General features: G+C 46.9%; 1 protein-coding gene across 1 annotated transcript; it reads right to left on the bottom strand.

The window, feature by feature from the left end:
- Positions 1-65,139: 65,139 nt before the first annotated feature.
- Positions 65,140-120,657, bottom strand: LOC138637849 (vitamin K-dependent protein C-like). Its single transcript, XM_069726774.1, has 2 exons — positions 120,582-120,657; positions 65,140-65,741 (listed from the first exon to the last, which is right to left on the bottom strand). The coding sequence occupies exons 1-2, from the start codon at positions 120,655-120,657 to the stop codon at positions 65,140-65,142; spliced, it is 678 nt and encodes a 225-aa protein (XP_069582875.1).
- Positions 120,658-144,179: the final 23,522 nt, after the last annotated feature.

The raw sequence follows: 144,179 nt of genomic DNA, 5'->3' as shown, positions 1-144,179 counted from the left end.
GGAAATTATAGGCCAGTAAGTCTAACCTCTATTGTTGGTAAAATATTTGAAGGGTTTCTGAGGGATGTTATTCTGGATTATCTCAATGAGAATAACTGTTTAACTCCATATCAGCATGGGTTTATGAGAAATCGCTCCTGTCAAACCAATCTAATCAGTTTTTATGAAGAGGTAAGCTATAGGCTGGACCACGGTGAGTCATTGGACGTGGTATATCTCGATTTTTCCAAAGCGTTTGATACCGTGCCGCACAAGAGGTTGGTACACAAAATGAGAATGCTTGGTCTGGGGGAAATTGTGTGTAAATGGGTTAGTAACTGGCTTAGTGATAGAAAGCAGAGGGTGGTTATAAATGGTATAGTCTCTAACTGGGTCGCTGTGACCAGTGGGGTACCGCAGGGGTCAGTATTGGGACCTGTTCTCTTCAACATATTCATTAATGATCTGGTAGAAGGTTTACACAGTAAAATATCGATATTTGCAGATGATACAAAACTATGTAAAGCAGTAAATACAAGAGAAGATAGTATTCTGCTACAGATGGATCTGGATAAGTTGGAAACTTGGGCTGAAAGGTGGCAGATGAGGTTTAACAATGATAAATGTAAGGTTATACACATGGGAAGAAGGAATCAATGTCACCATTACACACTGAATGGGAAACCACTGGGTAAATCTGACAGGGAGAAGGACTTGGGGATCCTAGTTAATGATAAACTTACCTGGAGCAGCCATTGCCAGGCAGCAGCTGCCAAGGCAAACAGGATCATGGGGTGCATTAAAAGAGGTCTGGATACACATGATGAGAGCATTATACTGCCTCTGTACAAATCCCTAGTTAGACCGCACATGGAGTACTGTGTCCAGTTTTGGGCACCGGTGCTCAGGAAGGATATAATGGAACTAGAGAGAGTACAAAGGAGGGCAACAAAATTAATAAAGGGGATGGGAAAACTACAATACCCAGATAGATTAGCGAAATTAGGATTATTTAGTCTAGAAAAAAGACGACTGAGGGGCGATCTAATAACTATGTATAAGTATATAAGGGGACAATACAAATATCTCGCTGAGGATCTGTTTATACCAAGGAAGGTGACGGGCACAAGGGGGCATTCTTTGCGTCTGGAGGAGAGAAGGTTTTTCCACCAACATAGAAGAGGATTCTTTACTGTTAGGGCAGTGAGAATCTGGAATTGCTTGCCTGAAGAGGTGGTGATGGCGAACTCAGTCGAGGGGTTCAAGAAAGGCCTGGATGTCTTCCTGGAGCAGAACAATATTGTATCATACAATTAGGTTCTGTAGAAGGACGTAGATCTGGGGATTTATTATGATGGAATATAGGCTGAACTGGATGGACAAATGTCTTTTTTCGGCCTTACTAACTATGTTACTATGTTACTATGTTACTATGGTGTCTTCCGCTCCAAGGTTTTCTCCAGGTTGCCTTTCCCTAGCTTCTATCTTCAGGCTCTCGTTAAATTGTTTTTAATATAACACTGCATTTGGCCTACTTGTTTTGTTGGCCCTACCAACGGAGTCTGCCGCTCCTTGATGTTCTCCTACACTGAACAAACCAGTGCCACCTGTTTACTACTGTTACCAATTTTGAACTGCATTTAGCCTACTTACTGATTTGGGCCTACTCACTGTGTCAGCCTCCCATTACAGTTGTACTCCACTGAACAAAGCAATGCCCCCTGGTTAGTCCTGTTACCAATTTTGAACTGCATTTAGCCCACTTTATTCTTTGGGCCTATATCTTTGTTTCCTCCTCATCCTGCCCATTGCCCAGCCAGTGATAGATGAGTCTGCTGGTACATTGACCCAGAACACTACATTCCCCGTGCACGCTACACAGCAAGAATGTGACCCTGCTGAAAGTCAGGTTCCCCTTCCCGCATACCATAACACCTTACACGGCGACAAAGAGGAAGGTGCAGATGAAAGTGCAGGTTCCTTCATCAGTTCCTTCATCCTTCATCACTGCCCTGAGGCCCACTAAATACTTGAACCAGCCCTACCCCCCACAACTTTAGCCAAATGACCCCCAATTTCCAATGCCTAACTATTATTATAAGGTAAATTAAGATTGACAAGCTTCAGTAACAAGAATGGATGTTTTTGCCATTAAAATGGGCACTGTAGGTGTTTTCCTGGCCTCCACTCACTGCCGACTATGCTTCCCCATTGACTTGCATTGGGTTTCGTGTTTCGGTCGATCCCCGACTTTTTGCGATAATCGGCCGATTCCACTCAACTCGACTTTTGAGATAGTCGGGTTTCGTGAAACCCGACTCGACCCTAAAAAATTAAAAGTCGCTCAACCCTAGTAATGAGTTCTACAGTGACTCTGCTTTGATAACTGATGAAGGTCTCAAATGATGCAATCCCCTCTATTGACATAAAATTCCAAAGTCGGATGTAAGAGTATTGGTTAGTTATCCTATATCTTTTTAGGACTACTGTATACTAGAGATGAGTGAACTTGTTTGGAAAACATTTGCCAATCTCAAATTCAGCAGGAACATAGCACATTCGGATTTGTGTTAGGTTTCCGGAGCAGTTTTCCTCAAAGTTGGCAAAATTGGGTCACAGATCAGTAAATGATCACGTTTCCACTAATGCTTTTCTTTTGACATTATATAGCATAATGGTGCTTTATGATGAGCTAAGGGGACGTGCTTTATGACCGGAGGGGGTGTGTCATTTTTTTCTGTAATACCTTAATGTGTGTACATTCCAGAAGCCAATCAGGGTGCAGAAACCATCCACAATAATATGACACAAGGTATTCTGTGATTGGCTTCCGTAGTCACATAATCCTGTCCATATAAATGTGGACATCTCATTTTGTTGGTATCATTTTCTCAGTGTTACATCGCAGAGAGGCCGCTCCTGCTGATGCAGCAAGTGAACTTGCCAGTTAACTCATTGCTAAATAGAATCCTGTCCTGTGTGAAATCAATCTTTCAGCATCTGACTAGATTTTGCTATGTTTTGCTAATTATGAGGCCCTATTTTCTAATTCAAATCATTTGCACAAAAATTGTGTTGCAGTGAGGAATCAGGAGGCCCCATTTCTTCATAAAAATCATTTGGCCCAATATAGGGGTTCAGCCAGGAGGCTATATTTGCTAATCCAAATCATTTGTGATAAAACTGCATTGCAGTGAGGAAGCAGGAGGCTCCATTTGCTCATCAAAATTATTAACTATAAGAGTGTTCTCCAAGCACACTATCTTAAGAAAATAAATAGTGATTGTTCATTTAGTGACAGGAGACTGACAGGTGTGGGCCTAAGGTTGTGAAACACCAGGTTAAAAGACAGGAAGGGTACATACAACATGAGTGTGAAAAAGCGAGGTCGTGGTGGATGACGGAATAGGCTTTGTGTTCGACGTGTACGTGGGTTAGATATTAATGTTAAAGAAAACTCAAGTGAACAAACACAGTTTTGTCCTATCCAAAGACAACTGACAACATCTGGTACTGGACAGGCTACTCCACCCCCTAAATTTGGCAGCCACACTGCAGTGTGCCTTGTAGATGAGGGTCAGAAAGAGCATGTGCTCCAGTGGATGGCAAGTGCTGTATCAAGTGGCTGCTCCTCTTCTTCCTCCACCTTAACATCACACACAGTACAATCATCAGATGTGGCACCCCAATCACCCTTGTTTCCACCTGCGTCAAAAAATTCCAAATGCCCAACTGATCGTGGGGAACCACAGATGGGCAATTCTTCAGAAATTTTCACATATTTTATTCTATGTGCTTCAGAGTTCTGCTCCAAAGAATCATAGAATCCGGTGGAGGAAAGCATCGGCACCGATGCCCAAAATTGTTTTATGTTGGATCCGGGGACAGAGGAAGTAGGGTCCAAGCAAATTCTAGATCCTTGTCACAGACATTAACCCCCCTGGGGTGGAGGTGATCCTAATGAGACTCAAAAACCGGAGGCGCACACCGACCATACTGTGGTGTTAGGGCAGGAAGAGGAGGAGAGTAACACCCAGGGTGAGGAGTGTGGGAACAAAGATGATGATGATGATGAGGATGTAGATCCCACTTGATGTGAATGAAGAGGTAAGCAGCTGAGTAGCTCAGCAGAGGAGGTGGAGGAAGAGGAAGATAAGGAGGTCACCTTGCAGCTTCCAACACATACATGAAGTGATGCAATCAGGACAAGCACTGCATCCACAGCCACAACTCTGGCTGTGGCAAGCACCAGTCACGAGTCTGCAGTTCACAGGGGTGGCAAGGTTGCCTAGCCTGGGCATTTTTTGAGACTGCAGAAGATGACCCAACTCATGTTATCAGCCAAATTTGCCAAAATACAACTCAGTATAGGCAAAAATTCATGAAGAACATGACTTAGTGTGGGAATCTCACTGCGCTAAAATACATACTAGCGGGCCTCGCCAACCACCGGCCATCCCATCAACCATATGTGCTGCTTCTTCATTCTCCATCACCATGCCAAGTGTTCTAACACAGGTCTCCGGCTGCAGAAACTCCACTTGTTTACCCCCTACAGTTGTGAGTGAAAGCCCATCAGCTGTTACAAAATTGGACATGACTGCTGTTTTTGAGTCACCTAGCAAAACACAACTTTCTCAATCCACCTTAACATCACCACCAGTACCTCACTCTCAGTCCAGTACTTTGTCTTGTTCACCCTGCTTCACTCTCTCTCTTGGCACAGCAGGGAATGTTTCCTCCGACACATGCCAAAACTAAGAGCTTGAACTCCACCATCTCCAATCTGTTGACCATGGAAATGCTGCCTTTCCACATGGTGGATACAGACTGTTTCCGAAACTTGATGGCCATCACAGTCCCCCAGTACTAGTTGCCCAGTCGCCATTACTTCTCTAAGAAAGCTGTGCCTGTGCTACACCATCATCTTGCAGACAACATCACCTGTTCCCTGCAAAAAATCTATGTCTGCCAGAATGCATTTCACCACTGACATCTAGATGAGCAAACATGGGCAGGGACATTACATTTTGCTGACTGGGCACTGGGCGACTCTGATGGCTGTGGTGGCAGTCTTGGAATCCCCAAAGCTTGCGGACAAACCTCTGTATCTAACACTTCCTCCACTGCTTCTGGGTTGGGTCCTCCTCCTCCACTAGGGCCACCTCCACCTGCACCCTCAACTTCTCCCTTAATGAGACACGTGTTCCAACAGTGCAGAGAGAATTCCCCCAGTTCTGTAATGTGCAGCCAGGGCTACTGTAATCAGGCAGTATTAAAATTAACATGCCTTGGAAATTGCAGTCACCCAGCTCAAGAGGTTTTAAGCGTGCCCTAAAAACACATTTGTTCAGACTGGCCTACCGTCTCAACGCATTAACCTAACTATCACTGTGCTGCCTATTCAAAAAACTTAAACCATGATCAGCTTCCTCGCATCATGTTCTCATATGCTTTATGCATTTAATAGCCCTCTGTGTCTGTACTGTTATATATTTAGGCTGTTAACTGGTTCATGCAGCTTTACATGAACACCCGATTCTCACACTATGGCTGGTCCGAACAATGAAAGCAATTGCGAGCAGGGCCCTCATTCCTCTTGGTATCTGTTGTGATCTGTGTTTATTGTTATGCTGTAATGTTTATTGTCTGTTCAAGTCCCCTCTATAATGTAAAATGCTGCTGAATATGTTGGCGCTATATAAATAAAAATTATTATTATTATTAGCTATCCAGGCCGAGTTAGAGCAATGGATGTCTCTTCTGATTCTGGAGCCAGGGAAGGCAGTGTGCGATAACGGTGCAAACTTGGTGGCATCCCTATGCCAGGGTAATCTCACACATGTGCCTTGTTCACATCCTCAACCTGGTGGTACAGTGATTTCTCCACTATCCCAGTCTGCATGTGCTGCTACAGAAAACACGACAGCTGTGTGTATCACTACAGAGGCCTTTCCCCTTATCTGTCAACTGTTTGATTTGCGATGTTCCGACAAGGTGGAATTCCACTCTGCACATGTTGCAGCAGCGACAAGCCCTGGTGCATTATGACCTTTTGCATAGCCTGCCCCATCCCAGTATGGATATGGTGCAAATTACGCTTGCAGAGTGGGCACAGATGAAGGACCTCTGCACCCTTGTGCACAGTTTGGAAATGGCTAATAAGATGGTTAGCGCCGGCGATGCCATCATCAACATCCCTATTCTGATCATCTACATACTGGACCACATTTTGAATAGTCTGTGTGAGGAGGTGGTGGTCCCAGAGAGAGAGGTGGAAGCAGAAGAGGATGTGGAAGGGATTACAATATCTCTAAGTTCTGGACCGTCGTCTCACAGGCAGGTGCCATGGGAGGGTGCATTACAGCGATTGACAGGGGATCATGGTGCCAGACAAACCGTTAGTCAAGGTGCAGGAGCTAATGAACAAATTGAGGAGGGCGAGAAGGAAGAGGTGATGGATGCGCAACTGTCAGGAGATTAAGGCCGGCTTCACACTTGCAAGTTTTACGGACGTAAGAGCGCAGAAACTACGTCCGTAAAACTCGCAAAAAATACGGCACAATTATTCTCTATGCCTCTGCTCCTATCTGCCGTATTTTACTGATCAGTATTATACGGCTTTGTACGGCCGTACAAAATCGCAGCATGCTGCGTTTGTCACCGTACTGCGCAATAAATACGCCAATGAAAGTCTATGGAAGCGTGAAAAATACGGATTACACACGGACAATAAGTGTGACTTGAGAGAAATACGCAGCGCTGTTAGAGAGAAAAGCCGGCAATTCAGTGCGGTGTACAGTAAAATCACACTGACAGCTTACAGTAGAATAGGTAGAATAAATGTGTACACATAGAATAGGTATATATATATATATATATATATGTCAGTGAGACACATACAGTATATGTATATATATTAATATTTATTCCAGCGCTATACAGCTTGAAAGCCGGTAATTCAATTACCGGCTTTTTCTTTCTCCTTCCTAAAACCCGACATGATTTGAGACATGGTTTACATACAGTAAACCATGTCTTCTCTCCATTTTTTTTGCAGATTCCACACTACTAATGTCAGTAGAGTGTATCTGCAAAATTTGGCCGTTCTAGCTCTTAAAATAAAGGGTTAAATGGCGGAAAAAATTGGCGTGGGCTCCCGCGCAATTTTCTCCACCAGAGTAGTAAAGCCAGTGACTGAGGGCAGATATTAATAGCCTGGAGAGGGTCCACGGTTATTGGCCCCCCCCTGGCCCCCAGGCTTTCTAGGAAAGTTCCCACGATCTATGAACATCCAGCAGAGGGCGCCTCACCGCAAATGAAGCTAAATATAGCTCATTGATCTATTTTTAGCCTCATTCCCCGGGGTTTTGCAGCGAGGAACAGCCTGCATTAGCAAAGCTCCTTGCTGCAAAATGTTTTAACCCCTTCAGAAGGATTTACATCGTTGGTTGTTACAGATCTGCGGAGGGTAAGGATATTGTTGGTTTATTATGTTTTTTCTTTCACAGAACGAGGGTCTTCAGTGACTGGTTTGGGCGTAGAATAAAATACTCCAACAACCATTGTTTTTATTTCATTAAAATAATTTTAAATAATGTGTTTGTGTTTTATTTAACCCTTTACTACAATTGGATTAATAATGGATAGGTGTCATAATTGACGCCTCTCCATTATTAATTAGGCTTAATGTCACCTTACAATAGCAAGGTGGCATTAACCCTTCATTACCCCATATCCCACCGCTACACGGGAATGGGAAGAGAGTGGCCAAGTGCCAGAATAGGCGCATCTTCCAGATGTGCCTTTTCTGGGGTGGCTGGGGGCAGATATTTTTAGCCAGGGGGGGGCCAATAACCGTGGACCCTCTCCAGGCTATTAATATCTGCCCTCAGTCACTGGCTTTACTACTCTGGTGGAGAAAATTGCGCGGGAGCCCACGCCAATTTTTTCCGCCATTTAACCCTTTATTTTAAGAGCTAGAACGGCCAAATTTTGCAGATACACTCTACTGACATTAGTAGTGTGGAATCTGCAAAAAAAATGGAGAGAAGACATGGTTTACTGTATGTAAACCATGTCTCAAATCATGTCGGGTTTTAGGAAGGAGAAAGAAAAAGCCGGTAATTGAATTACATAGTAACATAGTAACATAGTTAGTAAGGCCGAAAAAAGACATTTGTCCATCCAGTTCAGCCTATATTCCATCATAATAAATACCCAGATCTACGTCCTTCTACAGAACCTAATAATTGTATGATACAATATTGTTCTGCTCCAGGAAGACATCCAGGCCTCTCTTGAACCCCTCGACTGAGTTCGCCATCACCACCTCCTCAGGCAAGCAATTCCAGATTCTCACTGCCCTAACAGTAAAGAATCCTCTTCTATGTTGGTGGAAAAACCTTCTCTCCTCCAGACGCAAAGAATGCCCCCTTGTGCCCGTCACCTTCCTTGGTATAAACAGATCCTCAGCGAGATATTTGTATTGTCCCCTTATATACTTATACATGGTTATTAGATCGCCCCTCAGTCGTCTTTTTTCTAGACTAAATAATCCTAATTTCGCTAATCTATCTGGGTATTGTAGTTCTCCCATCCCCTTTATTAATTTTGTTGCCCTCCTTTGTACTCTCTCTAGTTCCATTATATCCTTCCTGAGCACCGGTGCCCAAAACTGGACACAGTACTCCATGTGCGGTCTAACTAGGGATTTGTACAGAGGCAGTATAATGCTCTCATCATGTGTATCCAGACCTCTTTTAATGCACCCCATGATCCTGTTTGCCTTGGCAGCTGCTGCCTGGCACTGGCTGCTCCAGGTAAGTTTATCATTAACTAGGATCCCCAAGTCCTTCTCCCTGTCAGATTTACCCAGTGGTTTCCCGTTCAGTGTGTAATGGTGATATTGATTCCCTCTTCCCATGTGTATAACCTTACATTTATCATTGTTAAACCTCATCTGCCACCTTTCAGCCCAAGTTTCCAACTTATCCAGATCCAGATCCAGATCCATCTGAATTACCGGCTTTCAAGCTGTATAGCGCTGGAAAAAATAGTAATATATATACATATATGTGGGTCCATCATCATTTCAGGCAATGCAGCCACGGCAAAAGAGCAAGAACTACCTGTCCTTGTCCCTTATATGTGACCAACTAAAAGAGGTGTGTCCAACCCCAGGTGTGGGGGATGAGGTCACGGTCTATTGTCCCCTAAGATACATCCCCTCAGTCCTAAATTAAACTTGTTTTCCAGCTCATGGCAGCTTTGTTTTACAGCAGGCTGGAAGGGGGGGTTTGCTCCATGTGGCATAGATGTATATATAAATGTGTGTATACATAAAACATGCACTATACACATCTCTATATAGAGATATACATTTTGGGGCATTTCCCTTCTTCTACACCATGTAACTAATGTAAGCCTCATGTCTATGGCCAGCTTAAATCAGGTTATTTTTTAGAAAAAGCTGCCGTGCCTGTACTTGAGGAATAACATTATTTCTGGGCATTATATGACTTGTGTTTTGCATTTCTCATCAGCTTTTCCCTATGCAGGCTCTAAAGTATCTATCATTTTCAGTTTTTTCTGAGCTGTCTCTGAGCTTTCTACTGTACAATGTTTTACCAGAAACTTCACAAAGAGAAGATGCAATCATGCTCCCTTATCTCTCTGCAGCACATCCCAAGACAGTGCAACATGCAGTACATTCTACGGCAGTACTGAGCAGTGTAGCTGTGAATAAAGCATTAAGGAGACATAAAACACTTCAAAGGAAGCAGCAATACTGTATCTATGTGTCTCACTGGCCAACATGTAACCTGATTGGTCATTAAGGACAAAGTCTGACTCATTTCTCAAGGTAGATTTTAGCAGTTTTTAAGATAAAATTATCAGGTTAGGAGGTGTCAGAGAATAAGTGTCTCTTATTTGGAGAGATCCAATATTACTTTTTACCTGCAAATATAGGGTTAACCTGCAGATAAATAGCATTAAAATCCTGCCTGGATGCCTCATTTCCACTACAGACAGGAAACTAATTTATACCCTCCCTGTAGTAGCTCACTTCCAGTCAACAGAGTGGTGCAGGAAGCAGTTACAGTCACCTGCCCGGCACTTAGACTCCCGCTGCTGGGAGGAAAGTACTTTTATTCATGTTTCAGTCACAGAGGTGGAGCTGGCGCGGGTTCAGTCACCGTTCTGTGTATACAGAGCGGTGGCTGTAACTGTACCCATTGCACTGACTGACAGGTGTCCCTAATGGTGAGCTGCTGTCAGTCAGAGCCTGGGGCATGGTTGCAGCCGCTGCTCTCTATACACAGAACAGTGACTGAAACCCGAATGTTACTGAGAGGAATAACGTTCATGTCCACCCGGAAGCGAGGCTCTAAATGTGTTCACCGGGCAGGTTCAGAACCCCGCAGATTAACCCGATATCAACAGGGTAGTAGCGTTTTTTTCACGTGAGAGGTTCCCTTTAAGATTCATGTTGCAAGAGCTCACTGGAGTCACAGAAAAAAGCAGCGATGTTTTACCTGCTGAAGCCTCCAACCAAATGCACCAGCAGGGCGCAGCGGACCCGATAAATGATGGCAAACACACAGGTGCAAAAAATACCGATGAAACAACCACTTTCAATCCAGTGTTGGCTGTTTGGCATTAGTGCACAAAAAGATAAAAGATACTAGTCTGTATATGGCATAATTCACACAAACAATGCAGAGCATCTGGTTTACAGCCTATTAGTAATGCACATACAGGCGGGCTGCCCAGTGCTACAAAATGCATGCTGTGCGAACAGGGGCCAATAGTTTACAGAGCCATCTTGGTCCGACTGCGCCCTGCAAGATAAAGTGCAAAAAGAAAACCACATATCAATGTATGTAAGGTATTAGTTTATATTGGGGCCTCAATACGTAAGCTGGCAACCCACGTCAAGGGTTGAAAGTGGTTGTTTCATCGGTATTTTTTGCACCTGTGTGTTTGCCATCATTTATCGGGTCCGCTGCGCCCTGCTGGTGCATTTGGTTGGAGGCTTCAGCAGGTAAAACATCGCTGCTTTTTTCTGTGACTTTTTTGAATTTTTTGGAGGATTTTTAAGTCCTCTTTTTGTGTCGAAGAGCTCACTGGAGCACGATGCGCCAAATTCATTAAGAGGCACCTGTCACTTGATGAATTTGGCGCATCCTCTTAGTGGCGTGCTTCTGGCTAGAAATGCTACTTCTGTTAGTGACTGGAGTACCATTTCTGATGTAAGAAATACCAGCACTTGTAAAGAATTTGACGGACAGGTGTAGCAATGCCCCATCCCACCCCAGCTCCTCCTATTTTGGCAGAGCTGCTTCAAACTGGCACAAAATTTGCCAAATTATTCTAGCATAAATGCTTTGATGAATTGGCCCCTTTTTTTTCCCTGCAGGGGCTTTCTGACCAACCTGAAAATACTATGCAATCTGATATGCTTTTGTAAGTATTGACTGCTGCTGACTTCTCAACCAAGACCTGACAATATTTGGTCCAGTGTCTAATATTGTCTATGTATAATTACATACTTAACCCCTTCATGACCATGGGATTTTTCATTTTTCCGTGTTCGTTTTTCACTCCCCTCCTTCCAAGAGCCATAACTTTTTTATTTTTCCGTCAATTTGGCCATGTGAGGGCTTATTTTTTGTGGGACGAGTTGTACTTTTGAACGACATCATTGGTTTTAGCATGTCGTGTACTAGAAAATGGGAAAAAAATTCCAAGTGCGGTGAAATTGCAAAAAAAGTGCAGTCCCACACTTGTTTTTTGTTTGGCTTTTTTGCTAGGTTCACTAAATGCTAAAACTGACTTGTCATTATGATTCTCCAGGTCAGTACGAGTTCGTAGACACCTAACATGACTAGGTTATTTTTTATCTAAGTGGTGAAAAAAAATTCCAAACTTTGATAAAAAAAATAAAATAAAAAAAATAAAAAATCGTGCCATTTTCCGATACTCGTAGCGTCTCCATTTTTCGTGATCTGGGGTCGGTTGAGGGCTTATTTTTTGCGTGCCGAGATTACGTTTTTAATGATAGCATTTCGGTGCAGATTCGTTCCTTTGATCGCCCGTTATTGCATTTTAATGCAATGTCACGGCGACCCAAAAAACGTAATTCTGGTGTTTCGAATTTTTTTCCCGCTACGCTGTTTAGCGATCAGGTTAATGCTTTTTTTAATGATAGATCGGGCGATTCTGAGCGCGGCGATACCAAATATGTGTAGATTTGATATTTTTTTAATTGATTTATTTTGATTGGGGCGAAAGGGGGGTGATTTAAACTTTTATATTTTTTTTATTTTTTTTTTATTTTTATTTTTTTCAACTTTTTTTTTTTTTTTTTACCTTTGCCATGCTTCAATAGCCTCCATGGGAGGCTAGAAGCAGGCACAACGCGATCGCCCCTGCTACATAGCAGCGATCTGCTGATCGCTGCTATGTAGCAGAAATGGAGGTGTGCTGTGAGCGCCGACCACAGGGTGGCGCTCACAGCCACCGGCGATCAGTAACCATAGAGGTCTCAAGGACCTCTATGGTTACAATGGAGACGCATCGCCGACCCCCGATCATGTGACGGGGGTCGGCGATGACGTCATTTCCGGCCGCCCGGCCGGAAGCGGTAGTTAAATGCCGCTGTCTGCGTTTGACAGCGGCATTTAACTAGTTAATAGGTGCGGGCAGATCGCGATTCTGCCCGCGCCTATTACGGGCACATGTCAGCTGTTCAAAACAGCTGACATGTCCCGGCTTTGGTGCGGGCTCACCACGGAGCACTGCATCAAAGCAGGGGATCTGACCTTGGACGTACTATCCCGTCCAAGGTCAGATAGGGGTTAAATATAAAAAAATGTTATACACTGGCACTTATTCACCTGAAAGGATAAGACGGGGGCCACAGAAGCCGCAGGTGGTAAAAACAGGGTCTGTGCAGGACCCTGTTAAAGGATTACCGGTAAATAATATTTTGAAACCACCGCGCTAAACCGAGGCTAGAACGATCATAAATTATTTGGTTAATATCAACACTTGGTGATATTGTGCAGTACTTACTTATATTGTAGCTGTTTTTGTAGTGTATGCCCAGGGGACCTCTGTGAGTAAAGAGTTGTGCAGCGCCCCAGAGACCTGGTCGTTGCAGTAGTGTCGCTCTGCCACTAGGGGGAGTGATGGTACGTCTGATGGCACTAAAGAAGTTCATCTGACCAGGTATCACCAGCACACATTACACTTCACACTCCGGCCACTAGGGGCAGCAAAAGGTTTTATTTATTAGGCCACTCCTCACACTGGTAAAACTAGGGGTTGGATAGGAAGTTAGACAGAAGCTGACTGGGTTTTGTCCAGGCAACATCCCGTGGCAGGGGGTGTTGCGGGGGAAGATTCAGGGGGGTCCCTGTCAGGCGTGGGAACCTGGCAGGTACCTAGCGACAAGAACAGAATGAAACGGAACCGCGCCTGCACTACCTTGCGGCGATATCCTTAGAAAGGACACGAAGCGAAGGATATTGTGGACAGTGAGAAACGAGATCAAGCACAAAGGAGAGCCAGTAGGAGTCGTGCCCCGAGAACGGCAACATCCTACTGAGGCGTGTAGCCGGTGCCCGGAACACCGAGGAAGTAACTGACTTCATGCCTTACTTCAAATACCGCAGGACAGTTAATTATAGGTTGGCTGTCTACCTTACATCACCTAAGCAGACATAGGGGGCAACACGTGGAGAGGGGCGTCTCTAGGGTCCCGGAAGAGCTCCGAGCCTACCCGTCAAACGGGTGCGTCCTAGCCTGTTATGGCTGGCAATCAGGCAACACAGCGTGCAGTAATCAGCGCACATACAGAGATCTGGCAATAACCAAAAACAATAGGACGAGCTCTGAGACGTGGAATCTCTGTAGACTGCAGTACCTGATCTATCCTCACACAACTATAAGCAGCAGTGGATTGCGCCTATCACTACCTATGCAACTCGGCACTGCCTGAGGAGCTGACTAGCCTGAAGATAGAAATACAAGCCTGACTTACCTCAGAGAAATACCCCAAAGGAATAGGCAGCCCCCCACATATAATGACTGTTAGCAAGATGAAAAGACAAACGTAGGAATGAAATAGATTCAGCAAAGTGAGGCCCGATATTCTAGACAGAGTGAGGATAGCAAAGAGAACTATGCAGTCTACAAAAAACCCTAAAACGAAAACCACGCAAAGGGGCAAAAAGACCCACCGTGCCGAACTAACAGCACGGCGGTGCACCCCTTTGCTTCTCAGAGCTTCCAGCAAAAGTTAATAGCAAGCTGGACAGAAAAAACAGAAAACAAACTAGAAGCACTTATCTAGCAGAGCAGCAGGCCCAAGGAAAGATGCAGTAGCTCAGATCCAACACTGGAACATTGACAAGGAGCAAGGAAGACAGACTCAGGTGGAGCTAAATAGCAAGGCAGCCAACGAGCTCACCAAAACACCTGAGGGAGGAAGCCCAGAGACTGCAATACCACTTGTGACCACAGAAGTGAACTCAGCCACAGAATTCACAACAGTACCCCCCCCTTGAGGAGGGGTCACCGAACCCTCACCAGAACCCCCAGGCCGACCAGGATGAGCCACATGAAAGGCACGAACAAGATCTGGGGCATGGACATCAGAGGCAAAAACCCAGGAATTATCTTCCTGAGCATAACCCTTCCATTTGACCAGATACTGGAGTTTCCGTCTAGAGACACGAGAATCCAAAATCTTCTCCACAATATACTCCAATTCCCCCTCCACCAAAACAGGGGCAGGAGGCTCCACAGATGGAACCATAGGTGCCACGTATCTCCTCAACAACGACCTATGGAATACATTATGTATGGAAAAGGAGTCTGGGAGGGTCAGACGAAAAGACACCGGATTGAGAATCTCAGAAATCCTATACGGACCAATAAAACGAGGTTTAAATTTAGGAGAGGAAACCTTCATAGGAATATGACGAGAAGATAACCAAACCAGATCCCCAACACGAAGTCGGGGTCCCACACGGCGTCTGCGATTAGCGAAAAGCTGAGCCTTCTCCTGGGACAAAGTCAAATTGTCGACTACCTGAGTCCAGATCTGCTGCAACCTGTCCACCACAGAATCCACATCAGGACAGTCCGAAGACTCAACCTGTCCTGAAGAGAAACGAGGATGGAACCCAGAATTGCAGAAAAATGGAGAGACCAAGGTAGCCGAGCTGGCCCGATTATTAAGGGCGAACTCAGCCAACGGCAAAAATGACACCCAATCATCCTGGTCAGCGGAAACAAAACATCTCAGATATGTTTCCAAGGTCTGATTGGTTCGTTCGGTCTGGCCATTAGTCTGAGGATGGAAGGCCGAGGAGAAAGATAGGTCAATGCCCATCCTACCACAAAAGGCTCGCCAGAACCTCGAGACAAACTGGGAACCTCTGTCAGAAACAATATTCTCAGGAATGCCATGTAAACGAACCACATGCTGGAAGAACAAAGGCACCAAATCAGAGGAGGAAGGCAATTTAACCAAGGGCACCAGATGGACCATTTTAGAAAAGCGATCACAGACCACCCAAATGACCGACATTTTTTGAGAAACGGGAAGGTCAGAAATGAAATCCATCGAAATATGTGTCCAAGGCCTCTTCGGGACCGGCAAGGGCAAAAGCAACCCACTGGCACGTGAACAGCAGGGCTTAGCCCTAGCACAAATTCCACAGGACTGCACAAAAGCACGCACATCCCGTGACAGAGATGGCCACCAGAAGGATCTAGCAACCAACTCCCTGGTACCAAAGATTCCTGGATGACCGGCCAGCACCGAACAATGAAGTTCAGAGATAACTTTACTAGTCCACCTATCAGGGACGAACAGTTTCTCGGCCGGACAATGATCAGGTTTATTAGCCTGAAATTTCTGCAACACTCTCCGCAAATCAGGGGAGATGGCAGACACAATGACTCCTTCCTTGAGGATACTCGCCGGCTCAGATAACCCCGGAGAGTCGGGCACAAAACTCCTAGACAGAGCATCCGCCTTCACATTTTTAGAGCCCGGAAGGTATGAAATCACAAAATCAAAACGAGCAAAAAATAACGACCAACGGGCCTGTCTAGGATTCAAGCGCTTGGCAGACTCAAGATAAGTAAGGTTCTTATGATCAGTCAATACCACCACGCGATGCTTAGCACCCTCAAGCCAATGACGCCACTCCTCGAATGCCCACTTCATGGCCAGCAACTCTCGGTTGCCCACATCATAATTACGCTCAGCAGCAGAAAATTTCCTGGAAAAGAAAGCACATGGTTTGAACACTGAGCAACCAGAACCTCTCTGTGACAAAACCGCCCCTGCACCAATCTCAGAAGCATCAACCTCAACCTGGAACGGAAGAGAAACATCAGGTTGACACAACACAGGGGCACAGCAAAAACGACGCTTCAACTCCTGAAAAGCTTCCACGGCAGCAGAAGACCAATTAACCAAATCAGCACCCTTCTTGGTCAAATCGGTCAATGGTCTGGCAATGCTAGAAAAATTACAGATGAAGCGACGATAAAAATTAGCAAAGCCCAGGAATTTCTGCAGACTTTTTAGAGATGTCGGCTGAGTCCAATCCTGGATGGCCTGAACCTTAACCGGATCCATCTCGATAGTAGAAGGGGACAAGATGAACCCCAAAAATGAAACTTTCTGCACACCGAAGAGACACTTTGATCCCTTCACGAACAAGGAATTAGCACGCAGTACCTGGAAAACCATTCTGACTTGCTTCACATGAGACTCCCAATCATCTGAGAAGATCAAAATGTCATCCAAGTAAACAATCAAGAATTTATCCAGATACTCACGGAAAATGTCATGCATAAAAGACTGAAAAACAGATGGAGCATTGGCAAGTCCGAACGGCATCACCAGATACTCAAAATGACCCTCGGGCGTATTAAATGCCGTTTTCCATTCATCTCCCTGCCTGATTCTCACCAGATTATACGCACCACGAAGATCAATCTTAGTAAACCAACTAGCCCCCTTAATCCGAGCAAACAAGTCAGAAATCAATGGCAAGGGATACTGAAACTTAACAGTGATCTTATTAAGAAGGCAGTAATCAATACACGGTCTTAGCGAACCATCCTTCTTGGCTACAAAAAAGAACCCTGCTCCCAATGGTGACGACGATGGGCGAATATGTCCCTTCTCCAGGGACTCCTTCACATAACTGCGCATAGCGGTGTGTTCAGGTACGGACAAATTAAATAAACGACCCTTAGGGAATTTACTACCAGGAATCAAATCGATAGCACAATCACAATTCCTATGCGGAGGTAGGGCATCAGACTTGGACTCTTCAAATACATCCTGAAAGTCCGACAAGAACTCTGGGATGTCAGAAGGAATGGATGACGAAATAGACAAAAATGGAACATCACCATGTACTCCCTGACAACCCCAGCTGGTTACCGACATAGAGTTCCAATCCAATACTGGATTATGGGTTTGTAGCCATGGCAACCCCAACACGACCACATCATGCAAATTATGCAGTACCAGAAAGCGAATAACTTCCTGATGTGCAGGAGCCATGCACATGGTCAGCTGGGCCCAGTACTGAGGCTTATTCTTGGCAAAAGGTGTAGCATCAATTCCTCTCAACGGAATAGGACACCGCAAAGGCTCCAAGAAAAATCCACAACGTTTAGCATAATCCAAATCCATCAGATTCAGGGCAGCGCCTGAATCCACAAACGCCATGACAGAATACGATGACAAAGAGCACATTAAGGTGATGGACAAAAGGAATTTGGACTGTACAGTACCAATAACGGCAGAACTATCGAACCGCCTAGTGCGTTTAGGACAATTAGAAATAGCATGAGTAGAATCACCACAATAGAAACACAGTCTGTTCAGACGTCTGTGTTCTTGCCGTTCTACTTTAGTCATAGTCCTGTCGCACTGCATAGGCTCAGGTTTACTCTCAGACAATACCGCCAGATGGTGCACAGATTTACGCTCGCGCAAGCGACGACCGATCTGAATGGCCAAGGACATAGACTCATTCAAACCAGCAGGCATAGGAAATCCCACCATTACATCCTTAAGAGCTTCAGAGAGACCCTTTCTGAACAAAGCCGCTAGTGCAGATTCATTCCACAGAGTGAGTACTGACCACTTCCTAAATTTCTGACAATATACTTCTACATCATCCTGACCCTGGCATAAAGCCAGCAGATTTTTCTCAGCCTGATCCACTGAATTAGGCTCATCGTAAAGCAATCCCAGCGCCTGGAAAAATGCATCAACATTACTCAATGCAGAATCTCCTGGTGCAAGAGAAAACGCCCAGTCCTGTGGGTCGCCGCGCAAAAAAGAAATAATAATCAAAACCTGTTGAATAGGATTACCAGAAGAATGAGGTTTCAAGGCCAAAAATAGCTTACAATTATTTCTGAAGCTCAGGAACTTAGTTCTGTCACCAAAAAACAAATCAGGAATCGGAATTCTTGGTTCTAGCATCGATTTCTGATCAATAGTATCTTGAATCTTTTGTACATTTACAACGAGATTATCCATTGAGGAGCACAGAGCCTGAATATCCATGTCCACAGCTGTGTCCTGAAGCACTCTAATGTCTAGGGGAAAAAAAAGACTGAAGACAGAGCTAAGAAAAAAAAATGATGTCAGGATTTCTTTTTTCCCTCTATTGGGAATCATTGGATTGGCTCCTTGTACTGTTATGGCTGGCAATCAGGCAACACAGCGTGCAGTAATCAGCGCACATACAGAGATCTGGCAATAACCAAAAACAATAGGACGAGCTCTGAGACGTGGAATCTCTGTAGACTGCAGTACCTGATCTATCCTCACACAACTATAAGCAGCAGTGGATTGCGCCTATCACTACCTATGCAACTCGGCACTGCCTGAGGAGCTGACTAGCCTGAAGATAGAAATACAAGCCTGACTTACCTCAGAGAAATACCCCAAAGGAATAGGCAGCCCCCCACATATAATGACTGTTAGCAAGATGAAAAGACAAACGTAGGAATGAAATAGATTCAGCAAAGTGAGGCCCGATATTCTAGACAGAGCGAGGATAGCAAAGAGAACTATGCAGTCTACAAAAAACCCTAAAACGAAAACCACGCAAAGGGGCAAAAAGACCCACCGTGCCGAACTAACAGCACGGCGGTGCACCCCTTTGCTTCTCAGAGCTTCCAGCAAAAGTTAATAGCAAGCTGGACAGAAAAAACAGAAAACAAACTAGAAGCACTTATCTAGCAGAGCAGCAGGCCCAAGGAAAGATGCAGTAGCTCAGATCCAACACTGGAATATTGACAAGGAGCAAGGAAGACAGACTCAGGTGGAGCTAAATAGCAAGGCAGCCAACGAGCTCACCAAAACACCTGAGGGAGGAAGCCCAGAGACTGCAATACCACTTGTGACCACAGAAGTGAACTCAGCCACAGAATTCACAACACTAGCCATAACCAACCTGGGGGACGGAGAATAGAAAGAACGAGAAAGAACTAACAAAAGAACGAGAACAGAAGTTGTGAGGACTATCCCGAATGCTCAGCAGGGAAGCACTACAACACACAGGCACTAGTGGTAGGCAACGATTTCCACCTGCAAAGGGAACTCTGGATGTGTCTTCGGACCGGCCGGTCTCAGACAGCCCTGTTGACAGTGCTCTGGATTGAGGATCCTGAAGTCACCAGTAAAGAGGTAAAGAGACTGCAACCCTGTGTCCTCGTTATTGACTGCACCTCACACCATTGCCACCTACACCACCGGGAAGCCCTGGGGACATACTTCACCTGTGGGAAGGTATACCATCTAGCTGCCATCACATCACCCCAGTGGACCCCAAGCAGCATCGGTCACCCTGACCGAATACCACAGGTGGCGTCACGAATCCTTGACAGACTTGTATCACCTTTTATTGGACGCCCCTTAGCAGGGTCACGGACCGGGTCCAGCCACCGTGACATCCCCAGAACTGAGCCAGAGAGGCCCGGTACCGAGTAACCTGCGGCCCTGCGTTTGAGGGCTCTCCAGTTGCCCCTGGCCGCAGCGGCTTGCTGAGAAGTAGAATGTACAAGGTGTAAAATAGATATACTAATTCGGCCCACAAATTGAATTGCCAGGGGTATTGGTAAAATACACTTACTCTTTTTGAAACTGTGTAAACTGCACATGAAGCGATCCTATGTGGGATTAGTGTTTAATTTCCATGGTGTGATGAATCAATGCTAATAGACAAATATAGTAAAGTAAATATCCTAGCAGTTAATTAAAGCAGTCGGTTAATCTTAACCACAACTATTCCAAAAAGGCATAAATAGATGTCAATTGACACTCACCACATCCCACTCAGGTGAGCAAATGCAGGGAAAACAGCAGAGTAATCCAATGAGTGCGGTATTGATTGTATCGCTAGATGAGCCCAGCGGTTTGTGATCAGAATTGGTACCAGAGACCAAGGTTCCTGGGCGATAGCATCCCAGTGAGTAGTGGGAAGGCACCAGCGCCTCGCGTGCCCCGGCTGGAAGCAACGCTGAGGACACGGCGTGAAGATGGGGGCGGAGCTAGTGTGATGTCACAAATAGCGGGGACGGGTGCGTGAGCGAGACAAGCTGCCAACGCATTTCAAAGGGTGGCTCCCCTCTTCGTTGCGGGCCGAATTAGTATATCTATTTTACACCTTGTACATTACAGGGTAGAGGTTCCCTGGGCATACACTACAAAAACAGCTACAATATAAGTAAGTACTGCACAATATCACCAAGTGTTGATATTAACCACATAATTTATGATCTTCTAGCCTCGGTTTAGCGCGGTGGTTTCAAAATATAATTACATACTTATTTTAAGAATACATTGACCATTGACATACATTTTGGAAAGCATTGTTTAGGATTTTGAAAGCCTGGGTGGTAAGAATTGTGTATTTCTTGTAGATAAAACAGTACATACATCAATAGGTACCTACCAAGCCGGATAAAGTACTTTCCAGGCTGTTTGAAACAATGGGCTGCAGTTAGAACCCATGATGGGTGAATCAGAACTCCACCACAGTGAAACTTCTTCTCATAAAGTAGGAGTGCCTGCAAACATGAGAGGAAAAATTGGTTTTCTGTATTAGTATGGTGAGGTATCAAGTAATAAATACAAGCAATTTTCCAATTTGCTGCTCATTAAAATTTGCAGCTGTTTTTGAGACATTAACAATTTTTTCTTTTGTTTACAGCTTGTTGCCTTGGAGACTGACCACTGCAGCTCAACCACGTCCAGCAGGTGATGATACTTCAAAACATCTTTATTCTACCATATACAGAATGCAACGTTTTGACCTGTCACACTTCTTTTTTAAGCAGGTCGAAACGGTGAATCCTGTATATGGCAGAATAAAAATGTTTTGAAGTTTCATCACCTGGTGGACACTGTCCACTACATTTTTATGCATGCTTTATCCAAATGGGTTTCTTGGAATTTTGGATCTTCCATCTCTACATAGGGGAAAGCCCTAATCTGCTTTTTGTCTACTAAAGAGTGTTACGAGCAAATTCTATACATCTGATGACCCCTGCTGCTAGTCACGAAACATGCACAGTGCTTACAAGCACGTTTCTATCAATATTGTAAGCACAGTCTTGAAGCTGACCAAGATCCCTGGAGCCTGTTGTTATCTCCTGCTGTTATCTCTTAATCCCAGCCAACTTCAATGCTTACAAGCTAGACAGCAGGGTTGGTCGGTCTCCAACTCAAGAGTTGCAAACAAAAGAAAAGTGTTAACATTTCAAGAACGGCTGCAAATTTTAATAAGCTGTAATTTGCCAAAGTGCTCGTTTTTACAATCACTGATGCATATACATCTCATAGGAGACTCTGAGGCTGATGTATGTACGTACATCACATAGGAGATAGTGGAGCTGGCGTATATACATCACCTGGAAGACCCTTGGGCTAATGTATATTCTTCACATTGAAGAAACTGGGGTTGGTGTATATACATGACATAGTAGACACTGGGGCTCTTGCCCATAATACATAGGAGACACTGGGGCTGGTGTATATACCCCACATAGGAGAAACCGGGGCTGGTGTATATACATCACAATGGAGACAGTTTGGCTGGTGAATACATTACTTAGGAGACACTGTGACTGCTGGCTTCATCATTAGAGGATAGTAAGCCCAAATCGCGCTAGCTCTGCCCACAGAGAACATCCTAGCCCTGGCACTGGACACTATTGGGATATAATCCTTCACTGCATACGCCTCTGCATTCAGTAGTAAATACTGGGTGTGATTGCTCATAGTGTAGGGAGGAATTAAATGGCTGCTGGCTGGCAAAACGGGGCTGGCTACTCAAGCACTGCAGTCCCCGGGAATCTGACTAGGGCCTAAAGAAAATTACAATGCAGGCTGTAAACCACAGGCCTCAGGTTACCCACCCCTGGATTAGCACATATTTATTCCAGGGAGACAGTATCTATTATCTGGGATAAACATATCACAATATTGTTCTATCATAATTATTATTAATGTTGTTGAACACATTAAAACAGATGACAGTACATCAATGTAGCATGAGAAGTGAACATTATTAACACAGGCACTTAAAGGTTTGGTCCAGTATGTTAAATGTCCTTTCTAATTATCTATTTTTACAGTCTAATTACTTTTATAAATAGCTGTATTATAAAATTCCCTACTCTCCTCTCCATCCTATATAACCATAATCCTCAAGGGAGTATACCGAGCAGAGGATAAGAAGTGAAATGAACAGTAGGTAAAGTTAAAAAATAACCGTTTATTAATACATATTAAAAAAGGCAAAAGAAGGGGGAAAGGAAGGGGGAGGGGAACTGGACCAAAGGAAATATAAAAAAAAAATATATATATATATAAAAAAAGACAAAAAAATGGGACTTCCAAGTGGTAAAGGGAGAGGGAAGCCAGCAAAACTAGATCTACATATAGAATAGTACATGCACCATATGAACAGATGTCCCCTCCCACATAGAACATGAAAGGTCTATATAACACAAGTGTGACTACCAGAATCTGGTTTTTTAGACCATACATATAAAACGGGTATAAGCTACCACCTACACATATTGCCACAATTGTGATACATATGGGAGGAGGGGGAAGCCAGAAATAGAGCAAAGAGTAGGGGATATCTCAAAATACCAAAACCATAGAGGCTGAAAAAATAGAACAGCTACTCCTAAGGCTGATGAGAAGAAACCCCTATGTATTAACAAAATAAATGGCTCAAAGAACGCCGTTGGTGAGGAGGTATTTGTTACCTGTGATGTGTTCGTGGAGGGGATTGAGGCAAGTGCCGGGGGATCAGGCAGGCATGTAGAAGCGTATGGCTGTGGCTGCGCTCTCCCGACGCCCGACGAGCGCCGTTTCGGGAGAGCACAGCCATTCGCTTCTACATGCCTGCCTTTTATATTTCCTTTGGTCCAGTTCCCCTCCCCCTTCCTTTCCCCCTTCTTTTGCCTTTTTTAATATGTATTAATAAACGGTTATTTTTTAACTTTACCTACTGTTCATTTCACTTCTTATCCTCTGCTCGGTATACTCCCTTGAGGATTATGGTTATATACACTTGTTGGAGTGACGTATGAGCCACTAATTATTAGGACTATGATAATAATCTCCTCTCCATCCTGCAAATTTTTTTTTTTACTTCACTACCTGTGGCGTTTCGTATTAGAGTCTCAAATGGGACGTCACAGGGGGCTGCACTCACATCCATGTAGAATCTATCACCCCTACTGGAACTGGACACCATTGGGGACAGCTCTGCAGTAAGGTTAGGTTCACATTTGTCGTTGAGTCCACAGCGTTTCGTATGCAACCGCAAACGCATGGCAAAACGCATGATAACCCTGCATTTTTTATCCGCATCAACTTACGCATGACGGATAAAAAACCGCAACGTTTGCACGCATTTTTGCATGCGTTCGCATTGTTTATGCGCATGCGTTTGTTATGAAAAAATTTTGCAAGGAGAATTTCCTTGACACAAGCCACACCCAATGTGTATGGCTCATGGGATTTCTGTATACAGACCCTTGTACAAACACAAGCGAATGTATGTCCTTGCGTTCCTATGCGTTCCAATAGACTATAATGTGTTGTTTTGACGCACTCTTTCCGCAAGCGTCCGTATGCGTATGGCGATGGAAATTTTACACCAAAAAAATTCTAACATGGTGCGTCAGACACGCCCCACCGCACACCGCGAAAATACGCATGCATGAGCAAATGCGGGCGAACGCATGCACCTGCGTCTACAATGTTAAAGATAGGAAATCACGCATGCGGATGTATGCGTCAGAAACGCTGCGGACACAACCGCAAATGTGAAACCGGTCTTAGTTAGTTTCTATCATCATGAAAAAAAAAACACTTTTAGAGATTAGTAGTGTAGGAAAAGTGTAGGGTGTTTTATTAAAGCTCTAATTACAAAAGTTTATAGGGTGTAAAAATGTATAATTACTAGATTTGAGCGAATTTGTTCAGGTTCCCTCTTATTCGGCAAGCTATAGCACTTACCGAATAAGCTGCAGAGGGAACCTGCATTCCTGGAGCGCGCCGACTGATCACCTGTCCGGCGCCACAGCTGCATGTGTCGCGGCTGTGTCAGTCACAGCACATGCATGGAGAATCCAACAAACAGGCTCTCCACGCATGTGCTGTGACTGACACAGCCAAGACACATGCAGCTGCGGAGATGGACAGCTGATCGGCCGGCGCGATCCAGGAAGCCAACCCTCTACAGCTTATTCGGGAAGCGCTATCGCTTGCCGAATAAGGAGGGAGCCAAACAAATTCACTCAACTCTAATAACACTGATCTACAAAAAAAAATAATTTTTCTGGCGTGGACTTTACGAACAGTTTTAGACTAATTTGAGGGTGCTGAATTCAAATGTGATCTTATAATTTCCCTATCACATCACTTATTGCGCTTTAGGTATATAGCCCATTTTCATGAATTCCATGATAAATATAAGTAGTGTATGAAAAGTGCCAGTTTATACAGTACACTAAGGTACGGTAAATTTAGTTTTCATTTAGTCTCCCAATAAATGTGAGAATATCTTTGTTTTCTTTGAACATGCATAATTCCCATTTGTTATGATAACACCCTTGTTTTCTGTGCGACTGGGACAGTAGAGCTACAACAGCATTGTCTTTCCTCCCTTACACATAAAACTCGGATTGATGAAGCAGTTTGTCAAAGCTCTCAATCACAGTGGAGAATGCTTTAACTATATATGTCCAACTTTTCCTGGTCTTAGTGAAGAGAAGAAAAAGGCTGGAATATTTGATGGACCTCAAATAAGAACCCTTATGAGACCCAAATTTTATCACATCAATGAATGAGACAGAAGAAATAATAATAATAATAATAATAATCTTTATATAGTGCCAACATATTCCGCAGCGCTTTACAGTTTAACAGTTTCAAACACAACAGTCACTCATAAGTAACAACGTTAACAATACAATAAAGCAAAATAAGATGAACCTGCTCGTGAGAGCTTGCAATCTACAATGAGGTGGGGGAGATACAAAGTACAGGTGTGTATTTACAATGATGTATTTAGAATGATGGTCCAGCCATCTCCAGGGGGTGGGGGGGGGGTAGATGGAGATAGTGAATGGGCTACACACACAAACATGAAATGACTTTGATTAGTTAACATGGTAGGCCGCTCTGAACAAATGTGTTTTGAGCGCCTAAAACTATGCAAGTTGTGGATGGTCCTAATATCTTGTGGTAGAGCATTCCAGAGGATTGGCGCAGCGCGGGAGAAGTCTTAAAGTCGGGAGTGGGAGGTACGGATTAGTGCAGAGGTTAGCCGAAAGTCATTTGCAGAGCGCAGCGGTCGGCTAGGCTGATAGACCGAAATGAGGGAGGAGATGTATGGGGATGCCGCACTGTGGAGAGCTTTGTGGGTGAGAACAAGTACTTTGAATTGTATCCTGTAATGAATGGGCAGCCAGTGTAATGACTGGCGAAGAGCAGATGCATCTGAGTAACGATTAGCCAGATGGACAACCCTGGCTGCCGCATTAAGGATGAACTGGAGAGGGAAAAGTCGAGTGAGGGGGAGGCCAATTAATAGAGCGTTGCAGTAGTCCAGGCGGGAGTGGATCAGGGCGACAGTGAGGGTTTTTGTTGTCTCCATGGTGAGAAAAGGACGGATTCTAGAGATGTTCTTTAGGTGTAAGCGGCACGAGCTGGCAAGAGATTGTATGTGTGGAGGTGAAGGAGAGTTCGGAGTCAAACATAACACCCAGACAGAAAGAGCTTGGAATGCATTTTGTAATGTGGTGCAGAATTTTCTAGGGAATAAGAAAGCAGACAACTATGAAGAGATGGTGGAAGAGCTACTAATGAGTCTGCGAAATCTTGGATGTAGAATGAGTATCAAGATTCACTATTTACACAGACATTTGGACTTTTTTCTAGAGAACCTTGGGGATGTAAGCGAGGAACAAGGGGAGCGTTTTCATCAGGACATTAAAACAATGGAAAAACGGTATCAAGGCCGGTGGGACTCACATATGATGGCTGACTATTGCTGGAGCTTGATGAGAGACAACCCAGAAGTTGTACATCACAGATCAGGCAAGAAAAGAAAGTTCAAATAACTGCCATTTGTCATTCATCTGTGTGCCATATATATGTGTTTTTATATTTTGTAGTTTAATTCTGTAAGTATATTTGATTTGCTGTACATAGACTTTGTAATCTTTGTTATTCCTTAATTAAAAATATACAAAATGTAGTACCAAAAATCATGTGTTTTTATCATAAAACATTAGATAGGAGTAATTTATCAAAAATTGAAAATATCTCGAAATCCTGATGTGATAGCCAAAAACGGAGTTCATATTCCTAATCAGCAACCAAAATTGACTTAAAATATGTTTTAAAACCTTTTGCCAGAAAAATTGCGTTGACCAGTGTAATTAGTATGGACATTTTGGGTATTGGACCAACCCTTTAAATTCAACAATATTATATCATAGGAAAAAATCTAGATGTATTGACCTGCCAAGGACTGTCTCCCTTACGTCCTTTTTTTGCTCCGGTGAGACGAGCTGAATAGTCAGAGTTGAAGATTTTCATTTTACCACAAGGAAAGTCCCCTGCAAAACAAGGACAAGTTCTTATCAGATGCCACCAATTCTTAATTTTTATCACCCCTGTGGGAGTCTTTCTCTTCTCATAACCATATGAACTAAAGGAGCAACCGAGCAACTAAAGATATTCAGAGCACAATCACAAAAGGAATACATGGCGGTATGAAGTACGGTATGTTTATACTTACATGATGACAAAAATTATTTCCACACACAGTCAGTCCATTAATAAGTAAATTACTATGTTATGCCTTACATTATATATTACTAATAACTTAGTACCAAAGTTAAAAGACAGTTCTCTACACTCCTAGACCTGTCCTCTGCTTTTGACATAGTCGACCACTCCTTCTTACAACTACAGATCCTCTCTTCCCTTGGCATGAAAGACTCTGTCCTCTCCTGAATCTTCTTATACCTTACTAACCGCACCTTCAGCGTCTCCCATTCCAATTCTACATCCACATCAGGGCCGGTTTAAGACAAAGTGGCAGAAGTTCAACCACTTCACCCCCGGAGCTTTTTTCGGTTTTGCATTTTCGTTTTTCGCTCCCTTCTTCCCAGAGCCATAACTTTTTAATTTTTCCGTGAATATGGCCATGTGAGGGCTTGATTTTTGCAGGACGAGTTGTACTTTGGAACAGCACCAGGGTCAGACTGGCCCACCGGAATACTGGAGGATTCTCCGGTGGGTCCAGGCCCTGACACCTGCTGGCATACAGTGCCAGCAGCTGCCTAGGGCCCCCGCTGCTCCAGGGGCCCCCAGCAAGTGGGGTGTCACTAATAGCACACACCACGCAGCTGCTATGGGGCCCCGGTACTAGCGGAGCAGCAGCGGGTGAAAGGAAGCCTAAGCCTGTCCCCGCTGCTAAAGTGAAATGAATAATCACGCTTCCCCACTCCCCATGGGCGTGAAGAGGAGTGAATTAATTTCACTATAATAGAGGGCAGCGTTTGCCGCAAATTGCGGCTAAACACTGCCTGCTATCAGAGCCCGCAGACCAGGCCCCCCCCCGCTCCCTCAGGGACCCCCTGCTCACACGGCCGCTATGGGGCCGTAAGCCAGGGGTCCCGGCGCCAACGCCACCCCCAGCGCTCGTTAATGGGGAGAGAGCGTCAGATGACGCTCCCTCTCCCATGATTCCCCTCGCCACAGACACACAGACACTCCTCCATGAGCGGTTAATCGCTAACACCACTTAGCACTACAAATAATTACCCTGATAAAGGCCAGACGGCTGAAACGTCGGTTTTTGTTCTGTATGATTGGTCAGAATTAAAGTTAATCCTATTGACACTTGTTGCCTCAGGTTGATCTATTTTGATATATTTGACTTTTCTGGAAGGCACTTTTGACTGCTACTCCCTTCATCTTTTGTGTTTTTTATTATTGAATCCTGGTTGTATGGGGTGAGCTGCATGATGCCCTATGGGGAAGGGGGGGGGGGAGCTGCATGATGCCCTATGGGGCAAGGGGGGGGTGAGCTGCATGATGCCCTATGGGGCAAGGGGTGGTGATCTGCATGATGCCCTATGGGACAAGAGGGGGTGATCTGCATGATGCCCAATGGGGCAAGGGGGGGGTGAGCTGCATGATGCCCTATGGGGTAAGGGGGGTGATCTGCATGATGCCCTATGGGGCAAGGGGGGTGAGCTGCATGATGCCCTATGGGGCAAGGGGGTGATCTGCATGATGCCCTATGGGGAAAGGGGGGTGAGCTGCATGATGCCCTATGGGGCAAGGGGGGTGAGCTTCATAATGCCCTATGGGGCAAGGGGGGTGATCTGCATGATGCCCTATGGGGCAAGGGGGGGATGAGCTGCATGATGCCCTATGGGGCAAGAGGGTGAGCTGCATGATGCCCTATGGGGTAAGGGGGGTGATCTGCATGATGCCCTATGGGGCAAGGGGGGTGAGCTGCATGATGCCCTATGGGGCAAGTGGGGGTGATCTGCATGATGCCTTATGGGGCAAGGGGGGTGAGCTGCATGATGCCCTATGGGGCAAGGGTGGATGATCTGCATGATGCCCTATGGGGCAAGGGGGGTGAGATCATGATGCCCTATGGGGCAAGGGTGGGTGATCTGCATAATGCCCTATGGGGCAAGGGTGAGCTGCATGATGCCCTATGGGGCAAGGGTGAGCTGCATGATGCCCTATGGGGCAAGGGGGGTGATCTGCATGATGCCCTATGGGGCAAGATGGGGTGAGCTGCATGTTACCCTATGGGGGGAGTGAGCTGCGTGATGCCCTATGGGGGAGTGAGCTGCCTGATGCCCTATGGGGGGAGTGAGCTGCATGATGCCCTATGGGGGGAGTGAGCTGCATGGTGCCCTATGGGGGGAGTGAGCTGCCTGATACCGTATGGGGGGAGTGAGCTGAATGATGCCCTATGGGGGGATTAAGCTGCATGATACCCTATGGGGGGGAGTGAGCTACCTGATACGCTATGGGGGAGTCATCCATGATCCTCTAGTGGATAGGAAGGACATTGTCTTTCCTCCCTTACACATAAAACTCGGATTGATGAAGCAGTTTGTCAAAGCTCTCAATCACAGTGGAGAATGCTTTAACTATATATGTCCAACTTTTCCTAGTCTTAGTGAAGAGAAGAAAAAGGCTGGAATATTTGATGGACCTCAAATAAGAACACTTATGAGACCCAAATTTTATCACATCAATGAATGAGACAGAAGAAATAATAATAATAATAATAATAATAATCTTTATATAGCGCCAACATATTCCGCAGTGCTTTACAGTTTAACAGTTTCAAACACAACAGTCATAAGTAACAACGTTAACAATACAATAAAGCAAAATAAGATGAACCTGCTCGTGAGAGCTTGCAATCTACAATGAGGTGGGGGAGATACAAAGTACAGGTGTGCATTTACAATGATGTATTTAGAATGATGGTCCAGCCATCTTCAGGGGGGGGGGGGTAGATGGAGATAGTGAATGGGCTACACACACAAACATGAAATGACTTTGATTAGTTAACATGGTAGGCCGCTCTGAACAAATGTGTTTTGAGCGCCTAAAACTATGCAAGTTGTGGATGGTCCTAATATCTTGTGCTAGAGCATTCCAGAGGATTGGCGCAGCGCGGGAGAAGTCTTAGAGTCGGGAGTGGGAGGTACGGGTTAGTGCAGAGGTTAGCCGAAAGTCATTTGCAGAGCGCAGCGGTCGGCTAGGCTGATAGACCGAAATGAGGGAGATGTATGGGGATGCCGCACTGTGGAGAGCTTTGTGGGTGAGAACAAGTACTTTGAATTGTATCCTGTAATGAATGGGCAGCCAGTGTAATGACTGGCGAAGAGCGGATGCATCTGAGTAACGATTAGCCAGATGGACAACCCTGGCTGCCGCATTAAGGATGAACTGGAGAGGGGAAAGTTGAGTGAGGGGGAGGCCAATTAATAGAGCGTTGCAGTAGTCCAGGCGGGAGTGGATCAGGGCGACAGTGAGGGTTTTTGTTGTCTCCATGGTGAGAAAAGGACGGATTCTAGAGATGTTCTTTAGGTGTAAGCGGCACGAGCGGGCAAGAGATTGTATGTGTGGAGGTGAAGGAGAGTTCGGAGTCAAACATAACACCCAGACAGAAAGAGCTTGGAATGCATTACCCTATGGGGGAGTGAGCTGCCTGATACCCTACGGGGGGAGTGAGCTGCATGATGCCCTATGGGGAGTGAGCTGCATGATGCGCTATGGGGGAAGTGAGCTGCCTGATACCCTATTGGGAGGGTGAGCTGCATGATACCCTATGGGGGGAATGAGCTGCATGATGCCCTATTGGGGGAATGAGCTGCATGATGCCCTATGGGGAGGGTGAGCTGTATGATACCCTATGGGGGGAGCTGTATGATGCCCTATGAGGGTGAGCTGCATGATACCCTATGAGAGGGGGCAGCGTGATACCCTATGAGGGGGCTACATTATATTCCATGAAGGGGCTGCATTATACCTTATGAGGGGGGTTGCATTATACTCTAAGGGGGCTACATTATACCCTATGGGGGGCTGCATTATACTCTGAGGCTGGTTGCATTATATTCTATGAGGGGGCTACATTATATTCTATAGGGGGCTGCATTATATTCTGTGAGGGGATACATTGTACCCTATGAGGGGGTTACTTTATTTTCTATGAGGGGGCTACCCCAACCCCTGCTACATAATTAAGACATGTACTACCTTATATTATACCCTGATATTAGCGTGTTTTACCTCACAGTTGGTGGTCTTCTATTTATTTCTATGTAGCTACATAGTGGGCCCCAAGAATGATTTTCTCTGGTGGGTCCAAGGTGCTCCAGTCCGACGCTAAACAGCACCATTGGCTGTTCAAAACAGCTGACATGTCCCCCGGAAAGATGTGTGCTCACCGCCGGAGCCCACATCAAAGGGAGGGATACAGTCATCGGCGTACTATTACGCCCGATGTCGGTAAGGGGTTAAAGTGGTGCCCCAAATGCTCACATATTGCTGACACAAAAACATTTTAGTTGTACATAATGCACACCCCTTAGTCTTCCAGTATTATGGCCACGACATACTGACTTAAAAATAAAATACAATACTCACCTCTCCCCATTCCCCTGCTGCTCCAGCCTCTGCAGCGTGTCTCCTAAGCAGCTCCACTGCCTGGCAAAGCGTGGCATGATGACATCTCTCCTTCTGCATCAAACACAGAGGTGGAATGATGGAAGAGGAAGCATCACCTGACGATGCCGATACAGTTGAATGTGCAATGCCAGCCGTGAGGGGAGGGTGCTTGGAGCTGGCGCAGGCACTTGGCCCCCCTGACTCACAGGCCCCATAGTAGCCGCGTGGTCTGCAGCTATTAGCCAGTGGCTAGGGGCCAGTAGGGTGGTGGGTGCCCAAGGTAAATGACTAGTGTGCCCTGCCCTAACACCGGCCCTGCTTCTCATCTCAATTTTGGGACTACTATTCTTCTCCATTTATATATTTAGCCTGGGACAACTTACAAAGTCCCATGGCTTCCAGTACCACCTATACACTGATGGCACTTAAATCTACCTCTCTGGCACAGACATCACTTTCCTGCTGTCCAGAATGCCAGAGCGTCTATCAGTCATATCCTCCTTCTTCTCATCATGGTTTCTAAAGCTCCATATAGGCAGGACCGAACTCATCGACTTTACTCTATCCCAATCAACTCCACCACCCGAACTATCAATAACAATAAATGACATCATGCTTGCCAACACTAACGGTAATGGCTGTTTGTGTGCGTAAGGTGTCAATATAGGTGAGAAGATATTACAATGATAAAGAAACTACATTAATACAGCTCATATTTTAAGTACGAAGAGATCGCTGAAAAATAACCAGTTGTGAATTTATTTATTTTTTCCATAAATCGATAGTATACATGAACATAAGCAACTTTGTATTATATCTGTGAGAACGCTAGAGGAACTCCAAAGGTGGGCCCGCTGGACCGCGACAGCGAACCCTCCTAGGGTGAGTAGACCTGGTGGAACCACCCCCTATACAGGGAGCGTTAGGGGCAGGCCCAAGGGAGATTACTGCCACAGCAGCTAGTACCCAGAGGAGAGGTACAGGAGAGAACGTAATATGGCAGGAGCATGGGAATACGAACTGGACAGAGATACAGGTAAACTCAGAAAGAGCACAGGAGAGGATTGAGAAGCAGAGTGGCTGGAACGATGAAGGCACACCAGCAAGGACTATCAGGAGACACAGGAAGACTGGCACTATAAGGAAAACAAAGGAGAGAGGGCCGGTGAGGAAATAGGCAATGAGGCAAACAAATGGCTACAGGCAAATAGGGCAAACCGGTGGAGTGGAGGGACAGAAGGACGTTGGGCCAGAAGCAAATGTGAAACACAAATGACAATCAGGCACCACCGGGAGGAAGAGGCGGCCTGATAAGGAGAGCGAAGGCATAACTTCCGGGTCAGAGTCCTCCAGGGGCACAGAGCGGAGAAGAAGGAACGGCCAGGATCAACGAGTGATGTGTGCGCGTGTGCCGTAGAACCCAGAGCGCGCGCGCACCCGAGGAGGGACAGGAGCCGGCCACGCGAGGGGAGCAGAAGCCCGGGAATGAGCAGGAATGCGCCGGGATGCCGCAGAGCGGTAAGTATAGCAGGAAACAAGTGGCGAGGTAAGCGGGAGCATTACAGTACTCCCCTCCTTATGCCCCTCCCTCCTAAGACAAGAAATAAATTTTGCCAGGATTCAAGTAGCCTGAATGCTCTCCCGAGCCTCCCAAGATCTTTCCTCAGGACCAAAGCCCTTCCAATCAACCAGAAAAAAGGTTCTCCCTCTTATCTTTTTCATTGCAAGAATGTCCTTAACTTCAGAGGCATCATCACAAAGAATAGGCTGAGGTGAAAGAGTGGAAGTGGTATGGAACTTATTGAGGACCACAGGCTTCAGGAGGGAAACGTGAAAAGAATTGGGAATGCGAAGCGAGGCGGGTAATCTCAATGTATAAGAGACATTGTTGATACGGGTAAAGACCTCGAAGGGTCCAATATAGCGTGGACCCAATTTGTGCGAAGGGATTTTTAGGCGAATGAACTTGGAAAATAGCCACACCTTATCACCAGGATGAAATAGAGGAAAATCTAAGCGTCTCTTGTCCGCATGTCTCTTCATTCTATCACAGGCTTGTTCGAGAGCGGTCTTGGTCTCCTGCCAAATCCTGGAGAACTGACAGAAGATCAGCCGCTGGGACACCCGAGACAGGAGGAACCCGAAGAGGTACACCAGGATGTTGCCCATAGACAACAAAGAAAGGAGACTTGGAAGAAGATTCGCTGGTGTGATTGTTGTATGCGAATTCGGCCCACGGGAGTAAATCTGCCCAGTCATTCTGATGCGAGTTAGAGAAATGACGGAGATAAGTCAAAGTTTGATTGGTACGCTCCCTTTGACCATTGGTTTGTGGGTGGTAGGCAAATGAGAAATCAAGCGCGACATCCATAAACTTGCAGAGAGCTCTCCAAAACCGAGAGGTGAACTGGACTCCTCTGTCCGAAACAATATGTTGAGGAAGACCGTGAATACGAAAAATATGGTGGATAAAAGCTTTCGCCAACTCAGGTGCTGAGGGTAAACCAGGAAGAGATATGAAATGAGCCATCTTAGAGAACCTGTCCATGACAAAGAGGATAACCGTGCAACCGGAAGATCGAGGCAGATTGGTAATAAAGTCCATTGCAATGTGTTGCCAAGGAGCGGATGCATAAGACGGACAGGAGGCTATAAAGCTGCGGACATCTTGCCAAGGGTTGGCCACCAGTAGTAGCGGGTGACGAGTAAGAGAGTCTTCTTGAAGCCGACATGACCTGCCAACTTGGAGGCATGTCCTCAGCGCAGGACTAGTCTTCTGTTGCATACTGGAATGAAAGTTTTACCTGGAGGTAAAGAGGACAGACTGACAGGTGCTACCACAATGATCTTGGAAGGATCCAGGATATGTGAGGGTTCCTTCTCCGAATCAGTAGACAAAAAGAACCTGGACAATGGGTCAGCCTTGAGATTCTTATTACCAGGACAAAAATGCAGCACAAAATTAAAACGGGCAAAGAACAGAGACCATCTAGCTTGCCGAGGATTCAGTCTCTGGGCCGAACGGATATATGCCAGGTTCTTATGGTCCGTGAAGACCTTAAAGGGGTGAACGGCTCCCTCCAAAAGGTATCTCCACTCCTGTAATGCCAACTTGATGGCCAACAGCTCCCTTTCGCCAATGGAATAGTTCTGTTCCGAGGTGGAAAATGTCTTAGAAAAGAAACCGCAGGTGACAAACCTCCCGGAAGAGGACCTCTGAGAAAGAACCGCTCCAGCGCCAGCGGCAGAAGCATCTACCTCAAGGACTAAAGGTTTATTTAGCTCAGGACGATGAAGTACGGGAGCAGAGGCGAAGGCTTGTTTCAAAGACAAGAATGCATTTTTGGCTTCAGATGACCAGCAGTGAGGGTTGGCCCCCTTGCGTATCAGAGAGATGATAGGTCCGGTCAAAGAGGAAAAGTGAAGGATGAACTGCCGGTAGTAATTTGCAAAACCGAGGAATCGCTGGATAGCTTTGACACTATTAGGACGCAGCCAGTTGAGCACGGCTGACACCTTCTCCAGATCCATGCGTAGACCAGAGTCAGAGATAAAGTAACCCAGGAATGGAAGAGACGACTGTTCAAAGATGCACTTCTCCAGCTTGGCATAAAGACAATTCTCCCTCAGATGCAGTAGAATGAGACGGACATGTTTTCTATGAGTGAACAGATCCAGAGAGAAGATAAGGATATCATCCAAGTATACCACCACACAAGAGTACAGAAGGTCTCGAAAAACATTGTTCACAAACTCCTGGAATACTGCAGGAGCATTGCATAAACCAAAGGGCATGACGAAATACTCATAGTGCCCATCCCTGGTATTAAAGGCAGTCTTCCACTTGTCTCCAGAGCGAATATGGACTAGGTTATAGTCCCCATGGAGATCCAGTTTGGTAAAGACATGTGCTCCCTGTAATCGGTCGAACAGCTCCGGAATAAGAGGAAGCGGGTACTTGTTCTTAATTGTGATTTTATTGAGGCCCAGGTAGTCGATGCAGGGACGAAGAGAACCATCCTTCTTGACAAATAAGAAACCCGCGCTCGCAGGTGAAGAGGACTTCCGGATAAAACCTCTGGCAAAATTCTCCTGGACATACTCGGTCATGGCTTGAGACTCAAGAGGGTTCAGCGGATAAATTCGACCCCTGGGTGGAGTCGTACCTGGAACAAGGTCGATCGGGCAATCATATGGACGATGCAGAGGCAGGTTCTCCGCCTCCTTCTTGTCAAAGACGTCCGCGAAGGACCAGTAAGCCGAAGGCAAATCTGCAGGTACCATGGTAGACTGAGAAATCCTCACTGGCTGAATGGAAAGCAGGCACCTGGTCGGACAGGCGTGACCCCAGCGTAAAACATCACCAGATCGCCAATCCAGGACGGGTTCAGGAGTTCTTAACCAAGGAAGGCCCAAAAGAAACGTATGAGACAATGAAGGCAGCACATAGAAGGCAATTCTCTCCCGATGCAGGGCTCTGAGCTGTAATTCCACCTCCTCAGTGACCAGGGTAACGGTTTCCCGCAAAGGCCTACCATCGACCGAAGCTAACCGCCGGGGAGTCTCCAGGGATATCTGACAGGAATGCGAAGTCTCCTGACCGCCTCTAACTGAATAAAGTTCCCTGCTGCACCAGAATCTATATAAGCCACCTCAGAAAAACGACTAGTACCAAAATTCACCAAAACAAAAAGAGTTAAAGGTAGAGAGGAATTACTAATACCTAAGGAGGCCTCTCTTACCTGGCCTACATGGAGGCGTTTCCTGGCCTCACCGGACAAGAACGCTGAAGATGGGATGCGCTGCCACAGTATGCATTGAGCTGCACTCCTTATTATACTTACCTTATAGGTCACTGTGATGCTGTAAGAATCTGGCTGCACTCGGATGTCACCCGAGTGCAGTCCTATTTGAGCGTGTCGATTCAAACAGGGAAAAGGGAGAGTGGATCCACAGGACCGTGACAACGAACCCCTCTCGGACGAGCTGATCAGGTGGACCGCCCCCTATACAGGGAGAGTTAGGGGCAGGCCCGTGAGGGACTATCGCCACGGAAGCTGGAGGATCGACTGAGATAGACGGGTACACTGAAGGCAAAAAGGGACAGAGAGAACAGAAAGGAACTACTGAGACGAGGGAGAAGATGGGAACGCTACGGAGATACGGAGGCTGGCAGGACAATATGGAGACACTGAGGCTGACGGGAGCAAGGAAAGGATAAAGGAGCCGGGCAGATACCGCAGAGGAAAAGGAACTGAAGGAACACGGCAGGAACACAGGAAATAGGCAGGCACTGCAGAGAGAGGAGGAGACCCAAGATCAGAGAGCTAGGAACGCACAGAGACCACAGGCGACCAGAAGCACTTGTAAACACAAATGAACATCAGGCACAGAGGAGCAGCAGGAAGCAGTTTACATAGCAGCGTGGGAGCTACTTCCGGGTTACAGTCCTCCAGGATGACAGAGAGGACAGGAAAGAGCGCCAACAGAGGAATCAGATGTGCACACGCGCAGAGCTGAATGCGACGCGCGCGCGCACTCGGCGAGCTGCAGTGGGGAGAGGCGGAGGCAGCAGCGGCATGACAGTCGTAATTGGCCCCTCGCCCATTGGTAGTGCTCCCTAGCTCTCCCTCTTCCTTTGCATGGGTTTTAAACTTATTGATTATGTTGTGCACTGTGGACAATTGAACATCAAGATTTCTGGAGATGGACTTGTAACCTTGAGATTGTTGATATTTTTCAACAATTTTGGTTCCAAAGTCCTCATACAATCCTTTCTCCTCTTTCTGTTTGCCTTGCTTAATGTGGCACACGGAGACACAAAATGCAAAGATTGAGTCCACTTCTCCCCTTTTTATCTGGTTTCAGTTGCAATTTTCATATTGCCCACACCTATTACTTGCCACAGGTGAGTTTGAACAAGTTGTTTAGCCACAATTTTGGAATGTTGTCTGGCCTATTATTGGGGTTTTGCGTGAAATACTGTTCAAGTTGCCTTTCTTCTCAGATTTCTCTGTGTTGTTCCAATACACAGAAAGGAAATAAACATGTATATAACAAAACATGTGCAATTGCAACAACTTTATGGGATAAATATTTCAGTTTCTTGAGCAATTTCAAGGGTGCCATCAGTTTTGGTCATGACTGTAATATATATATATATATATATATATATATATATATATACACTGATCAAAAAAATAATGGATCTGAGGTTCAAATCCCACCAAGGACAACATCTGCAAGGAGTTTGTATGTTCTCCTCATGTTTGCGTCAGTTTCTCCGAGTTCTCTGGTTTCCTCCCACACTCACAAGACATAGAGATAGGGAATCTAGATTGTGCACCCCAAATGGGGACAGTGATGATGATGTCTGTAAAGTGCTGTGGGATTAATGGTGCTGTATAAGTGAGTAAAAAAAAAAAATAAGATCTATTACAAAGATTCTTATATTCGTCTGTACTGTTGATTTGTGTATACGTTTGTTGAAAGTACAATTCAATTTAAAGTGTATACAGTTCTAAGAGTCAGTCATTTACTTCTGACTGTTACGTAGTATTTATTTGGCTGCAAATAAAATGCATAATTTTAATTATGTTTGTTTTATTATACATTTTCCTAGTTTAGAAAAAAATGCTTTTTTCATATATGTTATTAGGATAAGCAGCTACAAACAGTATCCGCTTCTCAGGGGAACCCGACAGATTGTGAACCCTCGTGGGCAGGGTCTTCTCTCCTCCTGTACCAGTGGTGACTTGTATCGTTTAAGATTACTGTTCTTGTTTTTATTTTGTATACCCCTCCTCACATGTAAAACGCCATGGAATAAATGTCGCTATAATAATAAAAAATAATAATTTCCATGAATTATACAAAGCTTGCAGCATTTCAATGGACATCATGTAATGCACCATTTCCCCATGTGACGGCAAGTCAAGGAAACTACATTACTGCTGTGTTTTAGTAATGGTATTTCAAAGTCTCTGATTGCCATTATTTATTGAAGTAGTGTGCATACATGAACACAGTTTCTCTATCTTTACTCACTGAATCTGCTTTGGTGTCTTTTCTTTCTACTGTCGACTAGTGTTGAGCGATACCTTCCGATATCGGAAAGTATCGGTATCGGTTTGGATCGGCCGATATTCAAAAAATATCGGATATCGCCGATACCGATACCCGATCCCAATGCAAGTCAATGGGACCAAAATATCGGAATTAAAATAAACCCTTTCTTTCCTTGTAGGTTCATTCTACATGAAGGAAAACAACTAAGAATAATGCCGGATGTATTTGGGGAGGTGGCGGAGACATTAAAGTCATAGAGGTTTATCCCAATCAAATAGAATAGCATGTTTTTTGTTTTTTTTTAAGACGTTCGGAGTGACAAAGATATTGACTATGTAAATTTTTTTTTTATTTTGTCAGATATTGATGTTTCACTATTCCACGCCCTTCCCCTTCTTTTTTTTCTTTTTTTTTTTCTTTTCCCACACTTTCATCTTCATCATCATCAGCATCTTTGACATCAACTTCTTCACCTTATTCATCTTCTTCTTCATCTTCTACCTATTTTTTTTTTTTTATTACATTCTTCATATTCATTTTATTCAACTATTATTATTCTTCTTATTCTACATATTCTTTTTATTCCACTGTTATTATTCTTCCTATTCTACTTCTTCATCATATTCTCATTTGTGACAGGCATTCCCGTAGTTGTTATCTATAAAAGTTTGAAGATTACACCTTCCGTTCTGCCAGTCACAAAAGTTACATTTGTCCGCGTTCAGTTTGGCCTGCAGCATCAGGCTTTATCCAGGGGCACCACGAGGAGGAACGGACTCACCCCCATACACTGCTTAGTCTTCTTCTGCATATAATTTAGATAATATCTTTTGCTCTGATATTAAGTCTTATGCTTAATGTTCTTCTGCTCTTTGTTCTGCAGCCTCTTGTTCTTCTGCTTCTCGGTCTTCCATGTTGTCGTCTCCAGGGTCGTCGTCTCCAGTGTCGTCATCTCCGCCGTCGTCGTCTCCGCCGTCGTCGTCGTCGTCATCGGGGTGGTCTTCCGTGTCGTCGTCATCGTGGTGGTCTTCCGGGTCGTCGACGTTAGGGTCTTCAAATTGGAAATGTAGCAGAAGGTACAAGAAGGCTGAGAAAATGCCAAGAACCAGCTGATGGAACTGGAACTCGGATGGCTACCCGAAGGTTCAAGAGCCTATGGAACTACCGAGGACCAGCTGACGTTACTGGAACCCGGTTACTAAGCAGGAGGTACCCGTGCTAAAAAGCACTACCAAGGACCGCCTGACGTTGACGGAACTCGGATACCCAGAAGGAGGCACCTAAGCCAAAGGCTCTGCCCGGAACCAGCTGACGTTACTGGAACCAGGATGGGGAGCAGAAGGTACAAGAGCAAAAGACACTGCCGAGAACCAGCTGACGGTACTGGAACCCGGATGGGTAGCCGAAGGTCCAAGAGCCAATGGAACTACCGAGGACCAGCTGACGTTACTGGAACCCGGTTACTAAGCAGGAGGTACCCGTGCCTGAAAGCACTACCAAGGACCACCTGACGTTGGTGGAACTTGGATACCCAGAAGGAGGCACCTAAGCCAAAGGCTCTGCCCGGAACCAGCTGACGGTACTGGAACCAGGATGGGGAGCAGAAGGTACAAGAGCAAAAGACACTGCCGAGAACCAGCTGACGGTGCTGGAACCAGGTGGTGGACCCGAAGGTCCACAGGAGAGGAGAGAACAGCTAGGCCGCGAGGCAGCCGCAGTTACCGAACCCCAACAGTCCTACAGGGGGAGCTGGGCCTACTGGCACTACAGAACCAGCCTTGACTACCAGTTCACGCAGCCCACATAGGAAGCTCCTAAACTGGAGGCACCCTGGAGTTGGCTAACCCGACCGCACCACGACGAGGCAAGCATAGGTGTCTCAGTGAGCTTGACACAACCCGGAAACAGCTGACGGTGCTGAAACCAGGCTTGGCACGAGGGAGTACCTGTGACAAAAACACTGCCGAGAACCAGCTGGCGGTGCTGGAACCCGGATGCGTTGCCCCAGTGTGCAAGAGCCAATGGCACGACCGAGGACCAGCTGACGGTGCTGGAACCCGGTTACTAAGCTGTAGGTGCCCGCGCTTAAAAGCACTACCAAGGACCGCCTGGCGTTGGCGGAACTCGGATACCCAGGAGGAGGCACCTAAGCCAAAGGCTCGGCCCGGAACCAGCTGACGGTGCTGGAACCAGGTGGTGGACCCGAAGGTCCACAGGAGAGGAGAGAACAGCTAGGCCGCGAGGCAGCCGCAGTTACCGAACCCCAACAGTCCTACAGGGGGAGCTGGGCCTACTGGCACTACAGAACCAGCCTTGACTACCAGTTCACGCAGCCCACATAGGAAGCTCCTAAACTGGAGGCACCCTGGAGTTGGCTAACCCGACCGCACCACGACGAGGCAAGCATAGGTGTCTCAGTGAGCTTGACACAACCCGGAAACAGCTGACGGTGCTGAAACCAGGCTTGGCACGAGGGAGTACCTGTGACAAAAACACTGCCGAGAACCAGCTGGCGGTGCTGGAACCCGGATGCGTTGCCCCAGTGTGCAAGAGCCAATGGCACGACCGAGGACCAGCTGACGGTGCTGGAACCCGGTTACTAAGCTGTAGGTGCCCGCGCTTAAAAGCACTACCAAGGACCGCCTGGCGTTGGCGGAACTCGGATACCCAGGAGGAGGCACCTAAGCCAAAGGCTCGGCCCGGAACCAGCTGACGGTGCTGGAACCAGGTGGTGGACCCGAAGGTCCACAGGAGAGGAGAGAACAGCTAGGCCGCGAGGCAGCCGCAGTTACCGAACCCCAACAGTCCTACAGGGGGAGCTGGGCCTACTGGCACTACAGAACCAGCCTTGACTACCAGTTCACGCAGCCCACATAGGAAGCTCCTAAACTGGAGGCACCCTGGAGTTGGCTAACCCGACCGCACCACGACGAGGCAAGCATAGGTGTCTCAGTGAGCTTGACACAACCCGGAAACAGCTGACGGTGCTGAAACCAGGCTTGGCACGAGGGAGTACCTGTGACAAAAACACTGCCGAGAACCAGCTGGCGGTGCTGGAACCCGGATGCGTTGCCCCAGTGTGCAAGAGCCAATGGCACGACCGAGGACCAGCTGACGGTGCTGGAACCCGGTTACTAAGCTGTAGGTGCCCGCGCTTAAAAGCACTACCAAGGACCGCCTGGCGTTGGCGGAACTCGGATACCCAGGAGGAGGCACCTAAGCCAAAGGCTCGGCCCGGAACCAGCTGACGGTGCTGGAACCAGGTGGTGGACCCCAAGGCCCACAGGAGAGGAGAGAACAGCTAGGCCGCGAGGCAGCCGCAGTTACCGAACCCCAACAGTCCTACAGGGGGAGCTGGGCCTACTGGCACTACAGAACCAGCCTTGACTACCAGTTCACGCAGCCCACATAGGAAGCTCCTAAACTGGAGGCACCCTGGAGTTGGCTAACCCGACCGCACCACGACGAGGCAAGCATAGGTGTCTCAGTGAGCTTGACACAACCCGGAAACAGCTGACGGTGCTGAAACCAGGCTTGGCACGAGGGAGTACCTGTGACAAAAACACTGCCGAGAACCAGCTGGCGGTGCTGGAACCCGGATGCGTTGCCCCAGTGTGCAAGAGCCAATGGCACGACCGAGGACCAGCTGACGGTGCTGGAACCCGGTTACTAAGCTGTAGGTGCCCGCGCTTAAAAGCACTACCAAGGACCGCCTGGCGTTGGCGGAACTCGGATACCCAGGAGGAGGCACCTAAGCCAAAGGCTCGGCCCGGAACCAGCTGACGGTGCTGGAACCAGGTGGTGGACCCGAAGGTCCACAGGAGAGGAGAGAACAGCTAGGCCGCGAGGCAGCCGCAGTTACCGAACCCCAACAGTCCTACAGGGGGAGCTGGGCCTACTGGCACTACAGAACCAGCCTTGACTACCAGTTCACGCAGCCCACATAGGAAGCTCCTAAACTGGAGGCACCCTGGAGTTGGCTAACCCGACCGCACCACGACGAGGCAAGCATAGGTGTCTCAGTGAGCTTGACACAACCCGGAAACAGCTGACGGTGCTGAAACCAGGCTTGGCACGAGGGAGTACCTGTGACAAAAACACTGCCGAGAACCAGCTGGCGGTGCTGGAACCCGGATGCGTTGCCCCAGTGTGCAAGAGCCAATGGCACGACCGAGGACCAGCTGACGGTGCTGGAACCCGGTTACTAAGCTGTAGGTGCCCGCGCTTAAAAGCACTACCAAGGACCGCCTGGCGTTGGCGGAACTCGGATACCCAGGAGGAGGCACCTAAGCCAAAGGCTCGGCCCGGAACCAGCTGACGGTGCTGGAACCAGGTGGTGGACCCCAAGGCCCACAGGAGAGGAGAGAACAGCTAGGCCGCGAGGCAGCCGCAGTTACCGAACCCCAACAGTCCTACAGGGGGAGCTGGGCCTACTGGCACTACAGAACCAGCCTTGACTACCAGTTCACGCAGCCCACATAGGAAGCTCCTAAACTGGAGGCACCCTGGAGTTGGCTAACCCGACCGCACCACGACGAGGCAAGCATAGGTGTCTCAGTGAGCTTGACACAACCCGGAAACAGCTGACGGTGCTGAAACCAGGCTTGGCACGAGGGAGTACCTGTGACAAAAACACTGCCGAGAACCAGCTGGCGGTGCTGGAACCCGGATGCGTTGCCCCAGTGTGCAAGAGCCAATGGCACGACCGAGGACCAGCTGACGGTGCTGGAACCCGGTTACTAAGCTGTAGGTGCCCGCGCTTAAAAGCACTACCAAGGACCGCCTGGCGTTGGCGGAACTCGGATACCCAGGAGGAGGCACCTAAGCCAAAGGCTCGGCCCGGAACCAGCTGACGGTGCTGGAACCAGGTGGTGGACCCGAAGGTCCACAGGAGAGGAGAGAACAGCTAGGCCGCGAGGCAGCCGCAGTTACCGAACCCCAACAGTCCTACAGGGGGAGCTGGGCCTACTGGCACTACAGAACCAGCCTTGACTACCAGTTCACGCAGCCCACATAGGAAGCTCCTAAACTGGAGGCACCCTGGAGTTGGCTAACCCGACCGCACCACGACGAGGCAAGCATAGGTGTCTCAGTGAGCTTGACACAACCCGGAAACAGCTGACGGTGCTGAAACCAGGCTTGGCACGAGGGAGTACCTGTGACAAAAACACTGCCGAGAACCAGCTGGCGGTGCTGGAACCCGGATGCGTTGCCCCAGTGTGCAAGAGCCAATGGCACGACCGAGGACCAGCTGACGGTGCTGGAACCCGGTTACTAAGCTGTAGGTGCCCGCGCTTAAAAGCACTACCAAGGACCGCCTGGCGTTGGCGGAACTCGGATACCCAGGAGGAGGCACCTAAGCCAAAGGCTCGGCCCGGAACCAGCTGACGGTGCTGGAACCAGGTGGTGGACCCGAAGGTCCACAGGAGAGGAGAGAACAGCTAGGCCGCGAGGCAGCCGCAGTTACCGAACCCCAACAGTCCTACAGGGGGAGCTGGGCCTACTGGCACTACAGAACCAGCCTTGACTACCAGTTCACGCAGCCCACATAGGAAGCTCCTAAACTGGAGGCACCCTGGAGTTGGCTAACCCGACCGCACCACGACGAGGCAAGCATAGGTGTCTCAGTGAGCTTGACACAACCCGGAAACAGCTGACGGTGCTGAAACCAGGCTTGGCACGAGGGAGTACCTGTGACAAAAACACTGCCGAGAACCAGCTGGCGGTGCTGGAACCCGGATGCGTTGCCCCAGTGTGCAAGAGCCAATGGCACGACCGAGGACCAGCTGACGGTGCTGGAACCCGGTTACTAAGCTGTAGGTGCCCGCGCTTAAAAGCACTACCAAGGACCGCCTGGCGTTGGCGGAACTCGGATACCCAGGAGGAGGCACCTAAGCCAAAGGCTCGGCCCGGAACCAGCTGACGGTGCTGGAACCAGGTGGTGGACCCGAAGGTCCACAGGAGAGGAGAGAACAGCTAGGCCGCGAGGCAGCCGCAGTTACCGAACCCCAACAGTCCTACAGGGGGAGCTGGGCCTACTGGCACTACAGAACCAGCCTTGACTACCAGTTCACGCAGCCCACATAGGAAGCTCCTAAACTGGAGGCACCCTGGAGTTGGCTAACCCGACCGCACCACGACGAGGCAAGCATAGGTGTCTCAGTGAGCTTGACACAACCCGGAAACAGCTGACGGTGCTGAAACCAGGCTTGGCACGAGGGAGTACCTGTGACAAAAACACTGCCGAGAACCAGCTGGCGGTGCTGGAACCCGGATGCGTTGCCCCAGTGTGCAAGAGCCAATGGCACGACCGAGGACCAGCTGACGGTGCTGGAACCCGGTTACCAAGCTGTAGGTGCCCGCGCTTAAAAGCACTACCAAGGACCGCCTGGCGTTGGCGGAACTCGGATACCCAGGAGGAGGCACCTAAGCCAAAGGCTCGGCCCGGAACCAGCTGACGGTGCTGGAACCAGGTGGTGGACCCCAAGGCCCACAGGAGAGGAGAGAACAGCTAGGCCGCGAGGCAGCCGCAGTTACCGAACCCCAACAGTCCTACAGGGGGAGCTGGGCCTACTGGCACTACATAACCAGCCTTGACTACCAGTTCACGCAGCCCACATAGGAAGCTCCTAAACTGGAGGCACCCTGGAGTTGGCTAACCCGACCGCACCACGACGAGGCAAGCATAGGTGTCTCAGTGAGCTTGACACAACCCGGAAACAGCTGACGGTGCTGAAACCAGGCTTGGCACGAGGGAGTACCTGTGACAAGAACACTGCCGAGAACCAGCTGGCGGTGCTGGAACCCGGATGCGTTGCCCCAGTGTGCAAGAGCCAATGGCACGACCGAGGACCAGCTGACGGTGCTGGAACCCGGTTACTAAGCTGTAGGTGCCCGCGCTTAAAAGCACTACCAAGGACCGCCTGGCGTTGGCGGAACTCGGATACCCAGGAGGAGGCACCTAAGCCAAAGGCTCGGCCCGGAACCAGCTGACGGTGCTGGAACCAGGTGGTGGACCCGAAGGTCCACAGGAGAGGAGAGAACAGCTAGGCCGCGAGGCAGCCGCAGTTACCGAACCCCAACAGTCCTACAGGGGGAGCTGGGCCTACTGGCACTACAGAACCAGCCTTGACTACCAGTTCACGCAGCCCACATAGGAAGCTCCTAACCTGGAGGCACCCTGGAGTTGGCTAACCCGACCGCACCACGACGAGGCAAGCATAGGTGTCTCAGTGAGCTTGACACAACCCGGAAACAGCTGACGGTGCTGAAACCAGGCTTGGCACGAGGGAGTACCTGTGACAAAAACACTGCCGAGAACCAGCTGGCGGTGCTGGAACCCGGATGCGTTGCCCCAGTGTGCAAGAGCCAATGGCACGACCGAGGACCAGCTGACGGTGCTGGAACCCGGTTACCAAGCTGTAGGTGCCCGCGCTTAAAAGCACTACCAAGGACCGCCTGGCGTTGGCGGAACTCGGATACCCAGGAGGAGGCACCTAAGCCAAAGGCTCGGCCCGGAACCAGCTGACGGTGCTGGAACCAGGTGGTGGACCCGAAGGTCCACAGGAGAGGAGAGAACAGCTAGGCCGCGAGGCAGCCGCAGTTACCGAACCCCAACAGTCCTACAGGGGGAGCTGGGCCTACTGGCACTACAGAACCAGCCTTGACTACCAGTTCACGCAGCCCACATAGGAAGCTCCTAAACTGGAGGCACCCTGGAGTTGGCTAACCCGACCGCACCACGACGAGGCAAGCATAGGTGTCTCAGTGAGCTTGACACAACCCGGAAACAGCTGACGGTGCTGAAACCAGGCTTGGCACGAGGGAGTACCTGTGACAAGAACACTGCCGAGAACCAGCTGGCGGTGCTGGAACCCGGATGCGTTGCCTTGCCTATTAAAGATTGTCTTCCTAGAGCCCCAACTAGCGGTGTTGGAGCAAAGGGTAAGCAGGGGGAGATGAGTGTAGGCCGAAGCCTGCACTGGAGGCAGCTTTGTGTCTGCGTTGCGTTTGCAGGACACTTTGCCGGCTACACACTGGGGGAACAGCTGGCGTTGCTGAACCCCACTAACACAATGGCGTGTGTTTTTCTCTGTGCAGCTAGCACTTGCGGGCAAAAACTAGCGATGTTAGAGCCCGTGTTGAAGCAGGAGGAGGAGGAGAGGAGCAGAGTGTAGGCCGAAGCTTAGTTGAACCAATTTCAAAGGAAACCTTTAACCCCCCCCTCAGGTGTTACAAAGTACAAGAGACACACCTTGTGCAGTATTAATGCTGCACAAGTGAAAGGTTGCTCTATTAATTTGTCTACTTGCACACGCTGAATGAAAGACATACACAATTTACCCCATTCTACAGTCAAACTGTAGTGGATGCGTGACTTGGTTTTTTGATGAGACGCAGCACAGGTGTCCAAAATAACGCCTTGGTGCTTGGAGCAGCTTCCTGAGCGTTGTTATTTGCTGTACAGGAGTCTGCGCTCTTGTGTTATCCCTTGGCAATGCCCTGTTAGCGCTGCCCATCTTATGACATCATTTCATGTTGGCCGGTGCGGTTAACGATGGCCATAAATCCCAGACCCACAGTGTCTTTTCATAAAGCCACACTGCGGTGCTGGGATTCGTGGCCTTGAGCAGTAAATATTTTGGCCGCTCACACACGTCCTTACACCTGCTTCAGACTGGGCGGCCTCTGCTGATCCCTTCTCGCATGCCGCGGCCATGAGGCTGCACAGTCTGAAGAAGGCTGAAGGAGATGAGTTAAGACAGGCGAAGATATGCACTGCTCGTGCCCATCAATCACACCCTCGCAGTCAAAATAATTAAGACAACGAGGAGCATTTTATTCAGGCAGGGCGGACGAACAGGCGCAAGTAGCCAACCAATGATGTCAGAAGACGGGAAGCGCTACCAAGGGGGGTGCTGCGTATCATTAGAAAGGAAAGTCACACCTCAGGGACAGTGGAATGGTCTCAAAGAGACACATTTTGTACGTGTTGAGTTCCACGTGGGCAAGGAGAAAACATCAGCCACCTTGTACAAATGCAGCAGTACTGCTGTACAAGGTGGCTGTTATACATAGAAACACCTGGGGGTGGGGGCCAGGCTCCCTTCAATTTCAGTTCATGTGCCTGCGTGGCGTTTGCAGGTCACGTTGCAAGCTGCACAGCAGGGGAACAGCTGGCGGTGCTGAACCCCACTAACACATTGGCTGGTGTTTTTCTCTGTGCAGCTAGCATTTCCGGGCAAAAACTAGCGGTGTTTGAGCCCAGGGTCAGCAGGAGGAGGAGGAGAGGAGCAAAGTGTAGGCCGAAGCCTGCACTGGTGGCAGCTTTTGGTCGGTTGTGCCAGCGTGGCTTGTGCTGGACACGATGCCGGCTACACAGCGGGGGAACAGCTGGCGTTGCTGAACCCCACTAACACATTGGCTGGTGTTTTTCTCTGTGCAGCTAGCATTTCCGGGCAAAAACTAGCGTTGTTAGAGCCCAGGGTCAGCAGGAGGAGGAGAGGAGCAGAGTGTAGGCCGAAGCCTAGTTGAACCAATTTCAAAGGTTACCTTTAACCCCCCCTCAGGTGTTACAAAGAACAAGAGCCACTCCTTCTGCAGCATTAATGCTGCACAAGTAAAAGGTTGCTCTATTAATTTGTCTACTTGCACAAGCTGAATGCAACACGTAGACTATTTAGCCCATTATACTGTTTAACAGTAGTGGAGGCGTGACTTGTCTTTTTAAAGAAAAGCAGCACAGGTGTCGAAAACAACACCTTTTTGCATGGGCGCAGCTTCCTGAGCGTTGTTAGTTGCTGTACAGGAGTCTGCGCTCTTGTGATCCTTTGGCCATGCGCTGTGAGCGCTTCCTGTCTTATGACCTCATTTCATGTTGGCCGTTGCGGTTAGCGATGGACATGAATCCCAGACCCACAGTGTGTTTTTAAAAAATCACACTGCGGTGCTGGGATTCGTGCCCTGGTGCAGTAAATATGTTTGCCGCTCACACATGTCCTTACACCTGCTTCAGACTGGACGGCCTCATCTGATCCCTTATCGCCTGCCGAGGCCATGAGGACACCCAGTCTGAAGAAGGCGGAAGGAGATGAGTGAACACAGGCAAACATATGCACTGCACATGCCCATCAATCACACCCTCGCTGTCCAAAAAAATAAGACACCGAGGGCCGTTGTTTCGAGCAGGGGAGATGCACAGGCGCAGCCAGCTAACCAATGATGTCAAAAGACGGGCAGCGCTAACAAGGGTGGTGCTGCGTGTCATTACAAAGGAAAGTCACACCTCAGGGACATTGTAATGGTCTCTAATGAGACACATTTTGTACGTGTTGAGTTCCACGTGGGCAAGGAGAAAAAGTCAGCCACCTCGTACAAATGCAGCAGTACTGCTGTACAAGGTGGCTGTTATACATAGAAACACCTGTGGGTGGGGGGCAGGCTCCCTTCAATTTCAGTTCATGTGCCTGCGTGGCGTTTGCAGGTCACGTTGCAAGCTACACAGCAGGGGAACAGCTGGCGTTGCTGAACCCCACTGACACATTGACTGGTGTTTTTCTCTGTGCAGATTGCATGTCCGGGCAAAAACTAGCGGTGTTAGAGCCCAGGGTCAGCAGGAGGAGGAGGAGAGGAGCAAAGTGTAGGCCGAAGCCTGCACTGGTGGCAGCTTTTGGTCGGTTGTGCCAGCGTGGCTTGTGCTGGACACGATGCCGGCTACACAGCGGGGGAACAGCTGGCGGTGCTGAACCCCACTAACACATTGGCTGGTGTTTTTCTCTGTGCAGCTAGCATTTCCGGGCAAAAACTAGCGGTGTTTGAGCCCAGGGTCAGCAGGAGGAGTAGAGGAGCAGAGTGTAGGCCGAAGCCTAGTTGAACCAATTTCAAAGGTTACCTTTAACCCCCCCCCTCAGGTGTTGCAAGGTACAAGAGCCACACCTTGAACAGCATTAATGATGCACAAGTCAAAGGTTGCTCTATTTAATTTTGCTCCTTGCACACGCTGAATTAAACACGTACACTATTTAGCCCATTATACTGTCAAACAGTTGTGGAGGCGTGACTTGTCTTTTTAACGAGACGCAGCACAGGTGTCAAAATTTGCACCTAGGTACTGGGCGCAGATTCCTGAGCGTTGTTATTTGCTGTACAGGAGTCTGCGCTATTGTGTTATCCCTTGGCAATACCCTGTTAGTGCAGGCCGTCTCATGACCTCATTTCATGTTGGCCGGTGCGGTTAACGATGGCCATAAATCCCAGACCCATAGTGGCTTTTCCTAAAGTCACACTGCGGTGCTGGGATTCGTGGCCTTGTGCAGTAAATATGTTCGCCGCTCACACATGTCCTTACACCTGCTTCAGACTGGGCGGCCTCAGCTGATCCCTTATCGCATGCCGCGGCCATGAGGCCGCACAGTCAGAAGAAGGCGGAAGGAGGGGAGTGAAAACAGGGGAACATATGCACTGCTCGTGCCCATCAATCACACCCTCGCAGTCAAAATATATGAGACAACGGGGGGCGTTGTGTCGGACAGGGGGGACGCACAGGCACAGCCAGCCAACCAATGATGTCAGGAGACGGGCAGCGCTAACAATGGGGGTGCTGCGTGTCATTAAAAAGGAAAGTCACACCTCAGGGACATTGTAATGGTCTGTAATGAGACACATTTTGTACTTGTTGAGTTCCACGTGTGCAAGGAGAAAAAGTCAGCCACCTTGTACAAATGCAGCAGTACTGCTGTACAAGGTGGCTGTTATACATAGAAACACCTGTGGGTGGGGGGCAGGCTCCCTTCAATTTCAGTTCATGTGCCTGCGTGGCGTTTGCAGGTCACGTTGCAAGCTACACAGCAGGGGAACAGCTGGCGTTGCTGAACCCCACTGACACATTGACTGGTGTTTTTCTCTGTGCACATTGCATGTCCGGGCAAAAACTAGCGGTGTTAGAGCCCAGGGTCAGCAGGAGGAGGAGGAGAGGAGCAAAGTGTAGGCCGCAGCCTGCACTGGTGGCAGCTTTTGTTCTGTTGTGCCAGCGTGGCTTGTGCTGGACACGTTGCCGACTACACAGCAGGGGAACAGCTGGCGGTGCTGAACCCCACTAACACATTGGCTGGTGTTTTTCTCTGTGCAGCTAGCATTTCCGGGCAGAAACTGGCGTTGTTTGAGCCCAGGGTCAGCAGGAGGAGTAGAGGAGCAGAGTGTAGGCCGAAGCCTAGTTGAACCAATTTCAAAGGTTACCTTTAACCCCCCCCTCAGGTGTTGCAAGGTACAAGAGCCACACCTTGAACAGCATTAATGATGCACAAGTCAAAGGTTGCTCTATTTAATTTTGCTCCTTGCACACGCTGAATTAAACACGTACACTATTTAGCCCATTATACTGTCAAACAGTTGTGGAGGCGTGACTTGTCTTTTTAACGAGACGCAGCACAGGTGTCAAAATTTGCACCTAGGTACTGGGCGCAGATTCCTGAGCGTTGTTATTTGCTGTACAGGAGTCTGCGCTCTTGTGTTATCCCTTGGCAATACCCTGTTAGTGCAGGCCGTCTCATGACCTCATTTCATGTTGGCCGGTGCGGTTAACGATGGCCATAAATCCCAGACCCACAGTGGCTTTTCCTAAAGTCACACTGCGGTGCTGGGATTCGTGGCCTTGTGCAGTAAATATGTTCGCCGCTCACACATGTCCTTACACCTGCTTCAGACTGGGCGGCCTCAGCTGATCCCTTATCGCATGCCGCGGCCATGAGGCCGCACAGTCAGAAGAAGGCGGAAGGAGGGGAGTGAAAACAGGGGAACATATGCACTGCTCGTGCCCATCAATCACACCCTCGCAGTCAAAATATATGAGACAACGGGGGGCGTTGTGTCGGGCAGGGGGGACGCACAGGCACAGCCAGCCAACCAATGATGTCAGGAGACGGGCAGCGCTAACAATGGGGGTGCTGCGTGTCATTAAAAAGGAAAGTCACACCTCAGGGACATTGTAATGGTCTGTAATGAGACACATTTTGTACTTGTTGAGTTCCACGTGTGCAAGGAGAAAAAGTCAGCCACCTTGTACAAATGCAGCAGTACTGCTGTACAAGGTGGCTGTTATACATAGAAACACCTGTGGGTGGGGGGCAGGCTCCCTTCAATTTCAGTTCATGTGCCTGCGTGGCGTTTGCAGGTCACGTTGCAAGCTACACAGCAGGGGAACAGCTGGCGTTGCTGAACCCCACTGACACATTGACTGGTGTTTTTCTCTGTGCACATTGCATGTCCGGGCAAAAACTAGCGGTGTTAGAGCCCAGGGTCAGCAGGAGGAGGAGGAGAGGAGCAAAGTGTAGGCCGCAGCCTGCACTGGTGGCAGCTTTTGTTCTGTTGTGCCAGCGTGGCTTGTGCTGGACACGTTGCCGACTACACAGCAGGGGAACAGCTGGCGGTGCTGAACCCCACTAACACATTGGCTGGTGTTTTTCTCTGTGCAGCTAGCATTTCCGGGCAGAAACTGGCGTTGTTTGAGCCCAGGGTCAGCAGGAGGAGTAGAGGAGCAGAGTGTAGGCCGAAGCCTAGTTGAACCAATTTCAAAGGTTACCTTTAACCCCCCCCTCAGGTGTTGCAAGGTACAAGAGCCACACCTTGAACAGCATTAATGATGCACAAGTCAAAGGTTGCTCTATTTAATTTTGCTCCTTGCACACGCTGAATTAAACACGTACACTATTTAGCCCATTATACTGTCAAACAGTTGTGGAGGCGTGACTTGTCTTTTTAACGAGACGCAGCACAGGTGTCAAAATTTGCACCTAGGTACTGGGCGCAGATTCCTGAGCGTTGTTATTTGCTGTACAGGAGTCTGCGCTCTTGTGTTATCCCTTGGCAATACCCTGTTAGTGCAGGCCGTCTCATGACCTCATTTCATGTTGGCCGGTGCGGTTAACGATGGCCATAAATCCCAGACCCACAGTGGCTTTTCCTAAAGTCACACTGCGGTGCTGGGATTCGTGGCCTTGTGCAGTAAATATGTTCGCCGCTCACACATGTCCTTACACCTGCTTCAGACTGGGCGGCCTCAGCTGATCCCTTATCGCATGCCGCGGCCATGAGGCCGCACAGTCAGAAGAAGGCGGAAGGAGGGGAGTGAAAACAGGGGAACATATGCACTGCTCGTGCCCATCAATCACACCCTCGCAGTCAAAATATATGAGACAACGGGGGGCGTTGTGTCGGGCAGGGGGGACGCACAGGCACAGCCAGCCAACCAATGATGTCAGGAGACGGGCAGCGCTAACAATGGGGGTGCTGCGTGTCATTACAAAGGAAAGTCACACCTCAGGGACATTGTAATGGTCTCTAATGAGACACATTTTGTACGTGTTGAGTTCCACGTGGGCAAGGAGAAAAAGTCAGCCACCTCGTACAAATGCAGCAGTACTGCTGTACAAGGTGGCTGATATACATAGAAACACCTGTGGGTGGGGGGCAGGCTCCCTTCAATTTCAGTTCATGTGCCTGCGTGGCGTTTGCAGGTCACGTTGCAAGCTACACAGCAGGGGAACAGCTGGCGTTGCTGAACCCCACTAACACATTGGCTGGTGTTTTTCTCTGTGCAGCTAGCATGTCCGGGCAGAAACTGGCGTTGTTTGAGCCCAGGGTCAGCAGGAGGAGGAGAGGAGCAAAGTGTAGGCCGAAGCCTGCACTGGTGGCAGCTTTTGGTCGGTTGTGCCAGCGTGGCTTGTGCTGGACACGTTGCCGACTACACAGCAGGGGAACAGCTGGCGGTGCTGAACCCCACTAACACATTGGCTGGTGTTTTTCTCTGTGCAGCTAGCATTTCCGGGCAAAAACTAGCGGTGTTTGAGCCCAGGGTCAGCAGGAGGAGTAGAGGAGCAGAGTGTAGGCCGAAGCCTAGTTGAACCAATTTCAAAGGTTACCTTTAACCCCCCCCTCAGGTGTTGCAAGGTACAAGAGCCACACCTTGTGCAGCATTAATGCTGCACAAGTAAAAGGTTGCTCTATTTGTTTTGCTCCTTGCACACGCTGACTAAAACACGTACACTATTTAGCCCATTATACTGTCAAACAGTTGTGGAGGCGTGACTTGTCTTTTTAACGAGACGCAGCACAGGTGTCAAAATTTGCACCTAGGTACTGGGCGCAGATTCCTGAGCGTTGTTATTTGCTGTACAGGAGTCTGCGCTATTGTGATCCCTTGGCCATGCGCTGTGAGCGCTTCCTGTCTTCTGACCTCATTTCATGTCGGCCGTTGCGGTTAGCGATGGACATGAATCCCAGACCCACAGTGTGTTTTTAAAAAATCACACTGCGGTGCTGGGATTCGTGCCCTGGTGCACTAAATATGTTTGCCGCTCACACATGTCCTTACACCTGCTTCAGACTGGGCGGCCTCATCTGATCCCTTATCGCCTGCCGCGGCCATGAGGACACCCAGTCTGAAGAAGGCGGAAGGAGATGAGTGAACACAGGCAAACATATGCACTGCACATGCCCATCAATCACACCCTCGCTGTCCAAAAAAATAAGACACCGAGGGCCGTTGTTTCGAGCAGGGGAGATGCACAGGCGCAGCCAGCTAACCAATGATGTCAAAAGACGGGCAGCGCTAACAAGGGTGGTGCTGCGTGTCATTACAAAGGAAAGTCACACCTCAGGGACATTGTAATGGTCTCTAATGAGACACATTTTGTACGTGTTGAGTTCCACGTGGGCAAGGAGAAACAGTCAGCCACCTCGTACAAATGCAGCAGTACTGCTGTACAAGGTGGCTGATATACATAGAAACACCTGTGGGTGGGGGGCAGGCTCCCTTCAATTTCAGTTCATGTGCCTGCGTGGCGTTTGCAGGTCACGTTGCAAGCTACACAGCAGGGGAACAGCTGGCGTTGCTGAACCCCACTGACACATTGACTGGTGTTTTTCTCTGTGCAGATTGCATGTCCGGGCAAAAACTAGCGGTGTTAGAGCCCAGGGTCAGCAGGAGGAGGAGGAGAGGAGCAAAGTGTAGGCCGAAGCCTGCACTGGTGGCAGCTTTTGGTCGGTTGTGCCAGCGTGGCTTGTGCTGGACACGATGCCGGCTACACAGCGGGGGAACAGCAGGCGGTGCTGAACCCCACTAACACATTGGCTGGTGTTTTTCTCTGTGCAGCTAGCATGTCCGGGCAGAAACTGGCGTTGTTTGAGCCCAGGGTCAGCAGGAGGAGGAGAGGAGCAAAGTGTAGGCCGAAGCCTGCACTGGTGGCAGCTTTTGGTCGGTTGTGCCAGCGTGGCTTGTGCTGGACACGTTGCCGACTACACAGCAGGGGAACAGCTGGCGGTGCTGAACCCCACTAACACATTGGCTGGTGTTTTTCTCTGTGCAGCTAGCATTTCCGGGCAAAAACTAGCGGTGTTTGAGCCCAGGGTCAGCAGGAGGAGTAGAGGAGCAGAGTGTAGGCCGAAGCCTAGTTGAACCAATTTCAAAGGTTACCTTTAACCCCCCCCTCAGGTGTTGCAAGGTACAAGAGCCACACCTTGTGCAGCATTAATGCTGCACAAGTAAAAGGTTGCTCTATTTGTTTTGCTCCTTGCACACGCTGACTAAAACACGTACACTATTTAGCCCATTATACTGTCAAACAGTTGTGGAGGCGTGACTTGTCTTTCTAACGAGACGCAGCACAGGTGTCAAAATTTGCACCTAGGTACTGGGCGCAGATTCCTGAGCGTTCTTATTTGCTGTACAGGAGTCTGCGCTATTGTGATCCCTTGGCCATGCGCTGTGAGCGCTTCCTGTCTTCTGACCTCATGTCATGTCGGCCGTTGCGGTTAGCGATGGACATGAATCCCAGACCCACAGTGTGTTTTCAAAAAATCACACTGCGTGGCTGGGATTCGTGGCCTTGTGCAGTAAATAGGTTGGCCGCTTACACATGTCCTTACACCTGCTCCAGACTGGGCGGCCTCAGCTGATCCCTTATCGCCTACCACGGCCAGGAGGCCGCACAGTCTGAAGAAGGCGGAAGGAGATGAGTTAAGACAGGCGAACATATGCACTGCTCGTGCCCATAAACCACACCCTCGCTGACAAAATAAATATGACAACGAGGGGCGTTGTTTCTAGCAGGGCGGATGCACAGGCGCAGCCAGCTAACCATGATGACAAAAGACGGGAAACGCTACCAAGGGGGGTGCTGCGTATCATTACAAAGGAAAGTCACACCTCAGGGACAGTGGAATGGTCTCAATGAGACACATTTTGTACGTGTTGAGTTCCACGTGGGCAAGGAGAAAAAGTCAGCCACCTTGTACAAATGCAGCAGTACTGCTGTACTAGGTGGCTGTTATACATAGAAACACCTGGGGGGGTGGGGCCAGGTTCCCTTTTAATTTCAGTTCCTGTGCCTGCATGGCGTTTGCAGGTCACGTTGCCGGCTACACAGCAGGGGAACAGCTGGCGTTGCTGAACCCCACTAACACATTGGCTGGTGTTTTTCTCTGTGCAGCTAGCACTTCCGGGCAAAAACTAGCGGTGTTTGAGCCCAGGGTCAGCAGGAGGAGGAGAGGAGCAGAGTGTAGGCCGAAGCCTGCACTGGTGGCAGCTTTTGTTCTGTTGTGCCAGCGTGGCTTGTGCTGGACACGTTGCCGACTACACAGCAGGGGAACAGCTGGCGGTGCTGAACCCCACTGACACATCACCTAGTGTTTTTTTCTGTGTAGACAACACTTCCAGGTGGCAACTGACAGTGTTGAAACCCAGGGAATCAAAGAGGAGCAGAGTGTAGGCCGAAGCCTGCAGTGGAGCAAGTTGAAAGGGAACCTTTAACCCCCCCCCCCAGGCATTTGTTGCTGAAAGAGCCATCTTGTACAGCAGTAATACTGCACATGGAAAATGGTGGCTCCGAAAATTATGCTCCTTGCAAACGCTGAAGTACACACTCATATAATGTGTCCCCTCACACCGTCAAACCATCCCGGAAGTGGGACTTTCCTTTGTAATGTGACACAGCACAGCCGTCATTCCAACCCCCTTGGTGCCGGGCACCACCTCCTCAACGTTGTTTGGTTCTGTCACGGAGCCCGCACTGTAATGTTATCCCTTGGCCATGCACAGTTAGCGGTGCCCGTCTTCTGACATCATGTAGGTGTCAGGCTGGCAGTGCCTGTGCGTCCAAGCTGCCCGAGATCCAACCTTGCAGTGTCATCTAATGTAGTCCCACTGCGGGCCAGGGATCCATGGGCATGCGCAGTGCATATCATCGCCTCTCACTCACCTCCTTCCTGCTTCTTCAGACTGTGCGGCGTCACGGCCGTGGCATGCTATTAGGGATCAGCTGACGCCGCCTAGTCTGAAGAAGCGTGAAGAAGGGGAGTGAGAGGCTAGTATATGCACTGCGCATGGCCATGGATACCAGGCCCACTGTGGGATCACATTAGACGACACTGCGAGGTGTGATTTCGGGCAGCGTGGACGCACAGGCGCAGCCAGGACGACAACAAATGATGTCAGAGGACGGGCAGCGCAAACTGTGCATGGCCAAGGGATAACATAACAGCGCAGGGTCCATGACGGAATCAAACAACGCTAAGGAGGCAGCGCACGGTGCCAAGGGGGTAGCAATGACGGCTGTGCTGTGTCACATTACAAAGGAAAGTCCCACCTCCGGGACGGTTGGACGGTGTGAGGGGACACATTACATGAGTGTGTAGTTCAGCGTTTGCAAGGAGCATAATTTCAAGAGCGACCTTTCCCTTGTGCAGTATTAGTGCTGCACATGGTGGCTCTTTCAGTAACAAACGCCTAGGGGGGGGGGGGGACAGGTCCCCTTACATTTTAGTTGTGCCAGCGTGGCGGTCGCATGACACGTTGCCGGATACACAGCTGGGGATCAGCTGACGTTACTGAACCCCAATAACAGAGGAGCGACTGTTGACTGTGCACACAGCACTTCCAGGCACCAACTGGCGGTGTTAGAGCCCAGGGACAGCAGGAGGAGCAGATTGGAGGTATTGCCGCACACACAGCTGGGGATCAGCTGACGTTACTGAACCCCAATAACAGAGGAGCGACTGTTGACTGTGCACACAGCACTTCCAGGCACCAACTGGCGGTGTTAGAGCCCAGGGACAGCAGGAGGAGCAGAGGAACAGAGTGTAGGCCGAAGCCTGATTGGAGCAAGTTGAAAGGAAACCTTTAACCCCCCCCCCCAAGACGTTTGTAGCTGAAAGAGCCATGTTGTGCAGCACTAAGGATGCAAAAGGAAAAGGTTGCTCTTTTAATTATGCTCCTTGCAAACACCGAAGTAAACACTAAAAATGTGTCCCTTTATACCGTTAAACCGTTCCGGAGGTGCGAATTTCCTTCGTAATGGGACACAGCACAGCTGTCATTCCTATCCCCTTGATGCCGTGCGCTGCCTCCTCAGCGTTGTTTTAAGCTGCCACGGAGCCTGCGCTGTTCTGTTAGCCCTTGGCCATGCCCAATTAGCGCTGCCTGTCTTCTGACATAATTTGGTGTCAGGCTGTCAGTGCCTGTGCGTCCACGCTGCTCCAGATCCCACCTCGCAGTCTCATCTAACGTAATCCCACTGCGGGCCTTGGAACCATGGGCATGCACAGTGCATAACCTCGACTCTCACTCCCCTCCTTCCCTCTTCTTCAGACTGTGCGGTGTCACGGCCGTGGCATGCTAGGGATCAGCTGACGGCGCACAGTCTAAAGAAGGCGGAGGGAAATGAGCGAGAGCCCGAGGGGAAGATATGCACTGCGCATGCCCATGGATCCCAGGCCCGCAGTGTGACTCAATCAGAAGACACTGCGAGGCGGGATCTCGGGCAGCGCGGCCGCACAGGCGCAGCCAGCCTGACACCAAATTATGTCAGAAGACAGGCAGCGCAAATAGGGCATGCCCAAGGGATAACAGAACAGCGCAGGCTCCGTGACAGCTTAAAACAACGCTGAGGAGGCAGCGCATGGCACCAAGGGGGTAGGAATGACGGCTGTGCTGCGTCACATTACGAAGGAAAGTCCCAGCTCCGGGACGGTATAACGGTATCAGTGAACACATTTTATAAGTGTTAAGTTCTGCGTGTGCAAAGAGCTAAAAAAAAAGAGCTACCTTTTCCTTGTGCAGCATTACTGCTGCACAAGATGGCTCTTTCAGTAACAAACGACGGGGGGGGGGGGACAGGTTCCCTTACATTTAGGTTGTTGTGCCAGCGTGGCGGTCGCAGGACACATTGCCGGCTACACAGCTGGGGATCAGCTGACGTTACTGAAACCCAATAACACTGGGTCGTATGTTTTTACTGTGCAGCCTGCACTTCTGAGCCGCAACTGGCGGTGTTGGAGCCCAGGAATAGCAGTTCAGGTGGTAGAAAGATGAACACAGCAGGAGACCTGGATGACACCCAATTACTTAATCAGGCAGAGGAGTGGCAAATTCCTGCGAGATCCAGGCCTGGTTCATTTTCAGGAAAGTAAGCCGGTCAACGTTATCGGAGGATAGTCGCATGCGACGGTCTGTTAGTACACCACCTGCGGCACTAAAGACACGTTCCGATAAGACACTAGCCGCAGGGCAAGCCAGCACCTCCAATGCATACTGGCTTAGCTCTGGCCATGTATCCAGCTTAGAGACCCAAAACTTGAACGGGGAAGAGCCGTCTGGGAGTACAGTAAGAGGGCAAGCCATGTAGTCTGTCACCATCTGACGGAACCGTTGCCTCCTGCTGACTGGAGCCGCCGGTGATGGTGTAGACATTTGGGGCGGGCACACAAAAGTGTGCCAGAGTTGTGCCATACTGGGCTTGCCTTGGGCAGAGGCACTGCTTCTGCTCCCTCTTTGGGCAGAGCCTCCCCCACTGCCTCGACGCACTGAGCTGCTTTGTAAAGCACTAGCAGCACTCCTCTCAGTTGGACAGGAGAAGATGATGGAATTCACCAGTGTGTCGTGGTACTCCCGCAATTTACGCTCCCGGGTCAACGCAGGGATGAGGTTTTGGACGTTGTCCCGGTAGCGAGGATCGAGGAGGGTGAACACCCAATAATCAGGCATGTTGAGAATGTGGTCGATGCGGCGGTCGTTTCTCAGGCACTGCAGCATGAAATCCACCATGTGCTGCAGAGTGCCAACCGGCCCAGAAACGCTGTCCCCTGCTTGAGACATGATCTCTGCCCGCTCGTCATCACCCCACCCTCGCTGTACACACTGACCACTGGACAATTGTGTCGCTCCCTCCTCTGGACGGAGCTCTTCCTCCTCCATTGACTCCTCCTCATCCTCCTCACAAATTGGCCCCTGCGTACCCCTTTGTGAGGAACCACGTGGCGCTGACTCTCCAGAAGCTGATGGAAAAGGTGACTCCTCATCCTCCACCTCTTCCACCACATCATCCCTTAACCCTTGCAAAGTTTGCTGAAGCAGGCAGATAAGGGGGACAGTCATGCTGACTAGTGCATCATCTGCACTTGCCATCCGCGTGGAATAATCAAAAGGACGCAAAACCTGGCAGACGTCCTTCATAGTGGCCCACTCTGTGGTTGTGAAGTCTGATCGGCGCTGACTGCGACTTCTTTGCGCCTGATGCAGCTGGTACTCCATAACTGCTTGCTGCTGCTCACACAACCGCTCCAACATATGTAACGTGGAATTCCACCGGGTAGGTAGGTCACATATGATGCGGTGTTCCGGAAGGCGGAATCGGCGCTGCAGAGCAGCAATGCGGGATCTGGCCAAGCTGGAACGCCGCAAGTGAGCACACTCTAGGCGGACCTTGTGCAGCAGGGCATCAAGATCCGGATAGTCCCTCAGAAAACTCTGCACAACCAAATTGAGCACATGTGCCAGACATGGGATGTGAGTGAGGTTGCCAAGGGCCAAAGCTGCCACCAGATTTCGGCCATTGTCACACACTACCATGCCTGGCTGGAGATTCGCTGGCAGTAACCACACATCGCTCTCCTGCTTTATGGCATTCCAGAGCTCCTGCGCTGTGTGGCTTCGATGCCCCAATGAAACTAGTTTCAAGACGGCCTGCTGACGTTTGGCCACGGCTGTGCTCATGTCGGTCATAGGTAAACGTTCACGGGTCCATGTGGGGGTGGACTGTGACGGATCCTGCAGAGAGGAATCAGAGGAACTGGTGTAAGAGGAGGAGTCGATGCGTACAGACTGGATTCCTGCAATCCTTGGAGTGGGCAGGACACGTCCTGCGCCACTCGCACGATCTGTACCTGGCTCAACAACATTAACCCAATGGGCAGTGAGGGAAACATATCGCCCCTGTCCATGCTGACTGGTCCACGCATCGGTGGTGAGGTGGACCTTGCTACTGACGGCGTTCAGTAGCGCATGTTTTATGTTTGCCTCAACATGCCTGTGCAGGGCAGGGACAGCCTGCCTGCTGAAGTAAAAGCGGCTGGGCACCTTGTACTGTGGGACTGCCAATGCCATCAAGTCACGGAAGCTGTCAGTCTCCACCAGCCTGAACGAGAGCATTTCCAGGGACAACAGTTTGGCAATGCCTGCATTCAGAGCCTGTGCTCGGGGGTGGTTGGCCGAGAATGCCCGCCTTTTCTCCCATGCCTGTACTACCGATGGCTGTAGAGTAGACTGGGAGTGTGAGGATGACTGGGAAGGTGGTGCTGTGGGTGGAATTACACAAGGTCTCTGGGAGGAAGCCAAACCAGCTGTGCGTGAGCTGGAGGAAGAGGCAACACGAGCTGAAGAGGTGGTAGCTGCCGCTGTTGGTTGGCCTACATCTTCAGTGTGTTTCTGTAACTCCACCGCGTGCCTGGTCCGCACATGTTTCCACATATTTGTGGTATTGAGGTTGCTGACATTTTTCCCTCTTTTTACTTTATGATGACACAGCTTGCATTTGACAAAACAAATGTCATCTGCAACTGTGTCAAAAAAGGACCAGGCACTGCAAGTCTTGGGAGCGCCCTTTTTGGCTTTGGAAAGAGACAGGCTCCTAACGGGTGCCAAAGTGGAGGCTACAGGCTCCGCAGTCTTCCCCCTCCCTCTCCCTCTTTGGCCCGTAAGAGGAAGCTCTTCCTCTGAGCTGCTCCCACCACCTTCCTGTTCCTCACGCCACGATGGGTCAAGGACCTCATCATCTCCACTACCCTCTGCCACCAACTGCTCCTCCTGGGTAGTCTCAGCAGCACAGTACGCACGAGAAAGCGGCACCTGAGTTTCATCATCAGATGCGTACTGCGCTGTGGTCACCGGAGGCACTGGCCCACCTGCCTCTTCAGAGTCAGAGAGATAAAGCTTTTGGGCATCACTGCACACTGCCTCTTCTTCCATTTCTCCAATGCTGCTTGGCTGGCCCCCTGTTTCCAAGCCAAGAGATTCAGAGAACAGAAGTAGAGACGGCTCCTGTCCTGGGCTCTCTGACTGCCTGGCCAATTTGGCAGGTGGTGAAGAGACAGATGGCTGCTCTCCAGTGCTCTGTGCCTGAGAGGATGTGGCACTAACTGAAGTCGATGCCGAGGCGTTAGCTGCCATCCACCCGACAACGGCTTCAATTTGGTCTTCACGCAGCAGCGGTGCACGGCGCTCTCCGACAAAGCTGCGCATGAAGGACTGTTCCCTGCTGAAACTGAGTGACGACGAGTCACCGGCGCCCGCAGCAGGCACAGAATCACCACGTCCTCTCCCTGCTCCTCTCCCTGCTCCGCGCCCACGCCCACGTGCCTTACTCCCTGCCCTCTTCATCTTGGTTGACAGATAAAGATAAGCAGAAAAGTACTAAGGCCTTAGTGTGCTTATTCCTGTAATGCTCCTCCTAACAGGTGTAAGAAACACTAATGTTGTAAATTGTGGACTAAACTTTATTATTTTTCAAATGTGGCCTACACAAGTGTAAGTTGTGTTTGGTGAACTTAACCTTTTTTTTGGTGCAGATCGGGCTACAGAGCTAGTTTAAATCACACGGAGACCGTGCAGACAGCCGTAAACGGCGCTGCAAGGCCAAGAAACCCTCCTCTAGGTTATCCTATATAGTGTTTTTCCACTATTTAGCTGGATACAAGTGGAAAGACACTAATAGGAATTTTTTTTTTCAAATTTTAAACTGGCTGCACTATTTGAAAAAAAGGAAATTGTTTTTCAAGGTATGAGGCAGTAACGCACCCTGAGCTGAATCCAACCGGCTATGGCTGCACACAGACTACAGGGCGAGCTGGGCTCACACGGAGACCGTGCAGACAGCCGTAAACGGCGCTGCAAGGCCAAAAAACCCTCCTCTAGGTTATCCTATATAGTGTTTTTCCACTATTTAGCTGGATACGAGTGGAAAGACACTAATAGGAATTTTTTTTTTCAAATTTTAAACAGGCTGCACTATTTGAAAAAAAGGAAAATTTTTCTCAAGGTATGAGCCAGTAACGAACCCTGAGCTGAATCCAACCGGCTATGGCTGCACACAGACTACAGGGCGAGCTGGGCTCACACGGAGACCGTGCAGACAGCCGTAAACGGCGCTGCAAGGCCAAAAAACCCTCCTCTAGGTTATCCTATATAGTGTTTTTCCACTATTTAGCTGGATACGAGTGGAAAGACACTAATAGGAATTTTTTTTTTCAAATTTTAAACAGGCTGCACTATTTGAAAAAAAGGAAAATTTTTCTCAAGGTATGAGCCAGTAACGAACCCTGAGCTGAATCCAACCGGCTATGGCTGCACACAGACTACAGGGCGAGCTGGGCTCACACGGAGACCGTGCAGACAGCCGTAAACGGCGCTGCAAGGCCAAAAAACCCTCCTCTAGGTTATCCTATATAGTGTTTTTCCACTATTTAGCTGGATACGAGTGGAAAGACACTAATAGGAATTTTTTTTTTCAAATTTTAAACAGGCTGCACTATTTGAAAAAAAGGAAAATTTTTCTCAAGGTATGAGCCAGTAACGAACCCTGAGCTGAATCCAACCGGCTATGGCTGCACACAGACTACAGGGCGAGCTGGGCTCACACGGAGACCGTGCAGACAGCCGTAAACGGCGCTGCAAGGCCCAAAAACCCCCCTCTAGGTTATCCTATGTAGTGTTTTTCCACAATAGAGCTGGAGACTGGTGGAAAAACACTAATAGGAAATTTGAGAAAAAATGTGCAGCAGGCTGCACTAAGAGCAAAAAAGAACAACTGTGTGAGGCAGTGTGAACCCCCCCTGAGCTGAATACAACCGGGTATATGGCTGCACACAGACTACAGAGTGAGCTGCACACACACACACACAGAGACCTTGCAGAACGCTGTTAAAACAGCGCTGCAAGGCAAGAGCAAGGTGAACAGTGAAGAACACACAGCGTTTTGCTAAATTAGCCTTTGGAAAGGAAAATAAAGCAATTAGCTAGCTCAACTGGCCCTCAGTTAGAACACAGCGTCCTGTCCCTAACTGAAATCACAGCAGAGTGAGCGCAAAATGGCGGCAGCGCTTTTTTATAGTGCAGAGTGACATCATTTCAGCAGCCAATCCAAGCCTTGCCAGTACTTACATGCCCACCATGCTAAACAGGATGTGCCCACACTTTCATTCATTCCTCATTGGCTGCTGCGTTCAATTTGAATTCTGGGAACTTCCGATTCCGGTATCCGATACGCGGGAAGTATCGGAATTCAGTATCGGAATTCCGATACCGCAAATATCGGCCGATACCCGATACTTGCGGTATCGGAATGCTCAACACTACTGTCGACCCTTCTGCCCGCTTATCACTCTCCTTGTTATAAGCTTTAGTAACATTAACACTAGTGATGAGCGAGTGTGCTCGTTGCTCGGGTGACCTCCGAGAATTTGTTATTGCTCGGAGATATAGTTTTCATCGCCTCAGTTACATGATTTACGGCTTCCAGAAACGCTGAATATATGTGGGAATTCCCTAACAAACAGGCATTCCTCACATGTATTCAGCGTATCTGGAAGCCGTAAATCATACAACTGAGGCAATGAAAACTATATCTCCGAGCAATAACAAATACACGGAGGTCACCCATGTGCTCGGGAAAACCCGAGCAACGAGTTCACTCGCTCATCACTAATTAACACTTGACTAAACAGAGGGAATCTTTCTAAACTATGATGACATTATAAAAACAAATAATATCTTTAATTCACAAATAATTCAGCATTTGGTATTTTGCTATATGGTTCATCTTAAAAAAAAACAAAACATTCAAAACCACATTTGTTATAATTATCTATTTTATTAAAATGTTTTGCCTACAAAGTGGATGTAATAACTTTAATTTGCTGATATTTACTGATTATGATAGATTACAGGAAATTTATCAGGTTTTAGGTGACTTGGTTGAACGTGACTTCATCTTTTTCTCATCTGCTTCATATTTTGCTAGTTGCTGTTGTATCCATGGAAGATAATTATTAACCTTTGTATATATTCCAAAATTATCCAGCCTACCACATCCTTCTCCCCAGCTCACCAACCCTACCAGAAACCAGGTGTCTCCAAAGTAGGTGACCATGGGCCCCCCACTGTCTCCGGAACATGCATCTTGATTGTCCCCCATTATTCCAGCACACAACATATTACCAGTTACATGGTTCTGCATGACCGTAGAACAGTTTTCGTTGGGTACTATAGGAATCTGTATGTAGCTTAGGATGTTAGATCGGTTGCGATGCAATTCTTCTTGATTGCCCCAGCCAGTCACTATGGTCTCTGTTCCTTCAAGTGTCAGTATCTTATTGGCCAGTCCATAACTTGGTAAACAAATGGGCAACACATACTTGCTATAGACAGCCGGCTGACTTAGACGTAGCAGAGCAATATCATTATCTACAGTCTCAGCTTTGAAATTAGGGTGGGTAATGATTTTAGTTACAAACATTTGCTGCTCGGTGTCTTCCAGGGTCCGGCGATCATATTCACCTGTAGAGAAATATGATCAAAGGGATATATGTGAATGAAAGGTATTGCCTGCTATAGACTTTCCTGTAAAACTGCTAAAGACATGATAAATAGTTATTAACTTGACATATTTTTTCATGCAAATGACAGCTATAATCAGATCAGAATATAGACCTGTTGTGTTATATTTTGCTGATTAATAACTGGACGAATGTTAGAAAATGATTATTTTTTTAAATTTCTCACTATTGCACCTGCTGTTTATGAATATGTGTGTAAGTAAAAGTTCAATTTCCATAAGATAAAGCTGGATAACCATATGTAAAAGGACAGGGTTTTTCCCCCAAAATATTAAACCTTATGATTATCAAAGGGGGACTCTCGTTGCATCTCTATTGAGGTCCGATATTAACTATTAATGTCGAACTTGGCTATTAATAATTAATATCCACTTAATACGCCTCAACGTTATCTTTTCCTTATGCTATATACTAACTGAGACAAAACAGTGTAACAATAAAGGGTATTTATTACGCACACACAAGTCTGCAGTCTATAACATACATATATATTTACACCCAAGCTGGCGACTATAAATATATATATATACATATATTGCGTATACGTATACGTATATACATATATATATATATATATATATATATATACACATACTATTATGCAGATATACAACTCTAATACAGTAATATCACTACAGTATACAGTGATATCCCAACAATATCACACAGTAATAACCCACAATAACCAGTAATATCACAACAATCAATTAACTGCCCGATTACCCAAATCACACATACAATATCAGCCCTCCCACCTATGGCTAGCTAACCCTAATGAATAGTACTGGGCCTATTAAGAAAAGGGGATACAGAGTATACTGGGTAAATCTGACAGGGAGAAGGACTTGGGGATCCTAGTTAATGATAAACTTACCTGGAGCAGCCAGTGCCAGGCAGCAGCTGCCAAGGCAAACAGGATCATGGGGTGCATTAAAAGAGGTCTGGATACACATGATGAGAGCATTATACTGCCTCTGTACAAATCCCTAGTTAGACCGCACATGGAGTACTGTGTCCAGTTTTGGGCACCGGTGCTCAGGAAGGATATAATGGAACTAGAGAGAGTACAAAGGAGGGCAACAAAATTAATAAAGGGGATGGGAGAACTACAATACCCAGATAGATTAGCGAAATTAGGATTATTTAGTCTAGAAAAAAGACGACTGAGGGGCGATCTAATAACCATGTATAAGTATATAAGGGGACAATACAAATATCTCGCTGAGGATCTGTTTATACCAAGGAAGGTGACGGGCACAAGGGGGCATTCTTTGCGTCTGGAGGAGAGAAGGTTTTTCCACCAACATAGAAGAGGATTCTTTACTGTTAGGGCAGTGAGAATCTGGAATTGCTTGCCTGAGGAGGTGGTGATTGCGAACTCAGTCGAGGGGTTCAAGAGAGGCCTGGATGTCTTCCTGGAGCAGAACAATATTGTATCATACAATTATTAGGTTCTGTAGAAGGACGTAGATCTGGATATTTATTATGATGGAATATAGGCTGAACTGGATGGACAAATGTCTTTTTTCGGCCTTACTAACTATGTTACTATGTTACTATATGTGTCTACTGACATATATATATATATATATATATATATATATATATAGACAGTATATATATATATATTTTTCGTTTTGGGACACATGGATCATTTCTATAGCGGTATGTTGGTTTTGCAAGCCTGCGAGAAAACCACGCAGTACGGATGCCATACGGATTACATATGGAGGATGCCATGCGCAAAAAACGCTGACATACCCTGCCTACGGAGGAGCTACGGACCACTATTTTCGGGACATTTCAGCGTATTACGGCCGTAATATACGGACCGTATTTTCATACGCTGAGTGTGAAGCCGGCCTAAGTGGATAATAATCTTCTCATTGTTGTCCGTGGTTGGCAGGAGGAGATGGACGAAGCAACTTTGAGTGTCACCCCGCCACCAACACACCTTGGACTGGGATCTCATGGATGCGCCTGGCATACAAGCGTCTTCCTGCTGCACTATCTTTAACATGATGCCTATATTCTAAAGGTTACAAATGGTGCTATCTATTGGGTTGCCACTCTGTTAAATCCACGGTACAAGAGTAAATTTTGCCAGATGCTTCCCCCCACTGGAAAAGGACGCGCACATGTTGGATCATCAAAACACGCTTGTAGACAATTTTAACAGTGGTTTTCCTCAAAACCGCAGCGAGGCACACAGTGTGCATCACAGTTCTAGACTTTTCCACCTCTGGGTACATTAAGGCATCACTGCAAAAACATTAGCAGCTGCAGATCAAATGGCATAAGCAATTTCTGTAAGTCATTGCACATATTTTTCAGACCAGCCCGTTCACCAGCAGAACAGAGTAAACGTCTGACACATTGTGAATGATTGGAGAGGATAGTGCAGGAGTATTTGAGCTCAATATCATTGCCATCAGAGCAAATTTGTACCCTTTTGCATTATGGTCTTCAAAAATGGAAGAGTGGCCTGAGCTTGCCTGTCATACTTTGAGGTTTTGTCATGCTCGGCAGCCAGCGTTCTCTCAGAAATTGTCTTCAGCACTGCTGATTAATTAGCACATCTGGCTGTCCACTGATATTGTAGACCACTTAATTTTCATCAAAATGAACAAGTCATGGATCTCCAATTACTTTTGCACCCCAGTCGCAGGCTTGGCAGACTAGGTGATTATTTTTTTTAGTGTCATTCATTGATCTTGCATAATTGCATTCCGTGACATGTTTGTCGTGCTTTCTGTGCTTGCTGTTTCTGCTGCTGCTGATGTTACAAACAATTTTTTGAAATGTGGATACTCTAAGTTGGGTCTCCATCTGGTGGGTTGCCTGTAATAGAATGGCTGTTGGAGCCCTAATATACTGTTTTCACTCTGTAGAAATTGATCCCACTTAATTGGCATGTGGCAATAATTTTTTGAAATATGGGGAATCCAAGTTGGGTCTCATTCATATGTTCTGCCTGTAGCAGTAGGGCTCCCAGAGAGGCAAGCCTGCACTTACTTTCACTCAACTACTTGTGTTATTATCCTTACATTTTTCTACAAACCAATTCCAATTCTGATTCGATTAGATGCCAAATCATACGCTTATAGACCGTGAATTTTTCACAGCGATCCCGATATCATACATGATGTTTTGATCCACAGAAATTAAACACAATCTTTATGTGGACTCACTAGCTTGGCTGCTTATGTTATTTTCTGCACAGATATCAGAAAAAAATGGAGAGATCTCACCCATCAGCAGCACAGGTATCGACCGTCACCTCTCCGTTTCCAGACAGCCAGGCTTCATAAAGGGAGTGGATTAACTCTTGACCTATCAAGCCCTGTAAAGGCTAATATGGCCCTAACCCCACAAACTCCCGCCCTTACAAGGGCAGTCCACAGCTGACCCTTACACACATTGGCCCTATTTGTCCCTGTGCGTCCCGACACAATTCATCTATACTGCGACTCTTCAGGGGACCTCTACACTTCAATAGGGTACATCGCTAACTCCAAAAGGACTAGGGTCATGTATGATGTCGGGATCGCTATGAAAAATTCACGGTCTATAAACGTATGATTTGGCATCTAATCGAATCAGTATTGGAATTGGTTATAAGCAATAACTTGTAGGGACTCTTTTGTTAAGAGATAATAATATCCCTTTGGTATATCTGTCCGGCTGGACATTAAAGTGGATAAGTGAGATTTTAATATGCACTTGGTCACTCTTTTTCTTTAGGTAGTATTGTAATATTAATAATTAAAAGTTATATTTTATTTATTTTCTCTTGGCTGGATTGTGTTTAAAAGAGAGAGAATTTGGGCTTTGACCCAGTTTTGCTGGTATTATTACATTTTTCTACCAATAGTACTCTATGAAACTGATGTTTGTGCCACCTGAGTGTGGCTGCGAAAAAACAAACAAATGTTGTATCAGGTATCAGGGGCTCACAGCAAAGAAGGCTTACACTGCTCCCTTAACTACCAGGTTTAATTTAAACTTCAATTCAAAGCTCTAAATGCTGGCCCAGAACCTGACACCTCATGCATGGCCCATGGCTGTCTGCTTCTGAGCCATTATAAAATATTCTTCTCTTGGTCAGTTGATCACTCAACTATCAGTGTTACTTTCCTTACATTTTTCTACCAATAGTATTGTGTTAAACTGATGTTTCTGCCATCTGAGTGTGGCTGGGGAAAAAAGGTGTTCATGAGGTATCAAGGCTCCCAGCAAAGAAAGCATACATCACTAGTGTTGAGCGATACCGTCCGATACTTGAAAGTATCGGTATCGGATAGTATCGGCCGATACCCGAAAAATATCGGATATCGCCGATACCGATATCCGATACCAATACAAGTCAATGGGACATCAAGTATCGGAATGTATCCTCATGGATCCCAGGGTCTGAAGGAGAGGAAACTCTCCTTCAGGCCCTGGGATCCATATTAAAGTGTAAAATAAAGAATTAAAATAAAAAATATTGTTATATTCACCTCTCCGGCGGCCCCTGGACATCAGCGGGAGGATCCGGCGTCCGGCACGGCTTCTTTCTTCAAAATGCGCGCCTTTAGGACCTGTGGAATGACGTCCCGGCTTCTGATTGGTCGCGTGCCGCCCATGTGACCGCCACGCGACCAATCAGAAGCCGGGACGTCATACCACAGGTCCTAAAGGCGCGCATTTTGAAGAAAGAAGCCGTGCCGGACGCCGGTTCCTCGCGCAGATGTCCAGGGGCCGCCGGAGAGGTGAATATAACAATATTTTTTATTTTAATTCTTTATTTTACACTTCCGATACCGATACCCGATATCACAAAAATATCGGATCTCGGTATCGGAATTCCGATACCGCAAGTATCGGCCGATACCCGATACTTGCGGTATCGGAATGCTCAACACTATACATCACTCTTTTAACCACTAGGTCTTAATTTAAACTTCAATTCAAAGCTCTAAAGACTGGCTCAGACCCTGACACCGCATGCATGACCCATATCTGATGGAACTAAAATTGAACTTTTTGGGCATAATAATGATCACACTACCAGGAAACAGAGGTTAATTACGTGCACCCTGATGTAACAAACTTTCTTTTCTTTTTGTCACTTTCATGGAGAGTGGTAATTTCCACACACCTCATGATACATTGCATGTTACACCCATATGTACACCACATGGACTTGCATTGGTCAGTATGGTGTCCTTATGCTGTCCATTTTGTATACAGACAGCACACAGACTGATTATATACTCATCTGAAGGAGACCTAATGTTCTCCCTCAACCGTCATTCCCATTTGATTACTGGGCATCCAAAATAGACACCTGTCCTGAATTGGCAGAATATGCATTGCAGGAGCTTGCTTGCCCAGCAGCTAGTGTGCTATCAGAAAGAGTATTCAGTGCTGCTGGTTCAATATTGACCGAAAAAAGGACTCGTCTGGCTACCCAAAATGTTGATGATCTAACCTTCATTAAAATGAACCACTCATGGATTTCGAATTATTTTGCCCCACCTTTCCCGGCTGACACCTAGCTTTCCTATAAAAAGGTCTTGCTTGTGGACTGGTCTTACTGACTGTTCCAATCTCGTAATCTGCAGAAGCTGTTTGTCCAGCATACAACATGTTTACACCTCCCTAAATGCGCTAACTCCCCCCCACGGGGCCGTGGTCTCTCCACTTGGCGCAAGCACCCGTGAGAGTGCCGTTTGTCTGAAGAGGTGGGTGTGCCCGCTTTTGGCCGACGGCACTGCCACTGGGTCCCTCATAGTACAATAAAATGTCTCTGGCGGTGGTGGCGCGCAACCAAGTCAGACACACCATTGTAACATGAAGGGCCCTGGGCCTGTACCGCCAGCCACAAGAGAGTTTCCCCCCCAGCTCAAACAGTGCTCTGCAACTTGCAAAATTATCTCTCACAGCTCCACCAATGTTTAGTCTATGCGCTGACATCCTTCACTGCCTGGCACTGACAATACCAATTTGTTGACATGTATGATGCTAGTTAAAATAGTCATGGTCAGTGTCCTATATTGACACCAGTAAATACTTAGCGGCGCCAGATTACTAGGTCTGAAACTCAGCAGAGGAACCCACCCCTGTACCTAAGTATGCCACCCTTTTTTTTTTTTTGGTTTAGTTGTTTTGAGAGACATTAACATCTATCTATTTTTGGGGAGTACTAACTGTGTCAGACACTCCTTCCAATCGTCCTCCGCTGAACAAACCAATGCTGCCTGTGTACCCCTGCAAGATAATTCGAACTGCATTGAGCCTAATTTTTTTATTTTAGGACTACTAAGTCTGTCTGCGGTCCATCCTTCCATTTGTCCTCCGCTGAGCACACCAATGCTGACCGTGTACCCATGTACCTTTTTTTCCACCTGCAGTGAGCCAACTTTGTGGTGTAAGGCCTACTAACAGTGTCTGTCTGCGCCACTTAATACAGCTGTTCTCCTCTAAAAAAAAGAAAAAAAAAAGGCTGGTTTTCAGCCTGTCAGAATTATAAAACTGCATTGGGGCCACAAGTTTCGTTGTGGTCTACAAACTGATTCTTCCGCTCCAAGGTGTTCTCCTGGTTGCCTTTCCTGAGCTTCAATCTTCAGGCTCTCGTTAAATAGTTTTTTAATGGAACAACTGCAGTGGGGCTACTAGTTTGGTTGGGGCCTACTAATGGTGTCTGCCGCTCCAAGGTGTTCTCCAGGTTGCCTTTCCTGAGCTTCAATCTTCAGGCTCTCGTTAAATAGTTTTTTAATGGAACAACTGCAGTGGGGCTACTAGTTGGGTTGGGGCCTACTACCAGTGTCTGCCGCTCCAAGGTGTTCTCCAGGTTGCCTTTCCTGAGCTTCAATCTTCAGGCTCTCGTTAATTAGTTGTTGAAACAACACTGCATTAGGCCTACAAGTTGGGTCTGGGTTCTACAAACGGTGTCTTCCGCTCCAAGGTGTTCTCCAGGTTGCCTTTCCCTAGCTTCTATCTTCAGGCTCTCGTTAAATTGTTTTTAATATAACACTGCATTTGGCCTACTTGTTTTGTTGGCCCTATCAACGGAGTCTGCCGCTCCTTGATGTTCTCCTACACTTAACAAACCAGTGCCACCTGTTTACTACTGTTACCAATTTTGAACTGCATTTAGCCTACTTACTGATTTGGGCCTACTCACTGTGTCAGCCTCCCATTACAGTTGTACTCCACTGAACAAAGCAATGCCCCTGGTTAGTCCTGTTACCAATTTTGAACTGCATTTAGCCCACTTTATTCTTTGGGCCTATATCTTTGTTTCCTCCTCATCCTGCCCATTGCCCAGCCAGTGATAGATGAGTCTGCTGGTACATTGACCCAGAACACTACATTCCCCGTGTACGCTACACAGCAAGAATGTGACCCTGCTGAAAGTCAGGTTCCCCTTCCCGCATACCATAACACCTTACACGGCGACAAAGAGGAAAGTGCAGATGAAAGTGCAGGTTCCTTCATCAGTTCCTTCATCCTTCATCACTGCCCTGAGGTGGTCCAGATTACCTGGGCCCACTAAATACTTGAACCAGCCCTACCCCCCACAACTTTAGCCAAATGACCCCCAATTTCCAATGCCTAACTATTATTATAAGGTAAATTAAGATTGACAAGCTTCAGTAACAAGAATGGATGTTTTTGCCATTAAAATGGGCACTGTAGGTGTTTTCTTGGCCTCCACTCACTGCCGACTATGCTTCCCCATTGACTTGCATTGGGTTTCGTGTTTCGGTCGATCCCCGACTTTTCGCGATAATCGGCCGATTCCACTCAACTCGACTTTTGAGATAGTCGGGTTTCGCGAAACCCGACTCGACCCTAAAAAATTAAAAGTCGCTCAACCCTAGTAATGAGTTCTACAGTGACTCTGCTTTGATAACTGATGAAGGTCTCAAATGAGGCAATCCCCTCTATTGACATAAAATTCCAAAGTAGGATGTAAGAGTATTGGTTAGTTATCCTATATCTTTTTAGGACTACTGTATACTAGAGATGAGTGAACTTGTTTGGAAAACATTTGCCAATCTCAAATTCAGCAGGAACATAGCACATTCGGATTTGTGTTAGGTTTCCGGAGCAGTTTTCCTCAAAGTTGGCAAAATTGTGTCACAGATCAGTAAATGATCACGTTTCCACTAATGCTTTTCTTTTGACTTTATATAGCATAATGGTGCTTTATGATGAGCTAAGGGGACGTGCTTTATGACCGGAGGGGGTGTGTCATTTTTTTCTGTAATACCTTAATGTGTGTACATTCCAGAAGCCAATCAGGGTGCAGAAACCATCCACAATAATATGACACAAGGTATTCTGTGATTGGCTTCCGTAGTCACATAATCCTGTCCATATAAATGTGGACATCTCATTTTGTTGGTATCATTTTCTCAGTGTTACATCGCAGAGAGGCCGCTCCTGCTGATGCAGCAAGTGAACTTGCCAGTTAACTCATAGCTAAATAGAATCCTGTCCTGTGTGAAATCAATCTTTCAGCATCTGACTAGATTTTGCTATGTTTTGCTAATTATGAGGCCCTATTTTCTAATTCAAATCATTTGCACAAAAATTGTGTTGCAGTGAGGAATCAGGAGGCCCCATTTCTTCATAAAAATCATTTGGCCCAATATAGGGGTTCAGCCAGGAGGCTATATTTGCTAATCCAAATCATTTGTGATAAAACTGCATTGCAGTGAGGAAGCAGGAGGCTCCATTTGCTCATCAAAATTATTAACTATAAGAGTGTTCTCCAAGCACACTATCTTAAGAAAATAAATAGTGATTGTTCATTTAGTGACAGGAGACTGACAGGTGTGGGCCTAAGGTTGTGAAACACCAGGTTAAAAGACAGGAAGGGTACATACAACATGAGTGTGAAAAAGCGAGGTCGTGGTGGATGAGGGAATAGGCTTTGTGTTCGACGCGTACGTGGGTTAGATATTAATGTTAAAGAAAACTCAAGTGAACAAACACAGTTTTGTCCTATCCAAAGACAACTGACAACATCTGGTACTGGACAGGCTACTCCACCCCCTAAATTTGGCAGCCACAATGCAGTGTGCCTTGTAGATGAGGGTCAGAAAGAGCATGTGCTCCAGTGGATGGCAAGCGCTGTATCAAGTGGCTGCTCCTCTTCTTCCTCCACCTTAACATCACACACAGTACAATCATCAGATGTGGCACCCCAATCACCCTTGTTTCCACCTGCGTCAAAAATTTCCAAATGCCCAACTGATCGTGGGGAACCACAGATGGGCCATTCTTCAGAAATTTTCACATATTTTATTCTATGTGCTTCAGAGTTCTGCTCCAAAGAATCATAGAATCCGGAGGAGGAAAGCATCGGCACCGATGCCCAAAATTGTTTTATGTTGGATCCGGGGACAGAGGAAGTAGGGTCCAAGCAAATTCTAGATCCTTGTCACAGACATTAACCCCCCTGGGGTGGAGGTGATCCTAATGAGACTCAAAAACCGGAGGCGCACACCGACCATACTGTGGTGTTAGGGCAGGAAGAGAAGGAGAGTAACACCCAGGGTGAGGAGTGTGGGAACAAAGATGATGATGATGATGAGGATGTAGATCCCACTTGATGTGAATGAAGAGGTAAGCAGCTGAGTAGCTCAGCAGAGGAGGTGGAGGAAGAGGAAGATGAGGAGGTCACCTTGCAGCTTCCAACACAGACATGAAGTGATGCAACCAGGACAAGCACTGCATCCACAGCCACAACTCTGGCTGTGGCAAGCACCAGTCACGAGTCTGCAGTTCACAGGGGTGGCAAGGTTGCCTAGCCTGGGCATTTTTTGAGACTGCAGAAGATGACCCAACTCATGTTATCAGCCAAATTTGCCAAAATACAACTCAGTATAGGCAAAAATTCATGAAGAACATGACTTAGTGTGGGAATCTCACTGCGCTAAAATACATACTAGCGGGCCTCGCCAAACACCGGCCATCCCATCAACCATATGTGCTGCTTCTTCGTTCTCCATCACCATGCCAAGTGTTCTAACACAGGTCTCCGGCTGCAGAAACTCCACTTGTTTATCCCCTACAGTCGTGAGTGAAAGCCCATCAGCTGTTACAAAATTGGACATGACTGCTGTTTTTGAGTCACCTAGCAAAACACAACTTTCTCAATCCACCTTAACATCACCGCCGGTACCTCACTCTCAGTCCAGTACTTTGTCTTGTTCACCCTGCTTCACTCTCTCTTGGCACAGCAGGGAATGTTTCCTCCGACACATGCCAAAACTAAGAGCTTGAACTCCACCATCTCCAATCTGTTGACCATGGAAATGCTGCCTTTCCACATGGTGGATACAGACTGTTTCCGAAACTTGATGGCCATCACAGTCCCCCAGTACTAGTTGCCCAGTCGCCATTACTTCTCTAAGAAAGCTGTGCCTGTGCTACACCATCATCTTGCAGACAACATCACCTGTTCCCTGCAAAAAATCTATGTCTGCCAGAATGCATTTCACCACTGATATCTAGATGAGCAAACATGGGCAGGGAAATTACATTTTGCTGACTGGGCACTGGGCGACTCTGATGGCTGTGGTGGCAGTCTTGGAATCCCCAAAGCTTGCGGACAAACCTCTGTATCTAACACTTCCTCCACTGCTTCTGGGTTGGGTCCTCCTCCTCCACTAGGGCCACCTCCACCTGCACCCTCAACTTCTCCCTTAATGAGACACGTGTTCCAACAGTGCAGAGAGAATCCTCCCAGTTCTGTAATGTGCAGCCAGGGCTACTGTAATCAGGCAGTATTAAAATTAACATGCCTTGGAAATTGCTGTCACACAGCTCAAGAGGTTTTAAGCGTGCCCTAAAAACACATTTGTTCAGACTGGCCTACCGTCTCAACGCATTAACCTAACTATCCCTGTGTTGCCTATTCAAAAAACTTAAACCATGATCAGATTCCTCGCATCATGTTCTCATATGCTTTATGCATTTAATAGCCCTCTGTGTCTGTACTGTTATATATTTAGGCTGTTAACTGGTTCATGCAGCTTTACATGAACACCCGATTCTCACACTATGGCTGGTCCGAACAATGAAAGCAATTGCAAGCAGGGCCCTCATTCCTCTTGGTATCTGTTTTGATCTGTGTTTATTGTTATGCTGTAATGTTTATTGTCTGTACAAGTCCCCTCTATAATGTAAAATGCTGCTGAATATGTTGGCGCTATATAAATAAAAATTATTATTATTATTAGCTATCCAGCCCGCTTTAGAGCAATGGATGTCTCTTCTGATTCTGGAGCCAGGGAAGGCAGTGTGCGATAACGGTGCAAACTTGGTGGCATCCCTATGCCAGGGTAATCTCACACATGTGCCTTGTTCACATCCTCAACCTGGTGGTACAGTGATTTCTCCACTATCCCAGTCTGCATGTGCTGCTGCAGAAAACACGACAGCTGTGTGTATCACTACAGAGGCCTTTCCCCTTTTCTGTCAACTGTTTGATTTGCGATGTTCCGACAAGGTGGAATTCCACTCTGCACATGTTGCAGCAGCAACAAGCCCTGGTGCATTATGACCTTTTGCATAGCCTGCCCCATCCCAGTATGGATGTGGTGCAAATTAGGCTTGCAGAGTGGGCACAGATGAAGGACCTCTGCACCCTTGTGCACAGTTTGGAAATGGCTAATAAGATGGTTAGCGCCGGCGATGCCATCATCAACATCCCTATTCTGATCATCTACATACTGGACCACATTTTGAATAGTCTGTGTGAGGAGGTGGTAGTCCCAGAGAGAGAGGTGGAAGCAGAAGAGGATGTGGAAGGGATTACAATATCTCTAAGTTCTGGACTGTCGCCTCACAGGCAGGTGCCATGGGAGGGTGCATTACAGCGATTGACAGGGGCTCATGGTGCCAGACAAACCGTTAGCCAAGGTGCAGGAGCTAATGAACAAATTGAGGAGGGCGAGAAGGAAGAGGTGATGGATGCGCAACTGTCAGGAGATTAAGTGGATAATTATCTTCTCATTGTTGTCCGTGGTTGGCAGGAGGAGATGGACGAAGCAACTTTGAGTGTCACCCCGCCACCAACACACCTTGGACTGGGATCTCATGGATGCGCCTGGCATACAAGCGTCTTCCTGCTGCACTATCTTTAACATGATGCCTATATTCTAAAGGTTACAAATGGTGCTATCTATTGGGTTGCCACTCTGTTAAATCCACGGTACAAGAGTAACATAGTAACATAGTAACATAGTTAGTAAGGCCGAAAAAAGACATTTGTCCATCCAGTTCAGCCTATATTCCATCATAATAAATACCCAGATCTACGTCCTTCTACAGAACCTAATAATTGTATGATACAATATTGTTCTGCTCCAGGAAGACATCCAGGCCTCTCTTGAACCCCTCGACTGAGTTCGCCATCACCACCTCCTCAGGCAAGCAATTCCAGATTCTCACTGCCCTAACAGTAAAGAATCCTCTTCTATGTTGGTGGAAAAACCTTCTCTCCTCCAGACGCAAAGAATGCCCCCTTGTGCCCGTCACCTTCCTTGGTATAAACAGATCCTCAGCTAGATATTTGTATTGTCCCCTTATATACTTATACATGGTTATTAGATCGCCCCTCAGTCGTCTTTTTTCTAGACTAAATAATCCTAATTTCGCTAATCTATCTGGGTATTGTAGTTCTCCCATCCCCTTTATTAATTTTGTTGCCCTCCTTTGTACTCTCTCTAGTTCCATTATATCCTTCCTGAGCACCGGTGCCCAAAACTGGACACAGTACTCCATGTGCGGTCTAACTAGGGATTTGTACAGAGGCAGTATAATGCTCTCATCATGTGTATCCAGACCTCTTTTAATGCACCCCATGATCCTGTTTGCCTTGGCAGCTGCTGCCTGGCACTGGCTGCTCCAGGTAAGTTTATCATTAACTAGGATCCCCAAGTCCTTCTCCCTGTCAGATTTACCCAGTGGTTTCCCGTTCAGTGTGTAATGGTGATATTGATTCCCTCTTCCCATGTGTATAACCTTACATTTATCATTGTTAAACCTCATCTGCCACCTTTCAGCCCAAGTTTCCAACTTATCCAGATCCATCTGTAGCAGAATACTATCTTCTCTTGTATTAACTGCTTTACATAGTTTTGTATCATCTGCAAATATCGATATTTTACTGTGTAAACCTTCTACCAGATCATTAATGAATATGTTGAAGAGAACAGGTCCCAATACTGACCCCTGCGGTACCCCACTGGTCACAGCGACCCAATTAGAGACTATACCATTTATAACCACCCTCTGCTTTCTATCACTAAGCCAGTTACTAACCCATTTACACACATTTTCCCCCAGACCAAGCATTCTCATTTTGTGTACCAACCTCTTGTGCGGCACGGTATCAAACGCTTTGGAAAAATCGAGATATACCACGTCCAATGACTCACCGTGGTCCAGCCTATAGCTTACCTCTTCATAAAAACTGATTAGATTGGTTTGACAGGAGCGATTTCTCATAAACCCATGCTGATATGGAGTTAAACAGTTATTCTCATTGAGATAATCCAGAATAACATCCCTCAGAAACCCTTCAAATATTTTACCAACAATAGAGGTTAGACTTACTGGCCTATAATTTCCAGGTTCACTTTTAGAGCCCTTTTTGAATATTGGCACCACATTTGCTATGCGCCAATCCTGCGGAACAGACCCTGTCGCTATAGAGTCCCTAAAAATAAGAAATAATGGTTTATCTATTACATTACTTAGTTCTCTTAGTACTCGTGGGTGTATGCCATCCAGACCCGGAGATTTATCTATTTTAATCTTATTTAGCCGGTTTCGCACATCTTCTTGGGTTAGATTGGTGACCCTTAATATAGGGTTTTCATTGTTTCTTGGGATTTCACCTAGCATTTCATTTTCCACCGTGAATACCGTGGAGAAGAAGGTGTTTAATATGTTAGCTTTTTCCTCGTCATCTACAACCATTCTTTCCTCACTATTTTTTAAGGGGCCTACATTTTCAGTTTTTATTCTTTTACTATTGATATAGTTGAAGAACAGTTTGGGATTAGTTTTACTCTCCTTAGCAATGTGCTTCTCTGTTTCCTTTTTGGCAGCTTTAATTAGTTTTTAGATAAAGTATTTTTCTCCCTATAGTTTTTTAGAGCTTCAATGGTGCCATCCTGCTTTAGTAGTGCAAATGCTTTCTTTTTACTGTTAATTGCCTGTCTTACTTCTTTGTTTAGCCACATTGGGTTTTTCCTATTTCTAGTCCTTTTATTCCCACAAGGTATAAACCGCTTACACTGCCTATTTAGGATGTTCTTAAACATTTCCCATTTATTATCTGTATTCTCATTTCTGAGGATATTGTCCCAGTCTACCAGATTAAGGGCATCTCTAAGCTGTTCAAACTTTGCCTTCCTAAAGTTCAATGTTTTTGTGACTCCCTGACAAGTCCCCCTAGTGAAAGACAGGTGAAACTGCACAATATTGTGGTCGCTATTTCCTAAATGCCCAACCACCTGCAGATTTATTATTCTGTCAGGTCTATTAGATAGTATTAGGTCTAAAAGTGCTGCTCCTCTGGTTGGATTCTGCACCAATTGTGAAAGATAATTTTTCTTGGTTATTAGCAGAAACCTGTTGCCTTTATGGGTTTCACAGGTTTCTGTTTCCCAGTTAATATCCGGGTAGTTAAAGTCCCCCATAACCAGGACCTCATTATGGGTTGCAGCTTCATCTATCTGCTTTAGAAGTAGACTTTCCATGCTTTCTGTTATATTTGGGGGTTTGTAACAGACCCCAATGAGAATTTTGTTACCATTTTTCCCTCCATGAATTTCAACCCATATGGACTCGACATCCTCATTCCCTTCGCTAATATCCTCCCTTAAAGTGGACTTTAGACAAGACTTTACATAGAGACAAACCCCTCCTCCTCTCCGATTTTTACGATCCTTTCTAAACAGACTGTAACCCTGTAAGTTAACTGCCCAGTCATAGCTTTCATCTAACCATGTCTCGGTTATTCCCACTATGTCAAAGTTACCTGTAGATATTTCTGCTTCTAGTTCTTCCATCTTGTTTGTCAGGCTTCTGGCGTTTGCGAGCATGCAGTTTAGAGGATTTTGTTTTGTTCCAATCTCCTCACTGTGGATTGTTTTAGAAATGTTCTTACCTCCCTTCTGAGTATGTTTTCCTGGGTCGTCTTTGTTCGAGTCTAATGTTTTTCTTCCCGTCCCCTCTTCTTCTAGTTTAACGCCCTCCTGATGAGTGTAGCGAGTCTTCTGGCGAATGTGTGTTTCCCAGGTTTGTTGAGGTGTAGTCCGTCTCTGGCGATGAGTCCATCATACCAGTAATTCACACCGTGGTCCAGGAATCCAAATCCTTGTTGTCTGCACCATCGTCTTAGCCAGTTGTTTGCATCAAGGATCCTGTTCCATCTCCTGGTGCCATGCCCGTCTACTGGAAGGATAGAAGAAAAAACTACCTGTGCATCCAGTTCCTTTACTTTCTTCCCCAACTCTTCAAAGTCCTTGCAGATTGTCGGTAGGTCTTTCCTTGCCGTGTCATTGGTGCCAACATGTATCAGAAGAAATGGGTGGACGTCCTTGGAGCTGAAGAGCTTTGGTATCCTATCGGTCACATCCTTGATCATCGCACCTGGAAGGCAGCATACTTCTCTTGCAGTTATGTCCGGTCTGCAGATGGCTGCTTCTGTGCCTCTCAGTAGTGAGTCTCCCACCACCACCACTCTTCGTTGCTTCTTGGCTGTACTTTTTGCTGTCACTTGTTGCTGTGTGCCCTTTTCTTTTTTGCTTGCTGGCATTGCTTCATTCTTAGGTGTGCCATCTTCATCCTCTACAAAGATTTGATATCGGTTCTTCAGTTGTGTGGTTGGTGATTTCTCCATGGTCTTCTTGCTTCTTTTGGTCACATGCTTCCACTCATCTGCTTTTGGAGGTTCTCTGACACTTTTTTCACCTTCTGTGACCAGTAGAGATGCTTCTGTTCTGTCTAGAAAGTCTTCATTCTCTTTGATGAGTTTCAAAGTTGCTATTCTTTCTTCCAGACCCCGCACCTTTTCTTCTAAAAGGGCCACTAGTCTACACTTCTGACAGGTGAAATTGGATTCTTCTTCTGGTCGATCTGTGAACATGTAGCACATGCTGCAGCTCACCATGTAGGTTGTCACATCTGCCATGTTGCTCCTAGATCCTGCTGACTTGCTGTGTGTTTTTCCTACTTGTGTAATCTACTCAGCCAAGCTCTCTTGCAATAATGTCCTACAGGCAAAAATTCGGCGCACGGTTTGGTGATGCTTTCGAAGCAGCTGGTCCCAGCTGTACCCAACGATCTTCTAGCTTAGGGAGACTTCGCTTCTCCCAGAAGGCACCTGGAATATGCAAATTAGCCTCCTGAAGCTTGAATCCCTGGTTTGGGAATTTTGCCAGATGCTTCCCCCCACTGGAAAAGGACGCGCACATGTTGGATCATCAAAACACGCTTGTAGACAATTTTAACAGTGGTTTTCCTCAAAACCGCAGCGAGGCACACAGTGTGCATCACAGTTCTAGACTTTTCCACCTCTGGGTACATTAAGGCATCACTGCGAAAACATTAGCAGCTGCAGATCAAATGGCATAAGCAATTTCTGTAAGTCATTGCACACATTTTTCAGACCAGCCCGTTCACCAGCAGAAGAGAGTAAACGTCTGACACATTGTGAATGATTGGAGAGGATAGTGCAGGAGTATTTGAGCTCAATATCATTGCCATCAGAGCAAATTTGTACCCTTTTGCATTTTGGTCTTCAAAAATGGAAGAGTGGCCTGAGCTTGCCTGTCATACTTTGAGGTTTTGTCATGCTCGGCAGCCAGCGTTCTCTCAGAAATTGTCTTCAGCGCTGCTGATTAATAAGCACATCTGACTGTCCCCTGAAATCGTAGACCACTTAATTTTCATCAAAATGAACAAGTCATGGATCTCCAATTACTTTTGCACCCCAGTCGCAGGCTTGGCAGACTAGGTGATTATTTTTTTTAGTCTGATTCATTGATCTTGCATACTTGCATTCCGTGACATGTTTGTCGTGCTTTCTGTGCTTGCTGTTTCTGCTGCTGCTGATGTTACAAACAATTTTTTGAAATGTGGATACTCTAAGTTGGGTCTCCATCTGGTGGGTTGCCTGTAATAGAATGGCTGTTGGAGCACTAATATACTGTTTTCACTCTGTAGAAATTGATCCCACTTAATTGGCATGTGGCAATAATTTTTTGAAATATGGGGAATCCAAGTTGGGTCTCATTCATATGTTCTGCCTGTAGCAGTAGGGCTCCCAGAGAGGCAAGCCTGCACTTACTTTCACTCAACTACTTGTGTTATTATCCTTACATTTTTCTACAAACCAATTCCAATTCTGATTCGATTAGATGCCAAATCATACGCTTATAGACCGTGAATTTTTCATAGCGATCCCGATATCATACATGATGTTTTGATCCACAGAAATTAAACACAATCTTTATGTGAACTCACTAGCTTGGCTGCTTATGTTATTTTCTGCACAGATATCAGAAAAAAATGGAGAGATCTCACCCATCAGCAGCACAGGTATCGACCGTCACCTCTCCGTTTCCAGACAGCCAGGCTCCATAAAGGGAGTGGATTAACTCTTGACCTATCAAGCCCTGTAAAGGCTAATATGGCCCTAACCCCACAAACTCCCGCCCTTACAAGGGCAGTCCACAGCTGACCCTTACACACATTGGCCCTATTTGTCCCTGTGCGTCCCGACACAATTCATCTAAACTGCGACTCTTCAGGGGACCTCTACACTTCAATAGGGTACATCGCTAACTCCAAAAGGACTAGGGTCATGTATGATGTCGGGATCGCTATGAAAAATTCACGGTCTATAAACGTATGATTTGGCATCTAATTGAATCAGAATTGGAATTGGTTATAAGTAGTGTTGAGCATTCCGATACCGCAAGTATCGGGTATCGGCCGATATTTGCGGTATCGGAATTCCGATACCGAATTCCGATACTTCCCGCGTATCGGATACCGGAATCGGAAGTTCCCAGAATTCAAATTGAACGCAGCAGCCAATGAGGAATGAATGAAAGTGTGGGCACATCCTGTTTAGCATGGTGGGCATGTAAGTACTGGCAAGGCTGGGATTGGCTGCTGAAATGATGTCACTCTGCACTATAAAAAAGCGCTGCCGCCATTTTGCGCTCACTCTGCTGTGATTTCAGTTAGGGACAGGACGCTGTGTTCTAACTGAGGGCCAGTTGAGCTTGCTAATTGCTTTATTTTCCTTTCCAAAGGCTAATTTAGCAAAACGCTGTGTGTTCTTCACTGTTCACCTTGCTCTTGCCTTGCAGCGCTGTTTTAACAGCGTTCTGCAAGGTCTCTGTGTGTGTGTGTGTGCAGCTCACTCGGTAGTCTGTGTGCAGCCATATACCCGGTTGTATTCAGCTCAGGGGGGGTTCACACTGCCTCACACAGTTGTTCTTTTTTGCTCTTAGTGCAGCCTGCTGCACATTTTTTCTCAAATTTCCTATTAGTGTTTTTCCACCAGTCTCCAGCTCTATTGTGGAAAAATACTACATAGGATAACCTAGAGGGGGGTTTTGGGGCCTTGCAGCGCCGTTTACGGCTGTCTGCACGGTCTCCGTGTGAGCCCAGCTCGCCCTGTAGTCTGTGTGCAGCCATAGCCGGTTGGATTCAGCTCAGGGTTCGTTACTGGCTCATACCTTGAGAAAAATTTTCCTTTTTTTCAAATAGTGCAGCCTGTTTAAAATTTGAAAAAAAAAAATTCCTATTAGTGTCTTTCCACTCGTATCCAGCTAAATAGTGGAAAAACACTATATAGGATAACCTAGAGGAGGGTTTTTTGGCCTTGCAGCGCCGTTTACGGCTGTCTGCACGGTCTCCGTGTGAGCCCAGCTCGCCCTGTAGTCTGTCTGCAGCCATAGCCGGTTGGATTCAGCTCAGGGTTCGTTACTGGCTCATACCTTGAGAAAAATTTTCCTTTTTTTCAAATAGTGCAGCCTGTTTAAAATTTGAAAAAAAAAAATTCCTATTAGTGTCTTTCCACTTGTATCCAGCTAAATAGTGGAAAAACACTATATAGGATAACCTAGAGGAGGGTTTTTTGGCCTTGCAGCGCCGTTTATGGCTGTCTGCACGGTCTCCGTGTGAGCCCAGCTCGCCCTGTAGTCTGTGTGCAGCCATAGCCGGTTGGATTCAGCTCAGGGTTCGTTACTGGCTCATACCTTGAGAAAAATTTTCCTTTTTTTGAAATAGTGCAGCCTGTTTAAAATTTGAAAAAAAAAAATTCCTATTAGTGTCTTTCCACCAGTCTCCAGCTCAATTGTGGAAAAACACTACATAGGATAACCTAGAGGGTTTTTTTTGGGCCTTGCAGCGCCGTTTACGGCTGTCTGCATGGTCTCTGTGTGAGCGCAGCTCGCCCTGTAGTCTGTGTGCAGCCATAGCCGGTTGGATTCAGCTCAGGGTGCGTTACTGCCTCATACCTTGAAAAACAATTTCCTTTTTTTCAAATAGTGCAGCCAGTTTCAAATTTGAAAAAAAAAATTCCTATTAGTGTCTTTCCACTTGTATCCAGCTAAATAGTGGAAAAACACTATATAGGATAACCTAGAGGAGGGTTTTTTGGCCTTGCAGCGCCGTTTACGGCTGTCTGCACGGTCTGCGTGTGATTTAAACTAGCTCTGTAGCCCGATCTGCACCAAAAAAAAAGTTAAGTTCACCAAACACAACTTAACACTTGTGTAGGCCACATTTGAAAAATAATAAAGTTTAGTCCACAATTTACAACATTAGTGTTTCTTACACCTGTTAGGAGGAGCATTACAGGAATAAGCACACTAAGGCCTTAGTACTTTTCTGCTTATCTTTATCTGTCAACCAAGATGAAGAGGGCAGGGAGTAAGGCACGTGGGCGTGGGCGCGGAGCAGGGAGAGGAGCAGGGAGAGGACGTGGTGATTCTGTGCCTGCTGCGGGCGCCGGTGACTCGTCGTCACTCAGTTTCAGCAGGGAACAGTCCTTCATGCGCAGCTTTGTCGGAGAGCGCCGTGCACCGCTGCTGCGTGAAGACCAAATTGAAGCCGTTGTCGGGTGGATGGCAGCTAACGCCTCGGCATCGACTTCAGTTAGTGCCACATCCTCTCAGGCACAGAGCACTGGAGAGCAGCCATCTGTCTCTTCACCACCTGCCAAATTGGCCAGGCAGTCAGAGAGCCCAGGACAGGAGCCGTCTCTACTTCTGTTCTCTGAATCTCTTGGCTTGGAAACAGGGGGCCAGCCAAGCAGCATTGGAGAAATGGAAGAAGAGGCAGTGTGCAGTGATGCCCAACACCTTTTTCTCTCTGACTCTGAAGAGGCAGGTGGGCCAGTGCCTCCGGTGACCACAGCGCAGTACGCATCTGATGATGAAACTCAGGTGCCGCTTTCTCGTGCGTGCTGTGCTGCTGAGACTACCCAGGAGGAGCAGTTGGTGGCAGAGGGTAGTGGAGATGATGAGGTCCTTGACCCATCGTGGCGTGAGGAACAGGAAGGTGGTGGGAGCAGCTCAGAGGAAGAGCTTCCTCTTACGGGCCAAAGAGGGAGAGGGAGGGGGAAGACTGCGGAGCCTGTAGCCTCCACTTTGGCACCCGTTAGGAGCCTGTCTCTTTCCAAAGCCAAAAAGGGCGCTCCCAAGACTTGCAGTGCCTGGTCCTTTTTTGACACAGTTGCAGATGACATTTGTTTTGTCAAATGCAAGCTGTGTCATCAGAAAGTAAAAAGAGGGAAAAATGTCAGCAACCTCAATACCACAAATATGTGGAAACATGTGCGGACCAGGCACGCGGTGGAGTTACAGAAACACACTGAAGATGTAGGCCAACCAACAGCGGCAGCTACCACCTCTTCAGCTCGTGTTGCCTCTTCCTCCAGCTCACGCACAGCTGGTTTGGCTTCCTCCCAGAGACCTTGTGTAATTCCACCCACAGCACCACCTTCCCAGTCATCCTCACACTCCCAGCCTAGTCTACAGCCATCGGTAGTACAGGCATGGGAGAAAAGGCGGGCATTCTCGGCAAACCACCCCCGAGCACAGGCTCTGAATGCAGGCATTGCCAAACTGTTGTCCCTGGAAATGCTCTCGTTCAGGCTGGTGGAGACTGACAGCTTCCGTGACTTGATGGCATTGGCAGTCCCACAGTACAAGGTGCCCAGCCGCTTTTACTTCAGCAGGCAGGCTGTCCCTGCCCTGCACAGGCATGTTGAGGCAAACATAAAACATGCGCTACTGAACGCCGTCAGTAGCAAGGTCCACCTCACCACCGATGCGTGGACCAGTCAGCATGGACAGGGGCGATATGTTTCCCTCACTGCCCATTGGGTTAATGTTGTTGAGCCAGGTACAGATCGTGCGAGTGGCGCAGGACGTGTCCTGCCCACTCCAAGGATTGCAGGAATCCAGTCTGTACGCATCGACTCCTCCTCTTACACCAGTTCCTCTGATTCCTCTCTGCAGGATCCGTCACAGTCCACCCCCACATGGACCCGTGAACGTTTACCTATGACCGACATGAGCACAGCCGTGGCCAAACGTCAGCAGGCCGTCTTGAAACTAGTTTCATTGGGGCATCGAAGCCACACAGCGCAGGAGCTCTGGAATGCCATCAAGCAGGAGAGCGATGTGTGGTTACTGCCAGCGAATCTCCAGCCAGGCATGGTAGTGTGTGACAATGGCCGGAATCTGGTGGCAGCTTTGGCCCTTGGCAACCTCACTCACATCCCATGTCTGGCACATGTGCTCAATTTGGTTGTGCAGAGTTTTCTGAGGGACTATCCGGATCTTGATGCCCTGCTGCACAAGGTCCGCCTAGAGTGTGCTCACTTGCGGCGTTCCAGCTTGGCCAGATCCCGCATTGCTGCTCTGCAGCGCAGATTCCGCCTTCCGGAACACCGCATCATATGTGACCTACCTACCCGGTGGAATTCCACGTTACATATGTTGGAGCGGTTGTGTGAGCAGCAGCAAGCAGTTATGGAGTACCAGCTGCATCAGGCGCAAAGAAGTCGCAGTCAGCGCCGATCAGACTTCACAACCACAGAGTGGGCCACTCTGAAGGACGTCTGCCAGGTTTTGCGTCCTTTTGATTATTCCACGCGGATGGCAAGTGCAGATGATGCACTAGTCAGCATGACTGTCCCCCTTATCTGCCTGCTTCAGCAAACTTTGCAAGGGTTAAGGGATGATGTGGTGGAAGAGGTGGAGGATGAGGAGTCACCTTTTCCATCAGCTTCTGGAGAGTCAGCGCCACGTGGTTCCTCACAAAGGGGTACGCAGGGGCCAATTTGTGAGGAGGATGAGGAGGAGTCAATGGACGAGGAAGAGCTCCGTCCAGAGGAGGGAGCGACACAATTGTCCAGTGGTCAGTGTGTACAGCGAGGGTGGGGTGATGACGAGCGGGCAGAGATCATGTCTCAAGCAGGGGACAGCGTTTCTGGGCCGGTTGGCACTCTGCAGCACATGGTGGATTTTATGCTGCAGTGCCTGAGAAATGACCGCCGCATCGACCACATTCTCAACATGCCTGATTATTGGGTGTTCACCCTCCTCGATCCTCGCTACCGGGACAACGTCCAAAACCTCATCCCTGCGTTGACCCGGGAGCGTAAATTGCGGGAGTACCACGACACACTGGTGAATTCCATCATCTTCTCCTGTCCAACTGAGAGGAGTGCTGCTAGTGCTTTACAAAGCAGCTCAGTGCGTCGAGGCAGTGGGGGAGGCTCTGCCCAAAGAGGGAGCAGAAGCAGTGCCTCTGCCCAAGGCAAGCCGAGTATGGCACAACTCTGGCACACTTTTGTGTGCCCGCCCCAAATGTCTACACCATCACCGGCGGCTCCAGTCAGCAGGAGGCAACGGTTCCGTCAGATGGTGACAGACTACATGGCTTGCCCTCTTACTGTACTCCCCGACGGCTCTTCCTCGTTCAAGTTTTGGGTCTCTAAGCTGGATACATGGCCAGAGCTAAGTCAGTATGCATTGGAGGTGCTGGCTTGCCCTGCGGCTAGTGTCTTATCGGAACGTGTCTTTAGTGCCGCAGGTGGTGTACTAACAGACCGTCGCATGCGACTATCCTCCGATAACGTTGACCGGCTTACTTTCCTGAAAATGAACCAGGCCTGGATCTCGCAGGAATTTGCCACTCCTCTGCCTGATTAATTAATTGGGTGCCATCCAGGTCTTCTGCTGTGTTCATCTTTCTACCACCTGAAATGCTATTCCTGGGCTCCAACACCGCCAGTTGCGGCTCAGAAGTGCAGGCTGCACAGTCAAAACATACGACCCAGTGTTATTGGGTTTCAGTAACGTCAGCTGATCCCCAGCTGTGTAGCCGGCAATGTGTCCTGCGACCGCTACGCTGGCACAACAACCTGAATGTAAGGGAACCTGACCCCCCCCCCCCCCGTCGTTTGTTACTGAAAGAGCCATCTTGTGCAGCAGTAATGCTGCACAAGGAAAAGGTAGCTATTTTTTTTGGGCTCCTTGCACACGCAGAACTTAACACTTATAAAATGTGTTCACTGATACCGTTATACCGTCCCAGAGCTGGGACTTTCCTTCGTAATGTGACGCAGCACAGCCGTCATTCCTACCCCCTTGGTGCCATGCGCTGCCTCCTCAGCGTTGTTTTAAGCTGTCACGGAGCCTGCGCTGTTCTGTTATCCCTTGGCCATGCCCTATTTGCGCTGCCTGTCTTCTGATATAATTTGGTGTCAGGTTGGCTGCGCCTGTGCGGCCGCGCTGCCATAGATCCCGCCTCGCAGTGTCTTCTGATTGAGTCACACTGCGGGCCTGGGATCCATGGGCATGCGCAGTGCATATCTTCCCCTCGGGCTCTCGCTCATTTCCCTCCACCTTCTTTAGACTGTGCGCCGTCAGCTGATCCCTAATAGCATGCCACGGCCGTGACAACGCACAGTCTGAAGAAGAGGGAAGGAGGGGAGTGAGAGTCGAGGATATGCACTGTGCATGCCCATGGATCCAAGGCCCGCAGTGGGATTACGTTAGACGAGACTGCGAGGTGGGATCTGGAGCAGCGTGGACGCACAGGCACTGACAGCCTGACACCAAATTATGTCAGAAGACAGGCAGCGCTAATTGGGCATGGCCAAGGGCTAACAGAACAGCGCAGGCTCCGTGACAGCTTAAAACAACGCTGAGGAGGCAGCACACGGCACCAAGGGGATAGGAATGACAGCTGTGCTGTGTCCCATTACGAAGGAAATTCGCACCTCCGTGACGGTTTAACGGTATAAGGGGACACATTTTTAGTGTTTACTTCTGTGTTTGCAAGGAGCATAATTAAAAGAGCAACCTTTTCCTTTTGCATCCTTAGCGCTGCACAAGATGGCTCTTTCAGCTACAAACGTCTTGGGGGGGGGTTAAAGGTTCCCTTTCAACTTGCTCCAATCAGGCTTCGGCCTACACTCTGTTCCTCTGCTCCTCCTGCTGTCCCTGGGCTCTAACACCGCCAGTTGGTGCCTGGAAGTGCTGTGTGCACAGTCAACAGTCGCTCCTCTGTTATTGGGGTTCAGTAACGTCAGCTGATCCCCAGCTGTGTGTGCGGTAATACCTCCAATCTGCTCCTCCTGCTGTCCCTGGGCTCTAACACCGCCAGTTGGTGCCTGGAAGTGCTGTGTGCACAGTCAACAGTCGCTCCTCTGTTATTGGGGTTCAGTAACGTCAGCTGATCCCCAGCTGTGTGTGCGGTAATACCTCCAATCTGCTCCTCCTGCTGTCCCTGGGCTCTAACACCGCCAGTTGGTGCCTGGAAGTGCTGTGTGCACAGTCAACAGTCGCTCCTCTGTTATTGGGGTTCAGTAACGTCAGCTGATCCCCAGCTGTGTGTGCGGTAATACCTCCAATCTGCTCCTCCTGCTGTCCCTGGGCTCTAACACCGCCAGTTGGTGCCTGGAAGTGCTGTGTGCACAGTCAACAGTCGCTCCTCTGTTATTGGGGTTCAGTAACGTCAGCTGATCCCCAGCTGTGTGTGCGGTAATACCTCCAATCTGCTCCTCCTGCTGTCCCTGGGCTCTAACACCGCCAGTTGGTGCCTGGAAGTGCTGTGTGCACAGTCAACAGTCGCTCCTCTGTTATTGGGGTTCAGTAACGTCAGCTGATCCCCAGCTGTGTATCCGGCAACGTGTCATGCGACCGCCACGCTGGCACAACTAAAATGTAAGGGGACCTGTCCCCCCCCCCAGGCGTTTGTTACTGAAAGAGCCACCATGTGCAGCACTAATACTGCACAAGGGAAAGGTCGCTCTTGAAATTATGCTCCTTGGAAACGCTGAACTACACACTCATGTAATGTGTCCCCTCACACCGTCCAACCGTCCCAGAGGTGGGACTTTCCTTTGTAATGTGACGCAGCACAGCCGTCATTGCTACCCCCTTGGCACCGTGCGCTGCCTCCTTAGCGTTGTTTGATTCCGTCATGGACCCTGCACTGTTATGTTATCCCTTGGCCATGCACAGTTTGCGCTGCCCGTCCTCTGACATCATTTGTTGTCGTCCTGGCTGCGCCTGTGCGTCCACGCTGCCCGAAATCCCACCTCGCAGTGTCGTCTAATGTGATCCCACAGTGGGCCTGGTATCCATGGCCATGCGCAGTGCATATACTAGCCTCTCATTCCCCTTCTTCATGCTTCTTCAGACTAGGCAGCGTCAGCTGATCCCTAATAGCATGCCACGGCCGTGACGCCGCACAGTCTGAAGAAGCATGAAGGAGGTTAGTGAGAGGCGATGATATGCACTGCGCATGCCCATGGATCCCTGGCCCGCAGTGGGATTACATTTGATGACACTGCAAGGTTGGATCTCGGGCAGCTTTGACGCACAGGCACTGCCAGCCTGACACCTAAATGATGTCAGAAGACGGGCACCGCTAACTGTGCATGGCCAAGGGATAACATTACAGCGCGGGCTCCGTGACAGAACCAAACAACGTTGAGGAGGTGGCGCACGGCACCAAGGGGGTTGGAATGACGGCTGTGCTGTGTCACATTACAAAGGAAAGTCCCACTTCCGGGATGGTTTGACGGTGTGAGGGGACACATTATATGAGTGTGTACTTCAGCGTTTGCAAGGAGCATTATTTTCGGAGCCACCATTTTCCATGTGCAGTATTACTGCTGTACAAGATGGCTCTTTCAGCAACAAATGCCTGGGGGGGGGGGGGGGTTAAAGGTTCCCTTTACACTTGCTCCACTGCAGGCTTCGGCCTACACTCTGCTCCTCTTTGATTCCCTGGGTTTCAACACTGTCAGTTGACACCTGGAAGTGTTGTCTACACAGAAAAAACACTAGGTGATGTGTCAGTGGGGTTCAGCACCGCCAGCTGTTCCCCTGCTGTGTAGTCGGCATCGTGTCCAGCACAAGCCACGCTGGCACAACCGACCAAAAGCTTCCACCAGTGCAGGCTTCGGCCTACACTTTGGTCCTCTCCTCCTCCTGCTGACCCTGGGCTCTAACACCGCTAGTTTTTGCCCAGACATGCAATCTGCACAGAGAAAAACACCAGTCAATGTGTCAGTGGGGTTCAGCAACGCCAGCTGTTTCCCTGCTGTGTAGCCGGCATCGTGTCCAGCAAAAGCCACGCTGGCACAACCGACCAAAAGCTGCCACCAGTGCAGGCTTCGGCCTACACTTTGCTCCTCTCCTCCTCCTGCTGACCCTGGGCTCTAACACCGCTAGTTTTTGCCCAGACATGCAATCTGCACAGAGAAAAACACCAGTCAATGTGTCAGTGGGGTTCAGCAACGCCAGCTGTTCCCCTGCTGTGTAGCTTGCAACGTGACCTGCAAACGCCACGCAGGCACATGAACTGAAATTGAAGGGAGCCTGCCCCCCACCCCCAGGTGTTTCTATGTATAACAGCCACCTTGTACAGCAGTACTGCTGCATTTGTACAAGGTGGCTGACTTTTTCTCCTTGCCCACGTGGAACTCAACACGTACAAAATGTGTCTCATTAGAGACCATTACAATGTCCCTGAGGTGTGACTTTCCTTTGTAATGACACGCAGCACCACCCTTGTTAGCGCTGCCCGTCTTTTGACATCATTGGTTAGCTGGCTGCGCCTGTGCATCTCCCCTGCTCGAAACAACGCCCCTCGGTGTCTTAATTTTTTGGACAGCGAGGGTGTGATTGATGGGCATGTGCAGTGCATATGTTTGCCTGTGTTCACTCATCTCCTTCCGCCTTCTTCAGACTGGCTGTCCTCATGGCCGCGGCAGACGATAAGGGATCAGATGAGGCCGCCCAGTCTGAAGCAGGTGTAAGGACATGTGTGAGTGTCAAACATATTTACTGCACAAGGCCACGAATCCCAGCCACGCACTGTGATTTTTTGAAAACACAATGTGGGTCTGGGATTCATGTCCATCGCTAACCGCAACGGCCAACATAACATGAGGTCAGAAGACAGGAAGCGCTCACAGCGCATGGCCAAGGGATCACACAATAGCGCAGACTCCTGTACAGCAAATAACAACGCTCAGAAATCTGCGCACAGCAGCTATGTGTTAATTTTGACACCTGTGCTGCATCTCCGTAAAAAGGAAAGTCACGCCTCCACTACTGTTTGACAGTATAATGGGCTAAATAGTGTACGTGTTTTATTCATCGTGTGCAAGGAGCAAATTAAATAGAGCAACCTTTTACTTGGGCAGCATTAATGCTGCACAAGGTGTGGCTCTTGTACCTTGCAACACCTGAGGGGGGGGTTAAAGGTAACCTTTGAAATTGGTTCAACTAGGCTTCGGCCTACACTCTGCTCCTCTCCTCCTCCTGCTAACCCTGGGCTCTAACACCGCTAGTTTTTGCCCGGAAATGCTAGCTGCACAGAGAAAAACACCAGCCAATGTGTTAGTGGGGTTCAGCACCGCCAGCTGTTCCCCCGCTGTGTAGCCGGCATCGTGTCCAGCACAAGCCACGCTGGCACAACCAACCAAAAGCTGCCACCAGTGCAGGCTTCGGCCTACACTTTGCTCCTCTCCTCCTCCTGCTGACCCTGGGCTCTAACACCGCTAGTTTTTGCCCGGAAATGCTAGCTGCACAGAGAAAAACACCAGCCAATGTGTTAGTGGGGTTCAGCACCGCCAGCTGTTCCCCCGCTGTGTAGCCGGCATCGTGTCCAGCACAAGCCACGCTGGCACAACCGACCAAAAACTGCCACCAGTGCAGGCTTCGGCCTACACTTTGCTCCTCTCCTCCTCCTGCTGACCCTGGGCTCTAACACCGCTAGTTTTTGCCCGGACATGCAATCTGCACAGAGAAAAACACCAGTCAATGTGTCAGTGGGGTTCAGCAACGCCAGCTGTTCCCCTGCTGTGTAGCTTGCAACGTGACCTGCAAACGCCACGCAGGCACATGAACTGAAATTGAAGGGAGCCTGCTCCCCACCCCCAGGTGTTTCTATGTATAACAGCCACCTTGTACAGCAGTACTGCTGCATTTGTACAAGGTGGCTGACTTTTTCTCCTTGCCCACGTGGAACTCAACACGTACAAAATGTGTCTCATTAGAGACCATTACAATGTCCCTGAGGTGTGACTTTCCTTTCTAATGATACGCAGCACCCCCCTTGGTAGCGCTTCCCGTCTTCTGACATCATCGGTTGGCTAGTTGCGCCTGTGCGTCCGCCCTGCCTGAATAAAATGCTCCTCGTTGTCTTAATTATTTTGACTGCGAGGGTGTGATTGATGGGCACGAGCAGTGCATATCTTCGCCTGTCTTAACTCATCTCCTTCCGCCTTCTTCAGACTGTGCAGCCTCATGGCCGCGGCATGCGAGAAGGGATCAGCAGAGGCCGCCCAGTCTGAAGCAGGTGTAAGGACGTGTGTGAGCGGCCAAAATATTTACTGCTCAAGGCCACGAATCCCAGCACCGCAGTGTGATTTTTTGAAAACACACTGTGGGTCTGGGATTCATGTCCATCGCTAACCGCAACGGCCAACATAACATGAGGTCAGAAGACAGTAAGCGCTCACAGCGCATGGCCAAGGGATCACACAATAGCGCAGACTCCTGTACAGCAACTAACAACGCTCAGGAAGCTGCGCCCATGCAAAAAGGTGTTATTTTCGACACCTGTGCTGCTTTTCTTTAAAAAGACAAGTCACGCCTCCACTACTGTTTAACAGTATAATGGGCTAAATAGTGTACGTGTTGCATTCAGCGTGTGCAAGTAGACAAATTAATAGAGCAACCTTTTACTTGTGCAGCATTAATGCTGCAGAAGGAGTGGCTCTTGTACTTTGTAACACCTGAGGGGGGGTTAAAGGTAACCTTTGAAATTGGTTCAACTAGGCTTCGGCCTACACTCTGCTCCTCTCCTCCTCCTGCTGACCCTGGGCTCTAACAACGCTAGTTTTTGCCCGGAAATGCTAGCTGCACAGAGAAAAACACCAGCCAATGTGTTAGTGGGGTTCAGCACCGCCAGCTGTTCCCCCGCTGTGTAGCCGGCATCGTGTCCAGCACAAGCCACGCCGGCACAACCGACCAAAAGCTGCCACCAGTGCAGGCTTCGGCCTACACTTTGCTCCTCTCCTCCTCCTGCTGACCCTGGGCTCTAACACCGCCAGTTTTTGCCCGGACATGCGATCTGCACAGAGAAAAACACCAGTCAATGTGTCAGTGGGGTTCAGCAACGCCAGCTGTTCCCCTGCTGTGTAGCTTGCAACGTGACCTGCAAACGCCACGCAGGCACATGAGCTGAAATTGAAGGGAGCCTGGCCCCACCCCCAGGTGTTTCTATGTATAACAGCCACCTTGTACAGCAGTACTGCTGCATTTGTACAAGGTGGCTGATGTTTTCTCCTTGCCCACGTGGAACTCAACACGTACAAAATTTGTCTCTTTGAGACCATTCCACTGTCCCTGAGGTGTGACTTTCCTTTCTAATGATACGCAGCACCCCCCTTGGTAGCGCTTCCCGTCTTCTGACATCATTGGTTGGCTAGTTGCGCCTGTTCGTCCGCCCTGCCTGAATAAAATGCTCCTCGTTGTCTTACTTATTTTGACTGCGAGGGTGTGATTGATGGGCACGAGCAGTGCATATCTTCGCCTGTCTTAACTCATCTCCTTCCGCCTTCTTCAGACTGTGCAGCCTCATGGCCGCGGCATGCGAGAAGGGATCAGCAGAGGCCGCCCAGTCTGAAGCAGGTGTAAGGACGTGTGTGAGCGGCCAAAATATTTACTGCTCAAGGCCACGAATCCCAGCACCGCAGTGTGGCTTTATGAAAAGACACTGTGGGTCTGGGATTTATGGCCATCGTGAACCGCACCGGCCAACATGAAATGATGTAATAAGACAGTAAGCGCTAACAGGGCATTGCCAAGGGATAACACAAGAGCGCAGACTCCTGTACAGCAAATAACAACGCTCAGGAAGCTGCGCCAAGCACCAAGGCGTTATTTTGGACACCTGTGCTGCGTCTCATCAAAAAACCAAGTCACGCATCCACTACAGTTTGACTGTAGAATGGGGTAAATTGTGTACGTCTTTCATTCAGCGTGTGCAAGTAGACAAATTAATAGAGGAACCTTTCACTTGTGCAGCATTAATACTGCACAAGGTGTGTCTCTTGTACTTTGTAACACCTGAGGGGGGGGTTAAAGGTTTCCTTTGAAATTGGTTCAACTAGGCTTCGGCCTACACTCTGCTCCTCTCCTCCTCCTCCTGCTTCAACACGGGCTCTAACATCGCTAGTTTTTGCCCGCAAGTGCTAGCTGCACAGAGAAAAACACACGCCATTGTGTTAGTGGGGTTCAGCAACGCCAGTTGTTCCCCCAGTGTGTAGCCGGCAAAGTGTCCTGCAAACGCAACGCAGACACAAAGCTGCCTCCAGTGCAGGCTTCGGCCTACACTCATCTCCCCCTGCTTACCCTTTGCTCCAACACCGCTAGTTGGGGCTCTAGGAAGACAATCTTTAATAGGCAAGGCAATGCATCTGGGTTCCAGCACCACCAGCTGGTTCTCGGCAGTGTTTTTGTCACAGGTACTCCCTCGTGCCAAACCTGGTTTCAGCACCGTCAGCTGTTTCCGGGGTGTGTCAAACTCGCTGAGACGCCTATGTTTGCCCCGTCGTGTTGCAGTCGGGTTAGCCAACTCCAGGGTGCCTCCAGTTTATGAGCTTCCTATGTGGGCTGCGTGAACTGGTAGTCAAGGCTGGTTCTGTAGTGCCAGTAGGCCCAGCTCCCCCTGTAGGACTGTTGGGGTTCGGTAACTGCGGCTGCCTCGCGGCCTAGCTGTTCTCTCCTCTCCAGTGGACCTTCGGGTCCACCACCTGGTTCCAGCACCGTCAGCTGGTTCCGGGCCGAGCCTTTGGCTTAGGTGCCTCCTCCTGGGTATCCGAGTTCCGCCAACGCCAGGCGGTCCTTGGTAGTGCTTTTAAGCGCGGGCACCTACAGCTTAGTAACCGGGTTCCAGCACCGTCAGCTGCTCCTCGGTCGTGCCATTGGCTCTTGCACACTGGGGCAACGCATCTGGGTTCCAGCACCGCCAGCTGGTTCTCGGCAGTGTTCTTGTCACAGGTACTCCCTCGTGCCAAGCCTGGTTTCAGCACCGTCAGCTGTTTCTGGGTTGTGTCAACTTCACTGAGACGCCTATGCTTGCCCCGTCGTGGTGTGGTCGGGTTAGCCAACTCCAGGGTGCCTCCAGTTTAGGAGCTTCCTATGTGGGCTGCGTGAACTGGTAGTCAAGGCTGGTTCTGTAGTGCCAGTAGGCCCAGCTCCCCCTGTAGGACTGTTGGGGTTCGGTAACTGCGGCTGCCTCGCGGCCTAGCTGTTCTCTCCTCTCCTGTGGGCCTTCGGGTCCACCACCTGGTTCCAGCACCGTCAGCTGGTTCCGGGCCGAGCCTTTGGCTTAGGTGCCTCCTCCTGGGTATCCGAGTTCCGCCAACGCCAGGCGGTCCTTGGTAGTGCTTATAAGCGCGGGCACCTACAGCTTAGTAACCGGGTTCCAGCACCGTCAGCTGCTCCTCGGTCGTGCCATTGGCTCTTGCACACTGGGGCAACGCATCTGGGTTCCAGCACCGCTAGCTGGTTCTCGGCAGTGTTCTTGTCACAGGTACTCCCTCGTGCCAAGCCTGGTTTCAGCACCGTCAGCTGTTTCTGGGTTGTGTCAACTTCACTGAGACGCCTATGCTTGCCCCGTCGTGGTGCGGTCGGGTTAGCCAACTCCAGGGTGCCTCCAGTTTAGGAGCTTCCTATGTGGGCTGCGTGAACTGGTAGTCAAGGCTGGTTCTGTAGTGCCAGTAGGCCCAGCTCCCCCTGTAGGACTGTTGGGGTTCGGTAACTGCGGCTGCCTCGCGGCCTAGCTGTTCTCTCCTCTCCTGTGGGCCTTCGGGTCCACCACCTGGTTCCAGCACCGTCAGCTGGTTCCGGGCCGAGCCTTTGGCTTAGGTGCCTCCTCCTGGGTATCCGAGTTCCGCCAACGCCAGGCGGTCCTTGGTAGTGCTTTTAAGCGCGGGCACCTACAGCTTAGTAACCGGGTTCCAGCACCGTCAGCTGCTCCTCGGTCGTGCCATTGGCTCTTGCACACTGGGGCAACGCATCTGGGTTCCAGCACCGCCAGCTGGTTCTCGGCAGTGTTCTTGTCACAGGTACTCCCTCGTGCCAAGCCTGGTTTCAGCACCGTCAGCTGTTTCTGGGTTGTGTCAACTTCACTGAGACGCCTATGCTTGCCCCGTCGTGGTGCGGTCGGGTTAGCCAACTCCAGGGTGCCTCCAGTTTAGGAGCTTCCTATGTGGGCTGCGTGAACTGGTAGTCAAGGCTGGTTCTGTAGTGCCAGTAGGCCCAGCTCCCCCTGTAGGACTGTTGGGGTTCGGTAACTGCGGCTGCCTCGCGGCCTAGCTGTTCTCTCCTCTCCTGTGGGCCTTCGGGTCCACCACCTGGTTCCAGCACCGTCAGCTGGTTCCGGGCCGAGCCTTTGGCTTAGGTGCCTCCTCCTGGGTATCCGAGTTCCGCCAACGCCAGGCGGTCCTTGGTAGTGCTTTTAAGCGTGGGCACCTACAGCTTAGTAACCGGGTTCCAGCACCGTCAGCTGATCCTCGGTCGTGCCATTGGCTCTTGCACACTGGGGCAACGCATCTGGGTTCCAGCACCGCCAGCTGGTTCTCGGCAGTGTTCTTGTCACAGGTACTCCCTCGTGCCAAGCCTGGTTTCAGCACCGTCAGCTGTTTCTGGGTTGTGTCAACTTCACTGAGACGCCTATGCTTGCCCCGTCGTGGTGCGGTCGGGTTAGCCAACTCCAGGGTGCCTCCAGTTTAGGAGCTTCCTATGTGGGCTGCGTGAACTGGTAGTCAAGGCTGGTTCTGTAGTGCCAGTAGGCCCAGCTCCCCCTGTAGGACTGTTGGGGTTCGGTAACTGCGGCTGCCTCGCGGCCTAGCTGTTCTCTCCTCTCCTGTGGGCCTTCGGGTCCACCACCTGGTTCCAGCACCGTCAGCTGGTTCTAGGCAGTGTCTTTTGCTCTTGTACCTTCTGCTCCCCATCCTGGTTCCAGTAACGTCAGCTGGTTCCGGGCAGAGCCTTTGGCTTAGGTGCCTCCTTCTGGGTATCCAAGTTCCACCAACGTCAGGTGGTCCTTGGTAGTGCTTTCAGGCACGGGTACCTCCTGCTTAGTAACCGGGTTCCAGTAACGTCAGCTGGTCCTCGGTAGTTCCATTGGCTCTTGGACCTTCGGCTACCCATCCGGGTTCCAGTACCGTCAGCTGGTTCTCGGCAGTGTCTTTTGCTCTTGTACCTTCTGCTCCCCATCCTGGTTCCAGTAACGTCAGCTGGTTCCGGGCAGAGCCTTTGGCTTAGGTGCCTCCTTCTGGGTATCCGAGTTCCGCCAACGTCAGGCGGTCCTTGGTAGTGCTTTTTAGCACGGGTACCTCCTGCTTAGTAACCGGGTTCCAGTAACGTCAGCTGGTCCTCGGTAGTTCCATAGGCTCTTGAACCTTCGGGTAGCCATCCGAGTTCCAGTTCCATCAGCTGGTTCTTGGCATTTTCTCAGCCTTCTTGTACCTTCTGCTACATTTCCAAGTTTAAGACCCTAAAGTCGACGACCCAGAAGACCACCACGATGACGACGACGACGAGACGGAAGACCACCCCGATGACGACGACGACGGCGGCGGAGACGACGACGGCGGAGACGACGACGACGGCGGAGACGACGACGGCGGAGACGACGACGGCGGAGATGACGACACTGAAGACGACGACCCTGGAGACGACGACATGGAAGACCGAGAAGCAGAAGAACAAGAGGCTGCAGAACAAAGAGCAGAAGAACATTAAGCATAAGACTTAATATCAGAGCAAAAGATATTATCTAAATTATATGCAGAAGAAGACTAAGCAGTGTATGGGGGTGAGTCCGTTCCTCCTCGTGGTGCCCCTGGATAAAGCCTGATGCTGCAGGCCAAACTGAACGCGGACAAATGTAACTTTTGTGACTGGCAGAACGGAAGGTGTAATCTTCCAACTTTTATAGATAACAACTACGGGAATGCCTGAGGCTGTCACAAATGAGAATATGATGAAGAAGTAGAATAGGAAGAATAATAACAGTGGAATAAAAAGAATATGTAGAATAGGAAGAATAATAATAGTTGAAGAAAATGAATATGAAGAATGTAATAAAAAAAAAAAAAAAAGGTAGAAGATGAAGAAGATGAATAAGGTGAAGAAGTTGATGTCAAAGATGCTGATGATGATGAAGATGAAAGTGTGGGAAAAGGAAAAAAAAGAAGGGGAAGGTCGTGGAATAGTGAAACATCAATATCTGACAAAATAAAAAAAAAATTTACATAGTCAATATCTTTTTCAATCCGAACGTCTTTAAAAAAAAAAAAATCATGCTATTCTATTTGATTGGGCTAATCCTCATTGCCTTTAATGTCTCCGCCACCTCCCCCAATACATCCTACATTATTCTTAGTTGTTTTCCTTCATGTAGAATGAACTACAAGGAAAGAAAGGGTTTATTTTAATTCCGATATTTTGGTCCCATTGACTTGCATTGGGATCGGGTATCGGTATCGGCGATATCCGATATTTTTTGAATATCGGCCGATCCAAACCGATACCGATACTTTCCGATATCGGAAGGTATCGCTCAACACTAGTTATAAGCAATAACTTGTAGGGACTCTTTTGTTAAGAGATAATAATATCCCTTTGGTATATCTGTCCGGCTGGACATTAAAGTGGATAAGTGAGATTTTAATATGCACTTGGTCACTCTTTTTCTTTAGGTAGTATTGTAATATTAATAATTAAAAGTTATATTTTATTTATTTTCTCTTGGCTGGATTGTGTTTAAAAGAGAGAGAATTTGGGCTTTGACCCAGTTTTGCTGGTATTATTACATTTTTCTACCAATAGTACTCTATGAAACTGATGTTTGTGCCACCTGAGTGTGGCTGCGAAAAAACAAACAAATGTTGTATGAGGTATCAGGGGCTCGCAGCAAAGAAGGCTTACACTGCTCCCTTAACTACCAGGTTTAATTTAAACTTCAATTCAAAGCTCTAAATGCTGGCCCAGAACCTGACACCTCATGCATGGCCCATGGCTGTCTGCTTCTGAGCCATTATAAAATATTCTTCTCTTGGTCAGTTGATCACTCAACTATCTGTGTTACTTTCCTTACATTTTTCTACCAATAGTATTGTGTTAAACTGATGTTTCTGCCATCTGAGTGTGGCTGGGGAAAAAAGGTGTTCATGAGGTATCAAGGCTCCCAGCAAAGAAAGCATACATCACTCTTTTAACCACTAGGTCTTAATTTAAACTTCAATTCAAAGCTCTAAAGACTGGCTCAGACCCTGACACCGCATGCATGACCCATATCTGATGGAACTAAAATTGAACTTTTTGGGCATAATAATGATCACACTACCAGGAAACAGAGGTTAATTACGTGCACCCTGATGTAACAAACTTTCTTTTCTTTTTGTCACTTTCATGGAGAGTGGTAATTTCCACACACCTCATGATACATTGCATGTTACACCCATATGTACACCACATGGACTTGCATTGGTCAGTATGGTGTCCTTATGCTGTCCATTTTGTATACAGACAGCACACAGACTGATTATATACTCATCTGAAGGAGACCTAATGTTCTCCCTCAACCGTCATTCCCATTTGATTACTGGGCATCCAAAATAGACACCTGTCCTGAATTGGCAGAATATGCATTGCAGGAGCTTGCTTGCCCAGCAGCTAGTGTGCTATCAGAAAGAGTATTCAGTGCTGCTGGTTCAATATTGACCGAAAAAAGGACTCGTCTGGCTACCCAAAATGTTGATGATCTAACCTTCATTAAAATGAACCACTCATGGATTTCGAATTATTTTGCCCCACCTTTCCCGGCTGACACCTAGCTTTCCTATAAAAAGGTCTTGCTTGTGGACTGGTCTTACTGACTGTTCCAATCTCGTAATCTGCAGAAGCTGTTTGTCCAGCATACAACATGTTTACACCTCCCTAAATGCGCTAACTCCCCCCCACGGGGCCGTGGTCTCTCCACTTGGCGCAAGCACCCGTGAGAGTGCCGTTTGTCTGAAGAGGTGGGTGTGCCCGCTTTTGGCCGACGGCACTGCCACTGGGTCCCTCATAGTACAATAAAATGTCTCTGGCGGTGGTGGCGCGCAACCAAGTCAGACACACCATTGTAACATGAAGGGCCCTGGGCCTGTACCGCCAGCCACAAGAGAGTTTCCCCCCCAGCTCAAACAGTGCTCTGCAACTTGCAAAATTATCTCTCACAGCTCCACCAATGTTTAGTCTATGCGCTGACATCCTTCACTGCCTGGCACTGACAATACCAATTTGTTGACATGTATGATGCTAGTTAAAATAGTCATGGTCAGTGTCCTATATTGACACCAGTAAATACTTAGCGGCGCCAGATTACTAGGTCTGAAACTCAGCAGAGGAACCCACCCCTGTACCTAAGTATGCCACCCTTTTTTTTTTTTTGGTTTAGTTGTTTTGAGAGACATTAACATCTATCTATTTTTGGGGAGTACTAACTGTGTCAGACACTCCTTCCAATCGTCCTCCGCTGAACAAACCAATGCTGCCTGTGTACCCCTGCAAGATAATTCGAACTGCATTGAGCCTAATTTTTTTATTTTAGGACTACTAAGTCTGTCTGCGGTCCATCCTTCCATTTGTCCTCCGCTGAGCACACCAATGCTGACCGTGTACCCATGTACCTTTTTTTCCACCTGCAGTGAGCCAACTTTGTGGTGTAAGGCCTACTAACAGTGTCTGTCTGCGCCACTTAATACAGCTGTTCTCCTCTAAAAAAAAAAAAAAAAAAGGCTGGTTTTCAGCCTGTCAGAATTATAAAACTGCATTGGGGCCACAAGTTTCGTTGTGGTCTACAAACTGATTCTTCCGCTCCAAGGTGTTCTCCTGGTTGCCTTTCCTGAGCTTCAATCTTCAGGCTCTCGTTAAATAGTTTTTTAATGGAACAACTGCAGTGGGGCTACTAGTTTGGTTGGGGCCTACTAATGGTGTCTGCCGCTCCAAGGTGTTCTCCAGGTTGCCTTTCCTGAGCTTCAATCTTCAGGCTCTCGTTAAATAGTTTTTTAATGGAACAACTGCAGTGGGGCTACTAGTTGGGTTGGGGCCTACTACCAGTGTCTGCCGCTCCAAGGTGTTCTCCAGGTTGCCTTTCCTGAGCTTCAATCTTCAGGCTCTCGTTAATTAGTTGTTGAAACAACACTGCATTAGGCCTACAAGTTGGGTCTGGGTTCTACAAACGGTGTCTTCCGCTCCAAGGTGTTCTCCAGGTTGCCTTTCCCTAGCTTCTATCTTCAGGCTCTCGTTAAATTGTTTTTAATATAACACTGCATTTGGCCTACTTGTTTTGTTGGCCCTATCAACGGAGTCTGCCGCTCCTTGATGTTCTCCTACACTTAACAAACCAGTGCCACCTGTTTACTACTGTTACCAATTTTGAACTGCATTTAGCCTACTTACTGATTTGGGCCTACTCACTGTGTCAGCCTCCCATTACAGTTGTACTCCACTGAACAAAGCAATGCCCCCTGGTTAGTCCTGTTACCAATTTTGAACTGCATTTAGCCCACTTTATTCTTTGGGCCCATATCTTTGTTTCCTCCTCATCCTGCCCATTGCCCAGCCAGTGATAGATGAGTCTGCTGGTACATTGACCCAGAACACTACATTCCCCGTGTACGCTACACAGCAAGAATGTGACCCTGCTGAAAGTCAGGTTCCCCTTCCCGCATACCATAACACCTTACACGGCGACAAAGAGGAAGGTGCAGATGAAAGTGCAGGTTCCTTCATCAGTTCCTTCATCCTTCATCACTGCCCTGAGGTGGTCCAGATTACCTGGGCCCACTAAATACTTGAACCAGCCCTACCCCCCACAACTTTAGCCAAATGACCCCCAATTTCCAATGCCTAACTATTATTATAAGGTAAATTAAGATTGACAAGCTTCAGTAACAAGAATGGATGTTTTTGCCATTAAAATGGGCACTGTAGGTGTTTTCCTGGCCTCCACTCACTGCCGACTATGCTTCCCCATTGACTTGCATTGGGTTTCGTGTTTCGGTCGATCCCTGACTTTTCGCGATAATCGGCCGATTCCACTCAACTCGACTTTTGAGATAGTCGGGTTTCGCGAAACCCGACTCGACCCTAAAAAATTAAAAGTCGCTCAACCCTAGTAATGAGTTCTACAGTGACTCTGCTTTGATAACTGATGAAGGTCTCAAATGAGGCAATCCCCTCTATTGACATAAAATTCCAAAGTAGGATGTAAGAGTATTGGTTAGTTATCCTATATCTTTTTAGGACTACTGTATACTAGAGATGAGTGAACTTGTTTGGAAAACATTTGCCAATCTCAAATTCAGCAGGAACATAGCACATTCGGATTTGTGTTAGGTTTCCGGAGCAGTTTTCCTCAAAGTTGGCAAAATTGGGTCACAGATCAGTAAATGATCACGTTTCCACTAATGCTTTTCTTTTGACTTTATATAGCATAATGGTGCTTTATGATGAGCTAAGGGGACGTGCTTTATGACCGGAGGGGGTGTGTCATTTTTTTCTGTAATACCTTAATGTGTGTACATTCCAGAAGCCAATCAGGGTGCAGAAACCATCCACAATAATATGACACAAGGTATTCTGTGATTGGCTTCCGTAGTCACATAATCCTGTCCATATAAATGTGGACATCTCATTTTGTTGGTATCATTTTCTCAGTGTTACATCGCAGAGAGGCCGCTCCTGCTGATGCAGCAAGTGAACTTGCCAGTTAACTCATAGCTAAATAGAATCCTGTCCTGTGTGAAATCAATCTTTCAGCATCTGACTAGATTTTGCTATGTTTTGCTAATTATGAGGCCCTATTTTCTAATTCAAATCATTTGCACAAAAATTGTGTTGCAGTGAGGAATCAGGAGGCCCCATTTCTTCATAAAAATCATTTGGCCCAATATAGGGGTTCAGCCAGGAGGCTATATTTGCTAATCCAAATCATTTGTGATAAAACTGCATTGCAGTGAGGAAGCAGGAGGCTCCATTTGCTCATCAAACTTATTAACTATAAGAGTGTTCTCCAAGCACACTATCTTAAGAAAATAAATAGTGATTGTTCATTTAGTGACAGGAGACTGACAGGTGTGGGCCTAAGGTTGTGAAACACCAGGTTAAAAGACAGGAAGGGTACATACAACATGAGTGTGAAAAAGCGAGGTCGTGGTGGATGAGGGAATAGGCTTTGTGTTCGACGCGTACGTGGGTTAGATATTAATGTTAAAGAAAACTCAAGTGAACAAACACAGTTTTGTCCTATCCAAAGACAACTGACAACATCTGGTACTGGACAGGCTACTCCACCCCCTAAATTTGGCAGCCACACTGCAGTGTGCCTTGTAGATGAGGGTCAGAAAGAGCATGTGCTCCAGTGGATGGCAAGCGCTGTATCAAGTGGCTGCTCCTCTTCTTCCTCCACCTTAACATCACACACAGTACAATCATCAGATGTGGCACCCCAATCACCCTTGTTTCCACCTGCGTCAAAAATTTCCAAATGCCCAACTGATCGTGGGGAACCACAGATGGGCCATTCTTCAGAAATGTTCACATATTTTATTCTATGTGCTTCAGAGTTCTGCTCCAAAGAATCATAGAATCCGGTGGAGGAAAGCATCGGCACCGATGCCCAAAATTGTTTTATGTTGGATCCGGGGACAGAGGAAGTAGGGTCCAAGCAAATTCTAGATCCTTGTCACAGACATTAACCCCCCTGGGGTGGAGGTGATCCTAATTAGACTCAAAAACCGGAGGCGCACACCGACCATACTGTGGTGTTAGGGCAGGAAGAGAAGGAGAGTAACACCCAGGGTGAGGAGTGTGGGAACAAAGATGATGATGATGATGAGGATGTAGATCCCACTTGATGTGAATGAAGAGGTAAGCAGCTGAGTAGCTCAGCAGAGGAGGTGGAGGAAGAGGAAGATGAGGAGGTCACCTTGCAGCTTCCAACACAGACATGAAGTGATGCAACCAGGACAAGCACTGCATCCACAGCCACAACTCTGGCTGTGGCAAGCACCAGTCACAAGTCTGCAGTTCACAGGGGTGGCAAGGTTGCCTAGCCTGGGCATTTTTTGAGACTGCAGAAGATGACCCAACTCATGTTATCAGCCAAATTTGCCAAAATACAACTCAGTATAGGCAAAAATTCATGAAGAACATGACTTAGTGTGGGAATCTCACTGCGCTAAAATACATACTAGCGGGCCTCGCCAAACACCGGCCATCCCATCAACCATATGTGCTGCTTCTTCGTTCTCCATCACCATGCCAAGTGTTCTAACACAGGTCTCCGGCTGCAGAAACTCCACTTGTTTATCCCCTACAGTCGTGAGTGAAAGCCCATCAGCTGTTACAAAATTGGACATGACTGCTGTTTTTGAGTCACCTAGCAAAACACAACTTTCTCAATCCACCTTAACATCACCGCCAGTACCTCACTCTCAGTCCAGTACTTTGTCTTGTTCACCCTGCTTCACTCTCTCTTGGCACAGCAGGGAATGTTTCCTCCGACACATGCCAAAACTAAGAGCTTGAACTCCACCATCTCCAATCTGTTGACCATGGAAATGCTGCCTTTCCACATGGTGGATACAGACTGTTTCCGAAACTTGATGGCCATCACAGTCCCCCAGTACTAGTTGCCCAGTCGCCATTACTTCTCTAAGAAAGCTGTGCCTGTGCTACACCATCATCTTGCAGACAACATCACCTGTTCCCTGCAAAAAATCTATGTCTGCCAGAATGCATTTCACCACTGATATCTAGATGAGCAAACATGGGCAGGGAAATTACATTTTGCTGACTGGGCACTGGGCGACTCTGATGGCTGTGGTGGCAGTCTTGGAATCCCCAAAGCTTGCGGACAAACCTCTGTATCTAACACTTCCTCCACTGCTTCTGGGTTGGGTCCTCCTCCTCCACTAGGGCCACCTCCACCTGCACCCTCAACTTCTCCCTTAATGAGACACGTGTTCCAACAGTGCAGAGAGAATCCCCCCAGTTCTGTAATGTGCAGCCAGGGCTACTGTAATCAGGCAGTATTAAAATTAACATGCCTTGGAAATTGCAGTCACACAGCTCAAGAGGTTTTAAGCGTGCCCTAAAAACACATTTGTTCAGACTGGCCTACCGTCTCAACGCATTAACCTAACTATCCCTGTGTTGCCTATTCAAAAAACTTAAACCATGATCAGATTCCTCGCATCATGTTCTCATATGCTTTATGCATTTAATAGCCCTCTGTGTCTGTACTGTTATATATTTAGGCTGTTAACTGGTTCATGCAGCTTTACATGAACACCCGATTCTCACACTATGGCTGGTCCGAACAATGAAAGCAATTGCAAGCAGGGCCCTCATTCCTCTTGGTATCTGTTTTGATCTGTGTTTATTGTTATGCTGTAATGTTTATTGTCTGTACAAGTCCCCTCTATAATGTAAAATGCTGCTGAATATGTTGGCGCTATATAAATAAAAATTATTATTATTATTAGCTATCCAGCCCGCTTTAGAGCAATGGATGTCTCTTCTGATTCTGGAGCCAGGGAAGGCAGTGTGCGATAACGGTGCAAACTTGGTGGCATCCCTATGCCAGGGTAATCTCACACATGTGCCTTGTTCACATCCTCAACCTGGTGGTACAGTGATTTCTCCACTATCCCAGTCTGCATGTGCTGCTGCAGAAAACACGACAGCTGTGTGTATCACTACAGAGGCCTTTCCCCTTTTCTGTCAACTGTTTGATTTGCGATGTTCCGACAAGGTGGAATTCCACTCTGCACATGTTGCAGCAGCAACAAGCCCTGGTGCATTATGACCTTTTGCATAGCCTGCCCCATCCCAGTATGGATGTGGTGCAAATTAGGCTTGCAGAGTGGGCACAGAAGAAGGACCTCTGCACCCTTGTGCACAGTTTGGAAATGGCTAATAAGATGGTTAGCGCCGGCGATGCCATCATCAACATCCCTATTCTGATCATCTACATACTGGACCACATTTTGAATAGTCTGTGTGAGGAGGTGGTGGTCCCAGAGAGAGAGGTGGAAGCAGAAGAGGATGTGGAAGGGATTACAATATCTCTAAGTTCTGGACTGTCGCCTCACAGGCAGGTGCCATGGGAGGGTGCATTACAGCGATTGACAGGGGCTCATGGTGCCAGACAAACCGTTAGCCAAGGTGCAGGAGCTAATGAACAAATTGAGGAGGGCGAGAAGGAAGAGGTGATGGATGCGCAACTGTCAGGAGATTAAGTGGATAATAATCTTCTCATTGTTGTCCGTGGTTGGCAGGAGGAGATGGACGAAGCAACTTTGAGTGTCACCCCGCCACCAACACACCTTGGACTGGGATCTCATGGATGCGCCTGGCATACAAGCGTCTTCCTGCTGCACTATCTTTAACATGATGCCTATATTCTAAAGGTTACAAATGGTGCTATCTATTGGGTTGCCACTCTGTTAAATCCACGGTACAAGAGTAAATTTTGCCAGATGCTTCCCCCCACTGGAAAAGGACGCGCACATGTTGGATCATCAAAACACGCTTGTAGACAATTTTAACAGTGGTTTTCCTCAAAACCGCAGCGAGGCACACAGTGTGCATCACAGTTCTAGACTTTTCCACCTCTGGGTACATTAAGGCATCACTGCGAAAACATTAGCAGCTGCAGATCAAATGGCATAAGCAATTTCTGTAAGTCATTGCACACATTTTTCAGACCAGCCCGTTCACCAGCAGAGAGTAAACGTCTGACACATTGTGAATGATTGGAGAGGATAGTGCAGGAGTATTTGAGCTCAATATCATTGCCATCAGAGCAAATTTGTACCCTTTTGCATTTTGGTCTTCAAAAATGGAAGAGTGGCCTGAGCTTGCCTGTCATACTTTGAGGTTTTGTCATGCTCGGCAGCCAGCGTTCTCTCAGAAATTGTCTTCAGCGCTGCTGATTAATAAGCACATCTGACTGTCCCCTGAAATCGTAGACCACTTAATTTTCATCAAAATGAACAAGTCATGGATCTCCAATTACTTATGCACCCCAGTCGCAGGCTTGGCAGACTAGGTGATTATTTTTTTTAGTCTGATTCATTGATCTTGCATACTTTCATTCCGTGACATGTTTGTCGTGCTTTCTGTGCTTGCTGTTTCTGCTGCTGCTGATGTTACAAACAATTTTTTGAAATGTGGATACTCTAAGTTGGGTCTCCATCTGGTGGGTTGCCTGTAATAGAATGGCTGTTGGAGCCCTAATATACTGTTTTCACTCTGTAGAAATTGATCCCACTTAATTGGCATGTGGCAATAATTTTTTGAAATATGGGGAATCCAAGTTGGGTCTCATTCATATGTTCTGCCTGTAGCAGTAGGGCTCCCAGAGAGGCAAGCCTGCACTTACTTTCACTCAACTACTTGTGTTATTATCCTTACATTTTTCTACAAACCAATTCCAATTCTGATTCGATTAGATGCCAAATCATACGCTTATAGACCGTGAATTTTTCACAGCGATCCCGATATCATACATGATGTTTTGATCCACAGAAATTAAACACAATCTTTATGTGGACTGACTAGCTTGGCTGCTTATGTTTTTTTCTGCACAGATATCAGAAAAAAATGGAGAGATCTCACCCATCAGCAGCACAGGTATCGACCGTCACCTCTCCGTTTCCAGACAGCCAGGCTCCATAAAGGGAGTGGATTAACTCTTGACCTATCAAGCCCTGTAAAGGCTAATATGGCCCTAACCCCACAAACTCCCGCCCTTACAAGGGCAGTCCACAGCTGACCCTTACACACATTGGCCCTATTTGTCCCTGTGCGTCCCGACACAATTCATCTATACTGCGACTCTTCAGGGGACCTCTACACTTCAATAGGGTACATCGCTAACTCCAAAAGGACTAGGGTCATGTATGATGTCGGGATCGCTATGAAAAATTCACGGTCTATAAACGTATGATTTGGCATCTAATTGAATCAGAATTGGAATTGGTTATAAGCAATAACTTGTAGGGACTCTTTTGTTAAGAGATAATAATATCCCTTTGGTATATCTGTCCGGCTGGACATTAAAGTGGATAAGTGAGATTTTAATATGCACTTGGTCACTCTTTTTCTTTAGGTAGTATTGTAATATTAATAATTAAAAGTTATATTTTATTTATTTTCTCTTGGCTGGATTGTGTTTAAAAGAGAGAGAATTTGGGCTTTGACCCAGTTTTGCTGGTATTATTACATTTTTCTACCAATAGTACTCTATGAAACTGATGTTTGTGCCACCTGAGTGTGGCTGCGAAAAAACAAACAAATGTTGTATGAGGTATCAGGGGCTCGCAGCAAAGAAGGCTTACACTGCTCCCTTAACTACCAGTTTAATTTAAACTTCAATTCAAAGCTCTAAATGCTGGCCCAGAACCTGACACCTCATGCATGGCCCATGGCTGACTGCTTCTGAGCCATTATAAAATATTCTTCTCTTGGTCAGTTGATCACTCAACTATCTGTGTTACTTTCCTTACATTTTTCTACCAATAGTATTGTGTTAAACTGATGTTTCTGCCATCTGAGTGTGGCTGGGGAAAAAAGGTGTTCATGAGGTATCAAGGCTCCCAGCAAAGAAAGCATACATCACTCTTTTAACCACTAGGTCTTAATTTAAACTTCAATTCAAAGCTCTAAAGACTGGCTCAGACCCTGACACCGCATGCATGACCCATATCTGATGGAACTAAAATTGAACTTTTTGGGCATAATAATGATCACACTACCAGGAAACAGAGGTTAATTACGTGCACCCTGATGTAACAAACTTTCTTTTCTTTTTGTCACTTTCATGGAGAGTGGTAATTTCCACACACCTCATGATACATTGCATGTTACACCCATATGTACACCACATGGACTTGCATTGGTCAGTATGGTGTCCTTATGCTGTCCATTTTGTATACAGACAGCACACAGACTGATTATATACTCATCTGAAGGAGACCTAAGGTTGACCTTACTAGTAAAGCACTTGTTTCTGCATTAAGTTGAAACACTAACTTGACTTTTTCTGGAACTTTTACATTATTGAGCTTACAAAGCATTTGCATTATAAGACTTAACTTATGGGAGCCAACCTTGTTATCACAGTATGATTGTAAATTCAACATGAGAATTTAGGTTTATAAGCTAGGAACATCTAGACATCTTGAGCCACAGACTCTAATTAGACCTTTCTTAAGTCAATTATAACCAATTCATGCACAGTTTAAGAGGAAAAGCATATATTCGTTATCATTACATTATTTTTCAAATTAGCTTTAATTTAGAGATTAACAATCAGGAAACTAAATCTCTTGGTTCATTAGTGACTTCCCCACATAAGGTATTACGTGGTATGTAATCTCCTGCTGCCAGAGGGCACTTATTACACTGGGGATCTTTTTGAGCAGTGTTAGTAGATTAGTTGTATCCCAATGAGGAATAATTCAGTAATGGCATTGCATGGGAGAATGGGCCCAGACATGATTGGGATTTCCATCTCGTGCAATGTCAATTACAAGCAATTGAGGATATTGTGCCACCTGTAAACACATCTGTGTGCACTAAACTGGTGCAAGAGAACATTATCATTAAACTATGTGATTACAACTGTATAATTGAAGGCACTAGTAAATGTGATCTAAACAGTGGTCCCTCTGGTGTACACAGAGCTCATCTGTGATCCGTAAGAGCTGTGATTGTCATAAAAAAGTTCACATAATATTAATTAGCAGACATCATTGCATAGAAAATTAAAATACAATTGATTAAATAAAAGATATACCGTATTTTATGGATTAAAAGACGTACCGGACCATAAGACGCACACCAATATTTTGGGGTGTAAAATAGGTAAACATTTTTTTAAAACAAAATGGTGGTGTGCCTTATATTCCCTTTTAATGGTAGCTCACCAGCTGAGGTAGAGCGGGATCACCGAGTTGTTGCTTCAGGAGGTTGGCGGTGACAGGAGGGTAGCAATGCTGTGGTGCATCTTTGCTGTGAGCTTTGGGAAAATGGCTGCAGAAGGCGGTGCATGCACATATTGAGATATTGGGGGATGAGATATCTGGAGCCAGACATTTTCTCGAAGCCCACTACAAGAGATATCATAGGGAAAATGGACTTTGCTCACCGGCGTTGACACCTTCTGATATCCCAGGCATCACAGCATTGCCCCTCTCCTGCCACCACCACCAACCTCCTGAAGCAGCGACCATGCCTCTTGTGACCCCCGCTCCTCCGCCTCTTGCCTCCAGTAAGCTCACTTTGAATTATAAGACACACCATTTTCCTCCTAAATTTGGAGATAAAAGTGAGTCATAGAATCTGAAAGTACTAATCCATAAATATTACAGATCAGTGGAAATTCAAATTCAACGGTTTCACCAAACTTTCTGAAATCTGAAAGCAAGAACTAGAGATACTGGAATTTGTTATCTATGTTGCACTTAAAGTACAAAGTGGAGATGGAAATAGACTGCCAGTGCTGTGCCCAACTGTGATCCAATGACTGCTCTCCAATTAACTATCAATGTGCAAGGTACGATAATCCACTAGATGTCACAGCTGCCAGGCATTATGGGGAAGCCAAAGAAACTATAGCAGTATTTGGGCAATATGCTCATCCAGGGCCGTATTTAGAGTTTATGCTGCCCTAGACACTTTTAGTGCTGCCTCCCCCTTTGGTGAATATGACACTATCGGCAGTGACTTTGGCAAGAATCGCTGATGTGAAAGGAGCCTTTTGCAGCAGATAGGGCAGTTTTTCTGCATCTGCCGCGTAACAGATCACTTACGGCAACACTGCGTTCGGCCTCATTTATTCCCTTTGGGAATTTGCGGCACTTGCCGTGATCTGGCAAATGCAGTATCATACCTCCCAACTTTTGAAGGGAAAGAGGTATAAAGTTTGCGGCGCGTGTAGTGCGCCGTGGCAAATGTTAGGCCATGCCTCAGACCACACCCATTTCACAACTAGTCACTCCCATATCCACGTCCCAACCGCACCCATTTAGCACTGCTGATCACACTGTTTCATATACAATAATTATAAACAAAAAAAAATATGGACACTCAGTGCTCTATACTGTATAATGGCCACACATGATGCTCAATACTGTATAACAGCCACACATGATGCTCAATACTGTATAATGGTCACACACAGTTCTCCACATACTGTATAATGATCCCACAGGATGCTCAATACTGTATAATGGCCACACATGATGCTCCATAGTGTATAATGGCCACACATGATGCTCCATACTGTATAATGGCCACACATGATGCTCCATACTGTATAATGGCCACACATGATGCTCCATACTGTATAATGACCCCACATGATGTTCAATACTGTATAATGGCCCCACATGATGCTCAATACTGTATAATGGCCACACATGATGTTCCATACTGTATAATGGCCACACAGTGCTCTATACTGTATAATGGCCACACATGATGCTCCATACTGTATATTGACCCCACATGATGCTCAATACTGTATAATGCCCCCCTCCCATCTTGTATGCATGGCTCATCTCACCCCATCCTGTATGTATGGCTCATATCCCCTTCTCCTGTATGCATGGCTCATCTCCCTCCCATCCCATATGCATGGCTCATATTCCCCTCTCCTGTATGCATGGCTCCTTTCCCCCCTCTTGTATGCATGGCGCATGGCTCATCTCCTTCCCATCACATATGCATGGCTCATATTGCCCCCCTCCTGTATGCATGGCTCATATTCCCCCCCTCCTGTATGCATGGCTCATCTCCCTTCCATCCCATATGCATGTCTCGTATCCCCTTCACGGCCCCACCTGTATGCATGGCTCATATTCCCCCCTCCAGTATGCATGGCTCATATTCCCCCTTCCAGTATGCATGGCTCATATTCCCCCCCTCCTGTATGCATGGCTCATATTCCCCCCCCCTCCTCCTGTATGCATGGCTCATATTCCCCCCACCTGTATGCATGGCTCATATTCCCCCCTCCTGCATGCATGGCTCATATTCCCCCTCCCTCCTTAATGCATGGCTCATATTTCCCCCCCTCCTGTGTGCATGACTCATATCCCCCTCCTGTATGCATTGCTGCATGGCTCATATTCTCCCTCTCCTGTATGCATGGCTCATGTTCCCCCATCTCCTCCTGTATGCATGGCTCATATGCCCCCCTCCTGAATGCATGGCTCATATCCCCCTCCTGTATGCATGGCTCATATTTCCCCCCCTCCTGTATGCATGGCTCATATCCCCCTCCTGTATGCATTGCTCATATTCCCCCCTCCTGTATGAATGGCTTATATTCCCCCCTCCTCCTGTATGCATGGCTCATATCCCCCCCACCTGTATGCATGGCTCATATCCCCCCCTGCTGTATGCATGGCTCATATTCCCCCCTCCTCCTGTATGCATGGCTCATATTCCCCCATCTCCTCCTGTGTGCATGACTCATATTCCCCCCCTCCTGTAAGCATGGCTCATATTCCCCCCCTCCAGTATGCATGGCTCATATTCCGTCCCTCCTCCTGTATGCATGGCTCATATTCCCCCTTCTGTATGCATGGCTCATATTCCCCCTCCTTTATGCATGGCTCATATTCCCCCCTCCTGTATGCATGGCTCATATTCTCCCCTCCTCCTGTATGCATGGCTCATATTCCCCCCTCCTCCTGTATCAGGGGCGACATACCGCATGTTCAGCCGGTGCGGCTGCACAGGGGCCCGGAGGAGGAGGGGGACCCTGCAGGACGGCTAATAATGAGGGCAATCTGGCCAGTTTATCTGGCTCTGAGGCTCCGGAGGGCCCCTGGCCAGATTGCCCTCATGTGCTGCGGGCAGGGAGCAATCCGTCCTGCTCCCTTCCTGCGCTTCCTGTCTGTCACTCTGCAGCGCGGCTAGGCGGCGCTGCTGTGCCAGAGAGGAAGCTGCCAGTGACTGTGATCCAAGGAGAGATAGACGTGTGTGTCATTGTATCCACGGAGTGCAGGGGGCTTGACTTGATGATTCTGCAATCTTCTTCCTGTACAACTTCACTTCAACTCAGACAACACTCCTGCTCTGCATGTGCTGAAGCCAATCAAAGGACAGTGAAGTCACATAAGTGTCGCAGTCACAGTGAAGTCACATTAGTAGCAGGAGAATGTGCTGGGGGGAGGTAAGGAGAGAAGGGGGGGCTCCTCCCTCTGCATTCACTTTACTGAGCATGCCATAACAAAGAACGGCCAAATTGCTGCCATAGAAAAACTTTACATCCAAAGCTTTGTAGCAGTCATATGCAGCAGGGCCAGGCTCCTTCTAGAGAGAGCTGTGTGCAGGGTCTCTCCAGTGCTATAGGTGCAGTCCACTGCAGAGCATCCCCTCTGCGACCTGCTGCTGCACTCATATGGCAGCAATAGAACCAGGGAATAAGATGCACAATAAATGGGATTTTACTATCTGTCCATATATCTGTCTGTCTATCTATCTCATTATCTATCTATATATTATCTATCTATCTCTACCTATCCCATTTCTATCTATTTATTATCTAGCTATCATCTATTATATATAATCTATCTATTATCTTTCTATATATTATCTACTTATTATTTATCTATATATTTATTATCTATCTAACATCTATCTATTATCTATCTAAATATTATCTATCCATGTATCTACCCCCAACAATGACAGCTCCTGGTGTTTTTGGGATCTTGGGCAATGGAGACTCACTGAACCAGCTATGAGACTCACACTAAGGCCAGGATCACACAAGCGAGAAACACGTCCGTGTCTCGCATGTGAAATCCAAGCTCTGGCGCCGGCACTGTGGAGCGGAGCGTGCGGCCGCATAGCAACACATGGAGCCACACGCTCCACTCTGGAGTGCCGGTGCCAGAGCTTGGATTTCACATGCAAGACACGGACGTGTTTCTCGCTTGTGTGATCCCGGCCTAAAGGTCTCTGTGCACATTAAAGAGAAATCAACACAATTTGATCATTTTTGCAGGTCCAAGAGAGCAATAAATGTATAACCGGACCTCCCAAATCTCCCCAGAGGTGGAGAAAAGGATCAGGCTCTTTGAACGTCAACTACTGATCCTCTTCCTTTCCTGTGAGATAATCCACTATCAGTGTCTGGTAATGACTTAATGACTTACTCCCCACTCCTATTGGAAGCCCGTACGTTGCCCGTACGGGTGGTGGAGGAGGAGGAAATGATGGACATGGTGGAATGAGCAATGATGAGGGTTGTAGTGGAAAGGACAATGATGGTGGAAAGAGCAATAATGGGGGTGGTGGGGAGGGGGAAATGGTGGAGGTGGTGGAATGGGCAATGATGGGGTGGTGGGGGAGAAAGCAATGATGGGGGTGGTGAGGGAGAGGACAATAATGGCATGTGGGGGGGCAGGACAATGAGGGGTGTGGGGGATTGAGATGGGAGGAAAGGGGATTTATAATGAATTTAGGAACAGGGGGAGGTGGAGGAAGATGTTATTATCGCTTATTATGTCTAACCCAGCCCGTTAGTATATAGTGTACTCACTTATGTATAGCACAGACACTTAGTATAGTGTACTCGATCATTATGTATAGTGCCATCCCTCAGTATATAGTGTAGTCACTTTTTATGATGCCATCCCTTATTATATAGCTTTTTCTGCTGTTATGTACAGTGCTTTCTCTTGCATAGTGTATTTTTGTTATTCACAGCGCCCTCTTTTATTACACAGTCCCCTCTCTTTTTAGATATAAAATGACTGCTGATGGAGGAGACGATCAGTCCATCAGCTCCTCCATTAGAAAGGAAGCTTTCCCATGCTCTATCAGCCATCATTGCATTATACAGCTAGCAAGACAGGACAGTATGTAATAAAAAACGGGGCTTTATATAATCCTATATGTAAGGGACGGTGCTGTACCTAACAAGAAAGGGCACTGTATAATAAGGGATGGCAATAAACATAATGAAGGAGACTATGTAATATATGTACATGTATGTATGTGTAGAGATTATATATATATATATATATATATATATATATATAATGTAGCTTTGTCGCCATAGATGTTGAGGGGCCCAGACACATTTCTTGCACAGGGGCCCCAAGCTGTCAGTGTCCGCCCCTGTCCTGTATGCATGGCTCATATTCCCCCCCTCCTGTATGCATGGCTCATATTCCCCCCCTGTATGCATGGCTCATCTCTCAACCCCCCGCTCCCTCTCCCATCTTGCATGGCTCAGCTTACCATCCTCCTTCATCCCCCCGTCCCTCATACTCACCTTTCCCACACCGCGTGGCCGCACCGAACATCCCTCTAGCCCTGTCCCCACTCCCAGCACAGCACTTTCTTCCTGCGTGAGCGGTCATGTGGTACCGCTCATTAAGGTCATGAATATGCCCATATTCATGACCTTAATGAGCGGTACCACATGACCGCTCACTCAGGACAAGCTGCAGACGCTGACACCAGGCATCGCTGGAGCAGTGTGAGTATGACGTCTTCAAGGAGGGTGGGTGGGAGGAGGGCAGGCGGGTGGGCGGGCGGCCGTGGGGGGGGGGGGCTGGGGGGCGGTTGGTTGGGAGGTGACCCAGGATTTAAATAAATAAAAAAATTAAAAAAACCTTGCTCAGGTGCCGCCCCCCACATCGTCCCCTGTTTTGAATTCTGTTGTCAAGCTCCCTCCTGTGGTCATGAATGGTACTTCGGCTGGTTCTGTCCGTGGGGCTGGGGCTTCTGAGTTTCCTTCCACAGGTGACGAGGATAATTCGTTAGCTGGCTGCTCTATTTAACTCCTCTTAGATCATTGCTCCATGCCACCTGTCAATGTTCCAGTATTGGTCTAGTTCTCTCCTGGATCGTTCTTGTGACCTGTCTTCCCAGCAGAAGCTAAGTTCCTGCTTGTTTTTCTTTAGTTTGCTATTTTTCTGTCCAGCTTGCTATTTTGATTTTTGTCTTGCTTGCTGGAAGCTCTGGGACGCAGAGGGAGCGCCTCCGCACCGTGAGTCGGTGCGGAGGGTCTTTTGCGCCCTCTGCGTGGTCTTTTTGTAGTTTTTTGTGCTGACCGCAAAGTTACCTTTCCTATCCTCAGTCTGTTCAGTAAGTCGGGCCTCACTTTGTAAATCTATTTCATCTCTGTGTTTGTATTTTCATCTTTACTCACAGTCATTATATGTGGGGGGCTGCCTTTTCCTTTGGGGAATTTCTCTGAGGCAAGGTAGGCTTATTTTTCTATCTTCAGGGCTAGCTAGTTCCTTAGGCTGTGTCGAGTTGCATAGGGAGCGTTAGGAGCAATCCACGGCTATTTCTAGTGTGTGTGATAGGAGTAGGGATTGCGGTCAGCAGAGTTCCCATGTCTCAGAGCTCGTCCTATATTATTTTGTAACTATCAGGTCTTTCCATGTGCTCTTAACCACAAGGTCCATTATTGTCCTTACCACCAGGTCATAACAGTCCCCCCCTAGGCACGTGCCCTCAAGTGCCAAGTAGCAAATACGGCCCTGTGCTCATCTCTAATTTTGTTCACTTATATATTATTTGTAAATAAGTTTCAACAAAAGCCACATATAATGTATCTCATAATATTTCATGTGTCCCACAGATTCACATCAAGCAAAGTTTCTCAACAAACCAATTAGTTGTATAAGAGGATATTAAAACTTGAATAGTGTCAGAGTCAATAATTTTAGAAAAACATCTCTACAGTTTTTAGAACTACAGCTAGAAGTGGATTCAAAAAGAAAATAAAAAGGAAAGACTTATGTATGCTTTCATTCTTGCTGAAACTCCTTCTCGCTTTGCCTCAAAAAATGCATCAAAAGCTGTAGTGCTTTTTTAAAGTAAATAAATCAAAATTGAAAGTATCTTAATGATTCTTCATGTACATGTACCAAAAAGAAGAGTGATGGGGTGCTACACCAGATGACTTGCCTCCACAGTCACCAGACCTGAACCCAATAGAGATGGTTTGGGGTGATCTGGACCGCAGAATGAAGGCAAAAAGGCCAACAAGTGCTTAGTATCTCTGGGAACTCCTACAAGATTGTTGGAAGACCATTCCCGGTGACTACCTCTGGAAGCTCATCAAGGGAATGCCAAGAGTGTGCAAAGCAGTCGTCAAAGCAAAAGGTGGCTACTTTGAAGAACCTTAAAATATAAGACATATTTTCAGTTTTTTCACACTTTTTTGTTAAGTATATAATTCCACATTTGTTAATTCATAGATTTGATGCCTTCAGTGTGAATGTACAATTTTCATAGTCATGAAAATACAGAAAAATCTTTAAATGAGAAGTTGTGTCCAAACTTTTGGTCTGTACTGTAGAATGACTGCACACTCATCACATACTTGGATGACCTCTTGAATGCTCCTAACATAAATAAGAGTAAAGTAACCCTTAACTTATAATACGGCACCACATTTTATTAACATAGCCATGTATCACATAATCTTACAAGTTATGGATTGTTAAACATCTGTAGGATCAGAACCAATAACAGCACAAGAATCCATCACCAGAACCACCAGCAGTACAGAAATGCATGACTAGAACCCCATCAGTACAGAAACACAGTATCACTTTACTCATCAGTGCAGAAATACATCACGAGAGCCACCAACAGTACAGCAATTTTATCATCAGAACCACCAACAGTACAGAATTTCATCCGTATAACCCCCATGAGTACAGAAACACAGCATCAAAACCTCAACAGTACAGGAATACATCACAAGAACTGCCATCAGTGCAGGAATACATCATCAACAACACCATCATTAGTGGAATACATCACCAAAACCACCATCAGTACATAAATATATAATCAGGACCACGAACAGGGCATGAATTCAGCACCAAAAATACCATGGTACATCAATTGCAATGTCAGGTCAGACTCATATACATTTGTTTTGCATAAACCTACAACTTCAAATACTTTCTTAACAATGGTAAGGAGATATTGGGAGTTGACGATATCAGTCATCATCAAACTGCGGACCATACAGGAACCAGAATACTGATGAGAATTAACCATTATCACAAATAAACATTTACCTTCAGGTATTTTATAGATGACGTGTTTTTGATTGGAGTCATTATCTTTCTTTTCTTCATCTTGTCGAGATGCCATGACGACTTTTCACAGCCACAGCTTGTCTCTGCAGACTTCCATCTTCTCAGGTCTTATGCAGCATATCCCTACACATTACCCTTAAAAATAGTAGTGTCATTATGATGCTCTTGAATAAAAATATCTGCACTTTGCTGTGCCCCTAAGTAAATAATTGGTCATCAATGTGTTCACTGCACAAAATATGACCCACACTGTCCCTCTTATGATATGTGCTCTCTACACTGCCCTCTTTTTTCCATACTGGACCCCATCTTCACACTGTCCTTCATACTGTGTCCTATGCTGCCCAGTTTCTATACTGTGCTCCATAATCACACTCCCCCTCCTCAGCATACTCTCCCCTCCTTGCTGTGGCCTTACACTGTCTCCCATGCTGCCCAATTTCAATACCACCGACCACTATCGAGTCTTATTTTTCTCATCTCATACTGTCTCCTCACACTATTTCCCTCATTAGGCTCCTGACACATCCCTCTACTCCCTACACTGTTTCTGCACTTATTCTCCCCTCAAACCCCATACTGTGTCTGCACCCATTCCCCCTCGCTCCACATACTGTGTCTGCTCCCACCCCCCTCATTCCCCATACTGTGTCCACACCCATCCCCCACTCCTCATACTGTGTCAGCATTCACTCCCCCCCTTGCTCCTCATACTGTGTGTGCATCCATCCTATCCCTCACATACTGTGTCATCAAATTTCCCCCCTCACTCCCCATGATGTCCTCAAATTTCTCCCTATCGCTTGTCATACTGTGTCTGCACCCATCCCTTCCTGGATCCCCCCACTGTGTCCACACCCATACCCTCCTTGCTCCCCATACAGTGTCTCAAATTTCCCTTCTCAACTCCCCATACTGTGTCCACACTCATTCTGCCCCCTCGCTCCCCATACTGTCTGCACCCATCCCACTCACTCCCAATACTATATTTTCAAATTCTCCCCTTGCGTCCCATACTGTGCCCCCTTTAATTCGCCCTACCCTTCCTTCTAATACTGTCTACTCAAATTTCTTCATCCATTCCCTGATTGCAATAAATCTTCAGTTTCTTCAGCTCCATTGGAGCACTTACCACACCAAACATCTGCCGCCTATGCGGTACCGAATAGTGACTTCAGCAGTGTGATCACATAACCTAATCACGCTACCGATGTCACCCTGACCCAGAAATGCTGGCAGTCAGGGCTTCAATTGTACTCGTGCCTGAAAGATGCAAGCTCAGTTGATCACTTGGAGACGACACACTGCACCTTCTCTGAGCTGGCTGTCAGCTCAGAGAACTGCCGACTCCCACTATGGGGGTGGAAAAATGCAGCTGTCGGGGAGACACCTCGGATCACTGCATCAGGTAGCCCAACAGCGCCCCGCCTGACCCCCCCAGATATGCCTGTGATAAGATACATTTATAACAATTGAAAAAGATGCATCATTGGTCATACTGGGGTTAATTTGCTCAACATTTAATATTCTTCAACCATGCCTGCAAATATCAGCTGTATCTTGAGTTGCTTTCAAATTTATCTTTTCCTGTAAAGCTTCTAATGATGCATTATCTTTGCTTGATGAAAATTAAAAATGCATTTTGTGTAGATGGAAAACAGGCGCTGGACATATTTACAACTTAAGAATTAATTGATGCTGTCATTGTCTCGTACATGAAATAGAGCAATTAAAACCTTGGCTCAGACTGCACTATCCCGTGCACCTTGTGATCTGCCATCAAGCCTTTACTTTTACATTAATCTTTTGTGAGTCTTTAGTAAGATTATGCCATAATTATGTGTTGATTAAGATGGATCAATTATTCTGTGCTCTTCATAACTGCAGGGTGTTCAGCAGAATTATTGATTTCCAATTGGGCTTGTGTGGAAGGTGAACTTTATTTCTAGTTAATGTACGTAATATGTAGCTTGAATGGTCTAAACACAATTCTAGAGCTCTAACATACAGTATGTATTGATTTACATAAGTTAAATTTTGCCTCACAGGGATAAGCAAAAATGATTTGATTATCCTTGATTCACAGTTGGATATAGTCCCATGTTTTATATAGTTTCATACTTAGCCTTAGCAACTACACCATTTTTGAATTGTACTGGGAAATTTCTGTTCTAAGACAGTGAACACTTTGTTCTGAATGATGTTTTTGTAGTGAGAAACTTATTTACTTATGTTCCTGATGGCGTTTTCTCAATCACCTATAAAAACTTATGGTGTTGGGTGAAATTATCTTTTCTGCTACACAAAAGATCATCTTTCTCGGCAGTGCATAGTCCTGTGTAAACAGAACTAACATTGATGAGAATAATTGCAACCTATGCACAATGAGCAATAGGGGTCATATGAAACCGGGTTGGCCTGAGTAAACAGGTTATTAACTTATTATATAATCACTGGTCGGTTAGTGTCCCATGTTGACATGTGTAAACAGGCACTATGTCTGGTCATGTAAGCACCTACTGTATATAAGGAGGACACAATGCCACTCGTGCATGGGCACACACAATTTGATCAAAAATTGTAGGAACGTCAAATGTACATGTGCAGTCTGTATCCTCTCAAAGACACAGCCAATTTTTGCTTTTGCACTATCATGTTATCAAATAACCGTAGATTTTTATTTTTTTACAACATAGATTAGTGAGCTGGTATTTATGTTGATGCTATGTTGGGGCAGATAAGATGTTTAATTCCTTCTTTTTTTCCTCTCTTTTTGTTGTTCTCTATCGGCTGAAAAAATGCAATTCTGAACTTTCAATTTTATTCCACTTTACAACATTTACAGATCGGGTTCATTATTTAATATTTTGATAGATTGGACTTTTGCAGACCGATATTAAATGTGTATTTTTACATTACATACTTTATAACGGAGGAATTATGGTGTGATTGAATTCTATCTTTTTTAACTAATATTTCTTAACATTTTTTCTTTTTACTTTCAGACTCTTAAGGTACTTAAACTTGCAAAACTAGAAAAAAGGGCCTGTACTCCTATGGCAATAACCCCTTTATGACCTATGACGTATAGGTACATTGTTCTGTCCTCACTAAGGCTGGTTTCACATTTGCGTTTTTTTTTGCATTTTTGCACAAAAAAATTCAAAAAACGCATGCGTTTTTTCCCCTATACTTAACATTAAAAACGCATGCGTTTTTTTGCATGCGTTTTGACGCGTTTTGACAACACATGCGTTTTTTCTCTGCATGCGTTGTGTTGCAGAAATGCAACATGTAGTAATTTTAGCTGAAAAGCCACCCCCCAACCCTAACCCTAACCGATCCTAACCCTAACCCTAACACTAAGGGTTATGGTTAGGATCCCTAGGATTAGGGTTAGGGTTAGGATTCCTAGGGTTAGGGTTAGGGTTCCTAGGGTTAGGGTTAGGAACCCTAGGGTTAGGGTTAGGGTTAGGGTCCCTAGGGTTAGGGTTAGGATCCCTAGGGTTAGGGTTAGAGTTTGGGTTAGGGTTAGAGTTTGTGTTTTAGGGTTAGGGTTAGGGTTAGAGTTTGTGTTTTAGGGTTAAGGTTAGGATCCCTAGGGTTATTAGGGATCCTAACCCTAACCCTAACCCTAGGTATTTCTGTTTATAGTGGGTTTTCTAGTTGATTTTGATGATTGGCAGCTGTCACACACTTCTCATCATGCGTTTCAAAAACGCAAACGCAGGAAAAAATGCATGTAAACGCGTCAAAACGCCGTGTTTGTGTTAAAACATGCAAAAACGCATGTGCCTAAAAAACGCAGCGTTTAAACGCGTTTTTTCACCAAATGCATTTGCGTTTAAAAAGCCACAGTCTCCTTATTGGACGCCGGTATAGCGGTTTAGCTGCCTGTATAGCTACGTGGGCCTGTCTCATTTAGGCTGGTTTCACATTTGCATTTAAAAACGCAAATGTGAAACCAGCCTAAATGAGACAGGCCCACGTAGCTATACAGGCAGCTAAACCGCTATACCGGAGTCCAATAAGGAGACTGTGGTTGAGTCTGTGCTTTATTAAACGTAGTGGCATATTGATGCGGTGAAACTGTAAACAATGATATACATAGAATCAATGCATGGTATAGAAGAAAAACATACTACACATGATGTACATTATGCATAACATTTAGAAAGCTAGTAACTGAACTAGGAGTACAACTGGCTAGGCTAGGCTAATATAGAACAGGAATTATCTAGAGCAAACATAAAGACATACCGGCAATGCAATCGCAAGGGAGATGAAGTACAAGCATCTTTCCTTGAAAGCAGACTGAAGGAATTGAAGAGAAAATGGAGGGAGATGGAGGTTGAGCTACCATAATGCATTGCAAAGAGGGAGGAGAATCAGACATGGAAAATACAAAAACAGAAAATAGAACTGTCAACATGACTCTGACCGCTAGACGGAGACAAAACACTACAAATAAAGGTATAAATATATCAGGTCCTGTATACTAGAAAACGGAGAAACCTGCAAATTATGCAAACAGATAATCGGAGGTAACAAATTTGATGGCGGAGACAGAACATACATCATAGGCTGCCTCCACCCTCTTTGGTGTGGGCTCCAGCTCTGAGCCCGCACCTTTTCCGGCACATGACAGCTGATTTGATCAGCTGTCATGTGCACCTAACAGCCGCGGGTAGAATCGCGATCCACCCGTGGCTGTTAACATGTTAAACGCCACTGTCACTCTCTGACAGCAGCATTTAACTTGAAAAAACTGCGGGGTGCCAATGGGTTGGCATGATAACCCAGGGTCTGCAGAAGACCCCTTTTGTTGTCGTCATTGCCGAACTGCTATGAGCAATTTTTTGCTTCACATAGCAGGGCTGCAGCCTTGCTATGTGTAGTACAAGTGATCAGATGATTGCAGTTTCAAGTCTCCTGTGGAGACTATTGAAGTATGTAAAAAGTAAAAAAAAGATTAAAAAAATTAAAAAAAAACATAAAAGTTCAAATTTATCAAAAATTAAAAAGAATTATTAAGACTGGTAAACAGTGTAATGAAATAAAAAATCAAAATGCCAGAATTATTTTTTTTTTGGGTGGCCACAATATTGCAATAAAATGCAATAAAGGCTATCAAAACATTGTATATATCCCAAAATGGTATCAGTAAAAACGTCAGCTCGGCCCCCAAAAAATAATCCCTCACCCGACCCCAGATCTCAAAAAATGGAGACTAGGGTTGAGCGAAACGGGTCGGCCAGATTCAGAAGTCGCCGACTTTTGGCAAAGTCGGGTTTCATGAAACCCGACCCCTGTGTGGGGTCGGCCATGAGGTCGGCGATCTTCTGATCTGGAATCGGAATTCCGATACCGATTCCCGATATGTTTAAGATATCGGGAATCGGTATCGGAATTCATATTTAAGTGTAAAATAAAGAATAATAAAAAAAAAATATTGCTATACTCACCCTCGGACGCGCCATGGTTCTCACCGGCAGCCTTCCTTCCTAAGAATGAGCGCCTGAAGGGCCTTCGATGACGTCGCGGCTTGTGATTGGTCGCGTGAGCGGTCACATGGGCGGTCACGCGGCCAATCACAAGCCGCGATGTCATCTAAGGTCCTTCAGGCGCTAATTCTTAGGAAGGAAGTGCCCGAGGGCGCGTCCGAGGGTGAGTATATTCCTAATAGGTATATACTCACCCTCGAACGCGCCCTGGTTCTAACCCGCAGCTTTCCTTCCTAAGAATCAGCGCCTGAAGGACCTTAGATGACGTCGCAGCTTGTGATTGGTCGCGTGACACCCATGTGACCACTCACGCGACCAATCACAAGCCGCGACATCATCGAAGGTCCTTCAGGCGCTCATTCTTAGGAAGGAAGGCTGCCGGTAAGAACCAGGGCATGTCCGAGGGTGAGTATAGCAATACTTTTTATTTTGATTCTTTATTTTACACTTATATATGAATCCCAGGGCCTGAAGGAGAGTTTCCTCTCCTTCAGACCCTGGGAACCATTAGAAACCCAATGCACTGCATTGGGTTTCGTGTTTCGACTGACCCCGACTTTTCTATAGAATCGGCCGATTTCACTCGACCCGACTTTTGAAAAAGTCGGGTTTCGTGAAATCCGACCCGATCCTATAAAAAGAAAGGTCGCTCAACCCTAATGGAGATGCTACGGGTCTCGGAAAATGGCACGGTTGGCTTCTCTATGTGCTGAGCCACAGCAGTTACACTTTTTCTCTCTGGATGTTTATTAACTTGCTTTAGCCTTTTTAGGCTAACAGGTGTTTTTATTGGTCTGCCCTATCACCTTTTGAGTGCGGCTATATAAACTTTCCCCCTGCTGGTATTTACTGATGGTGATATTCTCATTTGCATGTCCAGCCATACTGCTGTTGTTTATGCCAGCTAGTGAAACACCAGCTAGGGTTTATCTCTCTGCTGATTATGCTTTTCATCCTGCACCTATCTTCTGTTTTTGGTTTAGGAAGTAGGCGGCATACTCTTTAGCAGTACATACCTTATCCTCTAATTTTGTATTTCAAGGTTTGTCTTAATTCACTCTGGGATCTCTTTCTATCTCAGCACACTTTCCCTTCTGTAGGCAAATTGTACTCTGCTCTGTCATCCAGTTCTTTAGGAGGTCTGTGAAGTGCTTAATGGACTTTCAGGCAGAATAGGCCCACGCTGCCTTCGTTTAGTCTGCTGTTAGGGCTATTCCAGCCCATGTGGAAGTCACTAGGGACTGCAGAGTCAGAATCTCTAGTCTGTACAGGAACCAACTGGGTCAGGTATGGTATCTAGTGTTTTACCTATTTTCTCATGTTACACAATCATAACAATGGCACATAAATGTATCTGCTAGTAAAAGGCTAGTGCCAGTTGTGTAACATAACCAGCATCTGCATTGTGTGGAGCGGGATCGACTTCCGAGCCTGCTCCAAAGTCCCTGACACACTCCATGTAATAATAGTATGTCATGGAATGTTAATTGTTTTAAGCAGGAAAACAGTTTAAAATATATTTTTAAACACATGCAACGTATAACAGCACATTCTTTAGCATGCTGAAAGTGCAAATTTATTTTTTTGTTTAAATGTTGCATTATAAAGACATATCAGACATTGTGATTGTATGGGACCAGGTATTGGGTCTTAAAGGAAAGAGCAGAAACATTCAGTAGGCACTTTAGACAGGTTCACTAGAAGGTCCATTGAGCCCATCTTCATTTTCAGATAAATGCGGTGCTCGACTGAGCGACCCTATATTTAGTGATCGGTGAAGTCTTAGCACCTGGCATAACAAGAATCCAATAAATATGCATTCCCAGGTTTTTTCATGGCTTTTGAACTCTATTCCAATTCTAATCTGTCATGAAAGCAGCTCAGCCCCACCCCCACCTTGTAATGACTGATAACTGAAAGAAACATAACACTGCTACCTCAGCGTACATAGTCTTTATACTGACTGTATATAATAGGGACCTGTGTGTGCTGCGCTACTAATTACTAGAGGGATATTAGGTAACATCCTTTAACAAGAATAAGTTGCCTGCTTAAATCGTACATTAATCACATGAAAAGGAAAACATTTCTCACAAATGCATGCTGTGAGGGACAGGTTTTTTAATAACCTAAGCACTTCCATTTCCATAATTTTTTTGCATATGACAATATTTTCTCTCTAATTAAAAAAGAAACAGTAATACATTTACAATTGACTAGAGACAAAACTAATAGTAAAAGACAATATTTGTAGCTAGTTGAACTTTGAAGACCAGCAGATTGTGGTACTTCCTGGACAGTTTGTGGACCAACCTCACTGAATCTGATGGACCATGTGTGAGCCTGCAGGGGTCAACTGATCGGAGTGCCTACTGGATTGTCTGTGCACCTCATTAAATCCCCTGAAGGATCCTCTACCAATGCAAGGAAAGTGTGTAGAGATGAGTATACTATACTCATTATACAGTATTTATACCTGGATTCGATGTACTTTGATGTCCCATTTGAAATTGTCCTTTGACGGCCTCAGTATTTTATCTGAGCTGAGTGTATTAATCTGGTGCAAGACGATGAATTGCTGCAGGCAATATGAAGAAGGTTCTTTTGTTAAGACATCATGCTTTGACGCAGGACTGACATCTTTCTCAAGTCAAAAAAATGCCTTTTTTGGACATGTTACCAGAAGACTCTCCCCAGAAACAAGGCAACAACAGGTGGATCTTTAGACAGGGGCACCCACTGCCTCCCAGGCGAGCAGCATCTTTTTACCATTTTTTCTCCCTACTTGACTAGGATCACCCTATTGTGTGTACTTTCCCCACAGCGCTCTACAAATTATAGATATTCCCTGATTCAATATGGATTCTGGCTTCTGTCAAAAAGACTAGTTGTAAGTTGGATCTGTAGAAAGTGGGTTTTTCAGCAAGACACATGTGTAGTTGTTTTTCTAGGAAGGGCCAGTATAAGTGTGGCATCCCCCAAAGTGGCCATCTCCATGAGATACCGGATGTATAGTGTTTTCAATACAATTACTGTGGTTTTTGCTTAAACTGTATGTTGTAATATATTGTAAGACTTGTTGACAGGTAGCAATCAAATGTTAATCTTCCGTCTCATGGGCTTGATTAAATGACTCAGCCCTGCTTGTTATGCAGAAGATTCTGGAAAGAACTGTAACAACTTCACCTGGGAATCAGCCAATAATTGTAGCTTCATTAAACAAAAAAGTGAACTGTGAAGTAATTACGAACAAAGAACAGTTCCACAAAGAGATCCCATATAATATTAATTTATTAATTTACAAATAATTAAAATTAGTACACTAACAAACTGTCATGTAGGGGATGCTGTTACAAAAAGTACATCCATTATATAAAAACAGATGGAAAGGAGCATAATGTATTATGCATTTATATCTATCAACATATTTCAAACATATATTAACAGGCATTGCACATTGCATCCGCCTATTAAAATGTAAGAGTAATCTTTGAAGTGTCGGATAATCCTACTGGCTATAAAATAGGACCCCTGAATATTATCTCATAAAGTGCTGCATATATCTTACAAATAAAGGGGCTTGCATATCTTAGCCAGGCATCATTAGTATAAGTAGTGACATTTACCTGACAAGGATGTAAAGGCAGTGGAAGGGTCTCACACAGAGTTCCCTCACCCCAATGCGTGTTTCGCCGTCAGCTTCTTCCACGCCTCTGGAACTTTCAATTTCTTCTTCCAGAGTCAGACAGGTGTACTAAAATGTTGCAGTACCAGAGGGCCCTTGTAGCGGAATTACTAAAAAAATCCCATTTGAGAACGCTGGCAGCAGACGTCAGAGTTTGTTGTACAACTAAGGAGACCAAACGAAAGAGACAGAAGTACAATACAGCACAAGCAGGGGAACAATGGCAAAGTTCTGTGACAATTTTCTCAGACTCTTCCCATCATGTCGGCACAGAGGCAAGGGGTGCTGTCACAAGAAGTGCAATAATTGGGAAGATATTTGGGATTCCATCATTTTCAGATGTTTATAGACCTTAAAAGGATCCCCTGGGGATCTCAGTAAAAATGCTTGGGTCTCCCATAGACTTACATTGGGCTCGTTGCTCGGGTCGAGTACCCGAGTATTCCAATTCGCTCAACCCGAGCAACGAGCACTTGAGCACTTTAGTGCTCGCCAATCACTACTCAGGTCTCTTTGAAGCTCCATGTGATATTTCTGTTGCTGGCACATTCTGACTGTGGAAATGCTGGTTATTGCATACAGTGGCATGTAAAAGTTTGGGTACCTCTGGTCAAAATTACTGTTACTGTCAACAGTTAAGCAAGTTGAAGATGAAATTGTCTCTAAGGCCTAGAGTTAAAGATGACACGTTTCCTTTGTATTTGAGGCCAACAAAATATATTGTCATCTTTTACATTTTAAAAATTTAAAAAAGAAAAGTGGGCATATGAAAAGTTTTACCAACCTGCATGGTTAGTACCCAGTAGCATCCTTTTTTTGAAAGTATTGCAGCTTGTAAACACTTTTTGTAGCCAGACAAGAGTGTTTGAGTTCTTGTTTGAGGAATTTTCATCCATTTTTCCTTGGAATATTCTTCCAGTTGTGAGATTTCTGCATCTTCTTGAGTGTACAGCTATTTTGAGGTCTAGCAACAGATTTTCAATGATAGAAACACATTTATTGAAAAGTCAATTACCACCATAAAATATCATATATAATAGAAAATCATGTTATAAACAATGAATAGTGACTATATCCATACGTGCAACCAAAATTACAGGTTCACAAGACGGGACAATAGTGAACTAATTATTGCGGTAGTGAATACCTGTAGTCCCTGCATATGTGCAATTACAGCTGATGCGTAGCAGCTAAAGTAGATGTTGCAATAGCACAATCGCGCTGACCATATCCCGCATCACAAGCAAAGCACCCCGCAACATATAGAGAATTAGTACAAAGGTAAAAGAGTTAATTACCCATAAGTGTCCGTAGTACCCGTCTGGATCCTGGATTTACTAGGGGTAGTACTAGGTGTAGTAAATCCAATAAATGTGTTTCTATGATTTTTCTGGCTAGTTTTTGACTCTTGTTTCTCAGGTGTTTGCTATTCGTTATTGATTCGTCATATATGTATTTGATTGAACTGACGTTTATTTTTTCAGATTTTCAATGATGTTCAGATCAGGAAACTGTGAGGGTCATTGTAAAAACTTCAGCTTGTGCATTCTGAGGTAGTCTATTGTGGATTTTGATGTGTTTTTAGGATCATTATCCATTTGTAAAAGCCGTCCTCTTTTCAACTCCAGCTTTTTTACAGATGGTGTTATGTTTGCATCAAGAATTTGCTGAAATTTAATTGAATCCATTCTTCCATCCACCTATGAAATGTTCCCCGTGCCATTGGCTGCAATACAACCCCCATGCTTAATAGTTGCTGAAATATTCTTTTCCTGAAATTCTGTGCTCTTTTTTTCTCCACAGATTTTAACCCCTTCATGACCCAGCCTATTTTGACCTTAAAGACCTTGCCGTTTTTTGCAATTCTGACCAGTGTCACTTTATGAGGCAATAACTCAGGAACGCTTCAACGGATCCTAGCGGTTCTGAGATTGTTTTTTCGTGACATATTGGGCTTCATGTTAGTGGTAAATTTAGGTCAATAAATTCTGCGTTTATTTGTGATAAAAACGGAAATTTGGCGAAAATTTTGAAAATTTCGCAATTTTCACATTTTGAATTTTTATTCTGTTAAACCAGAGAGATAAGTGACACAAAATAGTTAATAAATAACATTTCCCACATGTTTACTTTACATCAGCACAATTTTGGAAACAAAATTTTTTTTTGTTAGGAAGTTATAAGGGTTAAAATTTGACCAGCGATTTGTCATTTTTACAACGAAATTTACAAAACCATTTTTTTTAGGGACCACCTCACATTTGAAGTCAGTTTGAGGGGTCTATATGGCTGAAAATACCCAAAAGTGACACCATTCTAAAAACTGCACCCCTCAAGGTACTCAAAACCACATTCAAGAAGTTTATTAACCCTTCAGGTGCTTCACAGCAGCAGAAGCAACATGGAAGGAAAAAATGAACATTTAACTTTTTAGTCACAAAAATTATCTTTTAGCAACAATTTTTTTATTTTCCCAATGGTTAAAGGAGAAACTGAACCACGAAAGTTGTTGTCCAATTTGTCCTGAGTACGCTGATACCTCATATGTGGGGGTAAACCACTGTTTGGGCGCACGGCAGGGCTTGGAAGGGAAGGAGCGCCATTTGACTTTTTGAATCAAAAATTGGCTCCACTCTTTAGCGGACACCATGTCACGTTTGGAGAGCCCCCGTGTGCCTAAAAATTGGAGCTCCCCCACAAGTGACCCCATTTTGGAAACTAGACGCCCAAAGGAACTTATCTAGATGCATAGTGAGCACTTTGAACCCCCAGGTGCTTCACAAATTGATCCGTAAAAATGAAAAAGTACTTTTTTTTCACAAAAAAATTCTTTTAGCCTCAATTTTTTCATTTTCACATGGGCAACAGGATAAAATGGATCCTAAAATGTGTTGGGCAATTTCTCCTGAGTACACCAATACCTCACATGTAGGGGTAAACCACTGTTTGGGCACATGGTAAGACTCGGAAGGGAAGGAGCGCCATTTGACTTTTTGAATGAAAAATTATTTCCATCGTTAGCGGACACCATGTCGCGTTTGGATAGCTCCTGTGTGCCTAAACATTGGCGCTCCCCCACAAGTGACCCCATTTTGGAAACTAGACCCCCCAAGGAACTTATTTAGATGCCTAGTGAGCACTTTAAACCCTCAGGTGCTTCACAAATTGATCTGTAAAAATGAAAAAGTACTTTTTTTTCACAAAAAAATTCTTTTCGCCTCAATTTTTTCATTTTCACATGGGCAGTAGGATAAAATGGATCATAAAATTTGTTGGGCAATTTCTCCCGAGTACGCCGATACCTCATATGTGGGCGTAAACCACTGTTTGGGCACTCGGCAGGGCTCGGAAGGGAAGGCGCGCCATTTGACTTTTTGAATGGAAAATTAGCTCCAATTGTTAGCGGACACCATGTCGCATTTGGAGAGCCCCTGTGTGCCTAAACATTGGAGCTCCCCCACAAGTGACCCCATTTTGGAAACTAGACCCCCCAAGGAACTTATCTAGATGCATATTGAGCACTTTAAACCCCCAGGTGCTTCACAGAAGTTTATAACGCAGAGCCATGAAAATAAAAAATAATTTTTCTTTCCTCAAAAATGATTTTTTAGCCTGGAATTTCCTATTTTGCCAAGGATAATAGGAGAAATTGGACCCCAAATATTGTTGTCCAGTTTGTCCTGAGTACGCTGATACCCCATATGTGGGGGTAAACCACTGTTTGGGCGCACGGCAGGGCTCGGAAGGGATGGCACGCCATTTGGCTTTTTAAATGGAAAATTACCTCCGATCATTAGCGGACACCATGTCACGTTTGGAGAGCCCCTGTGTGCCTAAACATTGGAGATCCCCCAGAAATGACCCCATTTTGGAAACTAGACCCCCAAAGGAACTAATCTAGATGTGTGGTGAGGACTTTGAACCCCCAAGTGCTTCACAGAAGTTTATAACGCAGAGCCATGAAAATAAAATAAAAAAATTATTTTCTCAAAAATGATATTTTAGCCTGCAATTTTTTATTTTCCCAAGGGTAACAGGAGAAATTTGACCCCAAAAGTTGTTGTCCAGTTTCTCCTGAGTACGCTGATACCCCATATGTGGGGGTAAACCACTGTTTGGGCACATGCCGGGGCTCGGAAGTGAAGTAGTAACGTTTTGAAATGCAGACTTTGATGGAATGCTCTGTGGGCGTCACGTTGCGTTTGCAGAGCCCCTGATGTAGCTTAACAGTAGAAACCCCCCAGAAATGACCCCATTTTGGAAACTAGACCCCCAAAGGAACTTATGTAGATGTGTGGTGAGCACTTTGAACCCCCAAGTGCTTCATAGAAGTTTATAATGCAGAGCCGTGAAAATAATAAATACGTTTTCTTTCCTCAAAAATAATTATTTAGCCCAGAATTTTTTAATTTTCCCAAGGGTAACAGGAGAAATTTGACCCCAATATTTGTTGTCCAGTTTCTCCGGAGTACGGTGATACCCCATATGTGGGGGTAAACCACTGTTTGGGCACACGTTGGGGCTCGGAAGTGAAGTAGTGACGTTTTGAAATGCAGACTTTGATGGAATGGTCTGCGGGCGTCACATTGCGTTTGCAGAGCCCCTGGTGTGCCTAAACAGTAGAAACCCCCCACAAGTGACCACATTTTAGAAACTAGACCCCCCAAGGAACTTATCTAGATATGTGGTGAGCACTTTGAACCCCCAAGTGCTTCACACACGTTTACAACGCATAGCCGTGAAAATAAAAAATCATTTTTCTTTCCTCAAAAATGATGTTTTAGCAAGCATTTTTTTAGATTCACAAGGGTAACAGGAGAAATTGGACCCCAGTAATTGTTGCGCAGTTTATCCTGAGTACACTGATACCCCATATGTGGGGGTAAACCACTGTTTGGGCACACGTCAGGGCTCGGAAGTGAGGGAGCACCATTTGACTTTTTGAATACGAGATTGGCTGGAATCAATGGTGGCGCCATGTTGCGTTTGGAGACCCCTGATGTGCCTAAACAGTGGTAACCCCTCAATTCTACCTCCAACACTAACCCCAACACACTCTTAACCCTAATCCCAACTGTAGCCATAACCCTAATCACAACCCTAACCACAACCCTAATTCCAACCATAACCCTAAGGCTATGTGCCCACGTTGCGGATTCGTGTGAGATATTTCCGCACCATTTTTGAAAAATCCGCGGGTACAAGGCACTGCGTTTTACCTGCGGATTTTCCGCGGATTTCCAGTGTTTTTTGTGCGGATTTCACCTGCGGATTCCTATTGAGGAACAGGTGTAAAACGCCGCGGAATCCGCACAAAGAATTGACATGCTGCGGAATATACAATGCAGCGTTTCCGCGCGGTATTTTCTGCACCATGGGCACAGCGGATTTGGTTTTTCATATGTTTACATGGTACTGTAAACCTGATGGAATACTGCTGCGAATCCGCAGCGGCCAATCCGCAGCCAAATCCGCACCGTGTGCACATAGCCTAATTCTAAAGGTATGTGCACACTGCGGAAAACGCTGCAGATCCGCAGCAGTTTCCCATGAGTTTACAGTTCAATGTAGACCTATGGGAAACAAAAATCGCTGTACACATGCTGCGGAAAAACTGCACGGAAACGCAGCGGTTTACATTCCGCAGCATGTCACTTCTTTGTGCGGATTCCGCAGCGGTTTTACAACTGCTCAAATAGAAAATCGCAATTGTAAAACCGCAGTGAAATGCGCAGAAAAAAACGCGGTAAATCCGCCATAAATCCGCAGCGGTTTAGCACTGCGGATTTATCAAATCCGCAGCGGAAAAATCCGCAGAGGACCAGAATACATGTGCACATACCGAAACCCTAACCCTAGCCCTAACCCTACCCCTAACCCTAACCCTAACCCTACCCCTAACCCTACCCCTAGCCCTAACTCTACCCCTAACCCTACCCCTAACCCTAACCCTAGCCCTAACCCTAGCCCTACCCCTAACCCTACCCCTAACCCTATTCTAACATTAGTGGAAAAAAAAAATTTCTTTATTTTTTTATTGTCCCTACCTATGGGGGTGACAAAGGGGGGGGGGTCATTTATTATTTTTTTTATTTTGATCACTGAGATATAATCTATCTCAGTGATCAAAATGCACTTTGGAACGAATCTGCCGGCCGGCAGATTCGGCGGGCGCACTGCGCATGCGCCCGCCATTTTGGAAGATGGCGGCGCCCAGGGAGAAGACGGACGGGACCCCGGCAGGATTGGTAAGTATGATGGGGTGGGGGGGACCACGGGGGGGGATCGGAGCACGGGGGGGAATCGGAGCGCGGCAGGCGTGGAACGGAGCACGGGGGCGTGGAACGGAGCACGGGGGGCTGGAACGGAGCACGGGGGGTGGAACGGAGCACGGGGGGTGGATCGGAATGCAGGGGGGGTGATTGAAGCACGGGGGGGTGATTGGAGCACGGGGGGAGCGGACAAGAGCACGGGGGGAGCGGAGCACTGGATGGAGGGGAGCCGGAGCAGTGTACCGGCCAGATCGGGGGGCTGGGGGGGCGATCGGTGGGGTGGGGTGGGGGCACATTAGTATTTCCAGCCATGGCCGATGATATTGCAGCATCGGCCATGGCTGGATTGTAATATTTCATCCGTTATAATAGGTGAAATATTACAAATCGCTCTGATTGGCAGTTTCACTTTCAACAGCCAATCAGAGCGATCGTAGCCACGGGGGGGTGAAGCCACCCCCCCCTGGGCTAAACTACCACTCCCCCTGTCCCTGCAGATCGGGTGAAATGGGAGTTAACCCTTTCACCGGATCTGCAGGGACGCGATCTTTCCATGATGCCACATAGGCGTCATGGGTCGGATTGGCACCGACTTTCATGACGCCTACGTGGCGTCATGGGTCGGGAAGGGGTTAAAATGATTTTTCAAGCTGATGTTATAAAGTACTCTAATTTACTGGGATAATGACTTTTAGGTTTTCATTGGCTGTAAGCCATAATCATCAATATTAACATAAATAAACACTTGAAATAGATCACTCTGTTTGTTATGACTCTATATAATATGACTTTCACTTTTTGTATTGAAGAACTGAAATAAATTAACTTTTTGATGATATTGTAATTTTGTATATGTTAGTGATACTTCCATAGTTATACTTATCTTGGTTATTTTCACTTCTTTTTTGTGTTTGGACCCTTAGGAAGCTGTTCCTTTTTAAGGCATATCTAATAAATACTATGATTTTATGAGGTAATTTTTCTGTGAATTTCTGGACATTGTGGCAGCCAATTTCACATGGTTATCCTTTAGCCCCAGACTGAATCCTGATCATAATATTTCTAACTAATTTACGTAACAGTATTATATGCTAATCTTCTTATCCATATTATAGCCGCAATTCTCAGCCTGACCAGAAGTCAACCATATACAATGCTGTTAATTCATGTCACCAAACCCTTGATCATGCAAGGAACTCAGCTGTATTAGAGACATGAAACTATCTTGATTTGGATTCTAAGGACGGATGGATAGAAGACCCCCATGAATTTCACACTGGGTCAATTTGGTAAATACTGCAGCTTCCTAAGATATGCTGGTATATAAAAATAGCACTGTCTTGAAAAATGTGATAAGGTATGGAAGCCTTGGTTTGATTCCCTTTGAGTCACATTAGTCCCCAGGTGATGAGGAGTATTCTCTCATGATAAAGTACCGTATGTGATATTTGGTGCCTGACATGAGTGTTTTATGGTTTTGGTTAAGAATATTAGACCCATGGTATGTTAATTACAAGGTTAATTTTGCCAGAAAGCATTAATGAGCAATGAGAAATACTGTTTGTTCTTTTCTGCTAAGATATAACTTTGCTGTGTTGCATAATCTTCTGTAAAACAAGTTTAACAAAAAAGGACAAGAAAATATAGCCACTGTAGGGTGGTGTGAATTTGTACAACTTAGCTGATACTATCAGTCTCAATAATAACTGGTGATGACTTTGGATTGTAATTGTTTTGTTTTTTTTGCTCTAGTTGCAGTCAATTTTTAAGTTTATAAAATTGCATGAATTCAATGATTCACAATAAAAATGATATTGTGGTATCGTGCTAGTCAGAAGAATCAATGTAAATACTTTTATGCCCCAAAAAACAAACAAAACTCCAAACATATACGTACTAAAGGAAATGAGCTGAACATGACTGTGTGAAACATTTCTCTGGACAAGCCTTAGTATGAAAGATTGAAACGTCTTAAAGAGGTTGTCCACTACCCTGACTCAGTTGCAGGTTTTCCCATAAATGCTTAAGGATACTGCCCTGAAAGATCCCCATATAACTTTTCTGCCAAGTTTCATGTAGTTTTATGCCTTTATGCCTGGCAGCGGCTCTGTTGTCATAGCGATCACTTACCCTTCAGAATGTTCTGCTACCTTCTTACCACATTTCCCATCATTCCTTGTGCGGAGCTGCAAGCCAGCAGTGAGCACAGACATGTAACTCCACCTAAACTCCTCCCACTTCTCATGTCAATCAGAGTGTCAGCATTATCTCCTGCGCAGGACAATGTAGACAATAGAAGAAATGCATCAAGCACCATTAAACCATGACTGATGGGATGCATAGATATCCATCTATCTTGATGGATGGGATGGATAAATGTATGAATGGAGCGAGAGATAAATAAAATACAGCAGGGTATATATACATTACACATGGTATACAGCAGTTTAAGTACATTTATGTACACCTTGCTATATCTATACAGATGCAAGGAAGAGCTGGCAGTTTTCACAATGACTGTGAGTTTGCACTACTGAATGCAGCCCCGCCCACCTGCCTGACAAGCCCAACCCACCTGTGAGGCAAGCCCCTCCCTCCAGACATTACCAGGACCTGAAGGAGAAGCTGAAATGACATCACAGGAAGCAGGTGATCCTCAGTCATAGGTCATGTGACCAGAAGAGCAGCTTAGGTTGCAGAAGGATTTTGCAGAGTAAGGTATTTAGTGAAGTGCTTATCTATGGCAGTTATTTTATATGAAAGGGACATTTAAAGTAGTGGTCAACCCCTTTAAAACGGAAAGGAAATTTTAACCCCTATCTGACCTCAGACGGGATAGTACGTCCGAGGTCAGATCCCCTGCTTTGATGCGGGCTCCGGCGGTGAGCCCGCACCAAAGCCGGGACATGTCAGCTGTTTTTAACAGCTGACATGTGCCTGTAATAGGCGCGGGCAGAATCGCGATCTGCCCGCACCTATTAACTAGTTAAATGCCGCTGTCAAACGCAGACAGCGACATTTAACTACCGCATCCGGCCGGGCGGCCGGAAATGACGTCATCGCCGACCCCCGTCACATGATCGGGGGTCGGCGATGCGTCTCCATTGTAACCATAGAGGTCCTTGAGACCTCTATGGTTACTGATCGCCGGTGGCTGTGAGCGCCACCCTGTGGTCGGCGCTCACAGCACACCTGCATTTCTGCTACATAGCAGCGATCAGCAGATCGCTGCTATGTAGCAGACGCGATCGAGTTGTGCCTGCTTCTAGCCTCCCATGGAGGCTATTGAAGCATGGCAAAAGTGAAAACAAAAAGTTGAAAAAAATATTAAAAAAATTAAAAAAATATAAAAGTTTCGCCCCAATCAAAATAAATCCATAAAAAAATATCAAATCTACACATATTTGGTATCGCCGCGCTCAGAATCGCCCGATCTATCAATTAAAAAAAGCATTAACCTGATCGCTAAACAGCGTAGCGGGAAAAATATTCGAAATGCCAGAATTACGTTTTTTGGTCGCCGCGACATTGCATTAAAATGCAATAACAGGCGATCAAAAGAACTTATCTGCACCGAAATGCTATCATTAAAAACATCATCTCGGTACGCAAAAAATAAGCCCTCAACCGACCCCAGATCAAGAAAAATGGAGACGCTACGAGTATCAGAAAATGGCGTAATTTTTTTTTATTTTTTTTTAGCAAAGTTTGGAATTTTTTTTCACCACTTAGATAAAAAATAACCTAGTGATGTTAGGTGTCTATGAACTCGTAATGACCTGGAGAATCATAATAGCAGGTCAGTTTTAGCAAAAAGCCAAACAAAAAACAAGTGTGGGATTGCACTTTTTTTGCAATTTCACCGCACTTGGAATTTTTTTCCCGTTTTCTAATACACGACATGCTAAAACCAATGATGTCGTTCAAAAGTACAACTCGTCCCACAAAACATAAGCCCTCACAGGGCCAAATTGACGGAAAAATAAAAAAGTTATGGCTCTGGGAAGGCGGGGAGCGAAAAACGAACACGGAAAAACAAAAAATCCCAAAGTCATGAAGGGGCTAAGGAAAACAGAAAGAGAAAAACTTGAGAATTCAAGCTGAAAAGGATGCTCAGGTGTTTGATGAAATGACTCAATTTAACACATGGATTTATGACTCACTACATGGACACACGTCACACTTCCACCAGACTGACTCCAGATTACTGTCATCACTCCTGCCACCTCTCCATTTGTAACAATTTGTAACAGAAAAAAATAATTTTATAACCTTGGCTTATCTTTAGGCGGCATCACCTTATCTTTTCAATGCACACATGTCCTGTTGTAACTTATCTTAAAGGGAATCTATCAGAGCAGGTTTTTTCTACCACATCTGAGAGAAGCATGATGTAGGCAAAGAGATGTTGATGTGATGCATCACTCAGTTTACAGGTGCAGCAGTTGTGACACAGAAATCTTAGATGTAGTATGAAGCAGAGCTCAGAAAGATAACCCCGCCCACACCATGTTCTGAATTTACATTGTCTATTGACAGTGAGCTACTTATCACAGTAGGGGGTGAAGTTTGACCAGTGCTCCTGTGCCAACTAGTTAGAGCTATGAAAATGTCCTGGTCATAAAACCTTAACCATAAGAACACAACAGCATATAGCCTAATAAGTGACACATCATTGAATTCAGTGTTTAAATCCTTACATAATGCTGTGCTCAGAGTACATAGAAGAAACCTGCTTACATATTCCATTTAAATATTGTGCATCTAACTCAATCATTTATTTGTAAATCTGTTGGATGGAGGAGCTTCTTGCTATGAAAGCTTGCAAATATAATTTATCTGGTTAGTTAAGAAAGGTATCAGCCCTAGAGTATATAGGAGTATATGTAAACTTAAAGTTAGGTGTCGAGTTCCCGCCTCTGCATAGGGAAAATCTTGAACCATCTCTGCTGCGGTCTCCCATTCTTCTCCAGCCGCAGTGGAGTATGCTCAGTGGAGATGTCGGTCCCAGCGTCTTGCTCAGTCTCACTCTGTGCATAGGGTTGCTGCTGCTTTTCCAGCTTCTGCCATTGAAGCCAGTGCTGGGCAGCGGCGAGCAGACGCTTCTGAGACTAAGTCCCACTTTGCACACACTGAGCATGCCCAGGGCAAGATCTCTCAGTGGAGATCTAGGGTCACATGATCAGGTACTGCAGCAATTCCATTGGTCCTTCTTTTGAAAGGTCCTATACGTGCTGCAGCTATTTAAGGCTCCCATGGCCGCACAGCTATGCGCTAGTGTACATTTGTAAATGTGTGTGTGTTGTGAGTGAAAGTCGCTCTTTACATAACCCTCCCTATTGGATGACTGTTCGCGGAAGGTGTATGATTGCTTTCTAGCACCCGACTTTTCCAACAGCACGTTACACACTAATACAGCGTCTAGTTGCTGTGTCCGCCAGTGCGGCGCTGTGTGCTTTAACAGCGCTTTCCTGACCCAAGCCTGGGTGGTTAGTGGCGTCCGCCAGTGCGGCACCGCACGCACTCTCGTGCATTCCTTTGTTATTATTTTGGTTACGCTGACACCTCAGTTGCGGTGTCGACCGCAAGTAGTCTACACAGACTCAGATCCCAAGTCTTAGGACTGAGCTCGGAGACTCCTTGCTTGTGCTCTTGTGTGCGGTACCACGGCCCTGTGACTTAACAGGGTTCGCTTCCTTCACACAGGGTGAAGTTAACCCGTGTGTATTCACATTGTATCGCCATATAGTCCGTCATTACTTGGCAGCAGGTTCATCTCTGCACGGTGGACCCTGGGCTGCGAACGCACCTTATTCTACCTATCTTATTATTTGGTGCGTTCCGCTAGCCCTAACATTACACTAGCGCCAGGGTCTGGCTAGTAATGACGGATAAACAGCAATCCTTGCAGTACATCCAGCAGCTGGAGGGTAGGTTGGCGGCTCTCGAGCGCACAACCTCAGCTGTGGATGTAACCGCAGTTGCTGTTCAAGCTGCTAGCGTGGCTGCAGCAACCTTGTTCACTGCCACCCCTGTACCGACTCTGTCACACCTCCCGCTGTCAGAAAAATTTTCTGGTGATAGTAAGTCTTGTAGGGGTTTCGTGAGTCAGTGCTCTATAAATCTCGAGCTTCTGGCCTCCCGTTTCCCTACAGAGCGGGCAAAGGTGGGGTTTATTGTGTCTCTCCTGTCGGACAGGGCATTGGAGTGGGCTACGCCGCTGTTGGAGCGTGGCGATCATGTGGTGCAGAGTGCTTCGTTTTTCCTGAGCACTCTGAAACAGGTCTTTTTAGGACCTCGTTTCACCCATGATACGGCAGTCCAACTGTTGGCATTAACTCAGGGCTCGTCCTTAGTCAGCCATTTTGCCGTCTACTTCCGCACCCTAGCATCTGAGCTGGAGTGGTCGGATAAAGCCCTAATTCCGATATTTTGGAGGGGGCTGGCTGACCACGTGAAGGACGCCCTGGCCACTAGGGAGATTCCCGCCACACTGGAGGAGTTAATAGCTGTGTCCACTCGTATTGACCTCCGTTTTCACGAGCGAAGGTTAGAGTGAGCCCAGTGAAGGCAGAGGTTTCGGCTGGCTCCCACCTTTGCCAAACCTTAGGAATCTCCAGTCCAGGCCCCTGAGTCAAATAAGGCCATGGAAGTGTCACGAGCAGGATCTAAGTCACGGACTGCTCGTGCACTCCAAGTTTGTCATGTTTGCCAGCAGTCAGGACATCTTGCCACCAGATGTTCCCAGCGGTCGAGGAAACGTCAGCGTCTAGTGGTATTAGGTGGAGGTACACTAGACACGGCGACGTTTGCCTCCAAATTGTCCTTTAAGGGGACAATAACAATAGGCTCATTCACTCACTCGGTAGAGCTCTGCGTGGATTCTGGGGCGGAGGGCAATTTTATGTCTTCTGCCTTCGCCCAACGTCACGCAATACCCCTGGTTATGCTAGCTCAACCAGTAACGGTACGAGTGGTGAATGGGTCGACACTGCCCTCACAGATAATACACCAGACCATCCCTTTTACTCTGTCCATGTCGCCATCCCATCAGGAGATTATATCTCTGCTCGTCATTCCTGAGGTAATTGATGAGGTCCTGTTGGGAATACCTTGGCTGCGGTACCACTCTCCTCATATCGAGTGGTCCTCAGGCAGAATTCTGGGATGGGGTGAATCTTGTGGGGGTAGGTGTCAGAGGGAGTGCGTTCAGGTTGCTACTACAGAGGTACCCGCAGATTTATCCTCTCTCCCCAAGCAATATTGGTCTTATGCAGACGTGTTCTCCAAAAAAGGCAGCGGAGACCCTTCCGCTCCATCGCCCCTATGACTGTCATATTGATCTCTTGCCTGGTGCAGAGCTTCCCTGGGGTCGAGTTTATCCGTTATCTCTCCCGGAGACGAAGGCAATGTCACAGTACATCCAGGAAAATCTGGCAAGAGGATTCATTAGGAAGTCAGTGTCACCTGCTCGGGCAGGGTTCTTCTTCGTGCAGAAGAAGAATGGGGAATTGCGTCCATGCATAGACTACAGGGGTCTTAACGCCATCACCGTTAAGAATAAGTATTCTTTGCCCTTGATATCTGAGCTCTTTGATAGGCTTCGGGGAGCAAGGGCATTTACTAAATTAGATCTGCGGGGTGCTTACAACCTGATTCACATCCGTGAGGGGGATGAATGGAAGACGGCTTTTAACACCAGGGATGGGCACTATGAATATCTGGTGATGCCCTTCGGGCTCTGTAATGCCCCAGCCGTTTTCCAAGACTTTGTGAACGACATCTTCCAGGATATGCTCTCCACCTCGGTTGTAGTCTATCTGGATGCTATTCTCATCTACTCTCCAGATATTGACTCCCACCGGAGAGATGTTTGCAAAGTCTTCGACCTCCTACGGGCAAACTCCCTCTACGCCAAGATGGAGAAGTGTATGTTCGAGCAGGAGTCCTTACCATTCCTAGGCTATATCATCTCCGCCCAGGGATTGGCTATGGATCCTGCCAAACTACAGGCTGTGATGGACTGGCAGGAACCCCATTCTCTTAAAGCGGTGCAGCGCTTTATGGGGATCATTAATTATTATCGCCAGTTCATTCCGCACTTCTCAACTTTGGT

This window comes from Ranitomeya imitator, chromosome 5 (assembly GCF_032444005.1).
Source record: "Ranitomeya imitator isolate aRanImi1 chromosome 5, aRanImi1.pri, whole genome shotgun sequence".
NCBI classification, from domain to species: Eukaryota; Metazoa; Chordata; class Amphibia; order Anura; family Dendrobatidae; genus Ranitomeya; species Ranitomeya imitator.
The sequence above is the reverse complement of the archived record's forward strand: the minus strand, read 5'-3'. Positions and strand labels throughout refer to the sequence as shown.

Coding starts and splice junctions, on each gene's coding strand:
- LOC138637849 (XM_069726774.1), bottom strand. CDS start 120,657: ATGGCATCTCGACAAGATGAAGAAAAGAAAGATAATGACTCCAATCAA. Junction 65,742..120,581: donor CATCTATAAAATACCTGAAG/GTAAATGTTTAT, acceptor ATTTCTCTACAG/GTGAATATGATCGCCGGACC.